We start from the raw sequence: 144,179 nt of genomic DNA, 5'->3' as shown, positions 1-144,179 counted from the left end.
AACAGTTTAAATAAAACCTTAACCCAAAATAGAGGCCAAATATATATTTTTTTAATGAAATAAGAAAAATGGGGAAAGGGTGAGCAAGAAAAGAAGCAGCTCAGCCTAGGATGTATCATCGGTGTGGGAAATCCAATTTACCACCTTTATTCTCCTTCAGATGAAAGGTATATCCTCTAAATTTCACTTTTTGTTCTAGTTGTTAAATTTCTTGGTGTGAGTCTCTGATTCCAATTTGTAGGTTTGCAATAAGAGAATAATACTGCATTCACCAACTATGTATCTCTTTATTTCAGGTATGGCAGAGCAGGAAATTTAATCTTGTCTTACATTTTCCTGGATATGAAAGCAACATGCTGCTACATAACATAAGTTACTGTCTGCCCATCTGGGAGCCATGTTCTCTGTCTCTCTGCCTCGCACCTTCCCTTTTCAGTCCTAATGACTAAATAAACAAAACCAGATCTGAAGTAGAAAGTACTTGAAGCTTATTTAGAGAGAAAAACCCCTTATTTAGAGGGAAATTTGGAAAGAAAAACCAAATTAAAATCCACATGTGTAAAAATATTTGCAAAATATGCATCCTACTCCTTTTTATAAAGTAAGCATTTCATAATTTTTAGCTGCAATATTATCCTGTGTCTCCTACATATTCAGCTCAGACAAAACCAAAGATAAGGGTATAGATATGATAAGACCATTATCTTGGAAGGCTTTTGGAGCTTTCCCTCTTTCAGAACAAATGACCTTTCCATTCAGTGCAAGACTTGGCATAAGGATTCTGGCACTTCTTACTTGCAGATCCATCCACAGAACACTGACATTAGATTCTACTTAAGTCAAAATTCCTGTCTTGTACTTTTTGGGGCACATCAGGAACTCAAGAGTTCTTACGCCCCTTCTTCCTTAGCTGCTTTAAATATATAAACATACTTATATACTAACATATACATATATGTATATATATATATACATATATATAAAGTTGCTTTTCATTATGGAGGGGAGCTTTCATAATTGCTGTTCTGTGTGCATTTACTAACAGTTAAGGAAAGATGTTTTTATGAGACTTTTCCTGCCTGGCAGGAGGATTCAGCACAAAGCAGAAGTGCTAATGAATTTAGATTCAGCAACAGCACTCAGATTTCTTGGGGCATGCTCTTGTGCTTCGGCCATGGACTGCACGTATACTACACACTGCGACACTGGCAGAGGGATATGCTCCACATAAGTTAGTTTAGGAAGTACTAGTATGAGAGATGGAGGTTATCACACTGATGCCTTCAAAATCTAGAAACAAAATAACACATTTTCAAGACAATATTAATGTAGGAAGTAACGTAATGGCAGGTCTTCAATTAGAGGCCTTCATGTGCATATATGGCAAAATTCACATGTGATACAGGACTTCTACAATTTTATAAGTTTTAAAAATGTAGAATATTTGACAATCATGTCCAATCAGAAGAGTAGTTACTTAAGTAACCCACCATTTCAGTTCTGACCAATTTGAACTATTCCCCCCCACCCCCCGCCCTGAGTTTAGCCCCATATTTCCCCATATTTATTATTATATCTAGGATACATGGTAAGAGAAAATAAGACTAAATAATATTTCAGGGATGTAGCAAATGTGTTAGAAGGCTAGCTAATTAATTCTAATTCTAAAATATAGGGGGAAAGGGAAAATATAGGAAAAATATTGGGAGCTACAGCCATGTATTAGAAATCTACAAAGCTACAAATATATGAAGAATACATAAAAAGCTCAGGCATCAACATGATGAATTATCTTGCTTTTCTTTCAGACAGAGTTTGATTATGTTTAAAACCTTTTACATTGTGTTGCCATACATATTGTGGCTTCTCCTATAATGACTATTTAGACCAATATTCTAAAGGTGTACTTAAAACTGGATTCCTGTTCTGTTTGTTTTGATGACAGAATTATATTTTCTCTTTACAGTCAGAGACCAAAGGAGATGCATTCAATCATGCCTTCCCTTAAATGACAGTCTCTTTTCCTTCTTTCTGTTGAAAAGGATATTTCCTTGAATATTTTTCTTCATTGGGCTGTTTGCAGAAATACAAATACAACCCCTACTTCTATATGACATTATGAAACATAACTTTCGTTTCTTCACTTATTTATGCTTTTGTGAAATACTTATGTATTAAATTTCAGCAGACATCATCCAATTTCTCTAGTTTGGTAGATCATTCATAAAAGAATATTAATTTAAAGGTGAATTCTAGCAACATCAAGATAGGCTTTGAAAATGAAAATGTCTGAAAATGAAATGAAAATGTATCCAGCTACTAATTGTCTGAGCACCCTGAAGCACTTATAAACACATCTACAACTGATTAAATAGGCTGGTGTGAAACTCCTCACAAGGCCTTGCTTGGAAGGCAAAATTAACTACCGCAGTGCGTGCTATTTAAGCTTGAGAAGCAGCAGCCTTGACAAAACGAAAACTTTTTCGAATGGAGCCTGAACAGATTTTATATTGCTGAGAAACTGCGCAGGCTCCATTCTGAAAATATTTTCAGAAGTCTGCCAGAGGAAAGGCTGATTTAAATTTTGCATTAGCTCTCCAACCGAATAGATGTCAAAATTATAGGTCATGTAAGAACAGGCAGTGTATGTGAGGTACACACAAAATACTGCCCCAGTGTAATACCCCTACACTCATCCAAATTAGATCTGCTTCTACACCCTGTAATATCTATTGTACTTTAATTTCAGTTCTAACTAGGCATTACTTTGAAATTACACTGCATAACTAATAGCTCTTTGGTGCTACTGAAGAAATTGTGTACCATAGGAATACTACAAGACTGCATTGCAGCAACAAATAGTAATAACAATAATAACAACAAGAGTACAGGGTATTCCTGAAAAAAAATTGTGAGCAAAGGCATACCTTGCAATAGTTTTCATAATTTGGTATTTAAAATAGCCATAATATCTGCTCACAAAGATTTGAGTGACCACTCTGATATAGGAAGAGAATCATAACCTTTAAACCAAAAGCATTTTAAAATATATTTTTAACATAGTCTAAAGTATAGACAGTCAACATTTTTTTTCTTTTTTTTTTAAAGAAAGCACTCTTATAACCTAGGCATACTTCAATTATTAAGAAAACAGCTGTACCAAATGCTAAAATACAGATGATCAATTACTTTTAACTCACAGCATATGTGTACAAATACTCTTTTTTTCCTTACCCAACTAGTTCATGTTTAGTAGTAATAGTATGGATGTAAGCATACACCATCTAGTTCTCTTTTTGCTTGAAATGAGCCTAATTTAAAAAAAAAATCCTTGAAGTGTCTCTACTGTGCAGTGTATTAGTCACCCTATCTTTTACAGATTAAGCTCTTTAGCATTATAGGAGAAATCATCTGCTGCATACTGGCATCATCAAGCAAAAGCAGATTCATAAACTCTGCCCTTAATCTCTCTTTCAGTTTTCTTCCAATTAGAAACAATCTTTCGTTGATACTCTAATTAATACTTACACATTAAAATATTAGGCATTATAGCATAAATCATCTGTTATATTCTTGCATAAAGCAAAACTAGGTTTGTAAGCCCTTGCCCTTAATCTTTCTTTCAATTTTCTTCCATTTAAAAACCATCTTTCCCCAATACTCTAATTAATGCAAATGATATTCATGATTAGTTAGTATTATGCTAATCTGAGCCCCAAATTTCCCTAAATCTACATGGTGTTGTCTGAGTACCAGATTGCTTTGGGTTCCTAAGTAAAATTACATTAGCCTGCCAGCTGTACAAAACACCATGATAGAGTAGAAATCCAAGCAAATCATCAAGATTACATTAGTTTTGTTTCTTAATGAACAACTGTTTGCATTAGGGATTACAGACAAATTATGATTTTCGTCTCTGTACCCAGGCAGCCAGGCATCTGTTGAGAAGTTTCATTTTTTTTCCTGACTAAATAGATTGAGGAGAGCTAAGACAGAGAGACGAGTCTAATATTTCACGTAATTGAATTTTTTCCATTACAAAGCAATCAGCACTCTGTGGCTCACTGCTAACCTTGAATTCTCTCTTCCACTCCAGCCTGGAATGCAGGAGAAACTTGAGCAGCTTTTTTTCAGAAAGCCGTCAGTCACCCAGCTTCTCCTCTCTTCCTGCAGAAGCAGATTATGTAGTTTGTAGTCATACCTGCTTGCTGTTACACTTCAAGCCTGTTTCCCAAACCGTGCTACCGCAATTCCTGCTGCTCTGGTATATAAGCAACGCGACGCCAAAAAGCATCCCATGTGGAAAACAGAGCACAGGGCTTGTGCCTGTCTTAGTTAACAGTGCACACAGGGAAACTCACCCAGGAAACTGAGTGGTAACGAACACGGTACCACCAAGACTGCCAGTCTTTAAAGCATGACAACGAAGCGCAGCCCTATACATGTACACCGTCTGTCCCTGTTTCGTGTCAAACTCCTGTAGCATGCTCGTTGTCATGTTCTGCTTGATTCAATTATGCTCCTGGTGTACAGGTTTACTCATTCTTCCATGCGTTAATCTCATCTCCAAAACTCACACGGTGACAGCTCATTATTGTTGGCAAAAATGTAATACACAGGAAAAGTAAGGTTCTGACACATTCATCATTGTGTATCAAGACCTCCTGATTACAAGATACAAGTAGCAAGTTAATCTGATCAATCTGTAGAATGCAGGGCAGTAAGGGGTAGGTAAATCACTGTCCATATCTTGGGTGACAACACAAAGCAGCAGCAAAATAATTCTGCACAATTTCTTTTCACATATCAAATTGTATTTTAATATTACAGCTCACTCTTGGCCTATGCAGAGCATCAGATGTATAAAAATGTTTACTGAAGGGCACTGTCAGTGTTGTGGAATTTACTAAGAAACCTTACCTGAATATCCTCCAGAACACAACCTTCTTTTCACTTCATTCAAATAGCCAATTTAGTCAGTCATTATTAAGTTTAGCAACAACATGTGAAGTAAGAAAGTAAATTAAACTGAAAATTACCTTTTCTATTTATTGTCAAAATTTACATTTCAGATTTTCTTCTGTACTTTTTCAAGTTTCTTACTGCAAACTACTGCAGAAAAATACCACTCTAGATCTGATGTTATATGCTGTCAAAAGGACACAAATCTAAAAATATTTACATATAAACGATACAATAAATGTTATTAGGACTATCATGTTACAAAACTCATTTGAGAGATTATGGAAAAAATCTAAGTGACTTCCAGAATGCCTTGGAAAAATTATTTATTAGTATACCTAGTCTGAAACAGGTAAGCTGCAATTCTGTCTTCACTGGGTCTTATTAGCTGCAGCAGTTCGAATTGGAGCAAGATGAAAGCAGGCCTTTTACTTGAGAAATTGCCTAAGAGCCAACTCAAGTGTTTTGCCTTCCATGCTTGTCACATATTGTACTTCTGCATGAAGTACAATACTATTATTTTGCTTTTGACAATGTGTACAGAAAATTAAAATAGTCACTAAAATTAGTCAAAGAGGAGACAACCGTCATATCAGATACTAGGAAGCTTTTAGTTACACATCAGCATCAGTTGGGATGTAGAGATTGGCAAACACAATATCAAAAGTACCAGGGAGTACAGCATGTAAGTAAAATCATTCACTCCAAGAAGTAAAAACCTCTTTCAGAATTAAAGCCCTCTACAATTTCTACTGTGGTAAAAGGCATCAATAAGGCAATTAAATGGACCTGAATAATCTATATGCTATCAAGTGCAGACGTTCTGTCAGTTAATGATACATCAGTTTGCTTACTGATTTGTGAAAGAACACTAAACATTAATTATATTCTTCCTTATTACTTTTCCATTAAATAACTTGAGATAATTCTAGTAGCACTATGTAAGAATACATCTGGGTGAAGCAGCGTGAAGATCACTGTATGATATTAACTTTGGGTAAGACTTTTTAGTAAATCAGAACTTATCTTCCATTTCTATTAACACATTCACATTGCATGCACTAAACTAAGACCTTACACCCCTTATTTGGGCAGCACCATTAACCAGAGTATAATTTTACCTGAGAAAGAATAAAAGAGCTCCCTTCTCATGGACAATTACTCCTCATCTAAGGTAGTCTCAGGCTTAAAAGACACTCATAACGTTTTCCCCTCTGGAATAATTCCCAGGTTAGTAACCAATTTGAATGAAAATAATAGATTTTTATGAGAAATCACAGCATGAAGTTGGAGCAAGACACATCATTAACAGGATTAAAGTGAAAAACTTGTTGGTGGGAATGAGGTGAAATTGCTAGTGAAGACTTCAATTCTAACTTGAATTAAGCAAATGGCCAACCTGGCTCAGACTCTGCCCCAAGAGTCCTAAGCTGTCTCTCAAACTTGCTAATTATCAGTACCAAGTGTGGGAAACTCTTGGGCTTTAGGACTGCATTATACCCTCGCAGAGCCAAGATTCAAGCCCAGGTGCAAAGTGAAAGCCAGTCTGCTGCTGCTGCGCCTGCCATGGTTGTTGGGTGGGTAAATGGCAGTCTTTGGGTCAGATCCATTTAATACCTTCTCCTAATGATGGGCCTCTGAAAGTACACTCAAAAATAAATTTGACTGGCAGGATAAGAAACTTGACAATATGTTAATACAGACTTATGCAGACCATATTCTCCTTTCTTAACATGACAGGATGTTACATTGCTGCTTTAGCCAGAGAGATGACAGTTCCGTGAAAGCAATAGCTGATGTAATAACAGACCACAGCAGTATTGTGGCCAGCAGAAAACAAACCACCATTTCCCCTAGTATCCTCAAGGATTCCACTGATAAAGCCTTGATTTACAAACACTCATGCAGGAACAGTGCTATGGCTGGGATGCTGAGGCAGTAAACTCTCCTCAAGAAACATCAGTGTGTCTGCAAAGGTGTTCTGAGAGATAAAAACCCTGTCAGACTTTCAGGATAGTGCAACAAATCTTGGTGGTCTCTGAAACTGTATGAACTTTTACTGTCAGGTAGAACAATGATGCCTTCATGCATGGAACAAGCACAGCCTGATTTATTTGGTGAAAGACTCTTGTTTAATATCCTTTAACAGGTGATTTTTAAAGATGTTATAAAAGCAGAGTTTCTCAAAACATGTATAAGGTAGTTAGAGCAAACAAACACAAGTCAGCCAGAGCAAATGGAATACGACTGGTTAAATGGGACAGCCTGGCATGCCATAATAGGAAGATGAAGCATTTCAATTATTTAACTAGTTTAGTTTAAAGACAGTATTAAAGAATTCAGTTTGATCTTCAATTTTTTTTTTTAAGGGGAACTTAGCTCCTATATTTTATCCATGATTCTCAAGAGAATAGGTTTTGGTAACAGCTTAATTTTACAGATTTCTTGCCCTAAACAAAAGATCCTATAACTTCATTGGTTCAAATTAATTCATGGAATAAATCGGAAGTCTTTATTACATGGAAGAAATTAAAACCCCTCTGTCTCATTTTCTAGAGCATTGGGAAAATGTACACCTAGTCTAACCAATCTAAGCACAATATTTCCTTGACTTGCAAAGAATTAAGTTCACCTCCACTGGAAGGTAATATTATTCCATATTCCCTAAGAAGTGAGTCACCATTTTAAATGATGATACATAGAAAATCTCTCCATTAGTGGTGAATATCTTTGAGAAACTGACATTCCACAATGACAATCTGAGATGTGACATTTGACATTGAACCTGTGTTTAAAAACATAGATCTATCACTGCATTCTACTGCAAGGACAGAGAAACTTCTGGATTACATTGAACATTCAGTGGAACATTTTGATGACATTGCAAAGTACAGCAGCACCATCTGTTAAAATATTGATGGTGTGGTTTTGTTCTGTTTTGAATTCTGAACAAAAGTAGTAAAATTTTAAGACAATTTTTAATTGCGCCACTGCATCACAGCACAAAGTGTTAAAGTTGCTCTTAGCAGTTCAAAAAGAAAATCAAAGTTAGTTTCTAACCCTATTGGGCTTAAAGATTCAAAAGAACTGATTGTATTTGTTCCCAGTGAAGCTCTTTCTTCAAACTATCTTTGCCTTGATGTTATAATCTCAATGCCAGGTGTAGCTAACCTTGCGATCTCTTATTTCCAATTACTAAAAGAATGACCTAATCAGTTTTTTTTCTGTGAATAACTTCTGTTTCTAAATTAAATTGCAGAAAGAAATTGCAGAAAACTTTACCTGTCTTTATTTTAGCTCTTCCATTTCTCTCCTGATTTTTGCTCCATTCAAGATTGCAATTCTATTGTCTTACACTAGGATTCTGAAAATATATCTTAAAGAGTGAATGTGTTTTGACAGAATTTTCAGTCTGTTAGTATTGAAGCATAGAGAAATTAGCGTTATTTCTTCATTATTTGGATTCAATCATCATCAAGTAACATTGGAGGCCATAAATTCCAGCTAGAAAACAACCTTTTTTTCACATATTGTTTTTTTTTAATGGAGCAAAGAAATCAAATATCTGGGAGGGCGAAAGAAAGTGAAAGAATCAAGTGATAACTTCAGAACAGAAAAAGCAACTTTATTATGACTTGCACAGAATTTATGCACATCCTACAGAAGATTCAGGTACAGCAAGGTGCCATAGCCTAGTTGAAGCACACATTTCCTCAGTCACAATACATGTTCAGAGAAGTTGCAGTGGAAAGCTATAATTGAATAGCTTGAAACACCAACGTTAATTACATCTTGAATACTACAGCTGTATAAATCTCAAGCACATTATTGAAAGTACAATTGCATTTTACCTGCTGTAGAGAGATGCTTTGGAATTTCATAGCTGCTTTTTCCTGATATTAATGAGCTCTGGGTGGTGCCTTAAGCCAGCGCAGTGCGCACATGTTTAGATACACAGCCACAAGCACACCTTCACACAAAGTAATGTTCACAGCACTGCTGACATACAGTTTTCACCATAAGAAAACTCTCAACATTGCCAGAAGGAACAGACAAACTGAGGCACTCTCAGACTCACAGAGTAGAATCCTGATAAAAGCATGAAGCACAAGCAGAAAAAGTAGCTTTGCTGAGAAGGTGCTGCAACTGCTAAACACCCCACAGTAGCAAATCTAACTGGAAACACAGTCATAACATGTGTCTAAAGACAGAGAAGAGTTAGAGAAGTATATGCTTGACAGTAAGTACAAATATGTTTTTCTTGGGACACATTTTTTTAAAATCAGCAATGAAGGAGTATTGAAAGTGATTAAAACCACCTTAATTCTACATTAGCACATGATGTTAGTATGTGTGTAATGTATGTGCACTGCTACTGTGTTGTTTGGGGTTTTTTGATGAAGGGAGATTATTCCCCCATTCCATAATAAAAAACATTAAACAATAGAGATGAACATGCATTGGAGAATGCATCTCCATACTTTGGAGAACTGTAAACAAATTTATTCTGAGTTGTCCAATTATACAGAGTACCTGAGCCAAATATTTTTTATAGATAGAAATGCAATGGTTCTGAACAAGAACTAAAATATAGTGTCTCATAAGCCTAACAAACACATCTCCCAAAAAAGATATCTTGTGACTCTTCATTCAGAATAACCATTAGATAGTCAGTAAATGATCTTGCATTATTTGTATATGATGTTGCCACTTTCATGTAAAGAAAACTGAACTACTTTTATGGATGTAACCTTATATCCTTCTGCCCACTCCTCCCCCTGAAATGTATAGAATTAAGATCTGGTGTTCTAGGTCCACAAATAAGCACAGCACATTCAATATGTCCACAGTTATACTGACATTTGTTTCTAAATCATTTAATTAAAAGTCATTATTGAGAACAAAGGATTCATTAACAAGCTGTACATCTGAACAACTGATGGAGTTGTTGTGTTATGAATATCATTTTAACCCAAATTAGAAAACTGCACAGATGTGCTGCTGCAAAATATTGACATACTGCAACTCCCCTGGAATGTGATTAACATTTGCATTAAACCAAAAAGTACATTAAAATCTGGATTTACTATTAAATTTAGGATTGGAATAATTCTTTTTAATGCTGAAATACAGCATATTATTAGTTAACCTCCACTTGAGATTATTTGCCCTATTAATATGCCTTAATACAACATGGTAAACTTTGCATTGACAGATTTTTTATTCCAAAATTTTGTTACAATGTCTTTGATCATCAGAACTGCCATTAAGCATAATAAAATGTGCAGTATTTACGATAGATCAGAACTTTTTCATTGTCTCTGGTTTGTTCTTAATAAAATCTGTGATTTCAATACTTTTTCCCCAAGAATTTGAAAAGACAGTTTTTCATTATCTCTACTGCAGAGGCATGTAAATTTGTGCACAAAAATACGATTTTGATATTGGGAAGAAAAGATTTTTCTTTAGAATATGTTCTTTCCCCCTATATAATTGCATGAAAATGATCTACAAACCAGAGACATCAGTTCAGACTTAGGCACAGATTTAACAAAATAGCTTTCAAGAGATGTGTTAGATGTAAGTATTTGGAATCTTTTCCCACAAGAAAAACCCAACAGCCTATTAGCAATGCCATAAAGTTATGTAAATAGTTACTTAGATTTTAATTTGTGACCTGTAAAGTGATGAACTATTAAATTTGTGAATTCAATCACAAAACCTGATTATGACTATAATCCCAAACTAGCCATTTATCATTAATGAAGGGACAATGAAAAAATATCTATTTTTCCCATGGATATCACTCTCTCAATCACCCACATTATCATTGTTCCTCACCTTTTAAGTGGAGATTTTGCAGCAAAAAAAGTTTCTAGATTATTTCCCAACTGTACTGAGCAGCACTTTATAGAGACAGGTTCTGTCTCTTCATGTCCTTTCCCTCATCACAAATTTTAATGTAAAAATATGATGCACAACCAAGATGTTCATATTTACACAATTACAAAAGAAAGAGATAATCAGTTAACAGATTTCCATATATTCAGCTGTTTAGTATATTAAAAGTTTACTTTTGTTTGCATTTGGTTGTTTATTGCATTCTCAGTAAAACTTTTGCCCTCTTGTGTTTTAGTAAATATGTCTGTGTTCAGGAGAACACAGATGGAGAGCATGTCATTTATGTTTGTTTGGTTGTTCCCTGACAAACCATGTTTTTATTGTAGCCAAATAAAAGAATATGAAGGAAACAAACAGGAAGGTAGGAAACAAAAAGCACCCTGAAAACTTAACAGTCATTCCATTTAGTTTAAAGAACAAGATAGAAGGTTGTATTTCTTGATGACACTAGTTCAATGTAATTACTTTAAAGTTATCAAAAGCCAATATTCTAGGTTTATTCAAATGGAATTTTATCTTAACATTTACATGCTGCAAAATGGTTATAGACAGCTTATGCATAATAAAATCCCACTAAGTTTATAATGATGCCTGCCATAAAAACATTTGCGAATAAACTTTTTTATAACTATGAATAACTATCTTATACAATATTTCCTGTTCTCCATAAGGCATTTACAATTCTGTGTTTACAATCATTCAAGAAAAGCAGAAGCAGAAAGATAAAGTTTATCTTGCTTGTTTTTTCACTCAGAAGTCTTAATATTTTACTTACACTACATATTTTGGATAGGAACATACTGTAAATAATTACACAATCAATTCTGTGATAATATTTTGCACACAAAGGCATTGCAGCGTGAGGTTTTTCTTTTCTGAGAGAAAACAATTCGTATTAGCAGTGCACACACGGGTTTACCTCAGATCTTAGCTGCGAATTTGTATGTTAGAAATATGATGCAAAATCAAATGCAGAGCTAAAATATCATTGGATTTTTACCAATACAGAACAATTCTTAAACTCTCTTTCCAAAGTGTGCATGATACACACACTCAAAAGAGTGAACACTTATATTACATGTATTTTACAGATCACCATTCAGGATAAAATACTGCAGTGAAAGTATTGATTTTCTTTTCTCTTTGGAAGCTATGTCATCTCACTGAAAGGTATCCTCAGTGAACACTACATTAAACTTAAGATGTGCTTCTTAATAAAAGCAAACCTTCATGCACACAATATTAAGGAAATACACTATGCAAATATTTCATAATATCTATGTCTAAACAACTGTCAGTCACTTTAACAGCTCTACTCAATAATGTATAAAATTACAAGAAGAAAATCTGATTAAAGATCTAAACATGAATTAAAGATGATACTAAACAGAGTAACACCCAGCAAAATAGCAGTTTAACAAAACAGCTTTTTATCACCTACATTCTACTGTTCTTTTAAAGTTATGCCAGCAGTTCAACAAGTAACAAACACAGAATAATTCTTCTTCCCTGTACTCAGAAACTACAGAAACAATCACAAGTAATAAGCATAATTTAAATTAAATACTCCCTTCAGGTTTGATACCCTCACTGAAAGCACGTATCAACATCCACCTTTGGAAAGATAACGAAGTCCTCGCAAAGCAGTGTAGGAAGGCAGTTATAATCAGAAACCTGCCTTCTGTCCAGGCACTGGGATGTGCTCTCCACTGGCGCTCCCCAGACCCACTGCCCAAGAATAAAGTGCCTATTGTCCCAGCACTGTACTAATTGTAAAAACGCAGCGCATGCAGTAAGCATTATAATTATCCCGACAAACAAGCAAAGGCAATCAATGAAGGAATGAAAGGATAAAAATACGCCACCAGACAAAGCAACCCAAGAATGAAATTAATATTCATAATGGAATGCAAGCTGGCCGAATGTCCCTTTCATGGCATGGTTATTGCATACAAGAGACTATTGTCCACAAGTGAAAAAATCCATATGTGGAGAAAATTTCATGTAGTTCTGCTGAGGAGAAAAGCTTTTCATTCCCAAAATAGTTTCTCCTAGTCCCACTGTTTTGATTAAGTAAAGTTTTGGGCTCCTTTGCCTGGTAACATTAAAAAAAGTTGTCTCTCAGGATCCACCCTTCCCTGAGCTCAGTAAGGTTTGCTTTTTTTCCAGCTCTCCGCTTTCATTTGCAGCTGTATAAATATGAACAAAAAAGCCAGGCTCATCCAAACAAAGAAAAAATGGACTGAATATGCATATCCTCATTAACTAAATTTAATTATGACAAGCAGCATATTAATCAGTAGTTGCTCCAGTTACTGCATTCATTGGTAGGGAGGAGGACTCCAAATTAAAGAGAAGCGTGGGGGACAATCGCATAGTGATTAGGAGGCTGCTCACAACATGATACAATGCACTTTCTAAATAATTATTCAGAGGAAACAGAATAAAGAGGCAGATTGCTCTATTTTTAAGACCAACTCAAGAACAATTAACCAAGAGCATGATGACAAGGCTGCTTTCTTTTTACCGTGACTGCTTCCAGCTCCACGTTCTCATACCAAGTAGCTTGACAAACTGAAAAATTTGCATTTCACAGGGTGCAAGGGTGGCAAGGAATAAAAAAAAAAGGAAAAAGGAAAAAAGAAAAAAAGGAGGAGAGAGAGCTGAGCAGGAGGAGAAATAAAATGGAGAAAGTAAAAGAAAAATCCCATGCTGTACTTGCTGCTGTTTTAATGAGAAGGCCCATGCCCCTACAGCAGCAGAGAAATCCTATCTGTCTCACTGTGATGTTAGGAGCTCTGAAGAGTCACTGAGCTGGAGCCGCAAACTGTGCGCTCTGAACTTTGCAGCACGTGCATTGCAACAGTGAAGGAGGAGTTCAGAAAAGAAAAAAAAAATGCTTCCAGGGAGAGGAAAAAAAAGTTATCACACCAACTTACCATCCACCAGGTCCTGGCTGACATGTCATAGCAAAGCTGCCATTTTATGGAGCTGTCCGATGCTTTTCCTGCCATTACGCTGTCAGCAACCTTCATCAGATGCAGCTCAATGGAAGATAAGACACCTAATCAAGAAAACATCAGCAGTGGCTTGCTGGGCTACATGTAGGCCAATCCTTATCACACTGCATCATGGGAAAAGCTCCTTTATTAGCAAGAACTCCAACCTCACTGATATGAAGACAAGGATCAGGTCTTTTCTTTTTCTTTTTCTTTTTTTTTTTTTTTTTTGTCAGAAGGGATTGGTGAAACCAGCCAGCGTTCTTTGTGTATCATGTGTACACCAGTTTAGTATCTCACAAGTGGGCGGCTAGCTGCATTGCTGGGCTGCACAGACCGAAGTTTATTTGCATTCTTCTCAGTTGTATATTGTTTGACATGATCCATGGTCGGCTCCGAGCGCAAGAGAGGAGGGGGAAGAAATTATTCTGAATTAGTATCTTCCCCAAGAAGGACAGACAGGTTCAGCATCGCGGTGGGGCCCTGGCCCAGAGGTCAGAGCACACGTGTGTGCACATGTGGATCTGGGCGCTCGCACAAGCGTGCACGGGCGCGCGCCCCGGGAACACACAGGTAGCAGCTGCAGCTGGGGCAGCCGGGGCTGCCAAAGGCTACAAACTCTGCAACTGGACATATGGAAACAGTTTAACTCTTTGCAATCAGCTTTAGCGAGAAATAGGAAGACTGTAAGTCCTCAGCAGTTAGAATTTAAGTGATGCAGACTTTTCCTCCTCCCTTTCCCATGGATGTTCTTGATTTCCTCTGCTCTAGATGATCTAGCTGGGAAGGGGGGAACAAGTGGGCAGGGAACTATTTTAATCACAGCTCCCTTCCGCCCCACAGCTTCAGGTCATTTACCTCTTCTAAGTACTCTCACCCTCCAGGGTGAGAAGGCGTTCTTCCTTCAAAGTTTTCCTTGCAGGGCTTTTTCCCTAATGGAAAATCTGTCATTCCCTTAAGGAAGGACTAGCCTAGAAGAACAAATTTTTCTGACTTTGTTTTAAGGTGCAGAAAAGAAAAAGTACTTACATAAGCACACAGAGGAAATCCATAAACCCTGGCTTACATTTAAAAGCTATATAAAGAAGAACCAGGATTTGCCAGTCCTGGATGAAGTGATCAGCATAGCTTTTACTGGAGTATTGCAGATTCTGTACATACCATAGCAATAAATCCCTCTTTAGCAAAAACCATATCAAAGCAATCACCTTCTCCACATCTCCAAATTTTATCCTTAAAATTAACACTTTAGCACAGCAACAATAACTACAGCAATAACAACAAAGCAACAGCAACTATTATTATTATTTTTTTCTCTCTTTTTTATTATTATTTCCACAAGATCAACTCCTGAATTAAGGGCCCATTTGCTGAGGTCCTGAAACACTGACAGCGTCTAATGAAATGACCCCCTGAGCCAGTCCAGAATGCTGAAAACAGAACAGCTCTGTAGCAGCACGCAGTACATCAAAAGATAAGAGCCATTTTCCCTTCTCCCTGTGTGCTATTGAGGTTGGCTTGCAGCCTCAGTTTCTCAGTTGTTTTAAATACACTGATGAGGCCAGCATCAAAGAAGTCAGACCAAAATTAATGGGGATTTTGGCCATCCCTATCCCCTAAATCAGCACAGTTCTCTTTCTAGAAGAGTTTCTGTATAATAGATGAGGATGTTTCCTTTTTAATTTCATTTAGGTCACAGTGACCAATTTGGACATGAGAAAATTTTTGAATACTGTAAAATCTGCCTATGATCATATGCTATGGGATGGCTTAGCGCACTTAGAGGGTACAGGAGGATTAACTCCAGCTCTGTACCCTACATCCTGCTCAAACAGTCTGGCTTTGTGATAAACATTACAAGGTATGGAGAGCACCAGCAACAGAGTTTTATCCAGTTTTTGGCAAGCAGTGCACAGGCAGATGTCCTGAGGCTGAATCTTTCATGTGGCCTTCACTAACATGCTCATCATGTTGGGCCTACAGCAGTCAACTGTGGGGGTGAGATAAACCCTGGACATCACCCCTAATTTCCTAACAAGAATATTTGCCAGCTCAAGGGAAAAATGGGACTGATGTTGAAGAGGGAGATTCTCTGCAGTTTCCCATCCACCAAAGTCTGGCCACAGGTGAAGAGACCAATTGCTTCAGCCACTAATCTGCCTTACTAGGGCAATTCACAAATCCCCAGCAGCACTGTGACGGCTGGGAGTGTGAGCCCACACTTTAGGTAATCATGAGCCAGTTCACTGTGCTTAAAAGAGGATAAAAGTTTTATCACACTGTAGCTAGCTGAGAGGTCTCAAGCTGCTCTCAGATGTCCAGCCTACAGCAGATCCAATCTTGCAGCAATGTATTTTACTAAGTCAGTCAAAAGTGGAGATGCTCCATCCTAGAAAGCTCCTGAAGCTGCAGGAAGACTATGCATCTCCTATAGCCACAAGCAGCACATGAATATTTGCTTTTGTACATCCAGGAAAGACAGAGTTAATGATAAGCCTCCCTTCTGCTGCGGCATGTTGCCTTCTGGCATTAGCTGCAGAGAGAATGGGGATTTCTGGCACCCAGGAAAACAATGCCTGCAGTGCTTCCCCCACACACGCTGCTCCCATGCCTCCTCCTGCCTGCTGGGAGGTCTGCCTTTCTCCCAGCCATGTCTGTTTTGCAGGTGGAACTTTTTAAATGCTGTAATATGTGGAGAGACCACATCTCCTATGCAGCTTGAAGATACAGTCATAACCAACATAGGTGTATGCTATTGGACAAAATTTTTCAGATGACCTCTTTTTCCTTTCAGAAAAAGACAGATTTCTGAAGAAAGTATACAGTACAATATGCTTGTTACATAATAGCAATGAATTTCAAGGTAATTCAGGCTTACATATTGATATAAGTCTGGAGTTTTTTAAAGTGGAATAATTTGAATTTTCAAGTGAGCTGGATTATTCAAATTAATTTTTCAAGTGAATTTAACATTAATTTCTTTTGGCTAAGTATTTTTTAAATCTTTTCAAAGGAAAGAAGACATATATGAAAATATAAAATTTGGCAGAACTAAAATCTGTTTCTAATTTAAAATAAATTAAATGCAAGCAAGTTCACCCACTTCTAATATCTGTCTTCCATTAGGAAATAATTGCCAATCTAGCTTTTCCCCAAAGGTTTAGGTTTTTGTAAGGTTTGTTTTCTCTAGGCTTACTCAGCTTTTGATTCTACTCCAGGGAACAGTTCCATTTCATACCCAGAAGGAACCTTTAGGAATGTTTAATTTATTTCCATAAGGTTCCAACACCGACTAATAGGCTCAGAGTAAGAATTCACACTACTCTCCTCTGGAGGATAGACAGTGCTGGGACAGAGACACAAATTAGTATTGTAGATTTAAGTAATTGTAGAAAACAAACTCATCCACGCTTACACATACTCGTTGGTGATGGGCTGAAGCTGGGAGATCAGTCCCAGCTATTTACAGTGACAGATTTTACAAGTTTTAGATAGGTGTTGGAAAGCCTCTTTGGCATTCCCTTCTTTGGTCAGGGGTACATACAGCCCTGCCTCAGAGCTTCTTGGGAATCCAGAAGGACTGCTGATCTCTAGAACCCAGGGAGACTTCCCCACAATCCTCCTCAGCATGTACTTTTCCTGTTTCTCCTGCTGTTTTCTGGTAAATATTTTAATTCATCATTATTGGCAGCTGCAAAACCCGTTGAAAGAAACTCACACAGAAACATTCTTAATGGCATTAGGTCTTTTCATTTCTACTAAGGGAGCAGGACGTGGCGCTGCAAAAGCCTGACAATCTGCTGCCTTTGACTGAGTTACATACCCTGGAAAATATAAATTGGATTATTCCTGTATAATGTGGCAGTAATGGGGGTGGGGAGGTGGGGAATACCTGCTATTAACTTTGCTCAGCCTTTCCATTTTTCCTCATTTGACATTAGTGAAGAGACAAATAAAGCTTTTAAAAAATTAATTAAATACCATGGCAGTATTTGCCCAAGAAATATCTTTGCTGACTTCCAGAGTGATGAAAAGCCGTCATTCCTATTGAGCTGTTTTCTAGGCATCTTAAAATCAGACACTTCCCTCTAAGCATTCTCTTTCTTGTGGGTAGAAATACCTCTTCTTTTGTGAAGCTCCAGAGTGCCCAAGACATGGCAGGATACTTCCAGGAACATGAAGAGCTCCACAGTTGAGTTACAAAGGTTCCTGGCGGAGGATCCAGGGGAGGCCGCAGCAGTTCCACTGAGAGTAAAAGTGAAGGCTGACAGGGAGGCCGTCTGAGAGCGTTCTTCCAACGCTCCTACTCTTTCTCCTGTCCCAAGTGCCCGCTAGTCTTCCAGGCTTAGCACAGCACTTTTTGGGACAGGCAGAAAACAGAGGATGGCAGGTACCATCTGCGTGGACAAGCTGGCTTCCAAAAGGCTGGAGACTCAGTCCTGGTCTGATGACACTCAGGAACAAAAGCAATGCTAAAGTATTTTTTTCAAATAGCTTTTTGAAGTAATGTATCTGCAGTGCTGACTAGCAAGGCAAAGTGAAAGCCCTTGTTATATTCAAAAGCACACATCAGTCCAACTGAAAGGCAAATATGATTGTTCAACTTGAAAAAGGAATAATGATACAATTTCATTATGTCAAAAGAACTGATGCACCTTGTGTATATACGTATATATCCTTGTGGGCTATGGTACATTGCAAATTGGGCAGAAGACAATGGGGTAGTCAATGATGGAGACAGGCCCAGAACTGGAATGTTAAATTGTACAAGAAAAATGTAACAAAATTATTCATTTGCATGATTTTCATCGAAATAATCAATGTGCAATAATGAATCCAATGCACAATAAATTGACATGCTAAACTTCTAGCATTCTTTTACATTTATTTATTTTAAAAAGTTTTTAAAATGCAGTATGTAATTTTTTTCATGTCTAAAAATTAGACATGAAAAAATAATGGTTTTCCTTTCCCAAAGGAAAACCGTTATTCAAATGTGAAGGTGGAGTTACACCTGCCATAAAAAAAACCCCAAATGTTTGACATTTAAGAATTATGTGCCTCACACGAGCATTCTTTCTTCAGTAACTACCTGTTTCATGAGGAGGGTAGCCTTTAATGTTCAGTACAGGATAATACTCCATCCATTGCATTTGTGGATTGGATTTCATCCCTATGAGCAATGTGAGAATCATACAAATCTGAATTATATCCCCTGAGATGTAGTGCTAAGAAGCCCAGAAATAAATGGAGGTCATTATGCTGCCTGCTCACAGTCTACTTAGAAGAAAGGATGGATTCTTTTCACCTTCTCTTTGAAGAGAGGGGCATACTGATAGGCTTTATCAAATACAGTGCACTTTTGTAACTGGATATGAAGCAGGCACTTTGCTTACAGCCCATCTCCAGTTCAGTGGCTGCCAAAACAGCTCTATCAGCCAAGACCAAAACACTTACACGGTGTTCACTGTGAGCCAGTAAAAGCAGAGGGCTCTAGGGAAAGCAGTGCCCTTACCCCAGACTGCATTGCAAATCTGAGGGGGTGGCATAGGTACTGAAAAAACCAAAGCGGATTGCTCCCCTTTCCTAGGACACTGCATGCAGTAAAGGTTTGGAAGCCAAACCCACCCCTTAAAGTGACTCCTTGCCATTTCACTGCCATGAAATGCTGGTCCTTTTGCACAACAGTGGCCAAAGACTGCAGTGCCACACTGTGCCCTCACAGCCCTGCTGAGTGCACTCAAGGTGGGCAGGAGTGGTGGGAATGCTGCTGGTGCTCAAAGCCAGCACCTGCCTCTGGAGCAAACATAGCACTCCCACTATTGAGAAACCACATTTGCCACGTAGATACCAGTTCACAACTGCTGCTCTTCTGTCAGCTAGCTCTATCCCATTCTTCTCACACCTCACAATTTCTGATCAGTACTTCATATCTCCAGGCTAACTCAGTTATTACTGGAGATATTAAATGCATAAAAAAGTCTAGATGGATTTCCTTTATTTAATATGCCATGGAAATAAATTATTTCCAAACAAAAAGTAGATTGGCGTATTTTCTGGGTGCAACACATTCCTCCTCTATTTTAGTTCCATTTCACATTCATTTTCACAACTTTAGTTGCTCCCAATATATCTTTCTATGTTTAGCATTGATGGTAGTTTGGTGTGAGATGAGGCTAGCTCCAAATAATTTTCTGCCTTGTCTTCCCTTTTAACTCAGGTATTTCCTTTGCTTGTAACCCCTCAGAAGTGGCAACTTCTTCTCCTAATTTGATAGACTTGAAATCTTTGCTAGTGATTCTGCAGATCTGTATGGTTTGTATTGGGTTTGTGCAGCAGGATTTTGGTAGCAGGAGGCTACAGGGGTGGGTTCTGTGAGAAGCTTCTGGAAGCTTCCCCCACGTCCAGCAGAGCCAATGTCAGCCAGCTCTGAGATGGACCCACTGCTGAGCAAGGCTGAGCCCACCAGCAATGGCAGTAACACTTCTGTAACAGAGGTGAAAAAGAAGAAAAAAAGAAGGTACAGAAGGAAAAAATTGTTCTTGCACAGAAGTGATTGCAGCCACGCAAGAGAGAAACAGCCCTGCAGACTCCAAGGTCAGCACAGAAGGAGGCGAAGGAGGTGCTCCAAGCACGGGATGTGAGATTCCCCTGCAGCCATGGAGCAGCTCTGTCCCTGCAGTTCATGGAGGCTCCATGTTGGAGCAGAGATCCACCTTCATCCAACTGAGGATGCAGGAGCAGGCAGATGCCCAAAAGATGGCTGTGATTCCATGGAAAGCCCACTTTATCTATGGCCCTGTGGAGAGAGAAGCCCATACTAGAGCAGGTTTGCTGACAGGACCTCTGGGACACATGCTGGAGAAACCTGTTCCTGAAAGACTGCACTCTGTGGAAAGTGACTAATGCTGGAGCAGTTTATGAAGAACTGCAGCTGAAAGGATGGACTGAGAGTGCAAAAGTTCATGGAGGACTGTCTCCTGTGGGAGGGATTCCACTCTGGGGAAGGACTCCTCTCCTTGAGCAGCAGCATAAGCAACATGTGATGAACTGACCACAACACACATTCCCTGCCTCCCTGCACTACTGATGGAGAGGAAGCAGAGAATCTGTAGTAAAATTGAGCCTGGGAAGGCTCAGTTAAGGGAGGAGTGAGAGGAAGGTGTTTTTAGGATTTGTTTTACTTTTTACAAACCTGTTCTGATTTTGATTTGTAATAAGTTCAACTAATTTCCCCGAGCTGGATGTGTTTGCCCACGACAGTAATCAGTCAGTGATCTCTCCCTGTCCTTATTTCAACTAGTTTTTAATTATATTTTCTCTCCAGCTGAGGAGGGGAGAGACAGAGCAGCTTTGGTAGACATCTGGCATCCAGCCAGTGTCATCCCACAACAGGGCTTCTGGAGCTACTTTGCCTAAAGCAGGACTGACTCTGAGTCCATAGTCACCACATATATTGAGTATTCTGCCTGCCTTCTATCAGCAGGTTAGGTATGAGGACTACTTACCTCAGTGAGGGCAAGGAGATGTGGGAGTTGAATTGTGACTGGCAATCATTGTTCCTTAGCTAGAGATTGTCCAGGTAACCTCTTGGTGTTGGAAACCATACTTGGGATGGGAAGAATGTGATGGATAACTGGCTGAGGGACAGGGATTTTCCCATGTGGTTAAATACCAGCTCCAGGCCCTCACAGCAAACTCCCCCAGGGCAGAAGGACTTGGGCATGGCAGGTACCTTGGTTTGAGTACTGGTCAAACCAGAGATGACACAGCTGGGGCAGAAAATATGGTCTCCACCAGTTTTCTTTGATGAAACAAAACTGAGAAGGTGAAGTGCAAAGAAAGGTGAAGGCCCTGTTCCAGATAGTTTATTCCAAGGATATTTATATTTAGATCCTTTATTTCATGTTGATGTTTTTGGCAGAATAATGTAAAAGGGGTTTGTTATTAGACACGAGGCACAGATAGTGAAGACTCCTTGGTTTGGGGGGCATCGTGTGTATCTGCTGAGAATAATCCAATGGTATCCGTGTAGCTAACTGGCTTATCTCTGAGTAAGGCTTATGGTTATCTTCATTGACCTGGCTGCCCAGGTAGTGATGGTTAATGATTTCCCCATGATGAGCATTTTCATGATCTTTCACATCCTCATGCAGTTCACAGTCTGAAAGCCCATTCTGCTTGTAAAGAGAAAACTACAAAGGTATGGTTAAGCTTTATGCAGGGTGAGGCATTGTAGCGTAGCTGCAATTGATGTCACCTGAATGATTTTCAGCTGAAGTGAGAAAAGGGGGAGAACAGGTCAGGACTAAAAGAAAAGTTCTTACTTAAAATATCTAGGAACTCTACTTCCTATTAACTCCACTGGACCATTGCTGTCAATGTTTTTGACAGCATTTGTCAGCAAAAGGAGACTTCCTTATATAATGTTGATAGTAATCATAATCCTCTCCTGAGGCTAAGCAAGAATTCTGACTTCACTCAGCACCAGACTGGGTCAGGCCCAGCACCATTCTGTGAAGAATGCTAATGCACTACCTGTATGAGTTCATATATGCAGGAAGGCAGGAAGCACAGGAGGTTTTTAAACAGTGTTCAGCTGCACACTCAACACTGTGAGAGTCTTTACTGCCACAGTCAGTCACAGAGGCTGTGCTGTCCCACAGCTGAGCATATGCCTCCCTTGCCATAAGGTCAATTTCTATTTGGTCCCCCAAGAGATCACCACTATGAGTCCCACACAGGCAATCCCTGCAGATCTAAGATGTTAAAGTAAGACCTCTGATTTCTCTGCAAGTCTTTTTCTGCTGGAGTGTCTGTCCTGCTGTTAAAAGGCTTGCATCTGCCATGATCTTCTCTTCTACATTCTGCCCTGCTCAGTTGTGGAAGGTTGGTGCTGTTCCAGCAAACAGCACTTCAGGCTATTCCTCAGTTTGCAGCCCATGGTAGGCAAGCCAGATATGTGAAGGGTCTATGCAGACATATTTTGCCTCAAGTTTTGGTGCCAGATCATTGGAGCTCACACAGGTATCTATCTGTCTGATGCCAGAGGGGAGGATCAAGTTTTCCCAACAAAAGCACTAGCTTTTTAACTGAGTAGTTATCAGTATCCCTGTGACTACAGGTGTGTGATTTAGCTACCTATCCATATATGTGGATAGTTATCAATGCCTGCTTCTGTGACGATTGCTATTGTGCACAATGCTATTGTGACTTCATACAAGTTTTGACGTGCCCTGTTATTTAGGTGTTTTCTTTCATATTCATGTGCTTCTGAATCTTCCTTTTGTCCAGTTTTACCATATAAAGGTTAGCACACTGTGGGCAGAGTATGAAGTAACAAACTGACAAATCCTCTGCTGCCCCATTAGACACCACAAACCTGCAGGGAAGAGCAAACATGGGTAATTAGAAGTGCACAGGGAGCTCAGTGGTGCAGCACTATAAGAGGCCAGCCCCATTTCTTTCAGTGCATCATCCTTCTTTACCCCAATGAAGCACAGAACAGCAAGCTACAACAGAGAAGAACAAACTGTATATAAATAGAAAGAAGTATAACATTTAACTCAGTTCACATCTGGGAAAATTACTACCTGTCTGAAAACTGCTCCAAGGTCTCAGCAGGGTCTGTTTTTTAAAGCTTGCTTCTGAAAGGACTTTATATAATAATGTAGTTCAATTCATCTGAGCAGCTTAAAATTCTAAGGACATATTAAACAAATTGAATTAATCATTCTAACCACCTAGCCAGCTCCTCTGGGTGATAATAACTGAAACATATTTAGTTAATTATAAAGATTTCTACCTGCAAATGTCCCCGGGGCTTTGTAAAATAACTGCACAAAACATATGGATTGAGATAACATTCTGCAAAGAGCTCACTAAACCTGGAGTTGCTGTCCTACTCACAAACTAATTACACATTGCATATCTGCTGTTCATTTTACATGATAAATAAATACAGCTCAACATCCATGGTTTTGTACACAACCACAGACGTAATACAATACAGACCTTCACATTCAAAGACTTTAGGCATTATAACTAAAAGTGCATTTAAGGTACGTTTGCCAAAACCCTTACTAGACCTAGTAATGGTAAGTGGACATATGGAGCCTCATCAGTATTCTCCAAGATGGAGACATAGCACCTTTCTCTCCAACACCTTTTAAGCAATACATTAATGTTATTTACTGCCTATCTTTCATGAGAAAACAAACTGCTCTTTCACTCATTCATGCGTCCTTTTTCCCAAAATTTGATAAACAGAAAAAATGTGCTTAAAAATGTTTAATCTTTTATCAGAATCAGCTGCAAATAACTGTCAGAAAATTTGCCATTGTTGACTTTCTCAAACAAAAGAGATGTAATTGAGATTGCTCTGTATCATCTGTGTTTATTAATTCAACATCTATTTGTAAGAATAATGGTTTCATTCAGACTTCTCCAAAACTGGAAAATTGTTCCTATGAATCATACGTGCTCACCGATTTTAACTGTGACAGATAAATTTTCTTTTTTCTTTTTTCTAAGCAGATAAAGTAAGATATGTAGGGAGTGGCACATCTTAAGTATAACATTAACTGCTGGCTTTTGAATTAATTTTTCAGAAAACAGCACTTGTATTTTAATGAGAATACTCTCCGAGGTACATAGCTATCAATTTGGCTGGCTAGTACGTTCAGAATCATTTTGTTGCTTGAAAAAGACATGCAGGTTAGAAATCTGATCAATTGCACGCGACTATGGCTAAACTTCAACAGTTCCATCAGTGCTCCATCTTCCAAGTATCTGCAGTTTTTAAAAAAGTTGAAATGTCTAGTTTTTGAAAAGTAAGATCTCTAAGCAACTGTATGTCCCAGCCAGATGCACCCATTCATACCTCAGCTATTCCACAGGAAAACTCCAAGGAATTGTGCTTAACAGAACAAGAGCAGCTGAACTGATGGCAGCAGAAAGGATGAAAAGATCAAGTCAGACTTTTTTTTTCACTGCCATTACTTGAAAATTAATATAAACTTAGCAACAAAAATTTTATCACCTACCCACAGGGAGATGCTACTCTGAGATATGGAGGATTGTGCTACATCTCTCTGTTCATCTGCAAAAACAAGCAAGAAGATAAAGGGTCACAGGGCCACATTGCTACTCACAGACTCCTTTGCAGCCTCATCTGCGCCTGGTGTGCTGGGGCTGCAGTGCTGTTACTTCTGCTATCTTAAAACAACATTAGGTTAAAAATACATGCTTTATTCACCAAACAAGGCTACCAACTCTCCAATATGCAGCAACAAAGAATTAAATAGAAGAACACACTTGGACCAGCAGAAAAGCCATTGCAGCTCCTTTCCTAGTTCACCCATGTTGCTGTGGCTTTTCACTCACCAAGGATATGAAAGTAGTACCTGTTGCATTTGACTCTGTAGCAATATTTTTTCAGATTTAAGAGGCATCATTTAACTAGTCTAAAGAAAACACTTCTTAGCTTTTTTGTTCTGGGAGTATTGAGGTACAACACGGAAAACAAATTCCGATTTTTCAGTCCCAGATTAAAAAACCTTGACATAAAGCTGAACACTTCATGACGCTGAAGATGTACTACTGGTGAATGAAGAGACTTACAATAAAAATTTTCAGTCCTGGCTCTTAGTGAAAAATAACCAGAATTAGTCTTCACCCATACACATTCTGCATTTATGCTTTTGTAGGAATATGCCCTGAATATGTAACTATGTAGAAAATAGCCAAATTAAATTCAGAAAGGTATTTTCTGAAGTACAAGTACTTACTATAAAAAGGCATACATATAAAGCTTTAATATTTGAAAGCAAAATAAATTTATCTCAGGTGATTTCCCATGACATGCACACCTGTTATTCTTAAATTTAATCCAAATTTGAAGTAGAAAACTAAACACAGTTTCTTATGTGATCTCTCTTCTTGGTGTATCCAAGAAGTTCATGGGAATGAGCTGAAAAACACATATGCTTCAAATTCCAGTCACCTATGCACTGCTAGGATGTTAGGGGGCCAAATCCCTTCCTTGTGTGACGTGTGGGATATGGCTGTTTCTTCTGAAGTGCGCTATTCAGATTTCTCTGACATGGGCAGTACACCTTCAGCACTGCAGCTCTGCACAACTCCCTAGTTGGAAACCCAGGTGTCTTTGCTAGGAGAACCACAGGTCATGTCGATGACTGAAGGCAGATATTCTGAGCCCCAGACTTGCAGTCTAACCCAGTGAGTTAGCATCCATCAGCTATCAAAACAAATTATCACATTCCACATCTAAAGGGCTCAAATTTCTGCACTGTCCACACTCACATATCTTACACTTACCAAAAAAGAGGAGCCCATTATGTCAGCCAACAGACTGGATTTTTGGGGGTTTGGGCCCCAGCTACAGCAAAGTCCAAGCTTCATGGAATAAAAATGAGGTCAGGAAGCATATCCTAAACAGCAAAATCATGCTGTATTTGGAAATAAATTATTACTTGGGCTTGAAAGAGTTGCTACATTTCAGCAGCACCCATTCAGTTTATTTTATGTTTATCTCTGTGCAACTGAAATACAGCTTTTTGGCTTACTCCACGCAAAGCCTTTGCTCCACGTCTCTGTTGTCACACTAATCTTTCAGCAAAGTGAAGGTTTTTGAGATGGGAAGTGTAATGAGAGAATTATTGTGAAACTAGAAGACACACAAAAAATGTGCTATAACTGATACAATTATGGCCAGGTTTTTTTCAGCTTAACTTAGCTTCTTTTTATTCAGACCAACACATCCTCCATCCTTCCTTAAGCCTATTTATTCAGCTTGAAGTACACAAGGTCAAATTTTCCCTCCTACTGCACTTCCACATCAGTGTTATTTTGGCTCATATGAGTAATAAATCAGACTACAAGACTGTTTGCATGTATTTGTTCATCTGTGCTACCTGGTTGCCTCTTAAATTTATAGACTCAAAAATACTGTTTCATTCAGTTTATAAATTGACAAAACACATCAAGAAATACCTTCAGGAGCAACACATCAAGAAGTACTTTCAGGAGCCTTAGGCACTAAAAATACTGGTGTGTACATTTTAAAATTACTTTTATGGGCAACTTGGAATAGATCTCAGCTTCCGCACAGTGAAAATCTGGCATGCACTCATACAAGCCAGGAAAGATTGCTATGGAAGTGATTTTTATTTCTGTTATTAGCTGAATCCGGTTCTTGGTTTGAAAGAAGATGCAAGGCCTGTACCACAAACCATCACCAAGTAGTTTGTGCCTCCTGATTCATGAAGTGACACAGTCCAGCTATGCTAATAATTTCCTTGCAGACATAACCACTGTTTTTTTCCCTTGGGTTTACTAGTCTTGCAGTGATCTTCCCAGGTGTCTAAAATCTTCCCTGTACTTCTGAAGCTGAGACTACTGCACCACACCCATCAGCTTTTGTTTGATTGCTCTCTAAATTTTTTTTCCTGTGGCCACTGCTGCATTTCTTTTTACTTCTTTAATGCCAGTATCTCATTTGAAATAGACCAAAGTGTGTGAAAATTTTCTGCATCAAAATCTGACATAAATTCCCATGTACACAAAACAGAAGAGCTGCTGATTCAGATTCATTTGACTCTATCAAAAACTGCTCCAAGGATGAACAAGCTAATGCATTGTAAAAAAAATAAATAATGCAAGCCGAAGATTATAAACCCCAAACTCTATTTCTGTAATTTGAAAAATGGCAATTTATATAAATCTTAATTGATACCGACATCAGAGGTTCCTACTCTGGCTGTAACTACAGGCAAGAAAATTAACCAATGCTGTAACTAGTATTGTGTACCAACATTAGTTGATAGACTATTCCTAACAGAGAAAGATTTTAATGTTTCCACCAACATTCAGCTCTTCTCTTTAAAGCAAACAACAAAGCTCAGATAGTAAGCACCTCACTAACTATTCAGTGATTTTTCACAGTTCGGTTTTTCAGAAGAGTCATTTGGGATTGTAGCTTTTTCACTTGTTACAATAAAAAATATACAGCAGTGGGAGTAATTTATAACCTAATTAGAAAAATCTACAAATATCTCAAAAATATTAGTAAACAATTTACACAATTTTAAATCAATGTAAATGAAATTCAGTGAAGAGAAAAAAAAGTTATTTTTTTATTTAAAAATAAGATTTCATAAAAATACAGGACAAAAAAATTCTCAGTAGGAATGAAAAAAATAAATCATAATTTTAATCCATCTTAAGAAATCTCACAGAAACATTACATGAATCAAATTAACAAAGATAAATTAAAAAAATACAATGCTTATAGCTGAACATACTCATGCATTTTCAGATTTGATTAAAAGAATACCACAGTAAGCTTTCCTGTTCTGATATTATCCAGTCATTCACTTCGTATATTACCATTCAGGCATAATCAGTGTTAGACCTCATAATTTTCAACTCCAGTAGGAACTTCATTCAGCTTTATTTGAAAACAGTCAAGATCAAACTAAGAACAAATGAATAAAACTCAATCACATGCCCATGTTTCAGCTACAAAATTCAGAATGCTAGTTTACAAAAATCAGTACTCCTTTTCCTGTTAAAGAGACAGAGTGATAATTTCCTGTCTGCAAACCACTGTGATATACAGATATGAGTCCAGGGAATGTGCATGGAAATCCCCAGACGTGCACAGAAATTAGAAGTTAAATTTCGTATTTTCTAACTTGAAAACCTCTGTACACCATTAACACTTAGATGGCCCTTGTTGCTACAAGAGGTTTTAAACACTCTGCCATGGCCTGGCCAAGACAAAAGATATCACTGGATAATTTCAGCAGAACTGAAATCCTAGGCCTTATGTAGTCCACAGATACAAGTATTTCAATGCCTCCTAAGGGCAAATACTCAGCCAGTGAGAAAGTAGTACAAAAATCTTTTGAGGAACGTTTTCTGAAGTATCCAGTCATGTAGTAAATTACCTAAGTATGGATGGTGTATGTAGAAGTACCTGTTCTTCCCAAAGGCAGTGCCGACCAGCATTCAGCACCACACTGTTGCTTTTGAGATCCTAATACTTCAACTAATTTAGAATTAGATTCAGCTTCTTAGTGGGAGAAAATCACCTCCCTCAGCCTCTTGGCTGCACTTCTTATGATGCAGCTCAGGGAACAGGTGGTTTGCTGTGCTGAAAGCACACATTACCAAGTCATGTTGAGCTTCTCATCAACCAAACATGGTAACATGAACAATTAAATATCCTAGATTCTGAATGCAAACAACAATGTGATCTGTCATGATCTGCTGGTTTGGGATGAGGTAATTTTCTTCAGGGACCTAATGCAGGGCTGTGTTTTGGATTTGCGCTGGGAAGAGTGTTGATAGCACAGGAATGCTTTCCTTACAGCTGAGCGAGAAAGAAACATGGTGGCATGGCCTTTTTGCTCCTTACAAGGAGGCCGGGGGTGCACAAGGAGGTGGGAGGGGACACAGGTGCGACAGCTGACCCCAGCTGACTCCAGGGACATCCCACAGCACATGGTGGACACTCAGCAAACAAGGTCGGGGAAGGAGGAACACATGAATGTTTGGAGTGATGGTGCTTGTCTTCCCCAGTCACTGTCACGTGTGGTGCAGCCCTGATTTCCTACAGCCGGCTGAACACCTGCCTGACCATGGGAAGCAACAAATTAATTCTTTATTTTGCTTTACTTGCCTGTACAGCTTTTGGTTTACCTATGAAACCTAGAGATTGTCTTTATCTTGACCCAAGAGTTTCACATTTTTACTCTTTCAATTCTCCCCCTCATCCTGCTGGGGGGAAATGACTGAGTGGCTCTGTGGTGCTTAACTGCTGACTGGGGTTAAACCAGGATACATGACATTCCACTTGGTGTTTTATTAACCATGCATTTATAGACCAATTAGTCAAAATAATTCTCACGAATATCTGACAGCTCAGAACATATTTTAAAAGTTAAATATATTAATAAAGACAGATGCATAGAAAATCTATTCTTAAAACTCCATGTATGTGAAAATTCAAGACTCATAACTCCTTCTCAAGAATGAAAATTATTGTGTACCTGAACTACGAGACCAGCTGTGTGATGGAATCTCTCCTTCAAAGCAACAGATCAGAGGACAGATTCACAGATATTATTTAATAAAATATCTTTTATTTTAGACATCAGCATTTTTCAAATGAAATCTCAAATCTCTGATTATGAGAAGACAGCAAGTTAACAATTTTCGGTCCTACCAGAAGCTATCCCACACTGTAAATAAACCAGCTACTTGCAAATTTTTTTAGGGAGGAGTTCATTGGTTTTTTAAGTTCTCTTTGTGCCTTTCAGGAAATCAAATATTGCCAAGTCAGAAGATAAGATTCACTTTTCTTAATGAAGTACATGTTGTTCAGATATTATACTAGGATGAACTTTAGTAAGACCATCTTTAAGATTTTTGCATAAAAATGACAAACACTAATCAACCTTGAAATTGCAGTTTTTACTAAAAGAAAGAATTCTAAGGAAGACTTTCTTTCCCTATGGAGGGAAAGAAAGCGATGGTTCAAAGGATTCAAGAATTTCAAGGTCTGAAGGATTTTAAATTGGTTGATAAAGTCTGATTTTTCCTGACAGAACAACTCATTCTGAGAATTAGTTTCAGAAACATTACTTGGAGAAACTAATAACATGATAGGGTCCTTCAGCTGAATTAAGAAAAAAATTATTACTTTTACCATTTTAGATGCCTCTCATTCAAAGAATAAAATTTAGTACCTCCTAAAATGTCAAGACTCTCCAAATTCTCCCCTTTGTCCCCCAAACACTTAGAAAAAGAAAAGGGACAAAAATGAGCAGTCTTAATCATGTTGCAAATTGATGCCTATCAATTATGATATTATCAATTATTATGAATATTATCAGTTATGATGAGTAGGAGACTGAGAAAAAGTAGATTTCAAAGGAAGTCAAACAACATGGGAACATTTGAGAACATGAAATTGTGAAATTAGCACTTTCGTTTGAGAAACAGGCAAGATTTTTACAGACATCACTTGCTGGAAAGTATAACTGATACTCCATCCTGAAACAGTAATACTGGGAAGCAGAACACACAATTATATGCCCCATGATAAATATACCAAAAAATAGTTAAATTCTTGGTTCTCTTTCTGAATAAGGTTCAGAACTGTGCAAACTGCTCTGATAACTGAACAGCATTAAAAACTTCAAACTATGCTTTGCTCATGAAACATTTAAATATTGGCACAGAAAATGAAATATTATTTCCCTGTATATTCCAGAGACTAAAATAGTGGGAGGAAGGAAAAGAAAATAATAGAGCCATTACTTTATTATGTATATCCAGATTCCTTTCAATTTCAAGCACTGCTTCAGTCTTTTCATCCATTTCCGCAAGCTTCTTTTTGTCTAAATATTGCTGCCAATATGTCAATAACACTTGAAAGAAAGCCTAACCTCACTACAACTGGCATGAGGAAAATAAAAAGGAAAATAGCTGAACATTAGGCTTAAATTTAAATTAAGGAAACATTGCATCTATTTTTAATAGGACAGGAAAAGTAAAGTTGGATCAAATGTTAGACATTTACAAAAGTTTTAAGTTCAAGTGATTTTTAAGATGCACTTCTTGGAACTTTCAGTGGATTATCAAAATCTGTTAATTCAATAAAGGGACACCTAAGATTGGCACTAACTGTACTAAGACTTTAAGAGAGTTGATCTAAAAATTTTTTGCGAACACCAGTCATGAAAATTCTTACTCTTCTTTTTCGAAGTAACTGTTCACAAATAAACTATTACTTTCTGTACAATCTACATGTATAAAATCCTGATTTTGTGTCTTTTACTGTGTCCTGCTGCATGGCTGTTATTTAAGGGGGATCCTAGTCCTATTAGACTACTCAAAAAACAAAGTAAGCAGCACAGCTGGAAACACCGAGTTGTGAATTTCTCCTAGAAATCCATAGTAGTTTTCACAATCATGAAGTTAATATTTGTATAGACACAGAGAGCTAAAGCAGGTACATAACTTTTTCAGAGACAGGAAGACCGAGCTGGTACTTTGGAAATAATTATCATTTTACCAGATCTGAAAGACGCTTTCTTTGGTTAACTACTTCCACACTTACACGCTATCAACATTAACATAGTATCCTACTAAATGTGTTTATATACTTCAATGTTCGTGTTAATAGCAAATCTAGAAATATGTATAAATATTAATTAATTTTATTTTAAATATACAAACACTTAGACCAATTCCAGCTAATCAAGACTAAAGAAAAGTAAATATAAAATTTTAAACTTTTATTGACAATATATTCTTCTTTATGACACATTATGCTAACTAACTACACCTATATTTTTTAAAAGTAATCATTATAATATTTGCACCATACAACTTCTTTGTTCATTATTGCTGATTCAAATCCTTGGGATTTAGGGAAAACATGCATAGTATCTGCATAGTTTACCCTGAAATATTTAATCCCTCTCATTGAAATAAAGACATGAACACTTTTCACTAACATCATATCTAGGCCAGAAGGTAACTGTAAGCTGTTCTCTATGTAAATACACACATTTGTGTGCCTCTACAAAACCTCTCTGAGAAAGGCTTAGGAAGTACTCTGCTTCAGCTTGCAATGCTACCTTTTACAGTGCAGTGCTGCAGGATTACTTTTGCATATCATAAATAATGGAATCATGGAATTTTAAACATATGCAGCAGAAAAAAAGACATTATTATTATCCAGACTGACCTACTGATAAAAACTCTAAAAAAATTTCAAGGCAGAATAAGACACTTAGTGAGAAAGCTAACCACCAATGTAAACTTCAGGGCTTTCGACACAAAAATTAAAACAGAAGGAAAAAGAAAAGGAAAAAAAAAGGAAGAAAAAGAAAGAGCCAGTATCAAACTGGATGAAGACTACATTCCCATTGTTTACTTTTGGTATTAACCTCAAAGACAAAAGGAATCTCTTCGGAAAGCTAGTTTGAAAGAAAATAAGCCTGAAGTTGATTGTTTAACTTGCCTTAATTTCAGAATAAAATCAAGACCATAACTAAAATAATGCCCGGGCCACACGGTGATGCCTATGACTGGATTTTAATTGACTTGAAGACTGTCACAGTCCTATTATCATAAAACCTGTAATGCACTTCCAGCATAGAGGACCCATCTGTGCCCACCATCCGTTTAGTCATGATTGGCAAAGTGGTAGGGAACTCGCAGTGGTTGCCGCTGCCTGAAAGGAATAAACCACAGGATCTTCCAGTGAGTGCCAAAAACTTCTGAGAAGGTCTGCTGCCATGGCTTCTGGGGCCTCGATCTACAGAAGACAGCATTATTAGTGAAAGACACCATGCCCACAGCGCACTTCAGTCAGCTACAACAATGTAGGCTGGCTGGGAATTCAATACTGGACTCTGATGAACTGTGTCCAAGAATCACAAACACAACTTTTATTTCATTACGACGCGCAGCTGAGACTTAACTTTGGAGAACAGAAATTATCTGTGTCATCAATCAAACAAAGGCAACTTTTGAAGCACAGGAGACCTCAATATGAATGAAATGTATGTCAAAACACTGCAGAAAGTATCTTTTGATCTGTACTTCTGAAAAGAAAATATAGTTCCACTGGCTTTGAGTAGGGAAAGAAAGGGAACGACATGCAGCTATTTTGTGTACAACCACTATTAAAAAGATTAGTGAGGTGCTGCTACAGATAGGAAGTACAGCACACAGTACCATGCAAAATCATTTTAACAAAGAGCTCCCTTAGCATTTCAGCAATGTAGGAATTTTACAGAACTTACATGTCTTCACAACAGTTAGACATTTTTTCTATACTTGTAGTGTCCTGTTAAAGAGAAAAAATAACACAATGAAAAAGTATTTATTTACATTGCAAACTTTTAAAATGTCATGATAGCAAGTAACCACACCAGGGAATTAATTATTAATGTACGCTGTTTTGACTTTAGTTCATTAGGATGCATATTACACATATGCCATATTAGTTTTAAATAAATGTGAGATTATACATATAAATTTTAACTCAGTCTGTCTGTTAAATTATTTTTATAGGCATGATATGAAACTATACTGTGTAGTTTGACTACAATACCAAAGAATGCCAACAAAACCTTTCAGCATTATTACAGCAAAAACTAATTCAGATATTACAATTAATGCACAGGACATTTATGAGCAATGTGTATAAGGCCCACTCTTGCCATACTTTCCACAAGCACTCATTTCAGACTTGGAGTATCCCACTGAGATAACCACAAAGCTAGTAAAATGCAGTCATTAACAGATGTAGTATTTTGAAAAGCAGGAGCTAGTCAGAAGTTTTAAAATCATTAGCTTCGTGAGTATTACAACACAAACAGCACAACTGAAAATATACCATGAGTTTCTACAGTTCCTATCATTAAATACAAATACAAAAATTGTTATCTTAAAATGTAAAAGCTAATAATGTGCAGAGTGAAGGCAATCCTGCAGATAAGAGCAACTTAAATTCATACTTTAATTATAAAATGTCATGGTAAGTAATAGATCAGTTTTAGCTTAGATCACCCCCAAACAAAACTTTTTAAATTACCAATAGTGCTTTTTTTTCACTTTTCACTACAGATGTCACAAAAAGGCTTACTTTGTGAGTATCATGTAGGGAGTTTCAATATAAATTCACAGTTCATTACACCCTGAAATCACTTGCGAAGTTCAAAACACAATCAATTGAAATATTCTTCATTATTTCAACTCCTTTTCATTGGTAGTTTGGTATTTCCCTTTACTTTTCACTGATTCAGGCATGCACATAATGTACCTATCAAATTACAGTAGAATTTGAATAAGACCAAGAGCTAATCTCAATTGCCTCAACCACATACAGACAGAAAAGGACTGTGGTTTAATTAGGCTGCTACTTCATTGTCATCTGAAACACTCCCTAGCACTAAAAACCACACTGCGCTCCTTGATTGTTCCTGCATGCAATTCAGTGCAGGCATTGCTGGGACTCCACCCCTACCTTTCAGTTAGGGGAAGTTTTAAGGGGGAAGGGCGGAATGTGATTGGGAAATAACATAGAGGAAGCTGATTTCCTGCTCCACCAGACACGGCTGGCCCCAATTCCCTTGCCAACTTTTTGTATTCTGCTTCCCAGCTCTGAAGTGTTTTGGAACAGGATCCCTTACCACACACTAAACAGCAAAAAATCTTAATTCTGTCCACAACCTATCCAGCTGATACAGCAAAGGAGAGAAGTTCATTTTTCTCATGTCAATTCACCAGGATGCACAAGTTCTTGCCCAGAAGTTTGTGTAGAGAAGCCATGCCCAGTCAAGGTTACATAAACCACAATGGCCCCATTGTTAGGTGGGTTTTAACATCCACTCAGCAGTGAGGGAGGAAAGGACTGGAGGAGAAAACTGTAAACACTGTTTGTTGTTTTGATTCCCACAGATAAACTGCTGCTCCTCTCACATTATAGGCCTGTCTTCCCTCTCCTGCCACTAGCATGGCATTATACAAGTCCTTCTCCTTGTTAGGGCAGGACCCAACTTCACAGCCAAGGAATACTTTGCTTTCTTGGATTGCCTTTTTACTCAGCCTTTGTCAGAGAAAACATCATCTTTCCCTACCACAAAAATTCAGACATGGCTTTTTGAATAAAAAGGACTAAGTAAACTTCCTAAGTAAACTAAGAGATTACTTCCATGGCATTTCAGCAAAGTGGTAATACCATTTTCATGAGATGCTATAGTTCCTTTTGTAACTGCAAAAATATCTCAGTTCTAGGAATTATTCTCTGGTCCACTCAAAGTTGTTTATCAAATAGTACAAAATAATATTAGCATATTTGAAAGCAATAATGGCAAATGGTCTTTTGTAAAACAATAACATGCTATTCCAGACTCTAAATGGACATGTAGCTATGGAATATTTATTCTACCATTTCAAAAGAGGGGCCTTTAAACCAGCTCTGGGTGCAGAAGTAACATCACCAAATATCTTAAACATGGCTTTCTGCTGTGTTTCTACAGATTGCTTACTCATTAATACACTTGTACCACTCCCTAAAATACAGGTTTTGAGATTTTTTGGGGGAAAATCACAGATTGAAACCTGGAGATTGTATTTCGTTTTACATGTTGTTATGGCATGTTGTCATGACCCTGAGAACCTCTCAAGACGTGAGAGGTTCTCAGGGTCTGCTCCCCTCCAAACTGTAAATTAACTAAGTTAAAGAACCAAAGCAGGAACTAACTTCCTTCCTTTCCTCCCTTCCCTTTGCTCCCTTCCCTCCCTTCTTTCCTCCTTCCCTTCCCTTCTTTCATTGCCTGCCTGTTTCCTTTCTCCCTCCCCTTACCTTAAAATGGCAACATACACTTCAGATTACTTTTGCTTTACAGCAAAGCAACTGGGGTTGAGCAGCGAGTCCTTTGCTTCTTGGATACTTTTTCAACATGAAAAAATATTTAGAGCCAAATTTTAAAAGGTTCAAACTAGCAAAGAAACATTGCTTTGAAGTTTATCTGCTTAACAAGTACTAGTGACTGAACTTAAGAAACAAAATACCTTCCCTGCACCCTCATACCTTCCCTCTCCCCACACTGCTGCCAAACAGGCTCATCTGAAATCTGCTTTCATTTGAGAGTGAACCAGTTTACCTTTTCACATGAAAGTGAAACTTCACAGCACCCCAGGAAAGTCAGTAGCCCCTCTGAAGACAGGAGATGACGGAAAAGGAGAGTACCACAGTTGAGTTTTGACCTGTTATTTAAGGCTTCTTTCTCAGACATGAATTTTTTTTCTTTTGCAGACAAAGGACCAGAATAATCACCATTCTTCTGAATGAAAAGATGGTCAGCTCATTAAAACATCTCATAAATGTCTTCCAATCAGAGTATCATCTCTCTTATGCATTTGATGTGTACCAAGGTTTTGCAGCAACATCAGAATTACTGTGTTCAGCCTAAGAGGCTTTGGCTGTCTGCATCTACTATCAGCTTGGATTACTATTAATACAAATAGAACTGTGCTAAGATTTTTTTTCTAGACTCAAAGCTAATGCTAATGTTAAAACCTTTTTTGAGTGCTCGCACTCAGCCAAAAGTTTAAAATAACTTGGTATGAGCAAACATCACATATCTATGCAGTCCTAGTAATCTCTAAAAATTTCTTGAAATTTGAAATTGAATACAAGATGAAATTGACAAATACAACTGATTAATTTGACATGATGGATCATCTAGATTCCCAAAGGCATCATCCAGAATGGAAATAAAAACTGCTCCTGCACCTGTTTATTCAGATACATACCCAATGATAAGCATCTTAAAGCAGCTACAGGAAAAAAAAATCACACCTCTCACCTAGTGAGACAGGAAAAAGAACTTAAGAGGAAATAAACACAGGAATAGGAAAAGGGCAAAGTTTTCAGATTCTTCTGAGGAGAGAAAAAATATGAGTTTTTTTTACTCCAAGGATATACTACAGATCCATAAGAGCAGTTTGCTTACTCTAAATTAAGTAAGCTACTGCCACAACTAAGACTGATGTAAAAGGAAGGAGAAGAATGGAGAGAAAGAGATGTACGTAAAAGCACTGACAGAGTTCTGCAAACCAACCTCAGATTCACTCACAAATGAATGCATCCAAATTAGCTCCAAAGAGAACTGCACCTTTCACATCTACGCTTCTATTTAGCATAACCAACTGCCAAAAAAAAATGTAAATTAGAAAGATCACATGCACTGGTTAACCAACTGTCCTATAGGATGGGTTTTATCATGAACTAACACATCATGAAAAAAGCACACGCAAAGGATATTTTCCCCTTATTGATTCACATTTTCCAAAGTATACACTGTAATTTGTAACTTGCAGGACTAACTCCAAAGCATGTAGCTACAATCCCTGGTTCAGTTTTTCTTTTGTGTTTGCTTAAAGAGACATGCAATCATTACAGCTCTATTAAACACTTGCAGTAGTAGAATATAAGCATTATGCCATACTTTTATTATTTTCAAATGTTCACTGTAGGTGAATCAGCAGAAAAGTATGATGAAGCATAAAGAAAACAAAACTTGCAAGCCTTCCTGGATTTGCAGCCTTTGCTTTTATCTAAAAGTTCAAGACAACACATCCTTTATATAAAGGTTTTCTTTTATCTTCTGTCTAACATCCTTTCATGGTGTGCATGTAATTGATAGATGAGCAACTCGAGAATAGAAAATACTAAACATTGAAAGAATACATCGAATTTGATAAATTTTCTTTTCTTTTGGCATTAAATACATTTGGGTTTACTTCTGGCCAGTATTCTTTCCTTAATCTAGACTTTTCATATAAGATAGTTAATTTTATCAATTAAAACTATGTTCAGTCTGAAAACTATTAGTTCTATTTAAAGGTTAAACCCCTATATCAGACTCATGTACTAAATGAAAAAAAAGCTACACTCTATTACTTCTAAGGGAATAGTTCTAGACTCTTCTATGTTCTGAATAATTTAGTTAAATAGATTTATAATTTTTTTATTGGCTATTAGATACTGACTCAATGACAAGAAACCATCTAAAATGGAGGCACCATAAAATCTCTTAAATTCAGGCTGTTGCAAATCCACAGCATGTTTGGCGCAGATAGCTGCATAACAAGAGACAAAACAAAACATATTCTATTTATTGATCCCTACAAATACCATATGATAAAAATAGAAGGGAAAAATATTTTAGAAATAGATGTTGATCATCTTCACACAGAAGTCATTTTAATAGTCTGATGTCTAAATCTGACAAGCAACATGTAAACAAAATGCACTCAGCCCCTGGAACACTCAAATATTTTTATAGTTACTTATCTTCAAGTAGTTAAAGGTACTACCTTTACTATTAGGAAAATATATTAGTTAAAGGACTTCTTCTTTAAGTGATAAACCAGGGATAATTCTGACATATCTGATGATATTCTGTACTCCTTGCACAATTTAAAATCGGATTACATTTTCTAACTTGCACTTTTTCCTTAAAATATTGTAAATTATTAATTTTAAAAAAGTTCATATTTAAATAAGACCATACAGTGAGCTAATTTGAAGTGATGTGATCTTTTTCTCCCTAGAATGTCTTACACTTCTATTTATTCCTACATTTTAAATAGCTCATAAAAAACAGGTTTTTAAAAAATAAACTAGTAAATAGATAAATACCACATTTTATTTTTATGTAAATATGTCTTTAAAGATGTCAGAGTACATTTAATAAAAATGCTAAACAAAGTGCAAACCCATTTGAGAGAAATAAGGTAAAGGTGCAAAAGAATTTACACAGTTAACAAACTCATATTCGAAGACCAGGACTTTACTAATTCCTGACAATTTAATTTATAGAACTTCATGCAGTCTTCTAATAGGAGATCTAGCTATAGGTGGATTAAAGGTAAAGACAGGAAAAGGGGAAGAGATAAGAATAACAAGGAAGACAGATAATGTTAATATTAGTTTATTTTCTGTTAGTAATTTCCAGTTACTCTTTCGGGATTATAATTTATGTATGCTTTGCTTTCCCTTGTAATTATTTTGCTCTATATTGTAGCCACATAAAGAATGCAATTGCCTGGAAACCCTAATTTCCCCTACCAATCCTAATTTTTAATATGCTAAACTTAATTATGAGGATTAATAGGTTCCTTGATTACACTTCTGCCATGTTTGAAAAAACAGGAAAGCCCTTAGTATTCACCAATCAAAATAGTATTTAATAGATTATCTGATTAAAGATATGACTGCAAATATTTTTAATTACAAGATACTTATTATTAAAGACGAAAAGCATTTCAGCAGAACTAGATCATTTGTCACTCTGCATATTAAATGAGCATTGGATCAATACTATACAATACACAAATACAGAAAGAATTAAAAAGCTTTGATTTTATTAACAGAATAACTGCAGCAACATTTTCATTATTTTGAAACAAAATCTTTGTAAAAAAGATTGGAAAACTACCTGGTAAAATACACTTCCTAATTTAAGGTGAAAACGAGAATCACTGCAACAATAAAAAGCAAGTATCAACATTTTTAAAAGCTTCTAAGGGGAAAAATGTATGTGATAGGTACCATACTGCACACCAGGCAGGCTGTTAAACACTCTTTTCCCTTCTATCCTTCCTACAGTAAATAAAGGGAAATTTCTCTTTTCCACATCCAGAAAGTACTGATGGAACAGGATACTGGCATATCACTGGACACCATTCAAACAGTTAATTAACAGGAAACCCTGACAGCATTAATTAAATTAATAAAGACACTGTCCACTTAGTTTATGATAATGCATCCACTACCTTGCACAAAGGCCACATGGTATCTATTAAATTTATAAAGGCCTATCCATTAAATAGTTCTGCCTCAGAGAAACAAGTTAATTACTAAATAATTTCAATGAAAAGTTTTCCTCTGCAATACTAGCATAAATCACATTAAATCATATTTAATGGACCATAAGGGAAGAATTAAGAAAATTTCTTTTCTTCCATAGAAATAGTTTGTTACAACATATGGAAAAATGAAAACACTGTTTAGTGTTTGAGATAAAAACAATCAAAGGTAATCCTTTAAAATTAGGGTTCAGATTAGTCTCTGCAAGGGATGCTGTTTAACTGAAACATCTGGTAGTGTTATGTTGAGAGACAGGCCTTTTTTAACTTTGGAAATGAGATTAGTAGATCAGTTATTTGTAAGTGTCCAAGTAATTTCTAATTATTTTATCTGGGTCACAGATAATCCGCTTTTACAGGGCTCCCACAATGACATCAGAGGATCACTGTTGAACTGATTATCCTGTTACCTTCCACCATCCATGGGAAGACCGGATTTTCCTTTTGTACAGAGAAAGAGAAAGAAGTGGCTGATTGCTTCAGACAGGTGGCAGCCAACAAAATAAAGAATACCACAGTTCTTGAGAGGAAGAAAATCTCATCTATGCAAAAGGTACCAGCTTTTAAAAAGCAGTCAACAAATGGAATACTTCTTAGCAGTGTCTGGTGCAATTTAAAACCTCACTAGATAGGAACAAATATCAAAATAATCAGAAAAGCCATTGTTTAAAAAACAGTATGCCATGTCATTTTTTACATGTTTTGTAGTAATGCCTTGTAGATCATACATAACCAACAGAAGAATCCTGCAGTATAAACAGAAAAACTGGGCTTATCATCATTTAACTCTTAACGTGAAAGACACAGAGAAAAAATTTCTTAAAACTATAACGGAATATGAGTGAGAGAAATGCAAAAGCCAGGGCTAATCTTCTATTAATATACACACAAGCATCCCGGGCATTCCACCTTTATTTAAAAAGACTGAATCAAAGCACTCTTTTTAAAAGAGCTCTACACCTTCAACAACCATACATCAGAAACAATCTGGAGTGGATAAAACACACTTTTTTCCCTTGGCGAATTAATGCCATTTCCTATGAATTGATAGGCATGTTATGGGGGCTTTCGAGATAAAAAAACATCTGTTACATATAAAAATAAGAGAAAAATCCTTTAAAAACACATGTCAAGAAAATATGTTTTGAGAAAGCAAGCAAGTTTCTGGGTACTATTTGATTTAGCTTCCCAATAAATTGTATTATTTCATGTAACAACATAAAAAAAAGCAAATGGAAATAAAAATTAGTAACACAAATACATCCTTCTAACACTTTCTTCTAGCTTAAGTGCAAAATACTTAGATAAAATTTTAGTGCAAAATTTAGATAAACTTTGGTTTTGTCACTTTAATACAATGTCATTAATACGTGCACACAACTGTTGCACAAGACAGATTGTCTTGTATTTTTTTCCCCAGAAGATTTTAAAACTTTATTATTATATTACTAAAACTTTATTATATATTAGTAAAAATTATCACTTTAAAACAAATTGATAATTTACCTATAAATCATACTTCTATGACTTACGACAAAGCACCAATAAAAACCCATACCTCTACCTTCATGGAGCTTTAAGTGTCTATACTGCAGCTATTTTGTTACCTGTAGTGATTCAGGCCAAAGACTAATCCGAAGTACAAGCAGCTAAAGGAGGCCCTGAAGTGAAGAGTAACAATAATCTTTAAAATTGTCACTTTCTATAGGAGAGTAAAAGAGTTGCACCCTTGTAAGGTGCAACTTACACTTTCTGGTATGTTTTTCTGTTTTACTTAAAAGTTTGCTTCTACTTTTCAACAAATGCCATTTAAAAATCAGGGTGTCTGAGAATGTAAGAACACAGGCTCCAGTTAAGGAATAAAACATTCTAAATTGCTCTACAAGAAATGAGAGGAAACCGAGGAGTGGTAAAGGAAGTAACAAGCACTAGAGACAGGCAGGCCTTCAACATAAATGCATAATCATTTTGGAAATTACCTTTGATGGTGTTTTAATTCATGGGTGAAACCAATTTTTTCCATCCAGTTCTGTAAAAACTTGAATAATTTTAAGTAAAAATACTAATTGTTGATGAGATTTTAAGAGGAATATCTTCTTAAGAATCCTAGAGTTTCTAAACTAGGATTTTAAATTTCTCCCTATTTCAGAGGCTTATGAATTAGAGAGAACCTAGATACCTCTATTTCAAAAGTATCCAAATAAAATTTCCCCAACAGTAAGGTAAAGTACATGCTAGAAGAAGTATCAAAGTTCAGGATGATAACAAAATTAAAGGCAAATAAAGCTCAGAGAAAGCAACTGGGGAAGGAAGACGAAAAGAGCCATGTGCCCCTTCTGACAGAAGTGTGTTTCACATATGCTAGTTTCTAGGGAGAAAGCACTAATCCTGTATGCAGAGGCCACCTCAGCTGCTCTCCTCTTCATCAGAACAATTCATGTCAAAAGTTCCTCTAAGGACAGTTTTTGCCAACCAGCTGTTCTCCTCTCATTGTAGGAAGTCACCTCCTTTGCTCTTTGGCTTCTTGGACCTCCAAATGAGTTATGAATAGCCTTGTGCTAATGATACCCTAACAGTGATACCACAATCACAGTGGTGGCAAATGTACTCAGAGAAATTACTGCATAGTAGGTTACTTAGTCTATTAATCACCTTATCAAGCACTACAGCCTCAGGAACATTCTCCCTGTAAGAGACAAATTTTAGCACACAGCTTACAAAGTTTTCATTCTTACCAGAGAGCACATTTTTTCCAAGCATCTTGAAATAGATATTACCAATATCAACAGATATTGACTTCATTTCTGGAAATTTATGTAATGATGGTCAAGCAAGTTTACCTTCTGGAAAAGCAGGCAGTCTTGTTACAAAAGAGTTAAAGTTTGATTAATCTTAGATTTGTATTTTTTTCCAAAAATTTTTGCAGCACTTGTAATGTTAAACACCAATGAACCTGCTGGACTTGTTCAGCAGCAGTTTGCACCCACCAAAGTTTAGATCACAGAGCTGCAACACTTACTGTCTCTACTATTTAAAACCAGGTTTTTTTCCAGGAGTTGCGGAATTAATCTTGGTACATGTTAAACTGCAAAAAGGAGGCACAAGAGCATGAACTACAAAAATGTGCATTACCTGCTCTCCCATACAAGCACAAGAATTGCTTTGCCTGTATCAGAAGGTCCATGTTCTTGTCCCTTGCACACATCTCTAGGCAGCTTTAGCAATCACTAAAATTAATGCTTTCAAGAATAGCCGTGGAGCAATTCATATGATGTGAATGCTTTAACTGCATATCCATGCCTTAAGTTTGTTTCAAGGTGCTTTTCTTCATATTACACTTTCATGATTGGGTTCTGCTATCAAGTTTTAATCTATACCTTATAGTAAGTTAATTTCATCACAAATTCCACATTTAATATACAGCTCATTTCAGTTCTTACACTACTTCTAGACTAATCACAACTGCACCAAACGGACTTGCTTTGTTTGTTTGAAGTCTGAGTAATTGTTGCCAAGCAGAGTTCCTCAAAACAACTGTATTATTTATTCTTCCTAATTCTGTATTTGCAAAGAAAGGAATGAAAAGGGAGAAGACAATTGTGCTGCTGGTATGAAATGCTCTGAGCGGGGGATGGACTACATGACCTACATTCTTCAATGAGTCAATGCAACAGCATCCACATAGTGTGCATGAATTAATATTGGAGATACACCAGTAATGGATTTCTACTTCCCCAGCAATCCCACCAAGCCTAAAAACTTGTCCATGTGACAATAGCCCTTCTGCTTTTGGGGCAACAGGTAGGGTGCAATAAGAAGCCCTAATGAAGATCTGTACTTTTTACCATCTGCCTCTCATAGACCATCCACATCCACAATTACTGTAGCATGGTTATTTCACAAAGCTCAGCAAAGACAACAGAAAAAACTATCCAGACATACTGCACCTCAACAGTTATGATTTCAGCAGAAAAACTGGAGGTAAAAATGCTATACCCCACACCTGGTCCAGTGTAGCTGCCAACTCTGTAAGTGAATAGGATGTACTTCATGGTATGTACAACAGACAGAGAAAAAAAGACTTTACAGCAGTTTATAGAGTGCAGCGGCGACAGAGGCCTGAAAGTGTTAAGGCTCAGGACAGCAAAGCTACAACTGGGCATTCATGCCTGTTACAGAGGCAGTGCAGTTAGTATCCTGTGTCAGAACAGAAACAGCCCAGGTTTCAGGTATATCTGACAGAAACACGTTCAGTCTGAGAGGTCATATTTCACATCCAGTAATAGTACCTGAATGGGTGCTGATGGTCACTGCTAAAATTTAGTCCAGCTTCTGGCAGCACACAGAACAAAATTATAAACTTAGGGTCTGGTTTTCTTGTTTTCCTCTGTATCCTATCTGTGGTTTAGTGCAGTCTGATCAGATGAGTTTTTTGATCCTTTTCATATATATATATCCACTTAACAGAAACTAAAACAACATCCATATTTCAGTACCTAACAATTAGGCTCACTAAGTATTTGTCTCTGTCTCACCTGTTACTGGTGAGCAGAATTAACCACACAGCCACCTTAGAGGTGGTATAGGAAAACATCCCAGCCCTAGATAATGCAGACATAAAGGCAACATTTAAACAGGAAAGAGAAAACCTGTCAGCAAGACCCTGGAACAGAAATCAGGCACACAGTAAAGGTGCACAAAGGTGAATCTGTTGAGCTGGGGGTTGAGAGCATGTGTAAAACACATTATGGTAGAGTAGCTGGGGAACGGTAATAATAATAGACAGTAATAATGGTAATAATAATAGACAGTGTAACTACCGTGACAGAAAAAGCAAAAGGCAGTAAATATGTAAAAGTAATACAGTAAAACCAAAAAGCAGTATTATTGCTTTATCTAACATAATTTAAAACTACACTGTAGGCTTTTTTCCTTTATTCAATACAAAAGAATTACAGCATACAGTTGGGAAGTTTTCCATTATGGACCTACAAAAGTTAATGCTATGCAAACCTTCATAAGTAACATTCCAAAGTAAAATCTCAGGCAGATCTCCAACAGTTGTAGCCGAAAATATGCTGCCATCTTGTACATTACTGCCTTTAAAAAAAGTTCAGCAGGCCGTATCAGACTCTTTAAACATGTATATGTAACTAATGTAACTAATGTACTCCCTCTGTCGTGTTGAACAATATTTTAAATATTTGTATGGATTCTCAGGACAACTTCAAAAATTTGCTGACAGCTATTAACTTCTAATGTACAGAACAGGATGTTATGCCAAATAAAGTTGTTTCTTGCAAGTATTTATTACATTATCAAATTCACTTAACTGAAAAATTTTTCCATGCAGAGCGTATTTTTTTTCTGTATATCTAAATGCAGAATACCCACCTGGACTGTAAACAGCATGATTACATTGCACAGTTTAGTAAATAAAGAGATGAACATAAGCATATTTATCAAAATACTTAACAAAGATGCTGTCTGTTCTCAAAATTTGATTTATCAGTTAGCCTCACTGTCACATAAATTTTGACCAGGCTACACAAGAGTTTAAAATAAAAACAAGAATCAACTACATATCTTGTACACTGTGCAATTCCAGGACAAGGTACGAGTCCATTTTACTAATACAAATCACGAAACTGACTGAAGTGATATTATTAGACACTTCTGCTTTGACTAATTGTACTGAAAATAAAACTAACATATACTTCTCAAATTAGATACTTACAGTGAAAATACCCATTAGCTGAGTGTAAAAGAGTCGACTTATTCCAGCTAATATTATTAGACCCATGAAGGCAGATATTCTTAGGAGAGCAAGTTCATGTCTAAATACAAACACATCCTAGAACAAGATAAAAAGAAGAGAGAGACTTTAATTTAGTTACAAATTAATTAAAGTCTTTGAAACAAGCGGAAATAAGCTGTAAGAGGTGTTCTCAAAGCCTTAAAGCTGAAGGCAAATATTGGATTCTGAGCTACATCGCACATCATTGGTCTATTTATGTTTTAAAAGCAGAAACCAGTAATATTTTCTTTATACATGTTAACAGTTGGGGGTTTATGTTGCCAGACTGTTAAAAAAACTCCTTCAAGTAGTAAAGATTTTGGAAATAGATCAAGCTCAAACGGATTATTTCTGAATCTTCCATCTCAAACTGTGCCAAACTACTACAAACAAGCTATATAATACAGGAAAACTACTCCTGTTAAATGGAGCTGGTTTATTATTACTCAGCTACCAGGCACAGCTCATTTCATTTTTACATCACCTCTTCTGAAAGAAAACAAACATTCCAAGATTGATATTTGAAGATTGTACCCATAAAGTCCAAGTACCCCCTACCAGATGGTTCTTACTGTGGTGCTATCTATTATCCAATATAAACTTATCTCCAACTTTTAAATTTTGGCCTAGAGTTGGATTGCTGCGACTTTGGATAAGGATGAACAGTACAGATGCTTCAGGGCACACAGAAATATGGATGTATTCAATCAGCTGCATTGGAAAGTCTATTCTCAACCAGCAGAAAATATAAAAAGTATTACAGAAGGTTATGTAATATCTTCAAAGGATAGAACACCTTATTTTTATCACAGAAGAACATTTTTACGTGGCATTAGGTGTACTGTGAGTTCAGACCCCATTCTTGTATTTTTAAGTTATATTTATGTTCTCAGAGCTGTTGTTCGAATATACACATTGGTTTTTTACAGAAGTTAGATCATGGCAGGAAAGTATTAAACCCTTTCAAGTGAACTTTATATTACAACCAGAATATAGAAGAGAACTGAACGAAAAAATGAAACAAAACAAAAAAAAACCCTAACCAACCAAACCCCCCCCCCCCCCCCCGTTTATGTTCAACCACTAGAACTTGAGGAAGAGGGATGCTGGGTTTTCATTAAACAGAGAATAGTTAATGCAAATTATGTTTAGCAAAAAGAAAAAATCTAATTTTTCATTTAAGTAATTTCCATGAAGATTCAAAATATACACCCAGGAAAAAAGTTTAAACTGCCTACTAAAGCTGTGAAGAAAGTCAGTATTTAATGAACAAGCACAAAGCACTAGTTAAGCAGCAAAAACAAAAAACAATCCCCAACAGTAATTTCTGAACTATGGTAATGGTTCATCCCCTCCCCCCTCACTTGTTTATACTGGCCTTTCTTGCTGCTGTAGAAAATAGACTAATTTCCATTTCTTTTAATGCTTCTTACTCATTGAATGAGTTAATTCAAAGATAAATCAACTCAAAATAAAAGCAGTCACACTATTCTTTATTTCTCTTTCCATTAGCTAATGAAAGCTTTAAAGAAAAGCAAGGTAAGACACAACTTCTACTAGTTGTACTTCTTCATTATTTTTCAAAGAAGATGCAGTGTGGGCTTAGCAACAACATCTGCCAGCCCCCTCAGCACCTGTGCGTGCAACCCATCAGGCCCATGGATTTGTGGTTTTGTCTGCCTAGCCAATCTCTAAACAAACCTGCAGTGGCCAAGGGCAAGTATTCTTTTCTCCAACCTTCCTCTCTTGCCTCCAGGGTCTGGGATTCCTGAAGGATGGCCGCAGCAGTGAAGTCTGAGGCAAAGCAGTAATTCACTTTGCCCTCTTTGTGTCTTCTGTCACCAGGTTACCCATCTAAATTCAGCAGCATCTCCACATTGGTGGGGATCTTTCTAATCCTTGTTTTGTTGCTGATATACTTGTAGATGCTTTTCTTGTGGTCCTTGATATCCCTCAACAGACTTCATTCCAACAGGCCTTGTCTTTCCTTGTTGTATCCCTGCATTCCCTTCCATACTCCTATTATCCTCCCATAGGCCCTCTCTCTTCTTCCACATCCCGAGCAAATTAATTCCTAAGCAATTATGAACTGGAAATCAATACTGGGCACTCAAATCTCTACAGACAGAACAACATTTTTCTACAGAAAACCAAAGTATATGCAGTAACTGAGCTTTTGGATAATCAGACTTTAATAATAGAATGAATTACACAATTCTACATGGGAACAGAAATATTTACCTCCATGAGAACAGAAGAAAAGACCATTTAAAAAAGTAATAATAATAATAATAGTAGTAATAATAATGTACTCAGGATGCTGCAGCTTTGCATGAAAGCTCAATGCAAGTTGGTTTTATTATCCCTTTTTAAAACTTAGACAGTAACTCTTTTTCAGATAAGAAAGCCAATCAAAACTATAACTAATCAAAACTAGTCAATAATCAACCAATCCCTCTTTCAATGTGTTTTGAACAGATCCTCTTGTTCAACAGTATTCACCAATATCAGTGCAGTGCGAGTACTGACTTAGCGTGATTTTGGAGTCTGAGGTGCAGGCTACTTCTGCTAACAGAAAGAACTGTACAGACTGAGCCATCAAGCACACACACAGATAGCTGACATCACCAGTGCATGAACATTCAACTATCATAGCACAACAGGGTTTTGCTCCACAGCAGCTTTTTTCCACATTGCGCCAGGCTGGCTCTCATATATGGCCTTGGCAAAGATGCTAAAAAGCATATTCTTAACAACATGAGAGCTTTCCTTCACATAGCCTCTTTCTAATCTTCTTTATGTCAGCTCCACAGCCTAAGTGGTCTGCCAAAACTTCATGTTCACATGGGTTGCTGCCACTGCCTTTCTACTTCTCCTACACCACACCACACAGCACTCCCCATTGGCTCCTGCCTGTTCCAAAGGTTTCTAAATTCCATTTAGCTGCTACTTCTATCCATCCAGTAAAACTGCAAGGATTCTTAGTTACCCATAAAAATGCACAGAAATGTGAACAATAAGAACTTGTCACAAAACATGTGTAGGTTTATAGGATTATGTTGAAAAATGGACACAAACCACAAGATCTGGTATCTTTATCTCAACAGACAATACCAAAACATTCTACAGAAAGTCTCTGGGACAGATAAACAAGGGACTTCCTCAACCCCACAGCAGAAAACATGCCTCATATTCATTTGTGAGCATCAACCACTATAGATGACCCCTAGAATCAATGCTACCACTGAGTAGAACAACAGCTACCATGGCTTTATGCTATCATACAGGAGAGAGGTCAAAAACCTAGACTGTAGTCCATCACTTCCAAATTCAACTCTCTTTGTCCCCTACCAACAATAACAACAAAAAAACCCTTAAAAACATATAACAAGTCCCTGCTATGTGCATTACTGTTACTGTTTTCAAGGATTTATAGTTCCTTTAAAGCAGCATACTGTCCTGAGGACAGAGCTTTTGGCAGGAAAGACAGGACTATTGTATCTGTTCCAGAAGAGATCATCGTCATAATTTTTCATTTACAATGGAAGATTAATTTATTCAATCTTTATTCTTTACTGAAATATGACACACACAGAGATTAATATACAAGAAAATACATATGAAGCCCTCTTTTTTTCTTTGTGAACAATATTTTGTGTAACACATGATAACCTGGTTGTCTGTGCTCAGTGGTAAATGAAGTCAGTCTATCAACCAGGGTATCACAAAAATAGTGTATAATACAAAAGAAGGCCAGGCTTTCCAGAAAGCAAATTAAAAAATATAGACTGCAGGTTTTGTAGAAAGAAAGAGGAAGGATTTAATTCAATATTCATGTACTGTCCTTACAACCATAGTGAAGGACATCAGGGTTGGGTTGGTTTTGCAGAATGCTGAGAAGAAAAATTTTGTTGTTTTTCATTTTTAAAAAGAGAAAAAGTTTCCTTTAGACTCTCTTTACAGTATAAATGGACTTTGGATGATATATATTTCCAGATTTTCATTAATATTAGTCAATGCATAATATTAATATTACTGCAAAAAATCCTTTTCCAAAGCAAAGACAATGATTTGTAATTGCAGAAACAGGAACAAAATAAAACTAAATCAGAGCAAAGGGACCCAGGTTTTTATATGTTAAGAGGTTTGGCTATGACAATTATTGTAGCAAAATTTCTAGCAAACAGAATGTATCAGCAGAATTCCTTTTGCTTAAAATATTAAAAGCCTTCTATAAATAAGGTAAAATATACTGCCAAAGCATTTACTTTTGCAATTTGACCACCTGTATCTAGAATCTGTGCCAGCAGAGAGAGCAACTATGTAGTGGTAAGTCTAGTATTTATTCTTCTCATCTCACTATTCAGAAGACCGACTACTTCCTAAAATATACAGACTTCCTGACATTTTTTCATGAAGATGTAAGAATATTCCTGTGTTAACCTCTGGAAATCACCAATGCCTGCAGAAGAACTAATATGCTGATTTTATTCGAACAATATATTTTGTCTTGAACTATCACCCCACATAATCAATTTAACTATCATCTCCTTTATTTCTAGCTGTAATTGCACTCCTCCTACTGGACAAACAGAGGTAACAACCATAACCTAAATTTCTGGCAGTGTATGTTACAAGAACTAAGACTACTATGAAGCAATTTTCTGCAGTAAGAGGTGAAGCTGAAAGATTGCATCTCTACAGAAACAGCTTCCTCCATTACCTTTAGAGCTTTCACCCTTAACTCAGAATAGTTAATTTAAAATTTTTGGGGTTTTCTTTCTTGACCCTTTAAAAAAAAAAAATCCACAAATTCGAATTAGGAAAGAGCTACTAACATGCTGGCCAAATTTGCATAATGCCTTAATCAGTACTGTAATAAAATTATCATTTCACAACAACACTAAAAGCAATTTTAATTCTACAACTTCTGTGTTTTGTACTACTTTATATCTGAAGAATAAAAATGTAGATGAAGGCACACTGCCAAAAAATTCACAAGTATTTTAATGAGCAAGAATAAGCTTATTCCAGATGGCTTTTTGGAAAAAAAAATCATCCAGTTCTTTGAATCTGTTCTAAACACTAGCCCCTGCAAATTCAGAAAATGTAAGCTCCCAGTTACAGCCAAAATTTCAACAAAGAACTGTGCTTTTGTGAAAGGCTGAAGGTACCATGCTCTCTGGAATGCTGTGGTATCTCAGCTTTAATTGATATAAAGGAGATAAAAGAATCTTGCAGAATGCTTGCCTAAAACCCTAACTACTATTAAGCCTATCTTTTCACCAGTCCTGTTCCTTTGTTGTCAAAAAGACATAGTTCTGACAAATCATTCCATGGCACAAATCTATACAGCATCACATCCTCAGCAGCACTTAAAAAAAAAACGCCTCATGGAGCTCTGGTGTTGTTTTCCAGGCAGATATGTTGACTAAGCATGACAACTATTTCAGTTTTCTCTACTTCGCTGTGTGCTCTCCTATTCTACAGCTGAAAAACTGAGAAAGCTAAATACTATTTAGTGTTACACTATACTTAACAAAGGTCTTAACAGCCCAGACCTGCTGTGTCTACTGTTTTTCTATATTGTATTTTTCCTCTCTGGGGCACAGAATACTGTATACTATAGCACAGATCCACTTTGTAAAAGGAAGAGTGCCATTTGAAGTGTTCACATATGGAAAGTAACAAAACAGAGCAAAGTAAGCAATTTCTTCCACAGTTCTCTGTAAACTTAGGCAGCCAAATACAAGAACCTGAGCCCCCCTTCATGGAAACACATTACAATGGGTTAAAATAATTGTTGCCTATGTGTTCTGCCTTCTAACCTATCACCTGTCAAAGGAGCAGGAGCATTAAAATTAGGCCTCTCTCCAAACAACTTCAAATACTGGCAAGTACAAGTTGTATACATATTCACACTTGTTTTTTTGAACTGTCATTATTAATAATTATTTATCATCACCTCCTTAGGTATTGTAAAGTATCTGAAGTAAACATGATTTCCATTTCCCTCTCTTGCACAGACCACCCTCAATCAAATAATTTGGTTACTTTTCACACTACTTTTAAAAAGCAAGGCTAACAGACAGAACTTTGGCATGTTACCTAATACCGTGTAATTACAGGAAACAATGCATTCAGGGAATATTCACAATAAAAAGGAAATACCCTAAAATGACATAATACTATTAGAGGCCAACAAGTCTGTTTCAGTGCCTATGGAAAGGTGCTCCAAGCAGACAGCAAATTATTTTCTGTTCCATATTTATAAAATCCCTTTAATGATTTAAATGGAAGTATTGATGTAGATGGAAAAAACAATTAAATTCCTTTAGAATACAATTTCTTTCAAGAACAAGTTACAAAAATCCTCAACTTTGGAACGTTTTACATAATAAAAACTTGGTATTTATGAATTTGAATATAGCACTTTTATCAGTTTTGGATTAATTTTAAAGTGTCTTCCTACACTTTCAGCTCTCCTTTACCACATCATCTTCACATACACTTTTATGGGAACATCACACCCAGTTCAGACTGACACAGGAACAAGTAAGAAGCTTGGAAGACTATGTCGCATCTTTTTCCAGAAGCAGCATTTTTCACAAAGTGAAATTCTCATATAACATAGAATACACAATGATATGACAAACTTTAGTTGTTCAAAAAAATGGAAATTTTTTTTGTGCCTTACCCACAGTGAAGGGTCAGGTTCCAGTAGCCTGGAAAGATGAGTATGACATCGCCAGCAGAGAGCATGCTGGGGTGTCACATCAACACAGAATTTAAAAATCTTCTGCACTTCACTATTTGGAAAAAATCTCACCAAAATTTAGAGTGTAATATCTGAGATAATCTTATTCTCGTATGACATTTGGAACATTACCTAATTTTGAAAATGTTTTAAACTTGTTTTCTAGGTTTTTCTCTTTCGTGTACTTGAATTTGTTATAGTCCACTACTAATACAAAGTTCATTTCAGATTTAAGCTTGAAGTTCTTATGGTTCTTCATAAGCAAGATAGTATAACAGTTTTCTTATAAAGAAAGAACTTTCAAGTACTGAGCAAATTTCAAGCAACCATCTTCAATATTCTGAATACTACAGATAATAGGCATAAATGAGCACCAGATAGCAGCTCTACAATGTAAGTTTCATAGGGGAAGGAAGTCCTTGATTTTTTACTCTACTTCAGTTGGTTAGACCACATGAAACAAACCAAAGTTAATTCTCCCTTAACCCACACAACCTTTTCAAAGCAACAGAAAATACTGCTACAAAACCAATGTATATTTTTCCCCTAGCAGAATGATCACGTGTTCTTCTTTCTTAAAAAAGCAGTATCAGCTATTTAAAACATGATATTAGGATAGCTATATATTCTGCATAAATCTACTTTGGAAAAAGTAAAAGGAGAATTTAATACATCTAAAGTAAAGTAGTTACCTTAACTCTTTCCAGTACTGATAAGCACTTCCAAAGAAAGCTAATTGGTTCTTCCCTCCTTTCCTATATTCCTAAGAGAACTAATGTTGTGCTTTTAACACAAAGAACTCATATGCCCTTTCATAAAAATATTTTGTTACTTACTGTAAATCAGTTTGCTTACTTAATAACATTCAGCTAGTTGAACTCTCTTCACTAAGAGTGAAACTGAGCTACCAAAAATGTGCAGTAACTAAAAGCCAACACAAACTACATTGCAATACTACTTGTTCCCTTCACAGAGAAAACAGGTTCTTACCGAGTTTTCTTTTTTCAGAGGCAAAAAGTAGTAGTAATGGCAGAATTCAAGTATCAGTGTATAGGAACTAAGGATCTGGGTGTAGAAACACAGCTGCAAAAACAGCCAGTGATTGTCTTCACCAACACAATTATTAATCCTGTAGAGAAACAAAGCATGCATATATAAAAACAGAAATACAAATACTAAAGTTATGATACTGTGAATAGAAAACTTTATGATTTCTTAAGGAGCAAACTACTGGATCCCTTGCACCACAACTTAAAGCACAGATTGCACTACTGAGATCACTTAGAACAGGAGACACAGTTCTCTGTATTTTTATACAGCAAAGATACTGCTGCAACTTGAAGTAAAAATCTAGTAATAAAATTATTTTTTGAAAGTCAGTGAAATTTCACAGTAATATGTCTTATCTTCTGCTACTCAATACATTTCAGAGGTTGTAAACTACAAGAGTGCAAAAACACAAACAAATGTTTTAAAATAAATGTGATCACAGGCTAACCCAGTAACAAAGAAATATGACTTAAAAATTAACCAAAGGCACAGAAGACAATAGAGGCATCCATACTCAGAAACTCCTGCATATTCCAACATGAAAAGTGTAAAGGAAACACAAGGATTCTATCTGTATTAAGTACAAGATCAAAAGTTACATGGATGCAAATTCATACAAGCATTGGCACAGACAACAAGCTAAACCAGAGTGACAAAAGCACTATACTAGTGGTATTCTCTGAAGTAGAAAAACTTGACAAAAAAAGGTAGTTTGAACAATGGCTAAACCAATGTAAGAGAATCCTGGCGTCATTTCTGTACTCTGCGGTTTGTCTTGTAAAAATTATAACTCAGAATTTCTTTCAAAAATGTTTATTTTCACTTACTCTGATTTTTACTGGTAGGTATAGGAAAGTTCAAATGTATTACTTCCTTGCTTTATATGCCTAAATGATTAAGCACTACGGGGAAAAACACAGGAAAAATGAGCAGCAGTCAAGACCACAAATTTCAGAATTATTCACTAAAACAGTAGATAATTAGAAGAAATGTCCTGATTTTACCATGGACAGTGGTGATCCATCCTCCTCACACAATGTCCACAGCGACTGCAATGGTGTGAACGCTTTGGTCTCATCATATTGCACTTGTTACATAACTCCCAATGCTCTCGCTCTAGGTGAAAATGTAAAGACACATTAGAGAGATTTTAAACTCAGTTAATCAATGCGTACTCATAATAAATCTGTATGTTTGTAACTCTAATTAAAAAAACAAATCTTACTATGATCTGAGAAGGATAAGCACCACATAAAAAGCTTTTTCCCACTGTGACCTTAATTAAACTGGAAGATATTACTGCTACTCTATGCCAGTTTCCATCTCCAAAATGCCCTCTCTTCCTATAAATTTCTACAAAGTAATTATTACAGAACAAACCTGTTACTCAGACAAGGAAGACTGTAACTCAATTATTTCCTTACATTTCTACTGTGAAAAAAATTATCTGCTAGACACAATCAGGATACAATCTCACTGCTGTTCCAGTACCCCCTGAGGAAATACTGCTAGCTAACTAAAAGATGACACACAGTGAACACTTCAGGAGCATCTTCCATCTCAAAGCATTTTAATAACATGCATATCACCACATGCAATTTTACATATAAGACATGCAAAGAAAGAGATAGAGATTAGGGTTGTATATACAAATATATACTATTTTTAAATTACTAATGTGAGATTCTTTAAAAGCTAATATCCAGAGATACTGAGTAGCTGAAGCTACCAGGAGTACGATTGCTCAGCTTGGCTATTATTTATCTCAAATGCACCATCCAAATTAGAGGAATTCTTTGAAAAGCAGAATTCAAATTATATGTTCAAAAATTTCATCTTCACATGGGAAACAGTAAGATTAACACTGAAATACTTCCAGTCACAAAAGCATATATTTTCTGTCTTTAAGGAAAACAGGTGGATGACTGAGAAATACTTTGACTGTTCAAATTGTTTCTACCTAAACAATCTTTTTTGAGGCACAAAAATTTCTCATATCTCAGGGACAGAGGGAAAAAAAGGGAAAAAAAGCTTCATATTTACAGTAGGACATTCTGAAATTTTATACTGTAAAACACTGTCCCAATGTAAACAAAATAAAGTTATATTTAGCACTTCTGAGACACCTCCAGGCAGCTCTAATCTGGTCTTTCTACCTGCAAAATAACATTTGGACACTGGAAGTAAAGAAACCCAATATCTGAGATCATTAACCAAGTAATAATGACAGATGGAAACTGATTTACAATCTGTTTGCATAAATCCAGTGTCACAAAGGTGTCACTCACTAATAGGGTAGATACCAGAAGAGTTCAGAAACACCCCAACTCATTTTTAACACAATTTACACTGTGTAAAAATGTATCCTCCTGTCAGCCTAGCGCACACCAGACAATTGAAGCACTACCTCCAAAACTACAATACTCTGATATATCAGGCACCAAATCAAAATATAAAAGTCGTGACCTAGCCTAAACATTTCACCTTCAGAAGTACTTATTAAGTATGACTGCCGTATGGACTGAATGGAGCATCAAAAGTTTGGGGATCTATGCAAAGAGACACCTTACATTAGAAAAAACTCTTTGTATACAAAGGGAATTTTCACTGCTCCTGGTACTTTGATAGTAAATGAAAACTCCAGTATAAATGTAACTGTCTGTAACTAGTGAGGATCTCCATTCTCCAGCTCAGGTTGCAAAATCCATGTTGCTCCCCCTGCAGCAAAACTGCTGACTCCAGAACTCAAGTCTGAAACACCTGATGTTTTACTGGATCAAAGGATCAGCTGCCAGAAGCAGAAAGAACACTGGGATGAGATTTTTTGCAATTAGTGGTGACACATCTGAATCCCAGGGAGATACACTCCTTTCTACAATAAACTGTCTACTTCATGCACATCATATCATCAGCACTAAGGCTAAAACGATCATGTCTCCAAACACATCATCCTAGATTTTCAGTAACATCAGGAAAAGAGAACAAAATTTTATTCTGGGCATTCACCATATCTGAAGACAAGACTGAAGCATTCAGCCTCACTGGATGGGACACATTTTCTTCATTCATGAAGTGTTATCTGTTAATGTGACAAAGCTCATGCCGTTTAACAGCCCTACTCCATTCTAAACTCCTAAGTAAAAGCTCTATGCATTAGATAGTAGCTCCCAACAGTTCATAAAAATACTGTACTTTTCTGTGGAGAATCATTAAGGTTTTAAATTTCCTCCAACTTCTGGAGCACTGGATACCATACAGGAATTGTGGGATAAATTTGCAAGGACAGAAATTTTAAGTCACTACTTTATACAAATGCAGTGTAACTAGCACCATGGTTTAGGTTTTTTGTTAACAGTCCATACAATCATAAGACTCTGGAAAAAAAACAGCAAAAAATACACAGGTAAAAACCAGCATAGGACTACCTTCCAACACCATTTTCAACATCATATAAATTTACTAAGACCAAAGATATAGAATTAAAATAGCTAGCTATCTATAAACATTTTTCATTAAATATTATCAAGTTAGTAGTATATGCATAATGTTTGAAAGTCTAGAATGCAAAAAAAAAATCTGCCTGTGGAAAAATTTTCTAGCAGAAGGTCCTACATAACTGAAGAATGGTAGAATTTCTGGTAGAATACAAGTTTAAGAAAAAGAAGTTTTGAAACTACACAAGGAAAAGTGCTAGAAATTTACAACTTTAAAACAGTGACATATTAACTTTATTCAGCAAGGACAGATCATGGTTTGCAATAAGTCTCACAAACACAAATGTATTCCTAATTATTTTGAGGCTATTAAAATAACTTTCATTCAATTATATAGAATCAAGTTAATGTACCTGTAATTGGTATTTCTGGATTTTCAGGTAGTTTTCCTGGATCTGCTACTGAGGCTCTAAATAATGAAGCTATACAAAACACTGAGCAGAAGTAATAACCTAAAAAAATAAATAAGCATTTGTTAGACTTTTTCATACATGCAAAGTACACTGTATCAAAAAATACAGATGCTCCAGAATTGAGCTGGAAAACACTCAATCTCCTCATTCAATTCCAGATATATTTTTGATATTAAGTACACAACATTAGGAACTCCCCAATAAATAGAGTGAAAAAAGTAGTAAACAGTTCTGACAGCACCAGCAGGTGCTACTTTGACCATACTACTGTTTTTCAGAAATTCCTCCATCATCTTACCACACAAACACCAATCATATCACACCTCAAAGCCCCCATATGGAAGATATTCCCAACAGTGCATCTTCACCTTGAAGTTTCTTCCAGCCATAATTCAAGACTTTTCCCCAGCAAACCTATGAGCCAAACCTGTACGAGCTAACCCACACAGGGACATATGACAAAATTAACAAAACTTAGCTTGTTGCCAGTCATCACTACTATCGCACCAAATTCTGACAGGCACTCACAGATGTGAACCTGAAATCCTGTCAACAAGTTCTAAGTATAGGACCTGAAAGCTACATTCAGCCTTTTCACCAGTTTCCACAAAAACAAGTTCTACAACAACACCCCCAAAATAAAGTGCTGCAGCTTCTCAGAACACAAAAACATAAGACACATCCACTACATTTACCCTTTATCTTACCTTTTGTCTTTACTTTCACCCTAATTTTTATTTTCTGATAGGATTTTTTTAATGTACATTAAGTAGAAGCATTATTTTAGTAGTAGAAAAAAGTTAAAATTACTTACACAAAACTGCCACAACTGAAATATTTCCCTCTTCATAATGAGGAAAAAGGATGGCTTTTGGGATGAAGATTGTATTGTACAGCCAGACAAAGATAATTAGGCCCATGCAGCACCAACCCTGAGGGTCAACCACAAAGTGAATCCGTAGCCCCATTGAACATAAACAGATAATAAATTGTCACGACCCAAGACAATAATCCTAGAGATAAATAAAAAATATTTTTTTTAAAAAAGAGCAAATTAAGTAGTATAGTGCAACCTATACAGTTCATACATTCAAATTTGTACATTCAAGTAAGAAAGAAAAAAACCTATCAACTGTTGATTTAAGGAATTACATAAAAACTTAAAAAACATTTCACATACATTTTTTGAGCACCATGCAAAACATTTTACGAATTCATTAATTAGATATATCTGGCCAAGAAGCAACATTTATCACCAAGATGCAAGTCAAACCACTACCTGGGAAAACTATTAAGCAATAGGTAAAACAGCAACTGTCAGTCAGGTGGCAGCAGCAAAGAAAACTCTTCCATCTAAGTAAAAAGGCTGTAAAGCAAGTAAAAAATATAGGGAAGTATTTATGTTCCACAAAGATTCACCCCACCTATCTATTGCAGTCTCCCCTGTATTTCATGATTGTTTTCTTAAAGATTTTATGCTAAAATAGTCAAAAGTATCACTAAGAATTCAGGGTTTCGTCGCTTAAAAAACGTCCTTCGTGACATTAACAGCAAACCAAAGGAGAAAGGAGTAATTACCCTGACATCTTTCACACAGATTATTAAAAACATCACACAATAGAACATTTTCTATTAATCACATTTAAAACATCAAGGTTTCCATCTTTACACTTTAGTGGGCTGATTTCCTTTTGGTTTTAGACTGCAGAAACCTCACCAAGTCCTACAATGTGAACTTCTGAACTTCATAAACCAATCTCAATAACACAGCACTAAGTCCTAACCACTATCCAGCACAACTATGATGGAAGGGATTATTACTGTTATTTTTTTGTCAGACTACTTTCATACACATATTTTATTACTGCAATGCACACATAATCCCAATCTACTCTCTTACCCGTTAATTTGCCCAGTTTCTGGGCTTCAGGAATCTTGTTCCATTTCTGATGGTTTCCTTCCATTCCTTTCAGCTCCTACTTGTTCCACTAAAATTTTGTTTATCAAACATCTCTGTTTCCAAGGGTTTTGCTTACTTGTTTCACGTTTGACTGTCCTCAAATGCATTCAAAATTTACTTAATACTATTCACAAATTTCATTGTCTTCCTTTCTTCTTCTTTTAGATGTCTAATCAAATTCAGGCTCAAACAAGCTGCCATTTTTCCACACTTCTCCTTTGTGTTATTTACAATCACCCTTTGCTGGTTATTTTCTAACGTAACAGTGTTCCCATTCAAGTATCATACAGATCCCTACCAAGTTCTTGCAGCCACAGAAACCCCCACCACAAGAGGAGAAGCAAATAGAGTCTCAGCTTGTCAAGCCAGACATGTCAAGCCTCTGAGCTCCAGCACCAGGAGGACAGCTCCTGTTCTGCCCGCAGCTCGGATCTACAGAGCAGGTTCTGAGCCCTGGCAGCACACATGGACAGCAAGCTCTCTCCAAGAAATCCTCTGAGCCATCTGTGCCTGAGTCCTGCAGCAACACCCATACTGGGTATGAGGAACAGCATGGGGTAAGGAACAGCAACGGGTCCCTGCTTCTGGGACAAAGACACCTCTGCTGGCCCAACGTGTCACCTGGCAAAGTATGCTGCTTGCCAGGGGCACGGGTCCTGGATACCATAGACTGACTGCTACTGAGGCTGGTAGCAGTCTGGCCCTCAGTCTATTACCCTTAGCTGCTCTTCCATTCGGGCACCATGGACACAGCCAGGGGAGACCAGGAGTTCACCAAGCATGACTACACAGTTAACAGGATGTTGGCCAAAGTCTAGTGGACAAGTGGTATCTCATTCATGCTGCTGATGAAGGGGAAGAACTTGAGGAGAAGCAGACAGATCCTGCAAATGAGCAAGTGGTTGTGCAGCATTTACATCCATAGAACCTCCTATAAAGCTCAAACACTTAGGGTGAAGGGGAACAAGACCCACCTGAAATTACATGGGTGAGAGCATCTTTGCCAAGAGGCTGGTTAATCAGCTTGGCGAACGCTTAAACAAAGAATGATGATAGAGGAAGCTGGTGGTCACATTTCACAAGCAAAGGATGCAGGATGATGGGGAAAACAGAGATCTTATAACCAACCAAACCAAGGCGAAGTGGGACTGCACCAAGTGTGCGTGCACAACTGACACAGGAACACCACTTAGGTGCACAAGGATAGAGTTGGGAAAACCAAGGTCCTCCTAGAGCTGAATCTGGTGAGAGATATGAAATTCCAAGAGAGATTTGTACAGGTTCATGAGCAGCATAACGAAGGCTAGAGAGGAAACGCCAGCCTGCTGCCAAAAGTATCAAAATCATACAAAAATGTCAAAGCACCTTGTTTATTTTGCTCTTTCATGGTTAAGACCTGCCTTCTGGAATTCCAGGTCCCTGAGACCTATGGGAAAGTGTAGAAAACAAAACACTTACTCTGAGTGAGGGAGGATCAGATTAACAAATTTGTAAGTGAACTGGACCTGTCACTTCCATGTGACCTGCTGAGGTGCCAATCTGAGCGCTGAGAGAGCTGGTTTTGTAATTGTGAAGTCATTCTCAACTAAGTTTGGAAGTTTTATGCTGATGGGTAACATTCCAGAAGACTCAAGAAAACAAGTGTCAATGAAAATCCTGTTTTCAAGGACAAGAAGGAGGAGCCAGGCAACTAAAGGCCTACTAGCCTCACGCTGGTCCCTGGGAAGGTGAAGGAAACAATCCTGGAAACTACTTTCAAACACATGAAGGACAAGAAGGGGACTGGGAGTAACCACCATGAATTTGCAAAGGGAAAATCATGCAGACTAACAGAAATATAGATGCCAAAAAACCAAATGCAGCTAGAAACACTGCTGACCACTGAGGAATCCATCTGTTTTCCATCTTACTAGAGCAGCAGAGATTCCATGACTTCACAGCACTTCCTCAGAATAACAGCACAACAAACAAAACAGAGATATAATTAATTAAATACTTGCTCCTGAGTGACCTACTTGTACCATGTGTGAGCAATAAGCAGTGAGAGGGATTCAGGAGCAAACAGTAAGAATGCCTATCAAGAAAATACATCCCAAATTTTTATCTCTAAGTAACTTACTTTTGCCTGCATGACCATATTCACTTTTATAATTAGAAAACCAAAACAAACCTCAGCCATGCTCAATACCATACCTTGGATGGCAAAATCCAGAATTAAGCAAGAACTACACAAATGCAGACATCACTCTCAAGACAGGGTGATTTTTCATCTGTCTTCTCTATCTCCTGAAAGTGTGATATGCAAACAACCATTATCATTTGTTTGAAAGGCAGCATGTAACAGGTTACTTTCTATTTTGGTTTTCAAACCCCACCTTGCTGAGTAGAGCTGTCTCCAAACAAACACGTTACTTCTAACTAGAATTTCTCAAATCTCAGTTCTAGGCCATTTCAAAAGTCTAATATTTTTTTAAAAGAGAAATGTCTGTGTAAAACAGCAGTACTGCCAATCTGTTTCAGTTAAACACATTTGTTTCCTGTTTCCTATAATCGTAAATTAAGTTTTATATTTTTCATTATACTTCAGCAGCAATAGCAAATAAATTATGTCAATATATTGACTTACTCTGGCAAAGTGATTTTTTTCCCCTCTTTCCCTTGGTTTATGTACCATGCATAAATATATAAAGTGTGAGGAATAAAGAAAAAGTACGAGCTTCAAAATCTCATAACGAGGAAGGAAGTACTAGATTAAAATTTAAATCACAAACAAAGTGAATGTATTACTCTTTCAAATACAGTGCCAAAAGAAAGAGATGACTGATCTCATATAATTTTGTTCTTCAAAATTCATAGTTTCTGATCAGAAAAACTACAATATGCAAAGAAAAAACTCTATGAGAAGGTTAACAACAAATAAATGGAGAGAAACAATTAAGTGATTTATATCTGCATACATTCAGGATTCACACAAGCAATGAAATTCTCCAAGCAAAGTAATTTTCCAATTAAATAGTTTAGGAAAAAATACAGAGCACTAATGTTAGAGCTTTTGTGGTTTTCTTCCCTTGTGCCCTAACTTATAGCTATTTCTTCTAAATAAATAACTCAAATACAAATAATTTGAAAGCCAACAGGAGCTGTGCCTATGAAAAGCTTCAGCTGCACTAAAACATGACTGTCTTTCCTACATTATGGGGAATTTTCTTGCCTTTCCAAAAAAAATACCTTTATTACAGGATGCGTGGGCAGCATTTTTCCCTAACCCTTTTCTTTCTGCACAGTTCCATCAATGATATCATAAACTCAGTATTTTGTTCACTACAATCACCTGCAATATGACTCTTCATGTGACATCCACAGAATACTAAGACCACAGAATGAGTAAGGCAGGTGAAAAGTCAGTTGCAAGAAATGAGAAAGTTTTGTGCTAACCAGAAATGTTAAGGTAAAATATAAATTGCTTTAATAGACTCATTTGAATGCAACTTTAGAAAAATAAAAAGTATACCATTTTGCATCAAGAATGTCCCAAAACATTTTTAGAAACTGTATTTCATAAACACACCCAACAAGAGCAGTACTCAATTTCTCAGCCTAAGAAGCACAACAGTCAGCTCTGGGGACATCCTGTTTCTCGCACATTCATGGGAGTTGCACTGATATGCAACTAGAAACTGTGCCTCACTGTAGCCCTGCTTCTTAAGAAAAGTATGACTTCTGAAATTTGACTTGCAGAAGTCAAGGACTTCTTTTAAGGACTTTTTTCACAAGTCTTTAAACAAGTAGAGAACAACACAGATCAGTAACATCGTATTGCTTGCCATGAAAGACAATTTTAAGACTCCACACAAACTTAACAATACTATGCACCATAATACATATTTTGAGAGTGGAAGAAACACTACTTTCTAAAAAGGCTGTATCCTAAGCAAGTCAGAAAAAAGAACAGAGAGTAGAAACACAAGAGAGCCCACTTCTCATAATATTTGTGATAACTAGGGCAAGACAACAACAATCAACAGACCTCCCTAATTTCTGGATCCCGCTGCATTTTCACACCAGTGACCTTCCTGAAATCTAAATAATTACTGCCAAAGATTAGTGACACTAAAACAAAAAATACACTTTAATGGGAATAAACAAGGTGGACTTGAACCAATCAACTGAATTTATTTTACAAACCAGATTTTAAGGATGTCACGTGTCAGAGTAGAACTGCCATTAAGCTTCTTGCAACACTTACGTTTAACAAAACAAAATAGGTATCTGAATGGCCAGTTAACATAAGCAACAGCATATTTGTGCTATGACAAACCCCCACACACCTGGCATTTCTCGTGTTTATAGAATGGATGGTTGCAGCAGAGACCTTGGCACAAAGCAGTTGCTAGGTGGCTGTTGACAGGTTTGTTGAGATAGGCAAGACATTCCCACCCAGTTACTTTTCATAGACAGGATCTAGCAAAGCATACCTGTAAACAACTACTTCATTTATAAAAAATGTCACTTGGGCTTGGACAGGGATGTGGCTTGACATTCACATACGCACACCTAACCCTCTTTATCACAAGCCCATCAAATCTATCTTCACCCACTGCTGACCAAACAGCCACTTGTAGACAGATAATGCACGTTACTGTAAGACCATTACTGTTTGGATCATCAGTCTGAGGCGAAGACCTGCTGTATCACCTCACTTAACTGCGAGAGCCGGGAAATGAAAGTGCGAAACCAAGGGACGCCAAGACTATTGCATTTCCTTGTGCCGCGCCGCTGAACACACAGCTAATCAAACCTCGTGCCTCTCCTACTACCACCTCAGTATCACCGAACACCCTCCTCCTGCTTTACAGGGCAACCAGCACCCTGCACCGGCATAAAAGCGACAGCACCACTTCCTGACTTCACAGCTGGGGAGACACCCGGCAGTTCTGCCCAGGGCTTCCCTACCCAACTCCCGGCACAGACAACAGCAACGCTGGAGGGGAGGTGCAGCGACGGAGGAAGCCCCGCCGGAGCATGCCCGCCGTGGCGGGGCCGTGCCCGAGGGGGTGCCAGTGCCTCCGCCCCCGCCCCTCCCTCCCGCCCGGCCCGGCCCGGCCCGGCCCGGCCCGCCCGCGGCGCCGCTCCCGGGCCAGCGGGGGTCGCGCGCGCCGCCCCCCGCCCGGGCACGCGGCGGAACCAACCGTGGGCTTCCGCCGCTCCAGCCGCGCGTGCGCGCTCGGAGCGCCTCGGCGGGCGGGACCGCGCCCCTCAGGGAGGGTGCGGCGCCGGCAGAGCCGCCCTTCGAACCCGCCCGAGCCGAACCGGCTGCCCCCCTCACGGCCGAGGGGCGTGGGCGTCTGGTCTCTTGTGCGGGGGGCGGGCGCACGGCCGGCACGGCAGGGGTCTGTGTGCTGAGCGTGTGCAGCGCCGGAGGAGCCGCTCTGGAGGGGTGGTCTGCCCAGCCCGGTGGGAAACCCGACGAGCCGCATTTCCCCAAGGTTGGAGCTCGCTGTCACTTGCTCGTTCCTGAGCAAAGACTTCAGTCAGCAGGAGCCTTTTCCGTTTTTCATTTTTGCAGCGTCCCTTTGCAATCCCTGTGAAAAATGAGCCCTGCAGACAAGGCCTCTTCCTCAGTCTCCAGGCTGCTCCTGGGAGAATCTGGCAGCTGCCCCAGCTAGGCCTCATAGCTTGAAGCTAATAGTATAAAATAACAGTAGCTTTATTAAGAGAGACTTGCATTACCTTGTATAGCACATAACCTTGGTTTCACGGGGTAAGTGAAAGGCCCCAGCCCACTGCAAGGAGGAGGACACCCCCACCTTGCAGATAAGGACCTCTTATATTCTGTCTCGTCTCTCAGAATCATAAAGCCACCCATGAAGAAGAAAAATGCCTCTGGACTATGAAGATAACGTCAGAATCCCAGTAGTTTCAACACCTCTAGCAAAACCCTGCTGTTATCTGGCATTGGTGGTTGTAGCAAGACCAACTCCCGGGACACCTAAATCAAGAAAGAGTCTGCTGGATGGTGACACCGCAGATTTATTGCTGTTTTCCAGAATAGCGGCATGAATGTGGTGCGTGGTCAAATCATGTTGTGTATAAATGCATGAAAGTGATAAGAACCATTTGTTAAACACAACCATTTGTTAAACACAACTTCTTCATGCTCATGAAGGAAGAACTACTCTTGTAATTCTGTGCTTTGCATCCTTGCCTCTCCCCTCAATCAGCTCAGACCAGCTGGAACATTTTATGACATTCAGGTCGCCTGCTGTGCTGTGCCCCTTGCTCACATAGAACCCTTACCTGTCCGCAGAAGCCAGTCAACATTTTAAAAAGATAATTCAGACCTGCAAAGGATTACCTTTGGGTAAGAGCCACCGACAGCTTGTAACATACAAAATTTTCAGTGTTCCCAGCTGGGAATCATGCCTCGAGCACCCATTGCTGATGAACATATATGATCTTTGGGCTATCTAAAGGTACCCCATCTGTCTGAATGGCATAGTTCCCACTGTAAATTGATGGGCTCTTACCCTGGAGCAGTTTTCCTTCACAATGATGGATGAAATAGATGAAGAGTAATGTTGTGAAGACTACCAATGCCGAAAACTCACCTTTATTACTGATCAGATTCTTCCTAAAACTTAATCATAACACGATTATTCCGGGGGGAAAAAAAAACAAATAAAACCCAACAACAACAAGACAAATAAAAATTAAAAAAATATTACACAGGGCAATTGTTAACATTTCAATCTAAAATTGCTCTATTTGTAGCAGAAACTGGAGGTTGTCTGGAAGAAGGAAGAAGCATGTTCCAGGTTCAGAGAAGATCAGGTCAGAAAAAATCAATTCTTTCAGAACAATCTGTATATGTCAGTAGGAGCAGGTAACACTGAAAATAATAGACTTATTAATTGGACTGTTAATATGTCTGTTATAAAGGGGAAAAGAAAAACTGAAGTTGTTCTTTTATAAATATTTAAAAATAACAAAAAACAGCCTCTGGCTCTATTCAATGACAAATTTCATATATATATATATTTATGTCTATATATAAAAGACCTAATAAGCTGTGAAAATTTTTCACTGAAGAATTCATTTCAATGGGGAAAAAAACCCGAAACAAAACAATCAAGAAATTTAAAGAAAACCATGTTCTTGGGAAGTAAAATGGAAATATAAGAAAAGAATAATAGTGTGATTTCATATGGAATGAAAAAGAATCAGTCAGTAATATTGTCTTCCCTTTGAATACCAAGCATTTGCATTTTGGCTGTGGTACACTGATAATGGCCAGTCTTTAGACCTGTAGTCCTGCCAGGCAGGTTATATTTTTTTCTATTCAGGAATGGGATGTAAACCTAGGTTATGGAACAAGGGTAGTGGTCTTTTCTTTTAGTCATAGCACAGCATTCCCCTTTTGTTAATTTTTTTTTTTTTTTTTTTTGAGAAAGCACTTTGCAGGAGGAAAAGCAGGCAGTTGTGTGCTGGACTTCCCAACTGAAAAGTCTTGACCTGGAGATATTATCTGACTCTTTTGCCAGGTTATCAAATCTAGATAGATAGATAATGAGTCTTTGTGATTAACTACATTCTGTGTGGGAAAACATACCTATGGGAGTCCTAGCTTTGCATAATATGGATTTAAATAAAATCCAATATAGATGCATTACAGAAAGATCATTAGAAGTATGCAAAATTATTCACCTTCTTCAATGCTGAATATTGCACAATGGCATAGAATTCCTCTTGGATTTTCTGATGTCGGTGTTGTGTTGTTGTTGCTGTTTATAAATTAGCACAGGAGCCACCAGCTGTCATCCTATAAATTTTATTGGCACTCTGTAAATATTAAATCAGCCTGCTAAAATCAAGCCATGTGCAGTAACAGCTGAGGCTCTGTTATGGGGAACACATGCAAGAAAGAGGTGTGCACTGTGACTCCCACGATTCTTACAGATTACAAGCCCCTTGCCTTCTTGAGGCTGTTATCCAGGATTCATTTTTAGCCCAACTGTGCCCCTTGACCACATGCAGGAAGGACATTTTTTGTGCATAGATACATACTGAACTGAGAAGTCAGCCTTCTCAGCAGTACTCAGTTTCCTGGGTCCTTCAAAAATTTGTTGCTTCCACATTTCTGCAGCAGCACTGCGCTGCTCACTTGTAAACCTTGGTAACATACATAGAATACAGTTGTAAACTCTAAAATGGGAGCAGAATTCTTGAAGTCATGAAGATCTACATCATGTAGAAAAAAGTCTGTGTCAGAGAAACAGCATACTGAAACAAAACCTGTTGTGGCCCACATATCACTATGTGACATATTGAGGATGAGGCTGTTGATGTTAAAGGAAAATGTGTCTCAGGCTCCATTTTCTCTTTTACTTAATAGCCAGAAAAATCAAAGACAAGGTATGTTTTCTAATCTGCCTGCCTCAATTGTAGACATGGTGAAATCTCCTGATCCTGCAGCCCAGATAGATTAAGGGAGCGCTAAGGTAGACAGGCACTCTGATTTAGGGGGTTAATTTTCATCTTCAGTGGTGTAGGAGTTCTGCTTAGATAGTGTCCATCTGCAGATGTCCTAGTATTAGTTCTTCTAATGACTCTCTTCCTCCAAGAGTTGCTGTCTAAGCACCAGGCAGGGCAACAGACTGCTTGAATGTTCCACATATCCTCAGTGAGGTGAGTTTGAAAAAGCTTCAGCAGATACTGCCTTGTTCAGAAGGCAGCTTAGGTACATGCCAGCTCAGTTTGAACACTCTGACTGTGGGCTGCAGCCACCAGCAGAATGTCAGATTAAATGACTGGTAAAAGCAGTAGTTAAACAAGGAAAAATGAAAATGCCTCAGAAAAACCCTTAGAGAAGCATCGGGCTTGTCCTTTTTTATTTCTTATTGCTGTAATTATCATAATTATTTTTATAATTGTTATTATTATTGTTATTATCATTGCCATTATAATTGTTAAATCAGTAGTAGTAGTAGTATTTACCTTCTGGTTAAATTTTAATTTTCAAGTGAAAATAGAGTTTGCTGATGCCATGGAGCCTGAGGTGCTCTAAACAGGACAATTTTGTTCTCAATAAGGATAGTTAACCTTTTTTCAATATTCTTGCATTGGGGCCATCTACAGAGTCTTTTCATCCCTATTCTTTCTCACTTGAGCAGAAGGATTGTGCACAGCTGTCAGGGAATGATTTCAGGTGAGCTGAAGTTGGTGGTTACATACCAGATATTCAAGGAATTAGGTTTAGGACAACCAAAAATGCAAAATATTTATAATTCATTACCAGTGTTTCCTGTTTCTACTGGTAAAGTGTCTGATGGAGGACCCGAAGTAGCCCCAGTTCCACACCTCTTAGAAATGCACCATCTGGCACAGCAGATACTTCTGAGTACATTGTGCAGGATCTGCTGCTCCAGATGGAGCCCTGCAAATCTATGAGATGGGATTCATTTGAAAATCCTCACAGAGGTAGCCGATGTCATTGCAGAGCCTCTCTCAATGATTTTTGAGTGGTCTTGGGAATCCAGAGCAGTCCCAACTGACTGGAAGCTGGAGAACATTGTCTGGTTTTTAAGAAGGGCAAGACAAAGAACTTACCTTGCAGAAGACAGAAACCTCAGGGTCCTGTCGATCTCACTTCAGTGCCTGGTAAAGTTATGGTGATTTTTCTGAGGGGCATTGGAATACTCCTGAAGGACAACACAGTCATTGGTCACAGCCAGCATGGCTTCATGAGGAGACAGTGCTGCTTATCAAACCTGATTTCTTTTTATGACAAGGTAACACACACAGGTGACCAAGGAGAGACAGTTGATGTAATCTTTTTTGGCTTCAGCAAAGCTATTGATGCTGTCTCTCACAGGATCCTTCTGGACAAAATGTCCAGCACACAGCTGGATAAACACTTCATGGGATGGGTGAGCACCTGACTCACAGGCACAAGGGGTTACAGTGAATGGGGTGACATCAGGCTGGGGACCTGTCACTGGTGGGGTTCCACAGGGCTGCATCCTCAGCCCAGTGCTCTTCAGCATCTTCATAAATAACTTGGACGTAGGACTGGAAGGGGTACTAAGCAAGTTCCCAGGTGATACAAAACCAAGAGGAGTTGATGCCCTTGAAGGCAGGGAGGCCCTGCAGGGAGGCCTTGACAAATCAGGGGTCTGGGCAATCACCAACCATATGAAGTTCAACAAGAGAAAGCAGTGCCATGGAAAGGGGGCCTGGGGGTCCTGGTCAATGAAAAGCTGAACCTGAGTCAGCAGTGCCCTGGCAGCCAGGAGGGCCAACCCTGTCCTGAGGGGCACCAGGGACAGCATGGCCAGCCAGGCAAGGGAGGGGATTGTCCTGCTCTGCCCTGAGCTGGGACAGCCTCACCTTCAGTGCTGAGGGCTGGTTTGCTTGGCTGAATATGAGAAAAATACTAAGTTATTAGAGATCATCCAAAAGAAGCCAGTGAAAATAGTGAAGGGTCTTGGAGGGAAGGAGCCGTTATGAGAAACAGCTGAGGTCACTTGTCTGTTCAGCCTGACTGAGGAGACTGACGGAGACCTCATTTTGAAAGACAACTTCCTTGTGAAGGAAGGGAGAGGGGTAGACATTCATCTCTGTGGTAACCATTGACAGGATCCAAGGGAATGGCCTGAAGCTGTGTGAGAAGAGGTTGAAGTTGGATATTAGGAAAAGTTTCTTCCCCCAGAGGGTGGATGGGCACTGGGACAGCTCCCCAGGGAAGTGGTCACAGCAGCAGCCTGACAGATCCAGAAGTGTTTGGACAACACTCTCAGGCACGTGGTGTGACTCTTGGGGATATCCTGTGCAGGCTCAGGAGTTGGACTCAATGATCCTTGGGTGTCCCTTCAAGCTCAGCATATTATGATTCCAGACATGATTATGCAGCTGGCAGAGAGCTTCTGCCTGAGTAAGGAGTCTTGTTTTGCTCTTGCAGCAAGGAGCAAGTGAGTAAATTTAGGAGAAAGCACTGCAAGCAATTTAACCACCTGCCAGTAAAAGCTAGTCAGCTGAGAGCCATGAGGTTAGTTGTGAATGTTTCATAGGCGGTGAAAAAAGTACCAAGCACAGTGTGAAGTGCAGCTTCAGAGACTTTTCCCTAGAATATATGGTTGTGCAGAATTCAATAAAAGTTGATGTAAACCTGGTATTTGATGTATTTACAGGCATTAAAGCTGGTTGTGTTAAATTGACACTTAAAGGAATAGCATGGATTGAAGATTTCTTTTGCTAAAGGAGTAGGAAAAAAACAGCACTTCACTTACTTTCTACACAAAGCACACCCATTTGAAAAAGAGACAGTGGGACAAATAAAAGAGCAGAAGTGTAGAAACTGTGCTTGGAACTGATTAGAATTTTCAGAGAGCTCTGCAACTATGGTCTTGTTCTGTAAGTAGGTTTGCACAAGTGCTCTAAAATAGATCACCTTAGCAGCACTTATCGGCATAGCTGCATTGGAAAAGCTTTCGTTACAGAACGCATGCAAGCTCTGAGCAGACACAACTAGGGTCTGTTGCTATTGTGTTACTACTGAAAGCATCCATATAGTGATACGGATCACACCCCTCACCTTTCTAATCCGCAGTGTTCTGCTTGTAGAGGTAATCATTATGCCCAGAGAGCAAAATCTCTTTAGGTCCTCGATAAACTATATTCCTAATTTGGATTTTTTAAACGCTGAGAAATCTGATCCAATTAACACATTGATTGATTTTGCAAAATACTGTGCTAATTACATGCAACCAGTCATTGCTGAGTTAATTAAACATGCATCCAAAAAATCTACAGCTCTAATCTAATTAGCAATTACTACAGCTGTCAGTACCTCTTTTCACCTACTTTTAAGCTGTGCAAATTCACACTAAGAATCTCATCCTGCAAACTCCTTACATGAATAGCTTTCTTTGACTGCTGTAATGCTTCAGCGCAGAGAAGAAGCTTTAAAAATTGGGCTGAATACTTTGCAGTCCACAATATAGCTTCAATTCAGACATCATCATGATAAACTTATACTATATCCATCAGTTTTGTCAAAATTACAAGATTGGAAGATTTTTCTTTTTAATTGACGTGATTTTACTGGGAGTGTTTGTAGATCCTACCTTCAGGTGTATCCTGCAAATCTAAATGCATACTTGCATTTCAGAAAACAAAAAAAAAAAAGTGGATGAACATTCTTATATATTCAGACAGCTTTAAAACATGTGTCAAAAATTCTGAGTAAAACATCTCAGAACACAAGTTTTTTTCAGATTAAAGAAAATCATCAATAAAGAGAAAAGGTTTGTGAACTTTAATGCTGTGGGTTTCTTCCTTAGGCTTGATTAAAAATGTACACCAATTTTCACACACAATTCAGGGATTATAAAACCTTGATATCTAGTTACTTGGAATGGCATCATATATAGAATATAAACAGCCATATATAGTTTTCACATCAGTCCTTCATATAAAAGAATAGAGAGAAGACTTGCTTGAGTTTTAGTACACAATTTTTATTATTTAAAAACAGGTTTATATGTAATAAAAGGTAGCTGTATACTAATCTTTAGTTCATTCACTGCAAGTGACCTGCAAAAGGAAACAGCTTCACATCCAGTATCAGAATATAATTCAGATGAAATTTTTAGTAAATATTCAACTTGGGCCTTGAACTTCAAAGCCATGCTGCACATGTTTTCTGAAAGAACATTAAGTTATTTCTAATTCCATTGCAGTTCAAATACAAGGAATCATTTACCCCAGCCCTTGGGTCACAGAATTTGACCTTGAATAAGCTAAGTTAGTAGTGATTTCCAATACCCTAAAAAAGAGCTTGGACAGTTTAACAACTGCAGCGCAGATCTGAGAGCAGATTTCCAGAGGACTGAAAAAACTGGCATAGAAATATGCTGAACTCTTCTGCTGGAAGTTGATCTCTGTCTGGTGTGCCAGGTCTGCAAGAGAAATCCAGGGTGAAGCAGCTGGAGAGAGCAAGAAAGCCAGTCGTTCAGCTAATAATCACTATTGCTGTGTTGCCTAGCAGTAGACTCTAGTGCTTCCTAGCAGGGCTCTCTCAGCTCTTCCTGTAAAGTTGTTAAGGTATTGCTATAATGATAAAGCCCTCCTCAGATTTTCAATCACATAAATGCCTTTTCTGCTTTAGTCTAAGAGTTGAGAACATTATTTAAATTTTATCTTAGATTCAGTAACAATGTAAAAATTCATCAGACTGGAAAATGTGCATTGTCTTTCCACAATGAATTTAAATCATAACAACACTGTATTTATCTGTGATGTTTTCTGTAGGAGTATGGCTTTTTTTTCTCTTTCTGCAGTTGAACACTTTAAGTAAAAATAAAGGTACAGAGTGAATGCAGGCATGTGGAAAAGAGAGCAAATGGTTTCTATGGCAAAATACCCCTTGCCATTATCTATTGGTGTAAATTGTGTGGTATATTAGTTCAATGAGAACTGAACTCCAATTGAGCTCAATCAGCATGACATTAACTAGTTGCAGCTTTCTATGTACCTCATGTCCATTTATGTTTTACACTCTCCAGCCATTATCTTGCTGCAAAAGTAGACCCGTTTTTGTAGGGAATAGACTAAAATCTCATCTTTGTTGCCAATGGAGCTATATTGGCACTCCTCACAAGGAAAGGCAAAGAAAACAAGTCAACATTCAGGTTTTGCACAGATAAATCATGTTAATTCAGTCTTTGTTGACTAGCATCCAACAAACAATGATAGGAAGGGTGGAAAATTTTTAGTTTTCCCTTGTTAAAGACCTTTACATATATGCCCAGTAATTTCACCTCATTTTCCTTAACAGCTGCAAGGAAACATTTGTTACACTTTAGGTGAAGGTATTGTTGAAACAGAAATCATGTAGAAAGTCTACATTTTTAATGTTTATTTGTACTGGAGTGATGTCAACTTGTTTTTCATTGGCAAATTCTTATGATCAAGTTAAGAGGTTCTTTGCGCAAGTTAATTGTGCTCATGTATATTTTCATAAAAGTCTGACAGTAGAGTCCCAATCACAGGGTCTTTAATCTTCCGACTTTCACATTTACACTCTTCTACAATCATGATTTCTTTCACCACTGGAACAGAATCAGTGCAGTTGAGATCCAGGCGCTTCATGGAGAACTTGCTGGGCAAGCAACGTGAACAGAAGGTATAAAGATGATCTTCTGAACCAGGAACATGAAAAGAACTACATTTTCCAAAACACAGATTATTCTGCACTGTCACCTTCTCACAGTTGTTATGAGTAACACCCTGAAACAGAAAGCAGTTTAATGTTTCTGATGCAGAAATTACTCCATGGACTTTGCTAGAAGGCATGAGCAAAAAAAAAAAAAAAAAAAAAAAAAAAAAAAAAAAAAAAAAAAAAAAAGGGACAAAAAACCCAAAAAAGCTACTGCACATTTTCCTTCTCAGAACAAATAGTACAGGTTTCTAGGCAACATCTGTATGTATGTATGTCTGTGTGAAATAAATTTAGTTTTGGATGTGAAAAGACATAGTCCTTGACAGAAAGGACAGAGAATTGGTTACATGGTTACAGAAACACTGAGAATTGATGGTGATTTACAAGGAATACAGCACTTTTACGTATACTGTTTGCTTGTCTTAATGTTACAATGTGACAGAATGGCTTCATCTATGCATGGGATAATTTACCAGTTCTCTGAAATTCTTAGCATAGAGTTAGACATAAGTATTGGTTTTCTAATTAATACAGAAGAAAACAATCCTTGCTTAGGTGTAAGAGAACAACCAGCTTTTCCTGTAAATACTTGTTCTGAGAGTTTCTATATGCACGCACGCATGCACACACACACACACACACACACACACACATATATCTATACATATATGTATATATTAAAAGAGAGGTCATAATTCAGATGTACAAACAGTTGAGATATATATTTATTGAATGGATAATTACTCGTCAGTTTCTTTCCTTCTTAGACCATGTTGAATATCTGTGCATAAAAATAATAAATAACTCTATAAAAATTGAGTCTGCAGCTTTCCAGTGCTGCAGTTCAACAGTTTGCCTCATCAGACTAAACTTTTTCATCAGAGTCTTTCAGCCACTTTTGATCAAGTGTTCTGAAGGCCTTTGACTAAGTTACTTAAATAACCCATGTCCCTTTAGTTGCTGATTACAAGAGACAGGGGAAAGGCATATTTGTTGATCTTGGATACTTGTTCTTACCTGGGCAAAAGGCAGGGTTCTGCAGTTTTCTTGGTGCATTTCATTGATCTTGATTGGCAGGACAACCTCTTCAGATGCTGAATTTTTCTTTAACATGAAATGGTCCCAGAATTTCTTGGCATCTTTTCTGTAGGGAACTTCAGATTCTCTCTTGCTGGAATAATGGAATGGAGAGAGGTTTTCCACAGGAGAGGTCTCTCTGGATGCAACCCAGGTTCTTGGGTTTTGGTCTGCATGGAGTCCTGCACTGGGAAGTATGAATCTGGACATTTTTTTCTCTTCTTTCTTCTCACTTCCAGATGCTGTCTGTGGAATTGATACAAAAAAGCTTGGTACTTTCAGGGTCTCTTCAACTCCTACTGGGTTCTCACTTGTCCGCTCAGGAGAACTTTGGCTTTCAAACAGATTTTTGTTCAGGTAGAGAAAGTGCTGAAATGGCGCTCTGCTTTTCCTTTGCTGTGAATTTCTCTGTAGCTCTGTGGCTCCAAGACATGAGAGCACTAACATCTGAAGCAGAAGCAGTGACATGATCCTGGGAAGGGCAACCTTGTAGAGCTGCTGCTTTTGCAATGAATGCAGTATGCTAGCTTTATACAAGAGGTTATGGCAGAGGAGAGGAGGGCTCAGGAGAGACCCTGGTGGGGCTAATTGCATTCATTTACTGTAGATTACAATTATGATAGTGAAGTTTGTGCTAATGAAACTCTGCTTTCAATCTGAGTTATGTGTATTAGAAGCTCCTATCTGAAATCTAGTAACCCAGGATGTTGTGGAGGACAGAAGGAGTCAACAGGGGGAAATGTTTGGATAAGGTGTCTAGTTTAGGCTGAGGAATTAAGTAAACATTTGAGGTTGTGTATTAGAATGTTCAGTGTGGTCTCCATTGTTTATTTTGACTTTCTATTCCATACAGCCAGAGACTGTCAAAACAGGGAGTGTTATTTCATTACGATAGGAAAAGGCAAAACAGTTGCTGAAACAGTAAGCTCAATCTGGAGACTGTTTTCAAAAGTTAAGTCTAACTTTGGACTTTCAGGTTTAGGATATGACCCAAGGTCTGCATGACTAACAGACTGCTGCTCAGACAGTCAGAGGAATCTGTCAGGAAGCACTAGTCCTCACTTCATCTTCCTCACAGCAGGTTTGCAGCTGCTGGAGTACAGACATGTCACTAGCACAGAGCAAAAGATCTTAAGGTGAAGAAACTCTGCTTCCTGCGTTTTCAAAGATTCTCTTACATCCTGTTCAGGCACCAAAGCCACTCCAGACATCCTGTCAAGTGATAATGATAAATGAATATTTAAATAAAATGTGTTAAAAATAGGTATTTATGATTCTAGCTTTCAAAGTCTCAACAGAATTGCCTAAAGACTATTAGATGTTAAAACAGAGGCATCTTTTGCATAATTACCATGTTATGCAACATGTAAGAAAAAATAATCTGCTAGAACAGCATATAGAGAAAAGCTTTGGGAGAAAGAAAAGTTATTTTCAATAAACATTGCAAACAGTGATGCCAATATTAAAATATAAAAAAGAAATTCTGCTTCAGATAATTTGCCATTTAGGTATGCTAATCTTCACAGCTCCTGTTTCTACGAAACTCTATCAGAAGACTCTAAAGTTTGTATTATTCTTGAAAAATTGTGTGTACTAGATGTATGATGTTACTTTACTTTGATTTTCAGGGAATTAATTTCTTGCCTAGAACTGCATTTTGATTCCACATATCATATTTGTGTTTGCCAACAATTTGAACTGAAGCAGTTGATTTTTGTAGCTAAAATACCTTTTATCTGATGTGTATTGATAACAGTCACACAAAACTATCCAGCAATGTCTTTCAAACATGAAATTTTTGAAGCAAAATACATATTTGCAGGTCATCTAAGGATGTCTCTGATGATGCACAGATAAAAATTAAGTCAATTGTAGAACTGGAATGATTTGGCTTCCCAGACTACCTAAACTAAACTGGCCTGGGTGCAGTGTAACTGTTAACAAAGAATGTATAAAAATCTTAGTATTGACATATATATAGAAATGTTTTGCTGCTAATGTTACATTATAGTGCAATGGCAATGAAAAAAGCCTCTTCAAGATCAGAATCCACTCCTGTCCTGTAACATACAGCAAGAAGAGAAGCCTTTGAGACCTTCAGATGTAAATGTAAAAATTATTATTTACAGAAGGGTAGGGAAGAAGACCGAAGCAAAATGGTGTCAGCAAGTCACTCTGCAAGCTGGTCTGCAGCCCAAAGGCTGATAAAAGAGCTCTCTTCACTACTAGGTCAGGCCAGTTCTAGTTCCTGGGGTTGGGATGGTGTTACTTAAGATCTGATGAGACCAAAAAGCAGCATGCCAGCTCTAGTTCTGCTAAGAAAGTCTAACACTGTTCCTTCATGCCTATAATATCTATGGCTGCTTTCCACGAGACAAAAGTGGTAAGATATGGGACATGGTACATCTGGGCGTGGTTTTCAATATCTAAGTACTACCATAATCTGTTTTGAAGTCAGCTGCCTATATAACTGTGTAGAGGCAGCAGGTCTCTTCTTAGCCTCTCTGCTTAGGCTCTCAGGAAGGCATCCCAGTTCACACAGCAAGCTCAGATAGTCATTCTGAAGTTAAAAATAGCAAGCATTTGCAAGTCTCTTTGTGGTGACATTGACTGCATAGACCAGTAATTGACTACTGGCATTTGACTGGGTACATAGTCATTATGTTCCAAATAGACCTAATCTCAGCTTTCTACAAAAAAAAATGCTGTTTCTTTTCTAAAAACTTGTTTTCCTGCCTGATTGCCCTTTCATACAAGCATAACATGTTTTCACTGTTTTCTAGTTATTAAATCTTACAGCTATATGCAGCAGTGTCTTTCAAGCAGGCTTTAGTTTACCTTCATAGTAGCAATTTATTCAGGACATTCTGTTTTCACTAGAAATAGTCACTGTGAATGTTTGCCCATCCTTTTAAAATTGTCAGGTCTATAGATGATGAGTGCTATGCAAATGCAAAATGGTATTATTAATTTGTTTCAAAGCTGGAGTTTATTCAGTCATTAATGGACATTATCTGCGCTGCTAGTTGATGCCTAAAAATAATTCTTGGGCAGTGCTTGAATTACTTGCCTTCTGTTGAACTAAATAGTCTCATCATACCATGATTGATGATAAAATCATTAAAATGGATTATATGTATACAGTCCAATTCAATATCTTGTAATTTTTGAAGCACATCTGATGTAGACAAACTTGTATCCAGATATGTCTTTCACAGACCCCATATGAAGACCTCAGAACTAATGAATTATCACTATGCAGTTTATTCTCCAATAATTGTACTTATCAAAGAAGGCCATCTGTGGTCTTTGTTTTACTGAGTTTCAGGGAAGCAGATCACATACAGGCCACATGGGAAATTTTTAATTATGAAAGCAAGAGTCTCTTAACAAGGTATGAGATGAAAGAACAGGCAATAGGTTTGTTTAGTTTTGTACTTCCAGCCTTAGTTACTCTACATCATGAACTCCCCTATGTTTCAAGTCCTCTGTTGCACTGTTTCTTTCTCCACTCATTTATATTTCCTTGTTAACATTTCTCTGTTTCTTTTCTGTGTTCTGGCAACAGAACTAAGAACAGCATTAAGTTTTCCTACGGCAGCCAAAATGAAGGTGCTCTTACTTTAGAACATTTTTTTATGGCTTCAGTGGGACTAGTCCTTTCACATGTATTGGACCATGTTCCCCTGGCTGTAGGTACATACAGAGAACACAATGGGTGATTCTGTCTCTGAATGGTACAGGCACTATGTGCTGCCAAACTGACATTGTATCCAGTTCCAGACCCAGCCTGATGAGTTCTCCTGGGTCTGTAACTGATTGCAGCAGATTGCTAAGGCATGGGACCGAGAGAAAGACACTGGGAAAACCTGTGGGACAGGGAAAAAGAGTTTGGGCAAAGACAATCAGTGTCAGGAAGATGCAACTTCCTAGATTGTTGTGAATAATTTGAGAGACACAGGTTATTCACTGAAGAATTTGACACCACCACCAAAATATGGTCCAAGGAAGATGCACACAAGATATTTTTAGTTAATACAAAAATAGATACAAACTTATCTTAAAATTTCTTCTATATGCATAAAAGGATATTCTTTTGCTCACTCTGATTATATGCAATTCTTCAGATACCAGATTCTTAATCACAGAATCACCCTTTCAGTCATTAGGGTTGAAAGGAACATCTAAAGATCATCCAGCCCAAACCTCCTGCCAAAGCAGGGTCACCTAGAGCAGGTGACAAAAGAGTGCATCCGGGTGGATTTGGAGTGTCACCAGAGAGGGAGACTCTGCAGCCTCCCCAGGCAGCTGTTCCAGTGTTCTGTCACCCTCACTGTAAGGTTCTGCTTCATGTTGAGATAGAATGTCTTATGCTTTAGTTTATGGTCACTGTACTTAAACCAGTTTCTGGGCACCATTGAAAAGAGTCTGGCACCATCCTCCTGACACCCACCTTTGAGATATTTCTGTGTATTGGTGAGATCCCCTCTCAGTCTTCTCTTCTCCAGACCAAACAATCCCAGCTCCCAGAGTGTCTCCTCATGAGAGAGAAGCTCCAGACCCCTGATCATCCTTGTGGCTCTCCACTGGACCCTCTCCAGTAGCTCCTTGTCTCCCTTGTGCTGAGGAGCCCAGAACTGGACACAGCACTCCAGGAATGGCCTCACCAGGGCTGAGTGGAGGGGGAGGATCACCTCCCTGACCTGCTGGCCACACTCTTGCCAATGCAGCCCAGGATGACATTGGCCCTCCTGGCCACAGGGGCACTGGTGGCTCATGGGCAGCTTGTGATGCACCAGGAGTCCCAGGTCCTTTTCCACAGAGCTGCTCTGTAGGAGGTCAGCCCCAGGCTGTGCTGGCACTTGGGGCTGTTCCTGCCCAGGTGCAGGACCTGGCACTTGCCCTTGTTGAGCCTCACCAGGTTTCTCTCTGCCCAACCCTCCAGCTGATCAAGGTCCCATTGAATGGCAGCAGAGCTTTCAGGTGCATCAGCCACTGCCCCTGTTTGGAGTCACCAGCAGACCTGTTGAGGGTGCCTTTGATCCCTTTCTCCAGATCATTGACAAGTAAGTTGAATAAGTTTGGTCCCAATATTGATCCCTTGGGAATATCACTATGTGCAAGCCTCTTGCTGGACTCTGCTGCACTGATCATGACTCTCTGAGCTCTGCCTTCAGCCAGTTCCTGATCCACCTCACTGTCCATTCCTCTAACCCACAATTTCCTAAGCTTACCTATGAGGATTTTATGGAAGACAGTGTCAAAAGCCTTGCTGAAGCTCATGTAGGCAACATCCACTGCTCTCCCCTCATCAACCATCCTGCCATGCCATCACAGAAGGCCATCACATTGCTCAAACATGATTTGCCTTTGGTGAGTCCATCTTGACTACTCCTGATGACCTTCTCTTCTTTTATGTGCTGGATCACAGCTTCCAGAGTGATCTGTGCCAACACCTTTCCAGGGATGGAGGTGGGGCTGACTGGCCAGTAGCTTCTCAGGTCCTCTTTGTTGCCTTTTCTGAAGATGGAAGTGACACTGGCTTTACTCTAGTCATCAGGCACCTCTCCTCCATTATTTTTCAAAGAAGATGCAGAGTGGGCTTAGCAACAACATCTGCCAGCTCTCTCAGCACCTGTGCGTGCAACCCATCAGGCCCATGGATTTGTGGTTTTGTCTGCCTAGCCAATCTCTAAACAAACCTTCAGTGGCCAAGGGCAAGTATTCTTTTCTCCAACCTTCCTCTCTTGCCTCGAGGGTCTGGGATTCCTGAAGGATGGCTGCAGCAGTGAAGTCTGAGGCAAAAAAGGAATTCAATTACTCTGCCTTCTCTATATCTTCTATCACCAGAATGCCCACAATACTCCTATAGGTCTCCCATATAGCCTCTCTCTTTTTCCATGTTCCATAAATTTCCTGTTTGAGATTTGCTAGAAGCTTTCTGCTCATCCCTGTAGGTCACCTGCCACCATTGTTTGATTTCTTGCTCATGGGGATCCATTTGTCTTGAGCTGGGAGGAATGCTGAATACTGACCAGCTATCCTGGACTCCCTTGTACCTCTAAACCATGGGATTCCTTCTATTAGAACCTGTTGATCAGGACTACTTCTGATTGAAAAAAAGACATTACCTCTATGCAAAAAAAAAAAAAAAAAAGTCTTGGGAACAAGAGCTATTTTGTTCATATCATTTAAGTGTACTGACACTGAGAACAGTATTTAAGTAACACAGAGTTGTCCATACTACAGTTAGCATAGCTTCTTAAAGGGCAACGAGGGAGGAGAACTTCCTCTGAAGAAGACTGAGGTTTCTGAGGGACAAGGACTTTTTTCACATCCTTATTTAAATCAAGAATCATATTTAAATAATTTTTATAGACTGGCAGTCTTGCTTGAATTCATTCTTCTTCTTGTATATCCTGCTTGCAGACCTATACCTTTTCTTAGATTTATTTCTCAAAATAAGCAGCATTTTGTCTTTTATGTGGGGTTAACTTATGGTACAAATGTCCTTATAGCATTCACTCAATAATTGGCCCAAACAGAAGAAAAAACTGATCAGAAGCTGATCAGAGTAAACAGTAGCTGTATTATGCTTAACTATAAGGGCATTTATATTATAAATTTATATTATTTATATATAAAATATAATATATATAATATAAAAATATAATTTATTTATGTCTGTATATGATATATAAAATATAAATAAATATAAATAAATCTAAATTATAAAATCTTATATGATGTATAAATATCTATAATTATATATTTATATTATATATTTATATTATTTCTATTAATAACTAAAGTCATTATCACTAGAAAGTTTTTGTGCAATTTTGAAATTAAGAAATTCATATTCAATAAAGTATGTTTTTGGGTTTTTATTAACACACATTACAGAGTTAAACATGACAATATATATAGTGTTTTGAATAGAAAAATTACCATAGCACCAATCTTGTGATGTAAATAATGCAGAATCAGCAGTAGTCACTGAATCTTATGCATAATTCTCTCAAAGTTATTTTGATAATTTGAATGAATAAAGGCTTGAAGTATCCATATGTAGGAAGAAGATCTGGAAAACTTTTCTGATATTTTTCATACTAAATACTTGATATATATATAAAGTTAATAAAAACTCAAGTGTTTTAGAATACTTTGGTTCAGAGCAAATGCTCCTGTGACCTGTTGCCTATCCATTTTTTCCACAATCATTGTTTTTGAGTTAACTACCTCCCTGTAAAATTTGTTTGAAATATTGACATATTTAAAAGATATTTGACAGGGAGTGAAAGTGGTTAAAAGTGACAAGCACCCACAGTGCTCACACAGCCCATCCCTGTATATAAATCTAATATAACTGCTAGATTTTCACTTAGCACCTTGGTTCTGTTGCTCTTGGGTATGCATTTATGGATAGCTCTGGTGAAATAAATCCTTTGTTTATCCAGAAAGTGTGGCATCCATATGTGAACACCAGAATTTCATGCTCCTTTTTCTTATTTTCAGCCTTTTGAAATACTCCTCATATCACTCCTCATAGTGCTGATCCCCTAAATACTGATTTTTCGTGGAGTTTACTCAGCATCTAATTCAAAAATGCTGAAGATTAAAAAATCCCCAAAGCTCCTCAGAACTGTAGGCCCATCCATTTCTAAACTTCTTAGAAGCCATAATTTCCTATGTCAACAGAAAAAAATATTTGTGCTTTCCCTGATTTGAGTGTGTTTTGTTCTTTGAACTCTAGTATCTAACAATGACAATAAAAGATGTAAAGATCTGTGAAAAAATACCTGTTTAAGGACAGGAAAAATGAAATTTATTAATTAAATGTTTGGAGCAGTTAATTGTATTGGAAAAAAAATCAGCTGCCCTCTCAGGGCAGAAATATACTTGCTCTGCAATATAAGAATTTTAGTTTCATTAGTGTATTGTTTCAGACAAAACTAAGCCAGTAAACTCATGCAGTTCGCACAACTAAAAATCTGTTGTGTGGTAAAATCTTCATGCGCAGAAGTCACTATAAAGTAGTTCAAATGATGTACAGAAAACTTCCCCTACTCTCAAAAGCAAACCTGAGGTCACTGTTGTGTCAGATGGCATGGGTCATTTATTAGTTACTGATCAAGTAACAAGCACCTGTGTCAAAATCCCCACTCTGTTGATATCATTAATTTATTAAATAATTGGGAGAGGTATTTGAATAATCTCAATAGGTTTTATCAAATTAGCACCAATAAATTCTACATCTTTTATTTTAAAAAGGCCCTAAAAATAAAAGTTTATGTTAGTCAATTTTCCCTGGAATTCCAGAATACACCACTAAAAGATACTGAGAGTGCTTTTTTAGATGCTTTGTTTTTTTCTGTAATGAAAAATTTCAGGAATAAAATCAGGTCTAAAACTAGATATTCAGGAGTACTTGGTTTGGAGACAAGTAGCATATCTATGTTGACCTAGAAAACTCCTTAAACAAAAGAGTTTCTGTCTAGCAAAAGTGTCTAAAAACTTCTCATAACTATTACCTTAAAAAAATTTTAAAAGAATTAAAAAAAAATTAAGAAAAATTAAAAAAAAAATTAAAATCCTGGAAATATTTTTGTCTGCATCTGTTGATAGCAAGAGAAAAGGTGAGGAGTTTCTGTCCCCAGTATGTTTTTTCTCTGATTCTGCAATGCACCCATATTTATTGGCAGCAGTATTTTCAGGGAGGCTCTTTCCTGTATACAAAGACTGTTCAGCTGCTCACGTGTTGATATAACTTGTCACAGGCAAGGAGGAAGGATGAGTAACCCATGCATGACAAAGGCAAAGAGGAGGAAGATAAAACCCCTGAAAGTGTCCTTTAGCTCAGAGAGCAGAGGTGATTCTACTCTGTCTGTCTCTTGCAGGACTGAGAAATTGCTATGAGCAGCGCAAGAAGGAGGTTTTGCAGCTCTGTTGCAAAACTGATCCAGAGGCTGGCTGAACAGATGAGCAAGGGGGATCAACTGCCAGCAGCAGGCAGGCAGATGGGAAGGATAGGGTTCATAGGTGCGGGGCAAATTCACCCTACTCACTTCCAAACCAGCTGCCACACACTGGCTCCTATTAAGAGGAGATTTAATATTTGTTTTTTAGGAAGCCTATGCTTGGATCCTCATTTCATTTTTGTTTGGGTTTTTCATTGTTTTTGTTTGTTTGTTTGTTTTGATTTGTTTTTGTTGTTTTGATTTGGTTTGGTTTGGATTTTTTTATTTGTTTGGTTGGTTTTTTTGGGGTTGGTTGGTTGGTTGGTTGGGGTTTTTTTTTTGTAATTTTAAGGCTGGCAGTAAAAAATTCAAAAAGCAAGCTTTTGACAGGTAAAATATAAATCTACTATATTGTTACAAAATGGTTATAGTGCAACCGTATTTTTCTAAAATAATAAGTTTGGCCAGCTGGTTTTTTTCCTATTAATTGCTGAGTTTTAAGCCATTCTTACAATTAAATCTGGATTTTTAAAAATTATTTTTAAAAGCCTCAAAATCCCTAATAAGGACTTAGATTAATACTTTTCAAAAGCCATAGCTGCTTTACTATGAAATGTGTCTCATGATTACATTGGTTTATACACACATATAAATCCTATTGATGTTCATGTATCAGTGAATATCCCCAAATAATATCCTAGGATTAAGTTGTGGGGTTTTTTTAATAAATCATCATTTGCTGTAAGATTTGATTTAAAGATGTCCCATTATTTAATTACACTAAAAATTACAACACCATCCTGCAGTTCCAGGAAAAAAAAAAAAGAAAATTTTTGCTTAGGAATGTGAAACAGATGCAACTCGGTGTGGGCAGATCCATTAGGTTCTGAAGCTGGCCTGGGGAGGTAGAAGAAATACAAGGCCTTGCTCCTGTTAGTACTCTGTCACCAGGCAGTGTCCAGCCATTGGTACTTTTGTAAGATGTACTTGGGTATCCACCAAGCAAACTCCAGTACTTACATGACATCACTCACATCATCACCCAAAAGATTTGGTTTTAGGCAACTGTCTACCCTTATTTCCAGCCCCAGCAGCATTCCTCTTTGTGTGACTGCAGTTCACAACTCTTCCTTTAAGAGGCAAGCAAATCAATTGACATGGTACTTTCTTTAAAGAAAAAGTACTTTTGCACAGAAGTGTGATGAAAGCCTTGAGACCCAGCTCTTTGGTATAAAAATAATCATAGGTAAGTGGCAGATCAAAGTCTTTGGGGAGATTTCAAAACCTTAACCTGGGCTTAGTTTTTGCATCTGATCTCTATACCTTCGTTAGTTGCCAGTGCATCTGCACGTCTGGCAGCATATAAAATAAGCCCTGCTGATGATTAGAATGGTTTTCTAACACAGCTAACATACTGAAATAGCATGAATGTCCATATTCTTTCAGAGGCATCCTCCATCCATTACAACTTTCTTGAACATATATAGCTGTTTGGTTTGACCTTCTTGCAGTCAGTTGCTTGCCATTTTCCTCGCTTCTGCACAAATACACAATTTCTTCCTCTCACTGAAAAGTGGTAGGAGCCTCTTCTCCAGTTTATGTAGGTTACAGGCTCTCCTCCATTCCACTCCCAGTGCCCAGGATTGACTTGGTCATTCAAACCTGTGTGAAATCAGTAAGACAAATCAGTGGTGTTTATTGTCACTGGAGCCAGATGCCAAGAGAATTATGCTGTTCTATAAGTTGTTCTTTATTAAAAAATGCATACAGTTGCATGCTGAGAGAAAACATCTGATAGAACACAAGCAAAACACAATTTATGATTTAATTAGTTCACTTGAATCACAGTTAGTGCTGTATGAATAAAAGAAAGTGCGCTTCTCTGCAATAGTGCGTCTCTAAAATGTTTTTTTCTCCTTTGATCTATTGCATGTCTACGACCTCGTAGGCTTCTCTTTCGATACTTGAAATAGCAAGGAGTCTGGGCAGCATCAGATGCCTTCAGATTTCTTCTGAATATAAAATTCTGCAGATCTTTATGGACATGATTTACACTGTTTAAATTAACACTTGTAAAACTAGTTTGTGTTAATTAGTACAAAAGAAAACATATCTTTTCCCCTAGCCTCTAAGACCAATAGGCATGGCATAATTTCAGACATGACTTGTCTTCTTGTGAGAGACCATAATTGGCATAACAATCTTGTACTCTTTATCTTTGTCAAATAAATTTATTTCTTTCAAGTTAGCAGAATTATGATACCATTAAACCTGATCCAAAACTAACTGTATTTTTCTAAGTTAATTTAGTATACCTAGTAGGTCCATCTCAGCAAATTACTAAGAGCTGATAATCACAGTCCAGAATCAGAGAGAAAGAACAACACTGAGGACAGTGTAGCAGAAACAAGGTTAGAAAAAAGCAGTACCACTAGTATATGAGCTAAGGCAGTCATTCACAGAAAGGATGTACTAAGACCCATCCAAATTCTTTCAATTTCTCATTAAATATTAAGTGCCTAATAAGAAGTAGCTAAATCTGAAATGATATGATGAAATGTTCTTTAGCTTATCATCTAATTAATTAATAAGATTTCTAACACAAGACAACACCATTAAATTAGGAGTAACACAAATAATTATCTAAGTTAAAACAAAATAAAAGAAAAAGCTAAATTAGGGATAAATAAAATAACAGTTGAAAGAAAGACAAGATAAACAAAATTGTAGGAGCTGGAACTATTTTCTTCAGCTTGTGTCAAAATAGGAAAGGTTTCAAGGCAAAAACAGTCCAGCAACAGACATCATTAAACACATCTTTTTGATAAAGACTTATAAAAGTAGCCAGGTAAATTATGGCTTTTTGGTTTATGCCTTGCACTGAAATAATAAAGCAGCAGAAATATGAGAACAATACAGTGTTTGAAATCTGGGCTTGAACTGCTACAGCAGTTTCTGCTTTTCAACATGCACAGTAACTGCAATCTGCAGAGAGAACTTGCAGCCAATATACTTGCCTATCCAAAAGGGCGTCTTCCCACTGAAGTCCCACAGCCACTGCATGTGTTGTTCATTAGCTACACTTGTTAGACTCCCCAGGTACCTAAGCTCAACGAGAGAGGGCAGAGTAATTAGCATTCCACAGAGTGACAGACAGCTCCCATCAACTTATCAACAATGGGTGTTGATTCTACTATAAAGCATATAAATAATGAGTCACAGAAAAACCACAACTTACTGGCATGAAGGAATAATTACATGAAGATGAAGTCTTAAAATTGTGGATTACCTGGGGAGGAACCAAAGTCCTAATCTGGTTTCTCTAACAGAAAAATTAAATCAGTTTGGCAACTGAAGGAAATGTATACAGGAAATATGTGCCTCATACTCACAAACTGTGTTTTAAACTATTGGCACAATTATTGATACCTTATTTTCCATAAAATAATAAACATCCTACACTGAAATCCAAGCCACTGAAAGATACAACTTCATCTATCTGGTAGTAGAGCAGGAGATATCTTTTTAAAATCATATTTTGACAATACTGAAGCCTTGAATAATACATTTAAGTGGTAATTTGGTTCTGAGAAGTAATGATAGAATCAGAAAATCATAGAATGTCCTGAGTAGGAAAAGACTGAAAAGACCATCAAAGTCTAGCTATTGGCCCTGCACATGACAGCCCCAAGAACCACAAAATGAGCCTGAGAGCATTGCCCTAACACTTCTTGAACTCTGTCAGGTTGGTGCTGTGACCACCTCCCCGGGGAGGCTGTTCCTATGCCCAACCACCCTCTGAGTGAAGAACCTTCTCACTATATCTAATCTAAATCTCCCCTGTCAAAGTTACACACACATCCTCTAAAATCAACATTCGGGTTGTTGCATCTTTCCCCCCCCCTCCATTTCCTTCCTCTGCCTCTATCCCAACCCTTTATTTTTTGCATTTTCGTCCTTTTCAAACAGAACATCCTCAACAAGCTGAGATGTTCTGTTTCTCCATCCTCCTGTGAACCTGCACTCAGTAAATGCAGGTATCCCATGGGTTCCCCCAGTTGTTCATCACAAGAAATTTGGTATCTGGAAAGCAACACATTCTTCAGAGGATTATCTGCAGTGGCTATGCATTTAGTTCAAATCGGAGATAAGTTTTGGTTTGTATTAAGCAGACTAATTTCTGAATTAAGTCAACACATAAGCTCTGTTCTGCATTTGTGCTTATAGTTTGCCAGCTCCAAAGGAGGATTTGCAAAGTTTAGCCACTGAGTGGCCTTGCCACTGAGAAGTCTTCCGACCAGTACCAAACATACAAGCACCAGCAGGCTGTTCTTAAGCCATTTAGAGATCGGGCTAAATCTTTAGGCATTAAGAGACAAATGTCATTCTTCACATTTGCTGGGAACTGTCAGCCATCAGTGGCTCCACTTTCCTATTTATCCATCTTTGTGTCTGCATTGGTATATCACCTTTTTACATGTCACACCTGGTGGTGCCATCCCTCTGATGCTGAACATCTGGTGCTGACATTTATTTTGTCCCATATTTTCTGTTTCTGACTGCTGCTCAGTCTAAAAGCGATGCCAACCCCTTCAGCCTCCCAGAATATCCTGGATGACAGTTGATAGGGCCAGAGCAAACAACACTGTTCATAAAAACATTTTAACAGAGGAAAAAAACCACTTTTCTAACATTAGAATAAGTAAATGGTATTGTAAGGATATTTTACTAATTTCATTTCTTTTGCCAGATAACAGAGACAGAAGATCACTATTGCTTCAGATGAAGTGATAACTCTCTTCTTTAGGAGCTGGGGCAGCAACCAGGCCTGAAGAATGGCATGGCAGACTTGAGCTCACTATGGAGACCATGAGCAGATGTTAGAGTAAAAGCCCACCATTAAGCATGCCACCTAGTTAAAGATCCATGCCTGGAGCTCCATTCCCATTATTGCCCTGTATGTCTTCTAAGAGTACTGATCCCATGGATTTCATATGATGCCACACAAAGGGAGCAGGAAAAATTTACATGAGAATAATTCAAAGTAGTAGTCCACAATATTCTGCACAGTCCATACTGCACAAAATCTGGACCATTCCTTAATCTGGGCCCACAGGGCCAGAATATGAAATAAATTAATTGTTTTTTTCTGAGGGGGGATGCTCCTGCTGCAAAGTCATCCTCCATTATCCCTGCAGGCCAACCAAAGCAGGAGGGGATGGAGCTGCCCTCTGCTCCGTGCTGCACAGTGGATCTGCCAAGGCCAGCAGGTCAGCTGGGTGTTAGCCCTTGCCTGTGCCATCACAGCTGCCCTGGGGCAAGCACTGTGCAGTAACAACAGGCCCATCAGGGGCACACCAGAGAACAGCATGTAAAGGTTCACACTGACACCTGTGTACACTCTCCTCAACTAAAGGTGTGGCAGAACAGCCTCAAAACTGTCTGGTAGCAGTCAGGATTGTACACCCACTGTGGTAGAGGCCCCCAAAACTGCACCCAGTGAAGGTATCAGCTGAGCTTAGCTCTGCCTCTCATCAGGGTAAGATGTGCCTGTTCCACCCTTGGGACAGACTTCCACCCTTCTGGGCCAGTCTGCCAGGCATAGAATCTCTGGTGAGCTAGGAGCAAAGCTGTTACTCTGACAAACACTGTCGGGAATTTTCATACTCCATCTTCTCCTACAGACAGAGTCCAGGAAAGCAAACATAGCTAATTCAGGTTGTCCTCTCAGGCTAACTGCTTCAGCAGCAGGATTCCATTCTGACTGCCAGGGGCTGTGGTTGCACTGACCAAATGGACCTGAGAAGAGGTTTGCACAGCAGTTTGTGGTATCATTACTAGGTGAACAAGAACAAAAATAGAGCATTTTATCTGGGTTCTGCTTAAGGACACTCAAAACCCAGGAACTAAGTAATTTACTTTAGGTGAGCATAAAGCATTATGCACCAAAAAGCATCAATATGTGTCAGTAACTGCTCTATTATTTATGACATAGAGGCGTAGTCTGAGCAATAACAGTTTCAGACTTCAATCCACGTACCAGGGAGAGACTTCATCACTGTGAAAGGAAAGCACTACAATAATTACAATTTAACCTAATATTTTCTCTGTAGGAGTGTTTTCTAAGTACAGCTTCACAAACACACAAAATTACTGAAGAGAGAGCAACTGTTCTAATTGTTATACCTGTTTAGGGGGGTTGTGTATTTTAGGGAAATGCAAACCATCCTGAAAGAACATAGCACTTCCATAATGTTACTCACTGAACCTTGAGGCATAGGATCAGACACTGGAAATTACAAGATAATGTTATTTATGGAGTGTGCATCTAACACTTCCTCATGTAAATTAGTCAAGATAAAGAGTTATTATGCCTTATTAGGGAAAGAACCCAAACAAAACAAAAAACAAACACCAACCAAAAGAAGCCACAACAAACCCACACACACATCACTTTTTTCTGTGCTAAACCATCTATTTAAAATTGTTCCTGCATGCTTTATAATTTTTGTTATTGAGTTAAGAGCATCCTTTATCTTAGAGCAGTTGCACAAATTAAGGAAACATTCTAGGTAGCTATTGACCTTGAAATATTATATGGAAATACTTAGCACAAAGACTTTACTGATTTTCTATTGAATTGCCTGATGCATTTAAGAGTCTTGTACCATTTTGGCAAATTTAACAATGGCAAAAGCACACTTAACTAAGTATGAAGGTCTCCATGGGACACAACATTTTATTTGAATTGCTGCAGTAAATCTGAGTCCTATATTGATATTGAAGGGTGTGGGGGGTGACTGAAAGACTGTGCTTATCTCAGTCTTTTGTTTGGTCACCTAGGGAGTTATCCTGATGCCTTGAAATAGGTGTCTCGTGTTGCTTACAACACCTCCTATCATTCAGAACATTCAGATGAGAGTGGCAGACATGATGCAGAGCTTGCAGAAGCCCTGCACTTCCAGACTGGCAGTTGAAAGCCAGACAGCATACACAAGGCCTTTAAAATTACTCTAGGTACCTGGATTCCTCTGCTGGAGTCACACACATATGAGTTAACCATTTAGAAAACCAGTACTAGAAGAGGACTGATGTTCCTAGGGAACACTGAGCCATCATGAAGTAACTAATGTATTACTTTAGATGTGGTTCTGCCTGTAATTCCGAAGGACTGGGGCCACATGTAGCTATTCAAACAAAATAACATGTCCTGCCTTACACAGCTAGCAGTACAGGATCTGAAACCTAATATTTGAGCTTTAATTAAATGTTCAACTTCAAAAAAGATGAAGGTATAATATGACTAACAAGGCAAAAGACACAACTGTGGGTTCTATCTATGCAGTTCTCCTATCCCTTCAGTGGCAGCAGTGAAACCATCTCACACACAAGTGAGTCCTGCTGTACTGACCCTTGGGGAGGACATGTTCCTATTGGATAAACAAGAGCTGTGGCATAAATCATCGAAATTGCTTCTAAATCAGACTGCTGTGGCATCACTCAGCCATAATATCCCCCAGATGCTTCTCTTCAGGTTGCCAAGAGTCTCTTCATGCATACAAACAAAGCTAGAGAAATGAGTTCTTAAACCACCTTGCTCTCCATTGAATTGGAGAAGGGTTAGAAATAGTGCAAGATTTTCACAGAAATTAACTGAGATTTCCCTGTCCCCCCCTCCCATTTAACACTGATTTATAGAAACTTGCATCAAGACAAGCACTTATTTTTGTCTGCTTCTACCCTTGAACATGAAAACTAAAGAAAAGGGTTGTATACCACCTGCAACAAATGCATACAATGTACATCAATATAAACTCAAACAGGCCTGCATTAGCCCATGTATATGTACTTATGTCTAGACAACAACTGCTTTCACAACAAATACGTTACTGTGATGGAATAGAATCATAAACTATCATGTTGAAAGGAACTCTAAGGATCATCTGGCAAAAGGACAGTCCAGACAAGATGGGCCAGCACTCAGTCTAGCTAAACCTTGAAAGTGTCTGATGTTGGGGAATCTGCTATCTCCCTGGGGAGAATCTTCTAACGGCTGATCTCACAGTAAAAAAAAAAAAATCCCTTGTGTGTACTTGGAATCTTCCCAGGAATAACTTGTTCTCCTAGCTGTTGATCTTTTCTATATGACTCCTTGTAAAAAGGGAGTCACTATCCTCTTCTTAGCTACCCTCTAAATATTGAAATACAGTGAAAAGGGCTCATCCATGTCTTCTTTCTTCACATGGCAGGCTCTACTGTGCTTTGATCAACTTTGTGGCCCTTGTCCAGACACTTTTTAGCCTACTTCTGTATACTTTTTGTATAGCCTATTCCCAAGTCCATCATTTCACAATTGCAAGATTGTCTCAAAAAGGGTAGGGCAGGAGACTGTTAGTGAATCAACTTCAAAAATGCTTGGGCTCTTTTTCCTGCATAATAGAAAAATTCTAGCAAGACAAATGAATAGGGCTTAAAATTATGCCATTTTTTATAGTAGTCAAAAAATTATTCTTTTTTTCATGAAAGTTGGCTGATTTACTAAAAGTCAATTCTAATATTTTCATTTGATATCTAGTTTGTTGATCTATTGAAAATTGAGGGCTGACCTCCATGGTAGTTTTATTTCCCTGTTGGAAACATTTAAATGTCAATAGAATGCATATTAATAACAGAAACACCACAATTAGTGGTGGTGATGATTGCTGGAGAAGCTGGGGAAAAGCACAAAATAAAATTTAATAAGTTATGTTCTTTTACCACATTTTAGCATGTTCCTGGAGCGGTACTCTTGTAAATTAGTTCCAGATGGAGGCAAGGAGTACTCCATTTACTAGGATAAATCTTCCTTAGTCTATGCTAATATGACATTAATTGAATTAGCACTGCCGTAGGATTCATTTCCTTGTGGATTCAGTGATATGCCTTGATTTTCTGTGTAGCTTTTTTAACACTGTACTTTAGTTACTGTTGTTTACATTTATTTACTTTTATTCAGTTTAGTATCTACATTGCACTATCAAGAAGCTCCCACCTACAAAAAATATGGGTCACAAAGACTACACTCTTTTAGATGATAGGATACACCTCCCAGAAGAGTGACATATGGTTCCAAGAGATCAATTCACTATTGAAGCCTTCAGGAAAAAAAAAAATCACAATTTATAGCGTTGTTTGTTAAAAAGTAGCATAATAAAAGCAGATAATAACAAAAAATTTCAGGAGCTGAAATAGTAAGTAAACCAAGTGTTAACACAATATTTAGGGTTGGCTCACAAGAGGACATGACTTTTACACTTTAGTAAAGAATATCTTCCATCAGCTGGGAGGTAGTAGTATCAAGACTTTTCTTTTGACTGTTACCAAGACAACATAATCTGGCATAACTAAGTGGAATGAATCAATGCTTGTTATGCATGCTTGGCCATGATTCACTGTTCAGTATGTCCTTCCATTACTTTAGGAACATAAGCTGTTTCTATCATTTCTCACTCTTCCCTGTTTCAATTTTCCTTTGGAGTAATGGAGAGGTCTGTTTAAGCCCTTCCTATTTTTCAGATTGGTTTTCAACCTGGTGCTCACAATTCAGGACAAGGTACAGAGCATGCCTATCCTTGGACAAGCTTCATGATATCATGGCTAACATTTTTTTCTAGTGCTAACCTAATACCCCTAAAGCCAAAATCTCGAACATGTATCCAGAAAACAAAACTGACAGGTTTTTTGTCTCCTACTTTGAGACAGCTATTATTATTATTACTATTGTTATCGTTACTGTTGTTGTTGTTATATCCCTAAAAAGTCAGAAATACACTGTTAAATTGAATGTAAAAGTTTTCAAATAGTTACAGAATCTTCAAATCTGCATCTTCAGAAGAATACAGCGAGGCACACAGGAGCTGGCAATATTTTACCATTGCTATATAAAGAGGAGGTAGTGCCAAGGAAGTGGTGGGTAAGAGAGGATTAAATTCTGAGTCTCTACTGACTCCCACTTTCACTTCTCCTGAACTAACTCTCCCATTAGAAAAATATCCTCACTGCAGATGGACAGCTTTGGGAAACAATCACCTGAAGCATTATGAGACTAATATTTCTATCGTCCACTGTGTTTGAATCCCAGGATTTGTGCAATTTTGGGGGGAGCTGTGTAGAGCAGCCAAAGCTTGGCTTATCCAAATAAATTTGGTCTCAAGAGCAGCATTTGTCTCAGGGCACCAGCGCTGTACAGCAAATGCATGATGGTCTCTTACTGATCTCTGCAAGCCTGAGCAGCGATGTTCCAGGTGACCTTGTGATTCACTACCAGGAAGTAGCAGCTGCCCTCATGATAAGTCCATCCAGAGGGACATTTCTTCATAGTTACCTCCTAAAATAAAAGAGGAAGAGGTAAAGCAGACTTCTGTCTATGCACAGATAGTCTGTGCACTAGTGTCCAGAATTAAACCAAGCATGAACTTTGGTGTCTATAAATAAAAATAGAGCATTGCTTAAAAGATTAAACAAATAATGCCTGACAGAGGATCCTACAGTTTATAATTAGTAATTTTGATGGTGACAGTAGGATTCACTTCCAAAAATCTTCTAAAGACTTTCTATTAGTTTGGACACCATTTTCTGTCTCCTGTGCTCTGTACAGGAAAGCAGTGCAACAAAATTTAGCATGACATCTTAAGTGGTGGGGGGAAAGTATGTTTACATAATACCTAAGTAAGCTTATTTTACTAAATTCCACCTATTCTCCCACCGACTTCATTCACTGACTGTGTTATGTCCCCATTGTCCCAAGCACCACAACACTAGTGCTCATGTGGTTTGTCCAGGAGCACCTGTGGATGACAGAAAGAAAAGGCAACCACAGCAGTCAAGTCCTCATCGTATTCCTGGGAAACTTTTGTTTCCGCTGAAAGCAAACCTGAATCTGGTTAACATTTATGCCCTGTTCAAGTAAATAACGGGTCCTCTGCTATAGGGTATCACCAATCGTAGACTCCATGCTCTGATGTAGATACCTACACATGGCTACTTTTTTACCTTGCCTTGGGAATTCCAGAATTTCCATGATATCCCATCACACTGAAATAATTTCTGTGTTCTTTCTTCATAATGCAAGAGACCCTTTAAATCTGGTGTACAAGGCTTTTGAAAAGTGTTAAAGTCCTGGAAAGAGAAAATGTCATTTGAGTATTTGAAGGAAAATAATTACACAAAGCAAGTGAAATGAAACAGATTAATTAGGTCTTATATTAAAATTGTATGCCATGAAAACTCTTCTAGGTGTTAAATCATTTTGGAAAACAACACGACTGAAAACAGATGGTGAAAATGCCCATGGAAAAAAGATTTCATACCTTATGTCTTGATCTTGGTTCAGCTGCAAGTTCTGCCTTATTAGCCAGTGGGATTTCTGTCTTCCTAGAGGAGATTACATTTATCTGTGGTTGTGCTTTCTTGTTGGTTTCAGCTGAGGAGGTGTCATCCTCTATTTTGAGTGATACAATCCCATGATACTTCATTTTACAGTATCACACAAGAACAGGAGAGAAAAAGGGTTAGTACATACAAGCAGCTCTTTAATTTAGTTTATTTAAACTAAATTTAAAATAATAAAAAATAATTATTATAAAAATTATCACAAATAAAGGGAAATTACACCAAAGAAAAAGAAAGATAGAAAAATAAAGTATTAGACATAACAAATTATTAGGAGTGATAAAGCCTAGAAAGAGCAGAATCAGAAAGAAATCATGGAAATATCCAACCAACACCCATAATACTCTTACTTTGAAAATCACATCTGTTTCATTTCTAAATACAGATGAAGGAGGAACCTGAAAAACGTAGAACAGCAGCATGAGATGGGATTATAGAAACAAGAAGACTTTATGCAACATTTATTACTAGGTTATACGTCATGCAGAGCATGTCTTGGTTTAGTTCTTTCTCTTTTAATATAGAAGCATATCATTTCTGAAAGGAGCCATTAAAAAGCACAAATTACAAGTGTAATGCTCAGTGTTCATAAAAATAGATTCCAGTAATCTTTAAGGTCACAATAGCAGAAAGTTACTGAATACCTAACTAAATTAATATAGCTTAAGAAGGAGAATCAGTGGAAAGGGTTTAAATTAATATTCCATGTTTAAACTAACAGTATTTTCAGCTTTATAACTTCAGTACCAGATGCACAGCTTTGCCTGGTTCCACCAACTTCTAACTTACCCATAATTTTTATAAGATTGGGATTTTCATAATTGCTTAAGTTGCTTCATGCCTGTTTCCTCCCCCAAGTCTTGATTTTATTCCTCTCTTGCATACATGGATCCTCAAAATGTTTGGTTTGTTTTTTGGCTTTTTCCTTACAGTTTTTTTTAAATAGCCCCAGGTCCGACTCATAGCAAACTCATGTAGTTTATAGTTATTGTGTGATCAGATAGAATTGCTACAAAAATGACAGTTAAATGAAGATGTCACATCACAATAAATTCACAAATCAGTTCATCACTAAACTACAGAAGTGTCTTACTATTCTGCCATTTCCAGTTACTCTCAGCCTGGTCCTTGACCGATTCGACAAGCTGTGCTCCTGCCACAGATCCCCTCCATGCCCTCTCATCCCTCTGGAAGAAAGCAGTGGGATCCTTTCCAAGGAAACATTGCCAGGCCTGGAAGGTGATGAGGAGCCTGAGGAAACTGGAAACAGCGTGCCTCTCCCCAAGAAGTCATGCTTGCTTTGGCCAGAAGAATGGGAATAGCTGCATTGACCTGAAAGCATAGAAAATGGCAGATGGTCAGCTTTAACTGCATGAGCAAATAACTGGTCATGTTCACATGGGCACATAAACAGCTTTTCCTTGAAAGTTGGATGATTCTTTCACTTGAAGTAGTTGATTTGCTCTTTGTTCAGTCACCCTCATTTTTGGGGTTATCTATGACTATAACCGCAACTACTCCTCATTTTTGGGGTTATCTATGACTATAACCGCAACTACTATCTCTATAAGATTTTATATGTGATGCATCTGTCTACCCACAGGTCAGAATTCAACCAAGCATCTGCTGAAAACACCTGCTTTCATTCTTATACTGCGCTTTGAAGTGCTGGGGTTTTTGGTCATGAATATACAGGTATCTTTAAATACCATTGATGATATTTCATCATCTCCAGAGAAGCTTCTTCTTGGAAATCCAGGATACTGTTGTTTCAAAGAAGTCGCTGCATTGATTAAGTCCTGATTTACACTAGGAATAGTTAGAAGACAAATCTGAAATTTTAAAGGGGCTTCTTGTAACATGAATCCTAATTCATTGCAATATGGATATTTTGCATTGCATTGGATATTTTAAATATTGTTTCACTAAACACCAGAAGAAGAGACACTCTTCAGCAGTCAGAGGCTGCAACTGCTTTTCTAATTATTTCTATTTTTCTACCATTTTCCTGTGATTCTCTTTCTACAATTGCCTCCTTTTTGGTCTGATTTCAGGCACTCCACATTTGATTGCTGAAAAACATAATGATCATGCAGTCTTCAAAGACTAAACTATTTGCTGTGAAGTTATGGACTGTGCTTTTTAAGTATTGGAAAATATATTGTTAAGAGATAGATTAATTTGCTACATTTCTTTTTGAGAGAAAAGTAAATCTCTTTTAGAGGGTGTGTAACCACTAAATAATAACTGGGGGGAAAAAAACCTAATGAATCTAAACCCAATTTTCCCCACTTTAGAAAATGCAAACTGAACTCATGTTGTTATGAAAAGTGGTTTCTTTCCTGGCATTTTTCTCATTTTGTACTCGTTGCTTTTCTCATCCTGTGAGGATGCATATGATTTTGTGAGAGAATAAAGGGCCTGCAAGTGTCAAGCCTGTTTTCTCTAAAAATAAATTAGGCAGTTTGGTCTAATGGTGAATGTTAGGAACAACTCATGGTTGAAAATAGGTAGCTATTCAGCCAAGATTGTCCCACCTTTTTAGTCACAAAGATCAAAAGAGAATACCTCCTTTTGAGTCCAAAATTTTCACTACAGCTTTTGTCCGTGTGCCAAGAACAGCATTCACAGGGGAGTTCAGAACTACTTCAAAGACTTCATCATCTTCCTCTAATCCGTCATAGGTAATTGCTATATTCCACATCTTGGTTGATACTCCTAACAGAAATAAACATTTTAATTACTCTTTAAGTGCTATTTCAATCAATCAGGGTGTCAAAGAAATAGATTAATTAACATGTCTGCAGCTAGAGTGGAGTAGATTGAGTATGCTATTGTGCTCCTACTGACTGACTGGACTCCTGCTGTTCTTCCAAATAACATTAGGTTTGAATTCGTTCCTGGGCAATGATGATTCAGTTCAAGTGCATACACTGTAACAAAATGCTGCTGTAGATGTGCAAAATTGCACTGTAATACATTGATTTAGGACTTCCACTGATTTTCAAGAGAAAATGTATCATAGAGTTTGTATCTGAAAAGTTTAACTTTAAAGATGGAGCACTTATTTAAAATATCTGCAAATGGATCAAAAACCATGTTAGATTGAAGTGCAACCATTTAGGCAAATCTTACCATTGTTTTTTCTTGTTTCCTTGTCTTTACTGGGTAACTTCAGTATTGTATGTGAATGAAATAGGGCCTTGGACATCTTGAATACCCTAAGTTGTTCTCAGTTTTGTCTAAATTTGACCTGTGTCCGGGACTTTACCTATAATGACTGAAGTCCTTAAAGCATCCCACAGATCAGCTCAGGGTGAGTCCTATCCAGCCTAGTTGTTGGGAGATCAGGAGACATCACATCAGCACTTTTGATATTTTAAAAAAAGTAAAAGACTGTGGGCAATCTCATGCCAAATAATTAGGATACCAATTCACTAAAGAAGCCCACAGCACTCCCAAAAAATGAGCTCAAGTCTTAAATACTATTCAGCTTCTCTAGCTGTAGATATGTAATAGATTTCATTCTCCAAAGCAAGAGGTTGCTCTTCTAAAATCAGTGAATTAATTATAGAATTACTCAGTACACTACTTCATACCTGGATCAAACTGAACAAGCTTGGATGGAGTCACTGTGAAGTCCTTTCCCAGCCTAGCAGATATTTCATTGACCTGAGAAGAAATCAAACAGTAAATACTACGCTGTGACTCTTTTCACCAAACCACTGCACTCTGCTGCATCCAGAAGGTACTTTGGATGTCTCAAATAGACAGGCCAACCCATACATATACTTAGGCTGGGGAAAAAGATAAAGAGCTGAAGAATAAACCTTCTTATGTGCAACTGTCATTCTGTTCTTGCTTATGGCTTAAAAAATTAATCATAAAAAAAAATCCCTATCTTAAAGTTTTGCTAATTCCCCTCTGAGATTGCTATTTGACAACACCAGGTAACACTGCTGTTCACCATGCCTGGGGACCCTGCCATACCTGGCTCCTGGAAAAGCACATCCTGCCATCTCAGAAAAGCAGCAACAACTTGGCCATGTTTCCCCTATTTGGCCCTTTGTGATATCTTGAAATAAGCTTTTTTGCACAGAGCCTTCTGTCACTCCCAAAGACTCATTAGGACAGATGTGAACCCTACATATGTAAATATAGGGATTCCAGCAACTCCCTGAAATTTCACAGGAGGCACCAGAGCACACCAGTTTCCATACTGTGTATGTTTCCTGCTCTTGATGCTGGAATCAGTTTCACTGCTTCAAGTGACTGCTGGAGTAGAATCACCAAGGTCTGTGAAGGGTAGGACAAGATGTTCCCCAAGGGCATCATTAGCAAAATTCACACTCATTTCAGTAGAAGAAAAATCAAAATTATGTTTCTTATTAGGGCTATAATCCTGAGAAGCTCTGAGGGGGAAAAATGGTATTTCTCTAGCAAGGGGAGCTGATAAAATACTGGAATTTCCATTTTATGAGGAAAGATAAAATTTGTGAAGGCAAGTTGCACAAAACCTGCTTTACAAAATTATAACCAGCAGCTTTCAGTCTAGTCTTTTTGACATTAGACAGAGGCAGTCATTGAAGGTACAGGGGAATTTCCCTTGGCTGTGGGCAGTAGGGGGTGAAATGGAGAAGGCTGCCATGGCTGTGTAGTTGAAGTACCTTCACTTCCTGGGCTCCTCCAGCCTGAGAAGGCAAAACAAAAGCCCCAAGGCCCCAGATTGCTCCGAACCTGGATTTTAAAGTGGCAGATCCTGGAAACCAAGCTTCTGAGCACACTGCCAGAGGAAGCTGCCTGCTCTGCTTTTTCATCAAAACTGAAATGCTGCTCCAAAACATTCCAGGTTTGGTTAATTAGCATTTCTACTTAAGACTCAAGAAATTTTGTCAGAAGTATTTCAGCCATCTGTAGTAGCAGGGACAATGTCCCAGTAAGTATGCATTGAATCACATGGCCTCTTTGATGATTATTGAATTATATTTACATCTGAGGAATAAAATAACAGGCAGCACTTATTATTATTAAATTAGGTTGTTGGCTTTTGGCTTTACCTTCATGGTTATAAAGGCAGACTCCCCCAGGTGTCCTGCCCTGGTGATTTTCAGAGACACCACTCCTGTGTTTTCACACACCTCATATTCAGTCTGTAGCATTTCAATTCGAGACCACCGTAGCTCCAGCCTGTGGGAGAGAAAGGAATGTGAGTTTAGAGCAAAGCCACCTGGCCAGCTGCCCCCAGCCCCTGCTGCTCAAGGGCTGTGTGAGGAGTCTTCTCTGCCGACTGCTGATTTAGCCAATACACATACTGAGTCTTTGTCTCCAAATTAACATATTTGTGTGATTTAACTGATTAGGAAGAGGCAGTAATAAATCTTCCAGACTAGCCCTGATGTACCCTAAGCCAAACTTGAGCCTTATTTTACAGCCAGAGGGATTCTGCAGTAACTTTGAGAAGAGCAGTTTGTCCATTACAACAGTAGGCCTAGACAAGTTAATCACTGTTTATCCTGGTTCCCTTTAGCCTTGCAGTTTTATTATACTCTCACTCCCCAGTCTTTCCTCAGCAATATCCTCCTTTCCACCCATCTGCCATCTCTCATCCTGAAGCACACAGAGTATGCTCTAGGACTTTTCTGCCTCTGTGCAAGGGACTTCTCTTCTTCCCTTACTTTAGTACTTGGCACACTTCACTCTTCAACCTTTACCCTATCTGATTCCAGGTGTCTTATGCACTGAATTTTAGAATTTTTTATGGAGGATGGGGGCAGTGAACCTCAGAAGACTGTGTGCTGCACAGGATTACCAATAAAGATCTTTCTTTGTTTAAAGCTGTAATAAAAATTAGTAAGATTCAGAGAAGGATGAATGAGATTGCAAAGAAGGAAAATAAGCTGAGATACTTACAATTTGTACTTTACTAATACAAAATTCTAGGCCTTTCACAGCTGACTAGCTCTATCACCAGTGGAAGTTCTCTCCTGTCCTCCTCTACCCTCTGATTCTGATTTTGTGGGAAACCCATTTGGAAGCTGATTTGCTTTATTTTTGCTAAAGAGGATGGATGTGCCAGATGTAGTCCAGCAGCATTCAAATAAAAGCTGGGACATGAACAATAAATTGTGCATTTTGAAACAGTTATCATTAGGTGATAACTTACTTTAAATTGAAAAAATACCTCATAAGCTTTTAAATCCAATATTAAAATGCTATTTTTCACTAAACTTCCCCTTTGATCTACTGGCAGATAACTTCACTGAAACACTTATTTTCTGCAAAAGAGTTTTTTCTTTGCTCTTCTCTTAAAGCTGTGCTATGCACTGTCATTCATTTAAAAGGAGTTGCATTTTCCATGAAGTGGCATCACATAATGGTGATTTTTCATCTGCAAGCCAGCACAGAGCAGCTTGGCTGTCCATGCTCAGATGTGTTTGTGTATGGGGACATCTTTTGGCACAGCACATAACTGCCTAAAAGCTGCCTCTAGCTCAGCTCAGTCCCTGTCCTCTCTCCAGTGTGCAGAGAAGTGCTCTGCCCCTGGGTACAGCTCTCTGCTTCTCTTTCTTCACCATGAGTCCTGGTTTGTGAGCAGCCATTTTAGCCCAGAAAAAGCATGTTGGGCTTTTTGTTGGGGTTTTTTTTTTTTCAATTTTTTCTGATTAAATAAGTTGGTTGAACACTTAGCCCTATTTTCAGGAATAAAAAGAAGCATTGCCTCTACTGAAGAGCTACTTGCACTTCTGGCTTTTATCATCAAAGCCCAGTTCAGATGATATTCTAATTTTTCTACATGAGGCTTATCGTATGTCACAAGGATATATTGGATGGTGTGCCTAATACATGCAGTGGATGACAAAGGTGTTGTGTGTTCTCCACCTTCTTTCAGTGCTCTTTAGCAGAAATATGGCACTCAGCTTTGTCATTTGAGAGCATCCCATCCACTGTAATGTCAAGCTTGTGAAAAATGCACTGCCATCAGCTAAGGGCAAGAGTGACCTGCAGCTGCAGGACCATGTTCATGAAGCGGTAGTTCCATTCTTCAGCATGCAGCATCTCAGATATCCAAATGCCCAACTCTACTAAATGCATTATGTTTCCTGGTGAAGCCCTGAAGGCCCTTGAGAGCTGTGACACAGTCTAACCTGCAGCTCAACCCTTGTTGAGCTTCAAGAAGGCTTCAAGAAGGCTTCACCTTCTTGAGGAGGAGAAATCTTCTCTACTCTTTCAAAAGCAATGGCAGGTTGAATTGTAGCTATGTCCATGTCTGCGTGGCTTCAAGCCCAGCACCTGTTCATTTGCCCCAAGGGGTGGCAAGCACAGTGCAGCACAGCCCATGTCACCAAGGACTGGAGCTACCTTTGGGGTGCTGCAGAGTTTCCACTGGCATCTGTCACTCGAAACTCCAAGCTGTCTGAATTCACTTCTCGTGATTTGTTGATGACATAAAGTATGATTTTGCTGTTTAAATCCTTTTGGCTAAATCCATCCTGAATGAATACACCTAGGAAAGACAAATGGTATGCAGGTGAACGAAAATCCTGCTAATAAGAACCATGTAGATCATATAGACTCTTTTCAACTTTTCTTTTAGTTGAGTATCTGAACTTTGAGACATGTATGTTTACAGCTAAACAGCAATATCTGTTCATTATAAGCCCCTGCCAATTTCTTTATGTGTAACCTGTTTATCAAAAGGCCAAGTTCAATATTAATCTTTTTTTTTAATAAAAATAAAAAAGTTTCTCAATAGTTATTAAAAATTATCTCAAACTCTTTGAGGATTCATAACAAACTTAAGACTCAGGTTTCATTGTCAAAGTTTTGTTATTACAGTCAAACTTTGCCCAAAGTTTGCCAAGAAATTTTGATTCTATCAAGCAAACATTAATAGGGTAGGGTTTGAAGTCTGGTCTGGTATGGCCCATAATAGAGATTATAAAAGAAATCACCTGTTGTTATATTTTCCAGGAAGCCATAATGAGGACCTCGCAAAATCTTAAAAATTATTTTGTCATCTTCTGTATCGGGGTCAGATGCCCTCAGGGACCTGGCAGTAATATAGATACCATAATTGCCATTCTTCAGCAGTTCCACGTCAGAAAAACAATGGAGATGAGTAATTTTTGGTGCCATTTTGTCCAAATGATCCACCTAAATCAAAGTTAGACATTCATTTTGTAACATCAGGATATTCTCTGTCCTGCTTTTGCTAAAAGAGCAGTAGCCAGATCAGGGTGGCAATAGCCACTTTGGCTCACAGTCTGCTGCAGACCCCTGAGTTCTAGGTAAGTTGTACTTCACCTGAAAAGTTTCCAGGTCCAGATTACCCATCACTTGCCACATGTAGCAGGGTATAGTACACTCTGGGGAGTGAAACACAAATTCTATATACCTCTCCCCTTATGTCCCATTCTCCATAGCCCTCTTTTTTTATGTAATTTTCTTCACAGCAAAAGATAACTGCGACAAAGGTTTGTCACCTCTTTTTTGTAATAACAATTCCATCTTTCACAAATTCTGGTGAACCTTCTAGCAGTCCACAATGGTTGTTGCTGTTCCCATATATCACCCTCTGCTGAAATAGTATTCCTCACTGGTTGTATAACTTGAAACTTTGTCATCAGGAAATATTAATAGTCTCTTCATTAGCATCAGGGTTTTGAAACACAGAATTCTGACATGCAGTGCAACCAGACGTACTTTGTGTACTGAACCATGCCACATAAATAGATACAAAAAATCACAGCAAACAAATCTGAGCCTATGACAAAGTATAAAGGAGTTGAAAGCACAGGAAACGGGAAGTGAACAGAAAGATTCTAGCAAAGAAAGAAGAATCAGAGCATCTTACACAGAGAGGAAAGCTCAGAGAGGACAGGATGTCTAGGTGGGGAAGCAAAGTGGCTGTAATTCAGGATTCCTGTGACATGAAGATCAGCAATCATACTCACACCCCCATATGTGCAAATCACAGGATCAGGCACCAAGTGGGAAAGCAGAGCAGCAGAAAGTTCTATCCTTCCCATAGTGGAGATTCCTATGTAAAAATTTTAGCGTGCAAGTATTAAGTATTTACTTGCTTATCTTTATGCATTTTGGTAAGTAGTTAGTTCCCCAGGTTAATTATTTGTGGAACACAGGAAGCAAACATACAAGCTACACATTTAAATCAGAGACTACAGCAAGTACCAGCTGTCATCAAAACTGCTACAGTTTTGGCTTTATCATCCTATTTGTCTCTCTTAAGTAGGTCTGTGATCACACTTGCCTGAATGGTGAATGTCACCGGCTCGCTCTGCACCCTCCCATTCACGATGAAGCCTTGGTTAGTCCTATCCGAGGCAACAAATGTAAATCTGTCAGTCTGGGAATTCCCACCTCGGTGCTTGTATGCAACATCCCTGTTGTCCACATCTTGCTGTGTGAAATTGTACTGCAGTAGCACAGTCCCATTATAATAGAGATGACCGTACTGGGGGAGCTGAGCCAAGAGGAAGGTAAGGTTTTCTTTCGCAGTATCTGGGTCTGAAAGCTGCAGTACATCAGGAGTAAGAAGTGCCATAGCTCCTTCAGTTAATCTTAACCCCATGTTCCTAGATAGAGTGGGCAAAGCCTGGTCAGCTGCCTCCAAGGCAATCTTGAATGTCCCATGCTTAGTCCTCAGTCCATTGCTGATGATGAATCTGGCAAAGAGAGGCAAGGCAGTCTTCAGCATCTGTTCTTGATTCAGCATGTACTGAAATGAAATGATAATGCAGACCTTTACTACAGGACTTGCCTGTGTTGATACTGCAAAAGTAGAAGAGCTGGGTGAAGCACAACCCCAGACACTGAGTGGAGTGGATGTAAAACATAAAACCATGAGAGCAGACAGCCGGGTACTATGACGGGAGTTACAATGCACTGGCAGGGTTTGAGCAGATGCCAGAGGAAAGGCCTTGAACATCAACAGTCATAGCGGAGCTGATCTCAGCTGGAAGCTGAGGTACAGGTGGAACAGATCTAAGAGGAAAGGCTGTCAGGGGGGCTTATTGTAGCTTCTGGTGTACATATTTTATAAATCCTTAAAATTTATCTTCACTTGGTTACCTGGCAGTAGCACCTACAGCTTACAGAAAGATGTATGTTAAGTGCATGACCTGCCAGGTTTTGTTTAGTTTGGGTGTCTTTCTGTTCACTGTTACAAATCTTTTCTACCCAATGCCCCCAAAGCTATCTGAAAAACCAAACTGGAGAAAGATTCAGCCTTATCTCACTTCATGGGTTTGTTTAGGCACTAACTCTATGTTTAAATTTTCATCCATTCAGTAGAATATGATTTATGTTTCTGTACAGAAGTCAAGCAAAATTTCACTGAAATGCTAAGATATTGGGCAGAACTGTACAAGTTGATAGGATAATTTTAATAACGTAGATATCCATAGCATAAATTTATCAAATGGTCATACAGCTCTTCTTCCATGCTGGGAATTTCTATCAATAGCCACATAATTTCTTGTTGTTCTCTCTCAAGTAGTGATGTCAAGTAGTGATGTTTCTTTAGATACACTAAAGATTTGATTATTCACTACAGATAGTTTTCCTTTCAAAACTAAGAGAAAAGCTGTAGGGAAAATCTGTTGGAAGCTCTGCTAGTTTTGATGGGGGTATAGTTAATTTTCTTCATAGTCATTTGTATGGAACTATGGTTTTGATTTGTGCTAAATACAGTTAAATAGTGTTGATAATATAAGGATGATTTGTTTACTGCTGAGCAGTGCTCATACAGCATCAAGGCTTTTTCTGCCTCTTACACTGCACAGCCAGTGATTGGGATGGGAGTGCATAAGGAGTTGGGAAGGGGCACAGGACAGCTGACCCAAAGGATATCCCAGAAAATCTAGTGGCATGCTCAGTATATAGAGCTGGGGGAAGAAGAGGGAGGGAGGGAGGGAGGGAGGGAGGGAGGGAGGGAGGGAGGGAGGGAGGGAGGGAGGGAGGGAGGGAGGGAGGGAGGGAGGGAGGGAGGGAGACGTTTGGAATGCTGACATTTGTCTTCTCAAGTCACTCTGTGCGTGATGGAACTCTGCCTTCCTGGGGATGGCTGAACACCTGCCTGCCCACAGGAAGCAGTGAATGAATTCTTTGTTTTGCTTTGCTTGTGTGCACAGCTTTCAATTTACCTATTAAACTGTCTGTATCTAAACCCATGAGTTTTTCACTTTCACCTTTCCAATTCTCTCCCCAGTGCTACCAGGTGGGGAGGGAGCAAGCAGCTGCCTGGTGCTTAGTTGCCGGCTGCAGTAAAACCACGACAGAAGCCTACCAGCTGGGTATGGGCTTCTGCCATACGTGTGACAGCATGGTCTGCAGAAATTTATTACTAAATTTAGTTGTGGAGAAAAACAAGGAGAAAGCCAATCTTTTAGCCTTTAAAATTCATCTTTGATTTCACAGGCAAGATAATTATTTATGTATTTTCTTCTGAAAATAATTACATGGAACATTTTCATGCCTGTAACAAAAACTTTTGAGGATATATGAAACTAAAAATTGCTCTGAAAATGTTTCACCATCCTTCATGTCCCATCAACTTATAGCATGTGTGAGTTACTCTTTCTACGTAAGTTTCAGTGGTTATGCTGCACAGTACATGCAAAAATATTTTGTAAGGTGATTTTTCACCCAGGTTGGTTCTGCCTGAGTCAGAACAGAGTCTAGTGTGCAAAGAAATTTGTCTCTACTAGAATGGGACAGTTGTTTCAGCCAGTATGAGGGCCAGTCTCACTGGCTGCTTTCCATGTAACACTCTTCTACCATACTTAAGTGAAATGGGGAGTGGCTGACATTTAGTGGGTTATCTGTTTCCCCCTGGTCTCTTGACTGCAAACCTTGAATATGTACTTTTAAAATTACAGGGTAAACACCTAGTGTATTGCTGCATTACTTGAATGGGAGTGACTTTCGGTAGGTCATGGAGCAGCTTACTGTGTCACCGAGACTGTCCATCTAAAACTCCTCATTGCCTTCACCAACATTGGATGATTAGAGCTTGATCACTTGTAAGCTGGCACTGTGCCGTGAAACAGATGGGAATGAGCATAGGCAGACCAGGGACTATGTAGCAGTTTGAAATATGTTTACTGAGGATGGTATTCCCAGCTGGGAACCCAGAGACATCTGCCTACACTGACCAAATGCTATTGTGCCAATGGTAAAAGCATTGTGCTATTTGTAAACTATCTGAAATCAAATATAGAACTAAAATAATGATGATAAATACTGTGATAGGAGAAAAAAGGTAAAACACCTTCAGTCAAAACCTTAACCTTCTCTCAAAACGCCTGGAGCATTGCAGCAGAAGTGAATTTTCTTTCATTCTTTCGATGGTGTAAAAAACGTTTGGTTGATGTCTCAAACAATATTTCGTGAAAGACTTAGATAATTCAGTTAATTAATCTGAATATTTATCCAGCCTTCTCCAGAATGCCAGATAGGAACAAAGCTCCTGCATGGATACATCAGACTGAAATTTACCATGAATTTCATTCACTGCTCAGTTTCACAGGTGATGAAACTGCCTGTGTCCAAGATGTCCTTCTGCACTTTGGGATATTTTGGTTATTTGTTTATTTCTAGTTTATCTCTGCTTTGTAATTTCCTCGGGAATGGAGAGCAGCCAATATTCTCACTCTGATAAAATTTATGATACAATTCTCAGACAAAGTTTGGAGGACATGTTGCATGGTTTGATTTCACAACTACCAACATTTCATGCTTTCTGCAGTTTGATGGCAATAGAGTTGGCTACAGGACCTGCCATCTGTCATGGCATTTAAAGGATAAAAATGGAATCATAAATAGTGCCAACTCATTACAAAATCGAGCCAGCATGTCAAAATGGAGGACATTAGCATGTTCTCTTAGCATTCTGCTGCCAGCATCTGATGTCAGGTTGCTAATCACTTGAAGTCATCTGTCCAAACAAGCACTGCCAAATCTTTCTTCCAGGCCAACAGCACCAAACAATACAGGTAAATTTATGTCTGAAGGAAGTACTTTAGTGGGAAGTAAAAATCTGGTCAGTTAATTCCTCCTCCTCCCACAATTACCCATATAATTAATTCCTTGTTGAAATAATAATACTGTTCTGACAGAATATTTATATGTGTAGACAAAACCAAATTATTTTCCAAATGATAACATCAAGGAACTTAATTATTTGGATTAAAATAGTTATCAAATATCAATATTTATTAAAGCATCATAACCTCACTTTAATAAGACTGACTTTCTGGTTTGTTTCTTAGCCATTGGTCTAAACAGAAAACATTTGGTTTATTCACACTTGCAATTTGCCTAGAATTGCTCGATCTGTTTTTAATAGTGTGATATGGGAGTCATACTGACACAAGCCACTATACTACACTGCCCAAACTAGGGCTTGCATGACTGTGATCTTACTTGAATAATCTAATTCTAGTTTTGGTGAACATGTTTCACAATTAAGAAACATAAAACCAGGGAATATTTTCTCACTTTTTCTGTAGTGAGTACAAATGAATCAGACAAATCTCCTAACTAGAATTTCCACCACACTGAATGCAGTGGAAGGGATGCTTAAAAATACTTAATCTGAGGAAAGTTTCAGAATTACTTTTGGGCTAAGTCTGGACAATGTTACCTGACCCAGTATCATAGGGAGATTTATTTGATGTCTCCATGCCCAAGTTGCTTGACTTGTCTGCAAAAAAGTTCTCAAATTGGATGATGCAACATGTTCTTGTAATTCATCATGCCTCACAGAAAAAGCCATTCAGATCAGAAGTCTATTCTAGGAGAGTTTAAAAAGAAGTCTTTTCTGAATTTCAGCTCTAAGGAGTCAATTCTTCAATTTTTAGTAGTCACAAATGAAAAATAATAATCTATTAATTTTGAATTTTACAGTAAGTCCATCTTCTGTCAAAAGCTGTTTTCAGAGAAAATTACCAATATTAGCAAAAAGTAAGCATTCTTCTTTTAGAAACATTTTCTTTGTTTTTGAGCTTTTCCTTTTCCCTGTTTTTGAACTTTTTACAAAACTGTCCACAGAACATCTGCTCTTTATCTGATGATAATTCATTGCATCATTCTACTTTATAACCAAGAGAGCTTCATTTAAGAACAAAATGAATGCACCTAGTCGAAACTGTTCTAAGTAGAAAATTTCAGAAATAGGTGAAAATAATTATCATTAGGCTACTGAACTGGGCCTGTAGGTAAACCTACGGATTTACCTCAAAATTTCAAGAGTCTACATGAATTTCTATGTCAAAATAGCATGCCAATGATAATGTCACAATAGATTAAGTGCACTGGTTTTCATTATATTCCAGAATACTTAGGGATTCAAAAACCCATAATCAAATTAATATGATGAATTATAACCTCACAGATAAGAAAGCTTTTATTTAATACCTGAATGGACCAGCTTTACCACATCCAGCTGTAGCAAGAAACCAAAGGAAAATTCCACCAACTATGTTCTCAATCCTTCTCTCTCACTCAAATCTTAACAGCTGTGTATGTCCGGGTGCTGTAATAATGTTGAAGCTGGTATCGAGTAAATGTGTCTCTGATTATGTTTTCAAAGTCAATGAGAAAATTCATTTATTTCCAAAGCATTCCCAACTATATTTATTACTGTAGAAATAGATGTGCTATATAAACATTGGGAATTCACACAGAGCCTCCAGCTCTTTTAATAAATTATTTTGGGGAGGTTTGGGTGTTTTTTTGGGAGTTGCGTAGTGCAGGTTTTTTAAATACCTCAAAAATTCAAGGGGAAGAGCTTAGGGGGTGGGGTACTACCCCTTACCTGAATGTATCTTCACGAACAACTGCCTTGGCTTTGTGAACATAGCAGACAATCTGTCGTGCTACATCCATTTGACTGAAGCTCGTAATGGGAATGCCAGGATAGCTGACATACTCTATTTGTCCATACTGGGGTGGGGAGGTTATCACATAAAGGAGCTCCTCTGGCCTGCCAGTACCATCCAATGCAAGGAGGACATCAGTTGTAATGTAGCTGTGGTCTCCTTTTGGCACTCTAAGGAGTTTTGTAAAAACAGCAATGTCTCCTGCAGAATAGACAAAACAACACTAAAGTAGTCATGTTGAACTGGATGATCTCTTCTGCATTTTTAAGCCACAGGAAAGCCATCACTGGTAAGAAAAACTAAAAGACTTTAAGATTATAGAGAAATTCAGCATGGAAGTGACTTCAGGATATTTTTATTTGACCTTCTGCTCAAAGCCGGGTCAGCCATGAGATCAGCCATTGCCACAATGCTTGGGTTTTATCCTGTTGGAACCTAAAAACTATTACCCTTTTGAGGCCAAGGAGGAAGAGACCACAGACTCTTTTGACACGTCTTCCAATCTTAGCATTGTCAGGTAAACCTTTATGTTTCTAATAGAGAGGAAATAAAAAAAAGAGAGACCCTAAGACTGTAGAATAACCTGGAAGACAGACCTGTTTCTGAAGTCTTTTGCCTACTTTTTATTTTCTTGCCATTTTTCTGTGCTGCTTTACTCAGACATAAAGCTAGTTTCAGAAAGATGTGTTTAGCTGTATTTGCAAAGCAGCCAGTAGTCCTGGGAGGCAAGGTGGAACACATTGTATTCAGTGGAGCCTTTTCAAATCCCAGGACCTGGCCAACTGTGAAGTCCAAGCAGTTAAATTTACAGGATCTGCAGGCCAGAGCCTATATAAGGAAAGGATCAGGACATATACTCAAATATCTTGGTTTCAGAAACAGGCACTGTAAAACATCAAGTTTAGTGGATCTTTACCCTTTTCCAAGTCCTTGATATTTATGTAGAAGTCCACAGCTGGAGATCTGTTGTACCCATCCCAGAGGTAAAATGTGAAGCTGTCTTTTTTCTTGGACCCCGCAGTTCCTGTGTGGACATATCTCACAAGGTTCATATCCAGCTCTTCCTGAGTGCACTTCATTCCAGCTAGGAGAGTAACCCATCCTTGTCCTACCTAGAAAACACAAGCATCCTTCATTAACTGATAATCACCCATGCATCCTTCTCAGTTAATTGTATTTCTTTGTAGTTATATAGGCTGTTAGTGGCAGCTACCTGGCTTTCCTTCTATAGGTTCTTTCCTCATAGTATGTTTTAAAGGGCAGCAAATCACTGGAGGTTTTTTTCCAGCAGATATAAGGCTGGAGAAGATACAATGATCATTAATAATATAGGAATATGGAGTTTAGCCACTTTTACTCTAGGAAATCATTTTATGCACACTTCTCAGTCAGACACCAAGATGAAAATTAAATAGTTCCTGACCCAGCTTATGTTTTCTATTTCTTAATTTCACAAGTCTGCTCTTGATCCTATCTGAAATCATAACGAAAACAGTATGAGAAATAGCTTCAGGGAGCATGGGAGTTTTAAGCCCCAGAGGTCCTCAGCTGCAAAAAGGAAAACCTTTTGGGGTTGTTTTTTGGACCAACCAACCAACCAACCAACCAACCAGCCAACCAACCAACCAACCAACCAACAAAAAAAACCCAACAAAAAACCAACCAAACAAAAAAACCCCACAAAAGAAAACAAAACAAAAAACCTAAAAAACCCCGACTTACACCATAAAATTCTGTGCCTTTCTGAAGATAGCCTAGTACCCTAAATTAAACTGATCCATGAAGTTCGTCTCATGTGATCCACAGATTGATGTTGAGATGCAGCATCAAAATGCTTTCCAAGTTCAAAAGATTTAGAAACAGAATTTTATTTCTATCACATAGGCACACTATTTAAAAGTGGCATTTTTTTCAATCTTTGTTCCTTTTTCTTATTTTAGGTCAACAGATTATCATCTCGCCTTCCATTTCTAATCTTAATTTTTGTGATTCCTCTTGACACATCCTTTCTATCATCTTCCTTTTCCCTTCTTTCTCCCTGTGCTTTTCTTCTAGTTGGTGGGGTATTACTCACTCTTTAACATGCAACTCCTTCCATGCTTTCTGAACCCTGAAGTAACTGAAGTAAGGGTTGGATTTTTTTAACCAGAGACTTTCCCCCATTCCCCCCAGCTTGATTTTCCCCCTTTGTGGGATTATTATCCCAGAATCTATCTCAATTTTCACCTCAGTTGGTCTGCCATGTTTTTTGCCTTCCATCTTCTCCTGTTCAGGATCTGGCTTTTAATGCCAAAGCCTCTGGGACAGAACCATTGTTGTTGCTCCTTCAACAATTAAACTGGCCAAGCTGTCTACTTCAGAATATGACAGGCATTTGGGAGAAAAGGAAAATGAACTTCATTTTGCCCTAAAAAGAGAGAGTTCTTTGCATGCCTGCTTTTTGTTGAAGTACAAAGACTAACCTTGAGCTGAAGCTGACCATTTTCTGGAAGTCTTTCAAATAAGTAGTAAATTCTCTCCCTGGGGGTATCTTTATCTTCTGCTGACAGAACAGCACTAGAAATTATATGTGTTTCACCTATGTTCACCTCTATGTCATTCTTCCTGAAAAAATTAAAAGTCATGTATTGATGCAATAAAGGAACCTTTTCAACATGTAATTTCTCTGCCAGAAATATGGATTAACCAAATGCTGAGAGAAATGACGATTTCAGAGAGAAGAAGGGTGCCTTTTTCAGTTCAAAAGAGTAAAAAAAGCAAGCAGTGCAGACAAGTTTCTCCTTACAATGGTAAGAAACAACAAAGATACCTAAAACACTGATTTAACACATCTCTTATTCCCCTGTACCCTATTCTGCTCACCTTTATACAATTTATAGGAATAAGACAATGTAAACCAGTAGATGGCATTATTACTGCCAATATAGAGCACAGCAATAGAGGTTCTAATGGACTGGTTGCTTATTTAAGAAATGACTGTCTTTCAAACAACTAGTCTTCAAGGCTCACCTTTATCTGTAGGAGACACAACCATATCTAAGTGGCTTCTTCTCTGTATTCCTTCTAGCACCCACATCTCATTTTGGGAAGAAGCTCTCAAGAGGAATGTGTGAAGGCTTTACATTCCCCAAGGGCACTCTCTGCTACAGGATGCAATCCAAGAGGTGACAGATTGAGGTTTTGGCAATCACTCTGAATAAGAGGCACTGTTTGCCAGGCAAAAACATCCCATCACAGGTTCTTCAGTCTGTTGACCATAACTAATGGAGATGAGAGCTGAAAATCCCTGGGGTGGACAATGCCCCAAGATCAAAAGGTTAAGAAAAGCTTTCAAGTACTGCCCAATATTCAGCTGTAAAACTGCACTAGTATAAGGAACTCTGTGAACCTATAGTGAACATGTAGTGACTGAATGTGGCAGGCTAAATCACCTCAGTGTCAAATTGAACATTTTCCTAAAGCATACTGCTTAAACACTGGCCACACATCTCATCTAAGTGGAGGGGTAACAGCTATTCCTTCTTATAAAGGAATAGCTATTTTGGGAGTAAATTTTTCAATCTATGAAATTGTTCACCACAGGAATGGCAAGTGGTGAGACCTAATATTGCTAGACAAGGAAGCAACAGTTTCTGGATCTAGCTGGGCAAAGCTAAAAACACTTGACTTCTTGCACTTCATCATCTTCTTTCACAGAGAGGGGGTGGAAAATGGCATATGAACAAGCTATAGCATGTCAGGAACAAGTAGGTAATTATCAATAATTATCTGTATATAATATATGCATACATAAATTATACTCTTTATTCTAACTGAAAATTCTCAAATGTTAGCATTATGTGGTCATTGAAAATCTTTTAACTAAGAAACTGACATTTGTTATTGCAGGAAGCTCTACCTGGTAAAAAAATAATAATCACTCTGATCTGAAAGTAGACAAATACCCTGACAGATCAGAAATTCCCTCCTTAGAAGCAGTTGTGATTCTGAAATGCAATCTTTAGAGTTTCAGAGCTATTCCCACAAAACCTTTGGACTCTTAGCTTCCTGTCTGTCAGTCTGGGGCTGGATAACAGTCACAAGTATGGAGGTCCTGATGCTCTATGACAAGTCATCAGCTGGAGATCCCAAGGGATAAACTTCTTTTTAAAATGTCCAGGAGGTTTGGCTCTCTTGCAGCCAGCTGCCTATCTATCTATATGGTCTGCCAGGCAATTTCTTATCATGTCTAATTCATTTATGACTCCTAGCTTTGAAGTGTAAGGGAAATTAGTGTGTACTTTTGCAGCAGTTGAATTATGGCAGAGAAAAGTTTTAGAATATAAAAGAAGGGAATTATATTCGGAAAGCCCTTCCCCTGCTTCAGCCTTGTGGATCCTCCCATTCCAAAATCCAGAGCTGCTTTCAGAGAGGTATTTTAGGCAGGTCTTTGTCTTAGGGAAGAGAAAAGCAGTACCATGGTGGTCAGTGTTCAGCAGAGGTACAACAGCTGGCAAACACCTTGAAGCAACTTATGAAAGAAACAACCAAAATTTTTCCCCCCATACTTTTATTTTTCCTCTATTTGCTTAATGTAGAGCAACACTAAGCAACACTAAAGCTCTCCTTTCAGCAAAAATTTTTTTGTTAAATAGGCTGATAGAAAGAGACCTATACAGAAACGTTTTTATTGACATTATTCTGTTGATTGTTATGGCTTCTTCTTTGCATCAGACACCAGACATTGTTTAATGGTAAACATGGTGGGATGCTCGACTGGTGGCTGGATTTGATTATCTTAAAGGCTTTTTCCAACCTTAACAATGGCACGATTCTATGATTTGGTGTTTTGTTCTCTTTTCCATCATTTTGTCTAAACATCCCACTGTCAGGAACAGAAACATGTGACTTACTTGCTCAGCGCTGGTTTCTCATCATTAACTGGAATGATGTTTACTGAAATGGTTCTGAGGACTTTATGTTTTCCATCTGATAGCTGAATTTTAAAACTGTCAGTGAGATTTTCAGAGTTGTCATGCATGTACATCAGCTTCATTCCTACATGAGGCAGGAAGAGGGTAAAAACGGGAGAGAGAGAGGAAGAGGGACAATGGGTGAGATAAATGGAAAGATTTAGTTTTCCTGCAAAATCCCTCTCATCACTTCACTCTGCTTCAGTCACCTTTCTTCCATCTCCTCCCTCCATATGCTAGGGTAACAACAAATTTGCCTTAGCTATCAGAAGATGAGTTTGATGAGCCATTGCTGATCAGCGATCTAGCAACATACTATTGACTCAGGGTCACCAGCCTGACCTAAGTAAGGAGTGACTGTCCAAAAAAGGAGTCTCTGACAATCTGAAAAAGGTGCATTTCTTCTCCTCTCCTTATTCTATGGAACTATAGAGAGGATGAAACTGCCAGGCAACACTTTCCTGTGCTTTAAATAATCCTCAGGGAACTTTGAAGAAGCCTTTGGAAGGACAGCTGGCTTTGTATCTATGACCATGGACAATCAGATGTTATAGGCTAAAGATGGCTCAATCACCATTGTGGATAACAGGCAAAAGCCAAAAAAGAAAGTCAAAACCAAGACTTGGGAAGGCAGAAGAATTTGGGGTGGAGTCCTGATATTTCTGGAGGCTCATGTTAGATAGAGAGACAAAAAAATCTTTCCTTGGTTTTTGAGGGCTGAACTGAAATTTGAGTGACGCTACTGAATTCATGCTCCTCTATAGTGATAGATTCCATCTTTTACTAAATAGCCACAGTCAGGAGGGATCCACCATATTCCGTGCACTGTTAAATACACTTTTTCATTACATGTACTTGAAACAGATTTGCTGCTTTAAAGCAGGCTGACTGCTCATGCTAAGCTGTGGAATCCCAATTTGTATGTTTATTGCTAGACATATGGTATATTGCAGCCTTTCAATGTCTAAAGAAGGCTTATAGGAGAGATAGAGAGATTTATTACCAATGCCTGTAGACATAATAAGGGGCAGGAGTAGGTTTAGGTTGGACATAAGGACAAAAAGTTTTACAGTGAGAGTGGTGAGATGCTGGAACAGTTTGTCCAGAGAGGTTGTGCAACACTGGAAGTGTTCAAGGTCAGGTTGAATGGGGCTTTAGGCAACTTGGTCCAGTGCAATTTGTGCCTGGCCATGGCAGGGGAGGTGGACTAGTTGACCCCTAAAAGGTCCCTTGCAACCTAAAATGTTTTACAATTCTGTGATTATTTGAAGAAACCTCATGATCAGTTAATGTATTTTTAAATCAGTCTTGCTGTCTCTCTATTCTAGGTACTGTAAAACATTTACAAATCTATTTGATGATGTTAAATTATGTTACATTATTCCTTTTATTTCTTTTCAGAACAGATGATTTTCCTACTCATATTACTACCCTTTTCAATACAGAGGTCTCTCAGGATGATTTTATAGACAGTTCCTAAAATCAATAGATAAGGACAGCATTAAATATGGACACTTCCATTCCTAAAGATTGTCTTGAAAATAAACATAAGGCAAGCGAGTAAATAAATTATGAAGATTTCTTTGGTGTGCCACTTGCCTCATCAAAATAATGAAAGACCATTGTAAGAAGAATGCTGCACCTACCATTCCGCAGTAGTTCCAGGGAAAAGGCATGAACAAGCAACCCATGGCTGTGGTGATCATGGTTAATTAACTCTTTATAGTGCAGAACATCACTGCCGTGAACACCGTTAATAAGGAACCCGTGCGAGGGCATCTGCACAACCCCAAATACCAGAGGGTCTTGAGGCACATCCAGATCAACTGCATTGATAACAGACAGATCCAGCTCTTTCATCTCCCCTTCTTGAACCTGAACATGAGAGAAAAAACATCCAATTCTTTTACATAAAAAGAAATCATAGAATTCTAGCATGGTTTCATGAGTATTTTTGTGTATAAGTGTATCTCTTGATTCATCCACCCTTACCAAGGAGATTTTTAACCAACCTCTGATTTCAACCAGTTTAAGAGACTCTAGTGGTTATAGTGACAAAGAGAGAAGTTGCAATAAGGAGATCATTTTGCCCAGATTAATAGAAAATGCATTAAATCAGTGCCAAATCTAGTGCTCAAAAAGGGGAAAGCCTTTCAATATATAAATGTATCTAAAAATGTCGATGCATATAGATTTATACATCCACTTTTTACTTTGCAGTAAGTTTACACTCTGTTCATGGAATTATTTATATTAATGACAGTCTACAGAGGGGAGAAGCTATGCAAGAAATATTTAAAAATACTCTAGTAAAAATGTGAAAGCTCTTAGGAATTCAGAAGGAGATGAAAGATCTCACTGTTTTCTAGATCACATATTTGTTTAAAGATTTGATCACTTCTTTTTACGTAAGTGCAAGTTTCCAAGATCTATGCACTGCTCCTATCCCACTGAAGTTCTGTCTTATAGGTTTACATGGGATTTCACTGGACTGTTTCCTGAAGTAGGCTGAACAACAAAAAGTAAGGGAAATATGCAGAGGAACAGAAGGACAATGTTCTTATTTATATTAAAGAGTGGTTTCTGGTTAAAGGAGTTCTATGACAAACATATTGCTTATTTCCTTACAGTAATATTTCTGGCTATGAATTCTGGAACTTCATCATTGGTTGGACTGATTAGCACAAAAAATGGAGTCTCTGCTGAGCGATGCAGCCCATCAGTGACATAAAGTACAAATTTGTCTTCTGTTGGCTCCATTCGCACGTGCCTGGCTTGAACGTAGTTTATATTCATGGCTTTCAGATGCTTCAGCTGAAATGAACCTACAGATTTTAAAAAGAAAATGAGTTAGCACAATACTTTCATGTCTCCTAGTCTTATCCAGCATCAAAATAATTGAAACTATGTCTTTTTTCAAAGAATAAGTAATTTGAATTTTTAAGTTCTTTGTCATTTTTTTGATGGTAAGAGTTACATTGCTAATGTTACTCCAGGAAACAAGCCCTTTACCCCCAAAAATGCATAATTTTCCTTCAGGCGGGATTCTGAAGCTTGTCACTTTTCAGCTAAGACTGCACAACTGAGCCCACATGAAACCAACTCAAAAAACAGGTAGGAAAATATCTGAGGTCCAAGGTCCAAGATTCCTTGATAGTGCTAGGTTAATCGCTGGACTAGATGCTTTTGCCAAGCTTAACGATTCTATGATTATATTATTCTAATTACATTTTGACTGACAGACCACAAAAATGAGAACTTAAAGACTCAGTGATTACAGGTTTCCAGCTGAAGATGCCTGGTAAAAGCTGATAGCATTACAAATCATGTTACAATGTGTTCTGCTGAGGGTGAAACTGCCTTTCACAGTTTGAAAGTGGACAAGGGAAGTCGTTATCTAAGTCAAACACCACCTCTAGCACTTCTGCAACTTTGTCTTGGAAACAAATGTGGGACCCAGGCTACTGCATTTAATTGGCAGAGGTGTAGGTGAAGGGACACTGGAGTCTTTCATGGGGGACTGAAGAGGAAGGCAGGGAGAGCAGATTTGTATCTCATATCGTGACTTCTAATAGATCTCAGCAGGATGCATAAAACAACTGTTGCCTTGTTTGCTTCAAGGGCCGATTCTTCACACTTGCATTGCTTTAGTCTCCCTTTGAACTCCTACACAAAGTCCCACTGCTCTTCATTTGTCAGCACCTGCGTTCCTCATAAGTCTGTATGAATGCCCACACCTGCATCTGCACCACCAGAGCCCACTGCAGAGCTTTCCACAAGCCCTCCACATCTAATCTGCTTGATTATCCTAAATTGTTAAGACTTACCTATGCTTATCCCAATGTTGCTCTTCTCAAAGCCAGGAGAAGGCAGTATGTTTTCAATGTAACCAAACTGGGGAGGAGAAACCAGCACAAACTGTAAGTCATCTGCAGTGGTGTCAGGGTCAGTGGCAAACAAATGTTTGGTAGTAAGGGCTGCTGAGGAGCCCTCCTCCACCACAAAGCTTGCACCTGCACACAAAAAACATGTTAAGCATTATTGGTCATGAGCTGATTTTACTGTTGTTTTTGGTAATAAGAATGGAAATAATAACAAAGGGCGGAAACACAACAAATACTGAATTACTGAGGGGTTTTGTTTTAATGTTTTCTTCTCCGCTTTCACTGACATCTCTGCTTTTGCCATCATAGAAGTAGAGAAGAGGATCATGAAATTATTTTACTGATTAAGTTATTAGCTAAGGTTTATATACTGCTCAAGAACAATTGTTACTCCTGTTTGTCAGAGCATTAATTACATGAGAGCTGTTAAGAATTGCTCGTAATGAACAATTTTTCATGCATCACTGCTTAATTTCCCTGCTGGGACAATGCTTAATTTCCAGAACATTACTTGGGTGAGTGCCTGCAAATTACAAAACTACTCATACATATGCTTAAATAGTCTCTGAGATACATAACATATACCTGATATTTACAAACAAATGACATTGAAAGACACAAGCATATAGAAAACATACTTTTAATATGTACACCACAGACCACACTAAAAAGCCCAGGAAATTGATGGAAATTTCACATAATGGGCTGCAGTTGGACTAGATGTACATTATGAACTCTATTTCCATTTTAACTGAATTTCTTAGATTCTGAAGTGTAGTTGTGAAAATGTGGCTTCATATCTATTAATGTATAGCTTTTGTCTTTATTTGCTAAAATAATTAAATATAATGATTCTGTCCCAAATTTCTGTTTTGTGCTCTACACACAAAGGTAAATAAATATCTCTATTTATGGTTATTTATGATTATGCTTTTGCCCTGTATAAACCTGATAATTGTTGAGCCACGAGTTCAGTTCAAGGACAAGATATAGATCACTTTTAGATCATAGCTTACATATGCAGCAATTAGCATGTAGACATGGTAGGGAGCAGATCTGAGTGCTCTTATCTCTAACTGCATGCTTTAAGCATGCAGCTGAAGAACAGCCAGCTCAGACTTGCACTGGCAGCTGGATTGGGTGTTTGGACTGTACAAGGAAATGAAAACAAAATTGATGAAAATTCTGATACAAAACTTTTGTATGCTGATTCAACTAACTATTTCTAATGCTAAAAATCAAAAACAAAAAAAGCCACTCTGAGTCTGTAGCCATTACAGCGCGGGGTAGCCCCCTTTGTACTGCTGTATTGAGAAGAAGCTTTCACCAGTTAAAATTGATGGAGGCTGGTTGTCCACTGGAAGCACAGTGATGTTAAGGTCATAGACAGGAACGGGATCATCACGTGAAACTGGGGGGGAAGGAAGTCCATCATAACAGCAGTCTGTCACATCTAGGCCAGCCTCGCCATCAGAGACAATCAAGGTTAGGATCTCAATGCAAGGAGTCAGGCCAATCTCACCACCTGTGAAAAAATATTTAGAAGAAATTATTTATCAAAACTTCCTGAAGACTAATTTTTATCCTGCAAGGACAGTCTTCAACATCAAGTCCGAAGAAAAAGAAAGCAGCAGCAAAATTACTGGAATTCTTAATTCTGAGTGGTGAGGTGCTGCTTGGTTAGAGATTTGGTTTGTTGTTAATAATTAATTTTAACCAGCTCTCTTCTATGATATAATAAGAGGGTGTAGAAAAGTCTTAGTATTGCTATAGTAATTATAATGTTATAATTGTAATGTTATGATATTATGTTATATTGTAATAACACAGCTAATTGTCCTCAAGATTCTGTTCTTTGTGCACTAATGTATGTACAAAATTTATATTGTGTGGGAAAAGTGTTTTTTCTGCACTTCTTCTCAAGGAATGTAGGAAAATCTTTATTTTATATATGTTTTCCTCTATGACAAATGGTAATATCCATGCTCTTCCAAAAGAAAAATATTAATATAGCAAGTAATGTATATGTTCTTATGTGCTTCTTATCCTTACAAAATGGACTATAACAAGGGCTGTACTTTATTACAGTACTGTATATTATGCCTATATGCAGTTACATTTAAAATGTGGGCTGATACAGCACTGGGAACTGCTACCCCTTGCAAGAAGCATCTGTGGGCTCAGAGCATTCCAGCTGTCAGCACTTCTGGCAGCCTGTGTCTTGCATTGCTGCAAGATACCATTAATAAGCAGCCTGAAAGGAAAGTGACTCCCCGACTTCTCTTGTAATACCTACTGACACCACATTTATTGTTAGAAATTTGGAAATGAAAGCCACAAACGCTACATCCTTGAAATTAAAACTTCATTGCCCCTGAAAAATATTGTCATTGAAATACAGTTTGTGATGTCTTTGGAATGCAGAAGAAAAGTTTGTTGGTGGTGGCCACAATTAAGTACTTCCTTTTCAAATACCAGCTGCTCATTTTAGACAGTGCCAGGCTTGAAAATACCACATCTATTCTCCATGCTAACACAGAATTACAGAATCATTAAAGAGAAAACCAGAGTATTTCAGGGGAAAAAAACCACTAAAGCTGCTATTCAGAGATGTAGAAAGGATAAATCAATCACAATGAAAGAATAAATTTCAGTAAGAAAGGAAGTTTACCAGCCCTTGATTTCTGCCAGTAATTAAAAAAAAAAAAAAGGTACTAACAATAAAACCACAAAATAAAGCATTTTAAACATTTCTTTGTCTTTATGAAACTCAGAACTTATCTTGTGGCATGGAAAGACTATGAGCTGTCCAAAGTAGATAGCATTCTAGATTGGAGAGGCAAGGAAGAAGTAAAAATGGGGGGTTTTACTGTCATAAAGCACATCAAAATACTGTAGTTTGTACTTAATAATAATTTTGTCAAAAAAGCCCAAGACATTTTGTCAGCAACAGTGAAAGTGTTCCTCCTGGATTGTGGTGCTTTCATATACTTGTTCAAATATAATTTTCAGTTCAAGCAGGGATTTGGATAACATATTAAAACATTTGTTGGTTGTCTATCAGACAGCTCTTTTTTAAAGCCAGTTTATTTTTTTCCCTAGTCACAAAGCACGGTTTCTAAGAAGTTCCTACTGGAATTCTGCAAAAATGTTAAGATACTTTTTACTAACACTTGTCTGACCGCCTTTCATTCTAATTGTGTCCTTAGCTCACTTACTGGTGTGCGTGTAGGTGACTAAACCAGCGATGACATCAGCCTGGGAGAAACGATCCACGGCAGAGCCAGCTCTCCTCACTAGCCCGTGGTGGGGCTGGCGGGCCAGCACAAACACCAGCTCCATGTCGTCGCTGTCCACATCTGTGGCGTAAATGTACTCTGAGGAGAGGACAACTTCTTCACCCTCCAGGCAGTGGAGCACGGGAACAAGGCCTGTTTGCATAACAGGTAGCTCATCATTCACAGGCAACACCTAATCAGAAAAATAATTTAAGGTTTTCTTACTGTTCATTTCAGTGGAAGCCACTTGTTTCAGGACACTGCTTTGCAGCTCAAGCTAACAGTTTGATGCCACTGTCAGAGTACACTGAGCTTTCTCTATAAGCAAAAAGAAACCAGCTGAAGTAAAAAAAAAAACCCAGTTAAAGTACAAAGTGCAAGTCAAAGCTCCTCTTAATTTTGCCACATTAACCTGAAACCTACGGTTGAAATGGAAGCCTAACATATGCCTTATCTTCCAGTTTCCAAGGTAATGCAAGCACTTCCAAAAATCAAGCTTTGAACCATTTGCCTCCACACAGACAATCGCTCTCAGAAACACGCCACACACTGACCTTGACCTGCAGGATGAACTCTACAAAATGGATGCCATCTGAGGCTGCAAAGAAAATTTCATCAGTGAGAGTCTCAGAGCTGTCATGACGATATCTGCGGAAAAAAGATTACAGAGCTACACAAATTTTTCACAGATAAAAAGAATCCATGCTTTCTGGTCATGCCTTACAATGTGTATCCCTCTCTGTGTAAGGGTGTACACCTAACCCTGCTGATTCTGAATCAGAGTTTCTCCAAAGGGTTTTTGGGGTCTCTTACAAGAAGAAAACTCCCAAAATAAACCATCCATCAGTCAGGAAAAAGATTTCCCTAAGGATTTGTCATCTATGTCCTGGCTGCTTGTGAGGTGTTTAGTAAAACATGTATTTCAGGACTGTGGTGAGTCCCTACTTTCTAAAAGATGGAAATAGATCCAGGGAGCTCTAACTCTGCATGCATGTGTCATGTCTTCTTCTTGCCACAAATAAAGAAGCAAAATTTTCTTCTCTACATTAATTAATGTTAAAAAAAGTTTTCTTGTAAACAAACCAAGCTTAATAAACACACAACTTTCTTAAAAGAAAAAAGCTAGCACAAGTGTCTTCTTCACAGGAACTTCATGGCTGAATACAGAATTTGTCTCCTCACCTGCATGAAGCAGTGCTTTTATAGAGAAATCTATTTACAGCAGACATGCTGACTCCCATTTCCTGGCCACTCAGTGCTCATTTCATGGTGACATTGCAATCCCACAGTTCTGCCAGCAATCTTCTGGAGAAGCTCTGCCAGAGCTATGGTGAGCACTGCTATGGTGAGCTCTGCACCACATCAGGCTTTAGCTCATTCAAGGGAGAGCCTCAGCTACCACAAAAGACAGCCACCACTCTTCTAACCTCACTGCCAGGGTACGCAGGTCCTCACAGGAAAGCCTGTCACCTCCATTCATGGGAATGTTATCCAGCTCCACCACCCCATGCTGCGGCTGCCTCTGCAGGAGCAGGAAGAGATGCTCTCCTTTCGTGTCAGAATCAGAGATGAGAATGTGTCCCTCTGTAATAGGGGTCGTGCCACCCTCTTGCACTCTCAAAGGGGTTGCTAAAACCTGCAGGGAGGAGAAATGCTGAGCTTTCCGTGCTGCTGCACCTCTAAACACACACCAAACAGGGTTATTCCCATTTGCTGTGCTATAAGGATGTGTGACACAATAAAAAAAATATGCCAAAGGATATCTCTTTTCTGCTGTGTTAGAAAAAGCTAATGAAATTACCAACAGTGGGCTATAACATGTGCATCATAGTTCTCATCCCATTTCTGGAGGCTTCGGACCTCCTAAGGCCATAAGCAACACAAAATATAGGGATGCAGTTTTGCTAACCAAGATGCAAAACATATATGTTTTTGTACAGATACATAGATGCCAAAGGTAGTCCTCTGCTTATCAAGGAAAATGACATTGCACACTCGCTAGACTTCACTAGAGAAGCACTCACCTGGTGCTTCTATCCCAATGCAAGCTGTGTGCAAGACTCTGAAACCCTGATACCATGGAAAATTCTTTTTTTAACTCAGTAAAATCAGAACATTTTATTTTGTTTGTACCCAAAGCAATTTCCAAGTCCTTCCTTCTCACTTTCCTACCCTACACACTACCCTACCTCTGGGGCTTGATTGTCCACAGGAAGAATTGTAATATTGAAGCAAATCCCATACAAAGTGCCTCCATGATGATTGCTGACAGAAAAAACAAACTGGACTTGCTGAGGTTCGGGTCCAATGTCCTGCAGGGGTGGCATGTAAGCAACTTTCATATAGTTCACAGCATGCTACAAAAAGAGAAGAAGGGTACATGTAAGAGAAGATGATGGGGGGATATTCATAATCCATGACATTAGGGATCTTTATCCTCCTCTCTTTAGGTGCTATCCAGCCATTAAAATAAACTTTAGAAATTTTGTATGCTTTAGCTACTAGCCATACCTTGATTAAATGCATCTTTAAATATAAATTAGGTGAGTACACGTTCAAGTACTCAAACTTCTAGCAAAGAAATACTGATATGGTTTAGAAGTGATAGCAGAGGTCATGGCCTAAACTTCTTTACGGGTCCCTGTCAAAATGGTGGTCCAAGGACCTTTTCTAACTGTGACTTTAAAATAAACAATTCATAAAAACTAACATCTCCCATAGCAGCTGAATTTGCCCTCATTAGTATGAATAGTAAGTGCATGCCCTCTCTTTCATGGCAAGGACAGGCCAGTGATAGGAACATTAAAATCTTGCATCCAGACACCCATATTAGGCACCCTCTGTAGGGTCAGAACTCTCATTATGGTTCTGCAATGATCATTATGCCACTTTAACCATACAGCAGGATATAAAACAGGTCACTTTAGTAATACTTATTTGTCAAACTACAAATGCATTAAAACTGAATTACAAAATCCTGAAAAAGTCTGTTCCAACCTGTTCTATCCAGCACTACTGGTATCTACTAGAGGAGACACTGAGATGAAGCAAGAAAGTGTTCAAGATCTCATTTCCACACTTTTCATACTTTTTAATTCCTCTTTCATCATGTGAAGCCAAATTCAGCCTACCAAGCAACTGTAGCCCCTGCTGCTTTTAGGATATTTGTGTTTACATATTGAAAAACTGAAACATGATAGAAATTTGTTTTAAAATCTGGTACTGGAATAGCAGAGTTTCGAGCTTCTTAAGCAAAGATTGTGATAGTACTGCTCCTCAGTTTTCACCTCTCGTTTTCCTGTCAAATAAAAGCTATACACTTGTAACTTTTTAAAATTGTTTAGAACTCATTACGGTATCAGGTAGCATAACAAACCTGAGTAAATGACCGCAGTGCAAGAGCAGTAGGATCCTTGACCAGTTTGGGGATGGTGTCCACCATAAACAGCTTCCCAGCATCTGAGTAGCTACACAAAAACATGTGCGTCACATCTTGGCTAGCAATACCAAAGAACAAGGAAAATAGCCATGTAGCTCAATCTTGCATTTCAAATTAGCTTCAAACTTCCACCTGCATTGAAAGGAAAAATATTTTCCTTTCTTCCATCCTTGCTATCCATTTTAACATTACCACAGAAAACTGACCAAAAGAAATACTTTTCAGGATGATCATGAAAAATCATCTCATAAGCAAAAATTACTGTGAGTGTGTCTCTACACACCCCAGATACTATTTACACCACCTGCAAGTCTAGTCTATCACAGTATTATTATTATTATTACTCGCACACCTGCATTTATCTTTAAGTGGAAAAATTAATTATTTCTAGTTTCATGCATCTTATAAACTCTGAAATTAACTGGTTTCCAGCAACCCAGCTTTCCAACAGCTGTAACTAGCAAACTGGATAACCATGTGGCTATTTGACTGATTAGGAAAATAGCCTGTTGTCCCAGTTACGTAATGATCCTTTGCTGCTTGAGGTCAAATTGAAAGTGTTAATCTTCAGCTTAAACCATGCAATTTCTGGATTTTAATCTTTTTGTTTAGCAAATTGTTGCTGATGTTCTAATGAGATTACATCACCAGTGATGTAAACTGCTACTGCACTCATTCATTCCATACCTCCCTTGCTCCCATAGTGTGTTTTGCCTGTTTTCTGCTCCACGTCTTCCTAGTCCACATTCGGGAGTGTCTGATACATATTTTTGAAAAAGCTGCAGCACCTCCTGGTCTCAGTCTGGGGGAGGCACAGGTCAGCCCCATTCTAACTGTTAGAAGAGGTGCTGTGTCTTGTGCTTGAGGCTGTACAAAATCCCAAAAGTCAGTGTAAAATTTATATCAAACAAAAGGAAAGTATTTCACAAGGTTTACTCCTTCTTGTTTCTTGTTCAGCTATGAATTACCTATTTTTTATTACTCTGAGTATTACTCTCTTGCTTCAGGCTCTAGCTTACCCTTAATCATCAGCAGGAGAACTGCATCCAACTATTGTCACCTGCACTTTCAACAAACAGAGGAAGAACTTGAGGCACCAGTATGTTACTGTCACTGAGGCTGCTGCTCTTACATGGGTTATTCCCCAGTCCCATCTGAAAGGTTTATCAGGTTGCACCTACCCATGGGTGCAAGAGAAAAATGGGGAAGTGGTTATGGTGTATGTGAGCTCCCTGTCTTGCTCTTCCACATCTATGAAGTGGAGATGTTTCTTAGTTAGGTGAGAAATCTCAGTCTCCTTAACAACCAGGTGGCGGGTCACTCCTGGAGCTTCTCTGGGCAGCTGGTCATCCACAGGGATAATGTGTACCATCATCACCTGCAATTGGGGAGACAGCAGAGTCATCAGCCATTGCTCTCAGTAAGAGAGTGTCCCAAGCAGCTGTTAACCAACAAGCACACAGAACTGGATCACTGGACTGTGAGATACAGAATGTGGCTGTCATGTCATATCATCAACACATGATTAATGGAGGTGTTTAACAGTTAAAGGCAAAGCTTTTGAATCTTAGAGGTTTCCCTTTAAATTAAATGCAAAGTTAAATTTAGTATGTTGGACTTTTGCATAAAAAAATAGTCTATTCTCAGTTGACTTCAGGATGGTTGTTTAATTTGTTTGTACTATCCCCAAATATGATTTGCATTCAACATTTTGTTTTATAGCACAGGAAGAAGTCTTTTTTATGAACTTTAATCAGCCAGGGAGAATTACCCCATTGAAAGCAAGAACAAGAAATAGCCCTAAAGAACACGGGTTTTGGTGACGACTGTCATCAGAAAAAATCTATACAAGTCTTATTTGAAAGCCTGTCAGAACATGTAAGATATTAGCCATTTCAAGAAAAAATTCAGGAGACTGCAAAGATGCTTCCTTTCCATACCTGTGGCTCTGAGAGATTTGGAGGGTCACGACTATCGCATAGCACAAACTCAAGGGAATCTTCAAATACTTCTCCTCCCAAATGATGATAATAAATCATTCCATTAAATAGATCCCTCTGAAGAAAACTGTTGACAAAATACCCTGTTGAAATGAAAAATTCATCTTCTATTGAATACTCCATGATTTTAATACTACATTAAAGTTATGCAGTTAGTTGTCCAAGTAACTGGAGAAGTATAATATCTTCTTTTTCACCCTAACTGGAGCAAGTCCTTCAAAATGTTCTCTCATTGTCTTCCATATTCTCTGAAGATCACCATCAAGTTCTTTTCTGTGTCAGTTAAAGATCATTCAAAAATGAAGCAAACAGGCCAAAAGCCCTGTTCAAAAGTCAGAACAGAATTTGCAGGACTAGCAGCCTCTACAGCCTAGCACAGGAATTTATGGGTTATTACATGGAAGAGGAGTTTTCTCATCATTTAGCATAATTAGGATCATGTCTTAGCTCTGACTTTGTCACAGATCCTTGCATGTAAACTAACTCACACCAATACTTTTTCCAGAGTAAAGGACTGCAGGAAAATGGACTCAAAATGGAAAAATTACAGGATAAATTGTGTACATAGGAACAGTTATGCTAGTGCAGAGATCAACATTAATTAGTGTTGGGGTTTTACACTACAATAAAATAAGTTCAAAATTGCCACTATTTGTCCTGAGCCAAAATAAGGTGTCTGACTGTAACATGTGCTGTATTTTTAAAAGGAAATGACAAAGAAAAATTCGTGGATGTGCTTCATTACCTAGCAAGTTTGGTCCTGGTTTCTTCAAGACTTCTCCTGCTTGTGGTGGCTTGGTAATATTGAATAGTATGTAGTGATCACTGGAATCCATGTCCGAAGCATGGAGCATGGAGCGCTGAATCAGGATTGTCTGTCCCTCATGAACTTCAATGACCACATTGCTGATCAGAAATGGAGGGCTGTCATCTTTAGGGAGGATATTTATTGGAAACTTATGGCGAATACTGTGGGAGCCATCAAAAATTCTAAATACCACAAAGTCCTTAGTAGAATCACTGTCATCATGATGGTAGTGGACAACTCCATCCTGAATGTCAGAGACACTGAACATGAATCCTTTCCCTCCTGTTAAAACAGTGGAAGAAAAAGCATCAAAAATGTGTGGTTCAGCCCAGAAAAGTATCTTTCCACTAATATGAAGATTATTGAGGGAGAGAGATGAACAGCATGTTGCTAACTAGAAAAATCAAACGCAATTTCACCTATTAAAAAAAAAGGTTGTAGGAGTTGGAATAGCTAATAAGAATGCAAAATTTGTAACTGTGACAGCAGAGAAAATCCTCCAAATGTCACTAAAGGTATGTGGAGACATCAAGGATTTTTAACTGTGATTGTTTCCACTTTAATTTCTACTTTCTTATCAGAGCATTTTACAGGCATTTTAAGCATCAAAGAATATATCAAATATATATTTTTATAATTAAAGATCAGGACTTCATTTCAAGTAAAATATAATGATGTAGGAATTTTGGTATATTGAGGTTATGGTCTGTCATAAGACAGTTTTATACCTCTGCTTCTCTAGAAATGTTATGCATACAGACAAATATTCAGGCAAGCTAAAGGATTCATGAACTGCAAGCTGGCACTAAAAGGTATGATCTCCCCAGGGCCACCAAGAAAACAAGCCAGGCTTTCCTCTAAGGTTTTGCCAAAAAAAAGACAATTCCCAGAATATGTGGTAATGTTTTCCTTGGCATGAGGAGAGCCAAAAGAGAATAAGGCACAGTCACTGGAGATAAAATACCCACCTCTGGCTGCTGCATGGTAGCCTGAGAAACCCTCAAGCTCAGTATGCACAGGCAGGATTGCCATAGGAGATGGGCCCTGGCTGGCTGCACAGCCTCCCTAGCACTGTCTCTGGGGAGAGACAGCACTGCTAGCCCTGCTGCAACCCACCCAGCACTGCTGCCAGCACACGGTCCCTGCCTGCAGCGCTGCAGGAGGATGATCTTGCAGACACTGCCTTTTCACTGCCTTCTTAAAACTTCCTGATGTTTTATAGATTCCCACACTGGACTACTTGTCCGGAATTCCCTGGAGTTAAGTTTACTTCTGAGTAGTGTCTGCATCTGCTATATTCAAAACACCACCCTTCTCTTCCTTTAAATAGCTTCTTTACATCTTTAGGTATATGCATTTTACATGAACACATTCAACTATCAAAAAATCTCAGCATTGATAGTGGCAACATGTTCCCACCCTGCCAACAGCAGTGTGATTTCCATTACATAACCTTTTCCCCAAGCACTGTGATGACAGATATGCTGGAGAGTAGAACTAGTGATATTGATAATGCAGAAGGTTAATGAGTTAGAAATCTAATTTAATTTCAACTTTTTGAAATAAACCTTAAAGCTACCAGTAACAACTATATCCAAATGCTGTCTGTATTTGCCAACAAAACAAAATCACTTGGCATTCCTTAACATCTGCAAGCAAAAATGTAAGAACTGAAAATGTATTGACTGTGTTTCTCCAAAGTCATGTTTCTCAATGAAAGCATAGCTGATTTCTTTAAAATTTTGCCTTTGGAGTGTAAACATACATTAAGAAAATGAAGGTTTAAATACTGACTTTTTTGAACATTCCTGCTTTAATACGCATGCCTAGTGTGATTGTAGGGGAAGGTGGTCAGCAGAGGGAGCAGAGCTGTTGTTTTATCACAGAGGAGATTTTTCTAGTCTCTGCAGTTGAAATTACCTACCTCTGACTGAGAGCTGCCCGTGCTGTAAGCCATCGACTGTGACCAAGCGAACATTTTGGATGTCATCGTTGTCTACAATTTGGAAGTGCTGCCATGTGATGGGTCGGGATTGCCCCTCTAGCAGGTTGAGTCCTACAAACAGCAGAGAGTTACGTCACTGTCAGCGTCTAACACTTCTAAAAGTGTTTCCAACCAGAGGAAAAAACTCAGAATATTTAATTATATCTGCACATCTATGTGTGAAAGGCATTCCAGTGGAGGTTTAGATATTAGGAAAAATTTCTACACTGAAAGAGTAATTTAGCTTTGCAACAAGCTCCCCAGGGCAGTAGTGGTGTCACCATCACTGGAAGTGTTCAGAAAATAAGCAGACAAGGCACTTCATGATATAGTTTAGTGGGCGTGGTGATATTCAGATGAAGATAATTTTGGAGGTTCTTTTCAACCTTAATACTTCTATAATGCTATGATTTTAAGGCCACCTAAAAGTCTGATAACAGCTTCTGACATACTTGAATTTTTTCATTGTCTTTAAGGAATCTTTTTCAGAGAAATAACCAATTCTGATGTTGCAGGTAGCTTCACGTGTAAGTTGCACATTGTGTCCTGGGGGAAGGGAAACATCAGGAGCCCCAGGCAAAGAACCATCAATGGGTATGGGGTCTGTCTGGTCACCCAGAGATTGCAACAAGAACAAATATCACCACTGGAACAAGTACACACAGACTGGGGGTATAAAAGACAGGGATTCCTGTGTTTGGGGTTCCTCCCTGCAGACACCCAGTTTGAGATAATTTTGTGCTGCTGCAGCACAGTTAAATTACATAAACAGACTGCAAGGATTCCAATATGGGAAACCCAGACTGAGCCAGTAACAGAAACTTGTCTGTTTGTATGTGTGTGGTGAGTATGGGAAGTCAAGCAGGACATCCATCGGGTCACTGGAGCCACCTGCTGTGGGATAGCTTCAGTCCCAGCAGTGCAATGGCTTCAGTCATGGCTAGTGCAATTGTGGCTCACAGGGAGGGGTATCTGAAAGGTAAGGCAGGAAATTTCCTTGACATCTGGTTTCTAATTATCTGATAATCTAATGAGGCACATTTCTGGACATTCGCACTGACAGGAGCATTGTGCTTGAAATCTCACAATGTCTGAAACTGGGCATTTAGATTTTTTAGTGAGTTAAAAACATATGTTGATCTTCCTGAGAGAGGACAGGTGCTCCTTCTTAATTAGACAGTCATTTCAGGTGAGGTTTCTCTGGAAGACATGAGGCACCTTCTGCTCAGATCCTTTCCTTTTCTACCATAGGAAAACTGCACTTTCCCTGGTGTTAACTTCTAGACGTGTTTGATCTTATATTTTTTCCTTTTGATGATTAAATATCAATGCACTCTAGATGGGAGACTCTGTTCCCTTTCCAGTGCAGGCATTATAAATCTGTTTGAATTAGACCTAACCCTGTAAGGTTTCCAGGCTTTAAATGCTGGTGGTATATCATGCCCTTTTTCCTATTTGTTAATTTTTGCACACTTCCACTTTAAACAACACCAACAAGCATTGGTCTTTCCTACGTGCTACCCCATTCTTCCTATTCCATAGGAGTAGCCCTTAATATTCATACCTTTTTATGTACAGTCAATTCTTCAAGTAAATGCTATGTGAATAAATCACAGTTTTCCTGTAACTCTATTTTTTCTTTATTTTTCATTCCAGTTAAGACATTAGATCTTTTTGAAGTTGTTGTAACATGTTCCCTCCAAAATGGATGCAGGGGAAAATAGATTTCTGCTCCTTCACTTTAATGATCCTTAGACTCCAGGTGTAAATCTGATTTTTAGAGCTTTGTCAAATATTTGTGCCAAAATGTTGTTGATTCTGAAGCAAAATTAACTTAGCATAAGAGATCTCACCTGTATTCCACGAAACCCGTGGGGCATTTGTATCTGTTGTTCTGATAGAAAGATGCACAGTGATTGGTGAACTCCTTTCAAAGTAGAAGTCATGCACCTCAAACTCCACCTGTTGTGAAAACAGATAAAATGCTTATTGAAAACTGGAAACAAAAACACATATACTCCAAAACACATATAGTGCATTCTCTTCTGAGAGATCTTAGAGGTTATTATCTGATAATATGTTAATAAACAAAACTTGATTTAGCTTCTAAAAAGAGCCACAGAAGTTCTGCACAAAACTGAACCTTCTTTGCTCTTTGCAGTGAATTCTGTGAAACTTAGTTTATAGTGTGTGTAATTTTCTTTTTTTTTTTTTTGGGGTAGTTAAATCATCAATTAATATACAGCTTTTTTAAAGTAGTACTAATAAAAAGTGAGGGAGACATTTCCTGCTTTTTTAAGATGTGTAGGACCGAAATAGGTATGACAGAAAATATATGCACTAGTGCAGAAAAAATAATTAAAAAAAAATCAAACTCTTGAGCTTTCAGATTCCAGAACTGTCAAATTCTTGAACCTGCAATCAGACAATGCTGAAAGCAGAACAGAGATGAGGCACTTAAGGAGCAGATGTTTTGGTAGGATGTCTGGTCCTCACTTTAAGGAAACAGGGAAATGGGGCTCCTGTGAGAGCCAAGAAAAAATAGGTGAGACAAGTCTTGTCAGCATCAATTGCCAGATACTGTTGCTGTTGCTTGCTCTGCTTTCCAGGCAACTATTTCCTCAGTTATCTTGCTCTGGTTTCTTGTTTGTTCAGTTTTATTGCTTTAGTACCAACCATTTTGCTTTGATTGGATAATTCCTTAAGTAACTTACCAGACAGTATTTCATAACTCACTCAAGAACCTGCAGACAGAAGTCTGACCTCATTCATCATTTCCATCATGCTCTCTGTGTTAGTGACATGCTTTTACTACTCCCAGCAGGAACTGTTGGGAGCCCTTTTTTGTTATCCCTAAACCCTCATTATCACAGCAGGTAGGCTGTCAGGCCAAAGAGCAATCCTGGCCTTTACCTGGTCTATCTTTCACGACTTTAAATATGTCACCTCTGCACAGGTCACAGAGATCAGTAACATCATGCAGGGATAAAAGCTGTATGGAAAAGGCACCATTGATCTTTCCAAAGCCTCTTGGGTAGAAGTAAAAGCACTGTTATTTCACTATTCCTCCTACTAAAAAAAAACCAAAACTGTTTAGGTATTTCTCAGTCAGAGGGGATAAAACGTTTTCAGTACAAAGAAATTCTTATGGAATGAGCAATAAACATCTATTTTGTGTTAGTTAAGATGATGTGTCATAGAAGAAAGTGGTAAAAGATTTTGCCTCTGCTCCTGTATTTATTGTATTTATATGCAATATAGTTTTAAAAACGTTTTTCCCCTGAAAAATGTTCATTACATGTGATTACATTTATTTCCATTTTACATAATCTTAAGGAGGTGAAAACCAGTAAATGTTCACACATCCCCCTGTTACCTCATAATTCCTCCTCTCTGTGTGGCTGTTATTTGGAGGCTGATAAGCAATGAGCATGTTGCTGAGATCCTTCCACGTGAAGGAGCCAATAGGTTTGGTGTGGTCAGAGAGGTGAGTGAAAAAGCCTCGTGGAGGTGGCTTGGTGATGTTGAATATAAGCAGGGACTTTGGAGTTTCATTGTCTTCAGCATCAATGGTTGTGGTTGTAATAGGGGTTAAAATAAATTGATCTACTTCCAGGATGAACTTTGCCATTGGGGCAGCTTTGGGTCTTTGGTTGGGAACAGCACCTCTAATCTGAACAGGGAGCCATGCATACTCCGTCTACAACAGAAAAAAATGAGACAACTGAAAAGGCAAAGTAAAGTGAAAAAATAAATCCAATTTCTTCTAGCTTCACATAGCAAATCAGGGTACATGTTAAAGCAATAATTATTTTGAAAAGAAAAATTAAAATATTTTAATTAGAAAATGCCTAGGGTAAATATTGAGACATCAAGAATATGACTTTCAGGTTCACTAGTCTTATTTGTGTCCTTAATTTGAGCTGAAATGACTTACTTAATTTGATGTGAGTTTAATGAATAACTTTATCTGACAGAAACATGCACAAGCTATTAATTATTATTAACTGAATATGTTCACAGAGCTCTTAACTTATAATTATTGTGTATGCTGAAGTCAGTGCAGATCATGCTGTACAGAAGTTGTGGAATTATGCCAGAATTAATTTTTCTCTCAGGATAAACTACTTATGTCTGACAGTAATCAATCAGAGGTGTTTCTCTCTAGCCATAGTGATCTAATCATAGAGGCATGGAGATAATGCCTTTCATTAACTTAGCTGGCAAATTTCTAACAACTGAAAAGATTTAAAGGCTCCCTATCTCTCTTCAAATGTGACAAGGAGCAAAAAATTATTAAAAAAGAAACAACAACAGAAACCACAGGATGACAGTCAGACATTATAAACCTACCTTGTGCAGAGTTTTGCTTCTGCTGTCTGAGAGATCCAACCTCACAGGAATATAATCAGTGTCAGGTGAGGGGGGATCAAGGTGTCGATACTGAATTCCCATCCTCAGAAATTCTTCACAGCTCATCTTTTTGTTGGTAATGTCGCCTAGTCCCTGTGCACAGCTCCTGTTTCTGCACTGCTGGCCCTGGTTGTGCTCTGTAACCCAAAAGCAATAGTGAAAGTTACCAGAGCAGAAACCACCATGGGGAACCTGCCCATGTAGCTAAAGCAACCCTGAGAGAGACAGTGTGATGAAAAGTAGGACTCCTTTCCCTAATTTCTCCTACAGGATTTTGTTTTCCTCTGATGTCTTCCAACTCCATCCTACCTTGGTGTTTTGGTTAGGTGCTGCCTCCAGCAACGACCTGTGCTGTTTCTACTGAGTCTTGGCACACACAAAGTTGTCACATTGGTCCTACGCACATCTATGGGCCAGAAACATGGCCAGAATCCAGTCAAGGAATTATTGACCCAGATCTTGATCTGCATGGTGCCTCACAAAAAATTCATGTGCCTTTCATGTGCCACAATAGCTCAAACCATTCATTAAATTTCACACAACCCACTGTTACACAACACGTCTGAAACAGCCCACTGCTCCAGACTTAATCTGCTGCACCTCTCTGGAGGTGCTAATGCAAACAACAAAAGCAAGTCATACTAGTGCCAGAGAAGAGGCTCCATGGCTGATCTCCACCAAACTGCCCTTGCTGCACTTTCCCGGCAATAAGCTGGCCATGAGCAGGCAGGTGAGTTTCCGAAGAGATTATGGAAATGGTGCAGTCCAAGTTTATCTTCCTGTCGTAATCAAAGGTGAGGATGTTCTTGTCAATCACCCTGGACAGACCGTAGTATTCAGGGACCTCCAACGCATGGGAGCGCATTTTTATGATGTTACAGTCTGGCTCAAGTAACTGCACATGAAGGGTGAATGTTTCTACAAACGTTTCTGTTTCTGTAAACCTGCAAAGGACAGAAGAAAATCAGTTATGCTTCATGGCATCTTCTGTTGCTTTGTGATCTGGGCATTGTCCTCATCTTTGAAACGGAATTACTTGAACTGATTTCTCTCTTGTGTGCTCAAGCCTTGAATCACCATAACATAGATCCTGGTGCCCAAATTCCCCTTCTTATAAGGGAGTGTGTGTGAAGATGTTACTCTCTGTGTGTATATGAGAGTACCTCTCCCTATCAGCAGGACAACAGAGAACAAACATGCAGTATTCTGAAAGTGCTATTGCCACTTTCCACAGCATAATGAAAAATCACTGGTTGTGTGTAATAAGCCAGCAATACATAATACACGTTAAATGAGCATATCTGCAATACATGGTGAGAAATGTTTCTGTAAACAGATGGTCACTTGTTGACTAATGATGCAGCTAGTGGATCTAAGTGGTTACACCATGTACAGCAGAACATGCTTTAACTGTAAAAAATGGACTGCTTGTTCTTCCTAAGGTCAGCTGGGCTTCTGGTAACAGTGAAGTGTGACCTGCTGGTGCTGCTTACCTGTACAGCCTAAGCATGACCATGTCTTCATCTAAAATCGGACATCCATTGTGGGTATATTTGACTTCATTAGGAAGGAAGTGGCAGTCAAAAACCTATGAAGGAGAAAGAATATTCTGGTACCACACTGCCAAAGAAGTTAACTTCACAGCCCCTGTTCCACTTCTCTCTGAGTGCCTGGAACCAGACTAGCAGAATGTTTGATATGTAGTTCATTTCTGTGAATGGCTATTCACCTGTACTGTGATCCCTCAGTGAGAGCCAGAGCAACCACATGACCTGGGGCTGCCTGCATGCCACAATTAGAAGGGCAAAGGTTGTATGTGATTGTTTCAGGCCGCCAAGTCCCTCCCCAGTACAACAAAGAGTTTGACCTCACCTTCTTTACCACTGCAGCCTGTGGAGTTAAGACTGTGGATACATCCAGCAGTATATACAACTGCAGTGGAGCTGAAAAGCCAGCAGTTCCAGCATTATAATTTGAGACTTATTGACTTTTAAAGTTGCTACTGACAATAGCTTGATTATATAGTAAATCTTGCTTTATGTCCACCACAATTATAACAAAAAAGTACGACACAGCTAACTTAGAATTGTTCCTAGTTTTTGTGATACTGACTTTGTACCAGTAGCTCTTTTCTAGATCAGACATCATCTTTGTGCCATACAAACATCCATCCCCAAAATCAATGTAATCCACAGCACAAAAGCAAGCAGATACCTATGCTTTCCTACCAGCTAATTCAAAACGGACTAATTCTGACAACATACCTGATATAAGCAAAATCTGGGAGTCTGTCTGGCCACAGTTTAGCCATCTAAGGCAGACACTTCTTTCAGGCAGATTGATTTATTTAATGGTTGGTTGGTTTGTGAAACCAAGGCAATGAGGAAATATGCCTGATGCAAATAGAAAAAAGATTGCTTTGACACACCCGTTGTTTGGAAAAGGGATTTGGATTCTGAGGAATACAATTTCCATGTTCTCAAATACTGCAATCGGCAACACTGGCAATTTAAAATTCCCTTGCAGTATTGTTTCTTTACTGAATCACCAGTTTCTTTACTGAAAGCTCCTAGCATTGGTAGACTGTGTTGTGATAAAAGGGAATCCCTACACAGTCCATGGAGGATGGGACATGCTCTTGTTTCATATCTACAGAGAGAAAAGGCATATTCTAGCCAGCAAGAAACCAAAATCACTGCATTTCTTAAGTGAATCTTCACTGTGAATCTAAACATAGTTTTCATTGCATTATTTGGGGCAGTATTCACAAATGATTATATGGACTTCCACAGACTAAAGTGAAATTTGTTCAACACTTACTAACAGACATAATAAGGCCATAACTAATAGCAGTTAATATATGTATATGGCTGACTGACTAGCCACCTTTTCTTTTTTTCAAAAAAGAAGAGGCAATTTCTTAATGACAGTAATTTTTTAAAATATGACAAAAGAATCATGAAAATTATTCTTTGAGCCAATTCGTGCAAATGCCTTGCATGAATTGTGTTCATTCCCTAACCACTTTAGACGATGGTGAAATGGCTGAGAGACTTTAGTAAGGTTCTAAAATTTTGACGGAAATTGTAACTCATAGAGAAAATCTTAGGATGCTCTGACTTTAAGTGTAAAATTTATGTAATAATTTAATTCTAAATTAATTGTTAATATATGCTTAACTGAAGCACCTCATGACATTTACATTCAAGAATTTAAGAATTATTGAACTTTGTTTCTTTCTAACCATTACAGAGAAATATAACTTACATCCTTCTTTAACAGAAGAATAGTTGGAGTTTCTCAGCTTTCATTATTAGTGAAAGGGTCTACTTCCACTGAAGTCATTCTCAGGTGCTCAAGCAATGTGATAATTTTTCTATACTCCAAGCAATTTTAAAATTTATTGCCTGCTTTTAACTTTCATCAAGAAGTTCATTGTACAAAGTCTTTCTTTTTTTTAGTTGTCTTTTGGGGTTTTTTTAAGTGATGAAGTAGTTGCTTTTCAGACATATATATATGTGGATTAACCTCTTGGAATAATCTGTGGTTTTATGGAAAGCATACTTGGTTTTATTTGTTGGGTCTGCTTAGAAAGGAAGGACAAGACCAATATGTGGAAAACAAAATTACTCTCATATGATTAAAATTTTGACTATGTTGTGGCTGTTCTGTTGTGCATTATTTTCAAATTCTGTAGGAATATGTACTCTGCTTTATTTTTCAAACAAAACCAAAAAATATTCCTTTTTCTTACTTAATGTCCTTTCTTTCTTAATACAAACTAATATAAAGGAACATGATATTTAAGTAATAAAATGGATAGTCTTATGTGATAGTCTACAAAACTGGAAAATAAAATTAAGAAGTAGTTATGTGGTATGCTATCTTGAAGAAAGAAAAAAATGCATATTATATACAAAACACACTCATATGGTAGATTGAGAAGCTTAATGTTGTACACTGAAAGTAAGATTCTTCACTGACATAAATCAGTGTAGAGCCCTCAAAGTCAGTAGGATTTTGGTTTCATAAGGGTGTTGTGGGGGACAAGGCCAAAGGGTTTACAGAATTCCAGATAAAAGACACCCGAGCCCTTCCCTTGCCCCCTGATGGAGTCACTCCATCACAGAAAGCCAAGGGGGGGTCAGGCAGGACCTGCCCTTGGTGAAGCCATGCTGGCTGGCTTGAATCACCTCCTTGTCCTCCATGTGCCTTAGCACAGCTTCTAGTAGCATCTGTTCCATGATTTTCCTAGGAACAGAGCAGAGGCGGACAGGTCAATAATTCCCAGGAAAGATCTACCTTTTTATAGGATGGTTACTGTAGCCATCCTCACCTGGCTGCCATGACTTTTCAAATATTATGGAATGTGGCTTCACAGCTACATCAACTAGTTCCCTCAGGACTCAGGAATGCATCTTACTGGGTCAAATCATATCAAAGAATTAATGTCCTTATTTTTAAGACATCATTAGTTGCACATCTTAATTGGTAACAAGAGATTGGAAAATTTAGAACCTTTCTACAAAGGTTTGTTACCACTGACTGACAGTCAGTTTATATATGTATTTAGACACAATCTGCTTTGCAAAAAAGAAACATGTGGTTTATGTTTCCTGATATATTTTCCTTTTGTATGAACAGGCAACTCTGTCTATAAATTCACTGGGTAAGACAAAGGAAATCTAAATATTTTCCTAATTACTGTTGGGCTTTGGATTTTTCCACTTCAACTGCTTTTCAATTACAATTTATAATTAAATTGTCATACATTCCTAGAACATTACCCAATCTAATGGAAGCAAACCAAATCATACCAGAGACATTTTCCGGCTGCAGAATTTCCTGCAGAAAGACCATGAGTGGCACAAGGAGATCTGGTCTCTGGCACCTTTTTTCAGGAACGGTGAAAGCTCAGGCACCACTAGCAGGCACAGTCCTTGTCCAGCCTGGTGCCCTGGGGCCACCAGCCCAACAGAGCTCTTCCCTCTACGTGTGTGCCTCCAGCTGCCACACTCAGCTGCCTGGGCAGATATGCAGGGCCATGAAAGAGCAGGTGCTTAACAGATGTGAGGCTGGGAGAGGGGAGGTTGTTTGGAAAATAAGGTGCAGTGAATGCACATCTCCTGGGACCTCTTGTAAAGCTATGTGCTTGGAAGATGTTGGGTTACACAGGACAAAGTGGCTATTTCAAAATTCCTGGGTCCTACTGCACATAGAAGCTGAGGCAGGAGTTAAAAGCAAAATTACTCCTCAGCCAGACAGATTGCCTACAGAAGAGGTTCACTATGTAAGTCCCTCTTTTCTTCCTCTCCTTTAGGTTGTATATTATGAAAAATTTCTTTACTGAAGAAATTAAAACAGGCATTAAAACAGGTTCCCCAAGGAAATGGTGGAATCACCATACTTGGAAACATTAAAAAATTAAATATAAGTAGGTCTTAGGGACGTGGTTTGTAGTGCACCTGGCAGTGTTGGGTTAATGGTTGGACTCATTGCTCTTCGAGGTCTTTCCAGCCTCAATGATTCTATGTTTGTAGGAGCCAAGGACCAGCCTGCACTGGGGAAGTAGAGGTGGGGTACTGAGGTCAGTGTCCCTGACTGGCAGAAAACAAGCCCTGGGTAGTTTCTGCAGAAGCACTACACTACTTAAGGCAGTCTCTAGAGAAGATCACACATTGTCTTCCTGGTTTCCCTAGTATGCTTCTGCTCCTTAGGAGGGCTGACTCAGCTGAAGTACTTGTCAGTGGTTTGCAAAAATAATACTGATGACCAAGCCAGAAGTTTTGAAAAATCTATTGAGATTGGTGCTTCTTCACCTATCTTCACAGAAGACACCAAAAACCCAGGAAAGGAGGTTAAAAACTATATTCATATACAAGCACATGAAAATGTATGCTGTGGCACAAACCAGAATTTTTCAAACTCCAAAACCTTCTTAGTTATGACATTAAAACCATTTATCTTCTGTCTATAACATTACATCTTCATGACAACTGTGTTCAGCTCCTTCCTGCTATAACTCAGGTGGGCAATTTGTAAAGCAGATGAGTAGCAGAAAAGTCATATGTGAAATATATTTCATTATTTCTACAAGCTCAACATTTGAAAAGAAAACAGGGGAGTTTTAATGTATTTGCCATCTGCTAACAATTTGGCTGTTGCAGAGCAGAACAAACAATGTTGCACACAACGTGCTTATTGTATGTGATTATTTTTTCTTAATTGGTCCTTAAGTAGTGGCTCCGTGACTAAAATTCAAAATGCTGTAGTGGGATGTGCATTTTTCAAGGGGCACTGGCTACCCTCATGGGAGAAAAATAAGCAGCTGAGAGACTGGAGGATATCTCCTAACTGGAAGTTTTGAAATACCCATTCTTCACTTGTGAAAGGAGACTCTGACCAGACTCACTTCTGTGCACTCATGCTACTGATCTCAGCTTTTGGATTTCAGGGTTGCAGTTCTCTGCCGGCTGTCCACTTAAGCAAAAGGCTGAATCCCACACACCATTCAGTTTCGTGCCTTTTAGTCGCTACCCAAAAGAAGAACAAAAATCAATCAAGCAGCCTCTTGTAGTTTCTCCCAGACCTGCACACACCAATACTCAAGGCAGAAAAACAGAGCCCAATTACCTGTGGAGTAAGTTTCCCAACCCTCTGTGTTATTGGCTCACTGATCACTTCTACTTTGCAGACATCTTTCTCTCTGGGGATGGAAAAGTTGAGGTCCTCTTCTGACAGGAAGACAGACTGTCCCTTCATCACTTTCACCCCAAGGTTCACGCTAATAAAGGAGGAGCACACAACTCTTAACACGACAGGCAACAGTAGAAGCAGCCAGCCTTTCTCAGAGGGCTTCATATTACTGGGGGGTGCCAGCCTTCTTCAGTGAAAAAATTTCTTAACAAAAGGAGTCTTCTTCCTCCACCAGCAGACTTTCACCATGTAATTAGGGCATTATTAGTCACAGATTAAAAATGTATGGCATGTTTTCTATTAATAGGCTCTCCTTGACTGAAATTTGGGCAGTTATTGGGCAGATATTTTCAAAATATCCTTAGGTTTTTATAAAATTGAGTGGTCAAGCCTGACAAAATGATGAATGTGTTCTCAAGGTTTGTTAATCCTGAAAAAAAACAAGAGAAAGAAATTTCTATAAGGAACCAGGCAACTATAGGGATAAAACCAAAACAACTAACATAAAAAATACTTCCACTGTTTCTGACAAATGCAGTTCATTTCAATATCGTTCAGTGCACACATGATCAGAAAATAGCAGACAACCCCTAAGTCTGAGAAAAAATCAATGGAGATAAAGAAGACAAGATAATATAGAAAATAAATTATACAAGTTTCTCATGCCCCTAATTACAGTGAATCTTCATCTTTCATGTTTATAACCTCATAAGAATTTTTTTTTTTTTTTTTCTGGCATTAAACAAGCACTGAAATCCTTTTAAAAGCCTAATTTCTACAATCCTCCAAAGTAACTGAAGCTACAGCACAAAGAACAGGAAGTGATATTGATTTAATTAAATTTGAGAAGATCATAAGAATTCCAAGACAGAAAAGTGTCAACATTCCTTTTTGTAAAATTTTGATGCCCTGACTAATTGTTTGCCACAACCTTACAACCAACAGGGAAGTTTCCTGAAAGTGAATTAAAAACCAAGTTCTTGTATGTCTTTATTTTCTTTGTTGTTGTTAATAGGTAAATGTTCACTCTACTGTTTCTGGCAGAATGAATTTCTGAGCAGCCTGTAACTGAATATAGGTATCCACCCAGATTTAAATTTCACTTTAAAATAACTAACAGTTCAGAAGTTCTGTAAAATTATTCACTTCCAGAAGTTAAACAAGACAGATCCACTCACTTCATCACATGTTTAAGATTGAAGATAATGAGTCTCACATACATATAAAGTTAGATGTATGTTGACTATGTAGTCTGGAATGCAAATTTTTACTCTAGTTTTCTAGGTATTTATCTGAAAGTCTTTCCATTTTGGTTTAAAATGTTGAAACCATACCAGTCTGAAGTAAATCTGAGAGACAATGTAGAATTCTAGCCAGTGGAAGAGGAATGAAATCCATTGTAGAAAATTCAGATAAGAAAACATTTAGAAATTTTAGTTTCAGACTAGGACCTGGCAAAGTGCTAACAGACAGTTAATGACTCTGATACATAGACCTGGTGGTTTGCATCTCATGACAATGCCATTTGTTCTCTGCTCCATAATAGCAGGCTGAGGCACAGAAATATGGTGCAAAATAGCTTTATTCACAGGCATTTTCTTACACGGCGCCTCATCAGAAATTATAAAATTAAAGCCTGGATAATTTTGACTTTCTCCACTCCAATGTGGATAGCAATCATAAAATGATGTCAAAGTTGAGAGATAGCTTCATCACCAGTTTGAAAATGACACTCATGCAGAGACATCTGCATCTTTGCTCTGCTTCATTTGTTTCTGGTGCCTGCCCCATAAATCCCAGCATGGAATACAGCTCTAAACCTTGGGTGCAGGCAGTGGCTTCTATGCTGCCCTTTCCTGCATCTAAAACAGAACAGAAAGTGTTCAAGAGGAATCAGGAGCATTTTGATCAATTTCATGGTGGATGCATGAGATATTCTCTGCTACAAATTTGGCCCCTTTGTCACTGTGTATTACAGTCTTGCTTTGACTACTTTAAGGTGCAGACAGAGCTCCTGTATCACTGTAGGTTTGCCCCACATGTTGCAGCCACTGGCCTCTGCTTGGATGCCGTAGGACTGTCTCCTGAGGTGGCCAAGTGAAGACGTTGGGAAGTAGAACCTCACTTTCTCAATTACTTACACAAAAAATCGTAGCAAGACGAAATGGCAAGAGATTCTTTCAACACATAATGACAACAAAAATGAGAAGGCTTTGGGGTGAATGCCAAGGCATTAACATCCTCCCTATCTGTAAAGAAGGTCATTGCTTCAATGAAGTTATGTGTGTGCTACATGGTACTTATACTGATTGACAGT

At 38.3% G+C, this 144,179-nt stretch overlaps 3 protein-coding genes across 3 annotated transcripts; all 3 read right to left on the bottom strand.

Annotated features, from left to right (window-relative positions):
- Nucleotides 1–32,246: 32,246 nt before the first annotated feature.
- Nucleotides 32,247–65,036, bottom strand: ZDHHC21 (zinc finger DHHC-type palmitoyltransferase 21). Its single transcript, XM_058824145.1, has 9 exons — nt 65,010–65,036; nt 62,014–62,106; nt 58,675–58,873; nt 57,801–57,899; nt 54,958–55,069; nt 53,894–54,032; nt 46,087–46,203; nt 33,710–33,753; nt 32,247–33,219 (listed from the first exon to the last, which is right to left on the bottom strand). Exons 3-9 carry the CDS (start codon nt 58,826–58,828, stop codon nt 33,087–33,089), a joined length of 798 nt encoding a protein of 265 aa, XP_058680128.1. The 5' UTR covers nt 58,829–58,873; nt 62,014–62,106; nt 65,010–65,036; the 3' UTR covers nt 32,247–33,086.
- An 8,776-nt stretch (nt 65,037–73,812) lies between these two features.
- Nucleotides 73,813–75,583, bottom strand: CER1 (cerberus 1, DAN family BMP antagonist). The gene is made up of 2 exons (XM_058824291.1): nt 75,056–75,583; nt 73,813–74,106 (listed from the first exon to the last, which is right to left on the bottom strand). Exons 1-2 carry the CDS (start codon nt 75,581–75,583, stop codon nt 73,813–73,815), a joined length of 822 nt encoding a protein of 273 aa, XP_058680274.1.
- A 9,954-nt stretch (nt 75,584–85,537) lies between these two features.
- On the bottom strand, nt 85,538–142,027 carry FREM1 (FRAS1 related extracellular matrix 1). Its single transcript, XM_058823977.1, has 36 exons — nt 141,800–142,027; nt 136,660–136,754; nt 135,809–136,110; nt 135,107–135,303; nt 134,130–134,453; nt 132,607–132,715; nt 130,694–130,825; nt 128,707–129,051; nt 127,902–128,044; nt 127,143–127,339; nt 125,899–125,989; nt 124,712–124,879; nt 123,950–124,158; nt 123,077–123,170; nt 122,463–122,715; nt 120,572–120,769; nt 119,188–119,373; nt 117,989–118,185; nt 117,007–117,235; nt 115,301–115,445; nt 112,871–113,012; nt 111,325–111,520; nt 110,345–110,609; nt 104,777–105,191; nt 103,458–103,659; nt 102,865–103,009; nt 100,563–100,692; nt 99,105–99,177; nt 98,074–98,223; nt 96,599–96,837; nt 95,856–95,903; nt 95,424–95,582; nt 95,107–95,232; nt 94,326–94,441; nt 87,093–87,178; nt 85,538–85,737 (listed from the first exon to the last, which is right to left on the bottom strand). The coding sequence occupies exons 1-36, from the start codon at nt 142,025–142,027 to the stop codon at nt 85,538–85,540; spliced, it is 6,534 nt and encodes a 2,177-aa protein (XP_058679960.1).
- Between the last annotated feature and the right edge of the window lie 2,152 nt (nt 142,028–144,179).

Source organism: Ammospiza caudacuta, chromosome Z (genome assembly GCF_027887145.1).
Source record: "Ammospiza caudacuta isolate bAmmCau1 chromosome Z, bAmmCau1.pri, whole genome shotgun sequence".
Lineage (NCBI taxonomy): Eukaryota > Metazoa > Chordata > Aves > Passeriformes > Passerellidae > Ammospiza > Ammospiza caudacuta.
The sequence above is the reverse complement of the archived record's forward strand: the minus strand, read 5'-3'. Positions and strand labels throughout refer to the sequence as shown.

Bases quoted from the DNA above. Each gene is read 5' to 3' on its own strand.
- FREM1 (XM_058823977.1), bottom strand. From the start codon at position 142,027: ATGAAGCCCTCTGAGAAAGGCTGGCTGCTTCTACTGTTGCCTGTCGTG. The intron at 123,171-123,949 runs GTTAGAAGAGTG...TTTTTTCCGCAG, and splicing joins CTGCGTACCCTGGCAGTGAG to ATATCGTCATGACAGCTCTG. The intron at 113,013-115,300 runs GTAAGTCACATG...TAATTTTTTCAG, and splicing joins GAGAAACCAGCGCTGAGCAA to GAAGAATGACATAGAGGTGA.
- CER1 (XM_058824291.1), bottom strand. From the start codon at position 75,583: ATGTCACTGCTTCTGCTTCAGATGTTAGTGCTCTCATGTCTTGGAGCC. The intron at 74,107-75,055 runs GTAAGAACAAGT...TTTCTGTTTCAG, and splicing joins GAACCCTGCCTTTTGCCCAG to GGTGTTACTCATAACAACTG.
- ZDHHC21 (XM_058824145.1), bottom strand. From the start codon at position 58,828: ATGGGGCTACGGATTCACTTTGTGGTTGACCCTCAGGGTTGGTGCTGC. The intron at 55,070-57,800 runs GTACATTAACTT...ATTTTCACCTAG, and splicing joins TCCAGAAATACCAATTACAG to AGCGAGAGCATTGGGAGTTA. The intron at 54,033-54,957 runs GTAAAATCAGGA...GTTTCTCTACAG, and splicing joins ATGGATCACCACTGTCCATG to GATTAATAATTGTGTTGGTG.